Below are 144,179 nucleotides of genomic sequence, written 5' to 3'. Positions count from 1 at the left end.
GTAGACATGAATCCAGGATGGTTTGTTGCCTCCCTGGTGCCAGGGCCAAGGATGCCACTGAGAGGCTGCATGGCATTCTGGAGGGGGAGGGCGAACAGCCAGAGGTCATGGTCCACTTTGGAACCAACGACATAGGTAAAAAGAAGGATGAGGTTCTGCAGCAAGAATTTAGGGAGCTGGGTAGTAGATTAAATAGCAGGACCTCAAAGGATGTAATCTCTGGATTACTCCCGGTGCCACGTGCTAGTGAGTATAGGAGTAGAAAGATGGAACAGATGAATGCGTGGCTAAAGTGATGGTGCAGGAGGGAGAGCTTTAGTTTCCTGGATCACTGGGTCTGCTTCTGGGAAAGGTGGGACTTGTACAAGTCGGACGGTTTACACTTGAACCAGAGGGTTGCCAATATCCTTGCGGGGTGGCTTGCTAGCACTGTTGTGGGGGGGATTAAACTATCTTGGCAGGGGGATGGGATGCAGAGTGGAGCTATAGTAGGGGGTGATTTACAGCCAAATACGGAGGAAAAAACATGTCAGCTGGGAAGGCAGAGCAAATATGTGAAGGCAAAAGGCAATATGGGAAGGCTGGAAGGCATTTATTTTAATGCAAGGAGTCTTGCAAATAAGGTGGATGAACTGAAGTTGATGTTGAACACATGGGAGTACGATATTGTTGCTATCACGTAGACATGGTTGAGGGAGGGTCAGGACTGGCAGCTCAATATTCCGGGGTATAGAATCTTCAGGCGAGACAGAGGGGGTGTAAAAGGGGAGGGTGTGTTGCAATATTAATTAAGGAGTCAATTACTGCTGTAAAGAGGGATGATATATTAACGGGTTCCTCTAATGAGGCCATACGGGTAGAACTTAAGAACAAAAAGGGGGCAAGCACTTTGCTGGGAGTGTACTATAGGCCCGCAAATAGTCAGGGGGAGATTGAGGAACAGATATGTAGGCAAATCTCAGAGAAGTGCGAAAATAATAGGGTAATAATAATGGGAGATTTCAAATTCCCCAATATTAATTGGGATAGTCAGAGTGTGAAAGGCTTAGAGGGTGCAAAATTCTTAAAGTGCATCCAAGACAGCTTTTTGAGCCAACATGTAAAAAGTCCTACAAGAGAAGGGGCGGTACTGGACCTAATTCTAGGGAATGTAACCGGGCAAGTGGTGGAAGTGTCAGTAGGAGAGCATTTTGGCGACAGTGACCATAATTCGGTGAGATTTAAGGTGGTAATGGAAAAAGACAAAGACGGCCCGGAAATAAGGGTTCTAAATTGGGGGATGGCCGATTTTAATATGGTAAGGCAGGATCTGACAAAAGTGGACTCGGAGCAGATACGTATAGGAAAATCCACATCAAAGCAGTGGGAGACATTCAGAAGGGAAATAGAGAGAGTACAACGCCAACATGTTCCCGTAAAGGTCAAGGGTGGGACCAACAAGCAAAGGGAACCTTGTATTACAAGGGATATAGAAAAATGCATTAGGAAAAAAAATGGGCTTTTGGCAGTTACAAAAGACTTAACAAGGAGGAAGCCCTAGAGGAGTATAAAAAGTGCAGGGGCATACTTAAAAAAGACCTTAGGAGAGCGAGGAGGGGCCATGAAATAACACTGGCGAGCAAAATAAAGGAAAATCCTAAGATGTTTTATAAGTATATTAAGGGCAAGAGGATAACCAGGGAAAGGGTAGGGCCCATTAGGGGCCAAAGTGGCAATCTGTGTGTAGAGCCAGATGATGTAGGCGGCGTTTTAAATGAATTTTTTGCATCTGTGTTCACTATGGAGAAAGACGATGTAGACATAGAAATCGGGCAAGGGGACTGTGATATACCTGAATATATTAGCCTCGAGAGGGAAGAGGTACTAGAGGTTTTAGCAGGCCAAAAAGTGGGTAAATCCCCAGGCCCGGACGAGATGTACCCCAGGCTGCTGTGTGAGGAAAAGCAGGAGATTGCAGGGGCTCTGACACAAAATTTTCAGAACCTCTCTGGCCACAAGGGATGTACCAGAGGACTGGAGAACAGCTAACGTAGTACCATTATTCAAGAAGGGTAGCAGGGATAAACCAGGAAATTACAGGCCAGTGAGCCTAACATCTGTGGTAGGGAAATTATTGGAAAACATTCTGAGGGACAAAATTAGTCTCCACTTGGAGAGGCAAGGATTAATCGGGGATAGTCAGCATAGCTTTGTCAAGCGTAAATCATGTCTGACCAATCTGATTGAATTTTTCGAGGGGTTGACTCGGTGTGTGGATGAAGGAAATGCTGCGGATGTGGTATACATGGACTTCAGTCAGGCTTTTGACAAAGTCCCGCATAGGAGACTGGTCAAGAAGGTAAGAGCCCATGGGATCCAGTGTGCCTTGGCACGTTGGATCCTAAACTGGCTGAGTGGCAGGAGGCAGAGGGTGATGGTCGAAGGTTGCTTTTGAGACTGGAAGCCTGTGTCCAGTGGGGTACCTCAGGGATCGGTGCTTGTTCCCTTGCTGTTTGTGATCTACATAAATGATTTGGAGGAGAATGACAAAGGTATGATCAGTAAGTTCGCAGATGACACGAAAATTGGTGGGGTGGTAAATTGCGAGGAGGAATGCCTCAGGCTACAGGACGATATAAACAGGTTGGTCAGATGGGCGGAAAAGTGGCAAATGGAATTGAACCCTGAAAAGTGCGAGGTGATGCATTTTGGACGGACAAATATGGCAAGGGAATACACAATGAGTGGTAGGACCCTAGGAAGTACAGAGGGTCAGAGGGACCTTGGTGTACATGTACATGGATCCCTGAAGTCAGCGGAACAGGTAGATAAGGTGGTTAAAATGGCATATGGGATACTTGCCTTCATTAGCCGAGGCATAGAGTATATGAGCAGGGAGGTTATGATGGAGCTGTACAAAACGCTGATAAGGCCACAGCTGGAGTATTGTGTGCAGTTCTGGTCGCCTCACTATATGAAGGATGTGGTTGCATTGGAGAGGGTGCAGAGGAGATTTACCAGGATGTTGCCTGGGCTGGAGCGCCTGAGCTATGAAGAAAGACTGAACAGGCTGGGGTTGTTTTCCTTGGAGCAAAGAAGACTGAGGGGGGACCTGATTGAGGTGTACAAAATGATGAGGGGCATAGATAGGGTAGATAAAGAGGAACTTTTCCCCTTAGTAGGTGGATCAATAACAAGGGGGCATAGATTCAAGGTAAGGGGCAGGAGGTTTAGACGGGATTTGAGGAGGAACTTTTTCACCCAGAGGGTGGTTGGAGTCTGGAAGTCACTGCCTGAAAGAATGGTAGAGTCAGGAACCCTCACAACATTCAAGAAGCATTTGGATGAGCACTTGAAATGCCATTGCATTCAAGGCTATGGACCAAATGCTGGAAAATGGACAGGGCTTGATAGACGGTGCAGACACGATGGGCCGAAGGGCCTCTTTCTGTGTTGTATAATTCTATGACTCTATGACTACTTCACTCAGAGGGTGGTAGGTCCATGGAGTATGCTGCCCCAAAAAGCTGTAGAAGCTACATCATTACATAAATTTAAAACAGAATTAGACAGTTTCCGAGAAGTAAAGGGGATTAAGGGTTAAGGGGAGTAGGCAGGAATTTGGACATGAGTCTATGTTCGGATTGGACATGGCCCTGTGGGTAGCGGAGCGGGCCCAGCGGCCGTGTAGCCTAATCCTGCTCCTATTTCGTGTGTCTAATTCTGTTAGATTCAGGAGATGATTCTGTGATAGTAGATTGGTGGTTAGGATCAGATCAGCCATGATCTTACTGAATGGCGGAGCAGGCTCGAGGGGCCGATTGGCCTACTCCTGTTCCTATTTCTTATGTGCTTATGTTCCTATGTTCATTTCTGTCCCTCTAGAAATAAACCCCAGCACTTGGTTTGCTTTATTTATGGCAATTTTAATCTGCATTGCTACTTTTGGTGAATTGTGTATTTGTACTTCCTTTGCTCTTCCATTCCATTTATATTCTTCTTTGCCAGATAATGTGTGACCTCCCTATTTTTCGTGTCAAAATGTAATAGCTCATATTTATCTGTGCTTAAATGTATTGGCCAAATTGTATCTAATTCACCAGTTAAATGATTGTAAACAGTGTCCCGTGAAATCAGTCAAAAATATTGCTTGATTTACAGAAAAGGCTAAAGGGACAAACTTACAAGTATCGAATTTACAACTAGGGGAGCACGGACAATGTCCAGGCTTATATCGCACAATTACAACAGGATGAATCTTTGGATGTGACACAAGTCTTTATATTTCTATTCTATGTCACTGGGAAATGCTTCGTTCCCAGTTACAACGAGAAGGAGAAATATGTGGAGACACTGGGATTTGGCAAACTTTGAATAGCGGGACCACACATTCGGAGGTTGTCACGCAAGATTCATAACACCGAATATTGCGGTCAGTCCTCTCTGCATGGGACGTCGTCAGCCAGGAGCGCGTGTCACAGTCAGGCCCATCAAACACATGGGCAGCTCCGTCAAGCTGTGCTCCAGTCCAGTGAGACTGCACCACGAGCAGAGCCTGGCCTTGTGACGCTTTCATACCGCCAGTGGGCGGGGTCTGCACTGGCGGCAAGGTAATTGGCTCCTGGCGCAATTTGTGATGTCACCTGGAGACAGGTTTCAGCCCCTGGTTTCAAGTTATCAGTTGAAGTTACCGTGGTCAGAAGCTGCATTCGGCAGCTTACACAGCAAACATGGACAGGAGGAGAAATCGTTGGCCATGATACAGACCGCTATATTTCTCTTCTATACGTCTAGAGAATGCTTAGTATACGGGTGAAAAAAGGTCTTGAGCCTTGTGATCCTTTTCCTCCATCCCTCGGAGTCCCAAGGCTTCCCCTGGGGAAGCTGTAGCAGCATCCATACCCAGACATGGAAAACATTGTAATGGCAGGGAAATGAGGATAAGGGTTCTTAAGGTTTTTCATAGGAACATAAGAAATAGGAGCAGGAGCAGCCATATACGGCACCTCGAGACGGCTCAGTCATTTAATAAGTCTGTCGAACTCACCTCCACTTTTCCACCCGATCTCCTTATCCCTCGGTTCCACTCGAGTCCAAACATCTATCTGTCTCAGCCTTGAATGTATTCAGTGATTCGGCATCCACAGCCTTTTGGGATAGTGAATTTCAAGGACTCACAACCCACTGAGTAAATAAATTCCTCCTCATCTCGGTCGTAAATTGCCTACCGGTTGTCCTGAGGCTATGCTACCTAGTTCTAGACTCTTCAACCGGAGGAAACAACGACTCAGCATCTACCCTGTCAATCACCTTGAGAATGCAATGGCCCAGAAATTCGGGTCGGCGGCTTCCCGCGGGTCTAAGCCCAGACCTGCACTGAGCTACCGCGCCGTCCGTTGTGCTGTGGGCCCCCGTGGAATTCCGATCCAGGACCTGCTCCAGCTGCCAGCGCGCAGTGATTGCGTATCCCAGGGGCGCAGTTAGTTCGATGCATCCCCTGTGATCACGTGAGCAATGGGGAGCCAAACAGAGGAGGGCATGCTCCATTCATATGTTTGACAGGAAGTGCTATCAAAACTTAGAAATACAACGGACCCCAAATCATCACTAAATCTTAAAATAAAATTAAAAAATATCAAATTTTTTAACTAAACTATAAATTACATGAAATAACTTTTTTAAACAATAATTCAAATTTTTGAAAGAATTAATTTTATTTTCTAACGGGGCTATAAATAAACTTAACTTTCTTTAAAATATTTAAAAATACTAAATCTGTGGAAAAAAGTTTTAATTTTAATTAATTCACCACTTAGCTTGTAAAAAGCATGCCTTACGCTTACTTTTAAAATGTCTAACTTCTGGAGACTTACCCTTCGGGAAAACCTGCAAAAGTATCGTAAGTTTGATGCGCATGCGCAGCCTCTCCCATGCACGTGTTCGACCTCTGAACTCCTGCTTTCAGGGGAATGGAAGTGCCGGTATCCCACATATGCGCAGTGCATGCAGGAAACCGGCACTTCCATTGGGCTTACGGGTGAGCACCCTTTGCGTACTCACCCGTGGAGATCCGAATTTGTGGGCCTATATGTTTCAATTATTCCCCCTCACATTCTTCTAAACTACAGAGAGTAAAGGCTCAATCTTTCAATCTTTTCTCATCGGGCAAACTTTGCCTTCCATGAATCAACCTAACGAACCTTCTTTCCACCACCTCCAAGGCAAATATATCCTTCCTCAGATAAGGAGATCAAAACTGTGTTTTCTGTTTGAGACTCCAAAACTCTTTGAAAATCAGCATTTATTATTTTAGCACCATGTTAAAAAAGTCCAATTTTTCTATTGTTCCTACAAAAGTGAATAACGTTACATTTACCCACATTATACTTCATCTCTCGCCTTATTGCCCACTCACTTAACCAGTCTCTATCCCGTTGCAGGCTCTTTGCATCCTCGTCTCCTCTTACTTTCCCAGCTAGCTTTAATCATCATCACAATTAGACACTTTGCAATCGGTCCCTTCATCTAAATCATTAACATCGACTGTAAATAGCTGAGGCACAAGCACTGATCCTTGCAGCACCCCACTAGTTAAAGATTGCCAACCCGAAAATGACCCGTTTGTGCCTCCTCTCTGTTTCCTGTCTGTTACCCAATTATCTGTACATGCTAATATATTACCACCAATCCCATGACCCTTATCTTTTGTAACAAACCTTTATGTGACACCTTATCTAACGCGTTTTGGAATTGGAAAGATTCCCCTTTATGTACCCTACTATTTACATCCTCAATAAACACTAAGAACTTTTTGAACACGATTTCCCTCTCCTAAATCCATATTGAATCTGCATAATCATTTTCAGATTTTCTAAGATCCCTTTGACCATCTCCTTAATAATCGATTCCAGCATTTTCCCGACAACTGATGTGGGGCTAATTGGCCTGCAGTTCCCTGTTTTCTCTCTCCCTCCTTTCTTCAATAGCGAGGGTAGCTTTGCTACATTAAAATCCGCTGGGACCATTTTGAATCTAGGGAACATTGTAAGAACACAACCCATGCATTCACTATCTCTGCAGCCTCTCCTTTTAGAACCCTTAGGTCCAGTGAATTTGGCAGATTTTAGTCCCATTATTTTCTGATGTACTTTTTCTCTACTGTTCATAATTATTTTAGTTCCTCACTGTCCTTAACCGCTTGTTTCTCCTATATTTTTGATATGCGTTTTGTGCCTTCTACTATGAAGACAGATACAACATATGTGTATCAATTCTCTGCCATTTCCTTATTTCCCATTATAATTTCACCTGTCTCAGCCTCTAAGGGACCAATGTTTACATTTTCTGCTTTCTTCATTTTTACACACTTGCAGAAGCTTTTACAATTTGACTTTTTCTTATTGCTAGTTTACTGTCATTTTCTATTTTGTCCCTTTGTTGCAATTCTTTGGTCATCCTTTGCTAGTTTATAAATTTCTCCTAATCATTAGGCATGCTATTATTCTACACAACATCAAAAGCCTCTTATTTTATGATTATATACCATCCCTAATTACAATGGATGATCATTCGTCCCGTGGAGTTTTCATTTTCACAATGGAAGGTATGTACGTTGCGAATTTTGGAATATTTGTTTAAATGTTTGCCACTGCTTATCTACCATCATAACCTTTAATCTAATTTCCCATTCTACATTATCGAATATGCACACCATACCTATGTAATTGGCTTTATTAAACTCCAATGCTCTAGATTAGGAATTAATCATTTCCTTCTCAAAGGAGATGTGAAATTCTATCATATTATGATCACTCTTCCCCGAGGATGGTTTACAATGAGGTTACTATTTGACACAGTCTCATTACACCATGCAAGATCTATAATAGACTCTTTACTGGTTCGTTCCACGATGTACAGTTCTCGTAAACTGCCAGCAATACATTACATGAACGCTTTCTCCAGACAACGCATGCCATTTGGATTTGCCCACACTGTACGAAGATTAAACTCCCCCACGGTTATTGCATTAACGTTTACACATCAGCACCTGTGTGCGTCCATCTACATTCTCATTTTCCTGTGGTTGCTGTTGGAATATTGTGGATGCGTGACATCACAATTAAGAAATGTTCCACCTTTGTCCTTCTCAATTCTTTTATTTCAGCTCATTATTGATGACAAGGACTGTCCTTCAGATGTCATTTCCTGACAGCACATTTACAGGTCTGTACAAAAGACACGAGATGATGCCAAAGAGGTAGCACAAATTTTATCATCAACCTTGCTCATCTATCTAAAGGCAACAACACTGCCCTTGGGGCATTTTCCTCCATCAGCAGCGGAACATCTCTTTACCGCATCCTGCTTCAAAAATCAGCTTTGTTTCGATGAAGCAAGAGGTGGACAAGTGATGGGAAGGTCACTGAATATTGAGACTTCCATTTACGAGGTCAGGAGATGGGATAAATTAAGACCAATTTTAGGAGGCTATGCTCCCTGCATGGGGCGTCGTTAGATGGTAGTTGGGTCAGGGACAGGGTCATATCACTATTGGGCAGATCTTGCAACCTGGTCTCCAGTCCAGTGAGACTGCACCAGGAGCAGACCCTTGCCATAATGCAAGTGAGATTGGCTCGTGGGTTTTTTTGTGAAGCCACCTGATGGCAGATTTTTGGCCCTCGTTATAAGTATTCTGTTGTAGTGCCCGTGGAAAGGAGCTGGAGTTGTCAAATGATGGAGGAGTTGGCAGCTCAACTCCATGTTTCCGCCCAATCACCATAAATTGATCGATCTCATGCTTGAATATATTCAACGACTGATCATCCTCAGCCCTCTGGGGTAGTGAATTCCCAATAATTACAACCCTCTGAGTGAAGAAATGTCTCCTCAACTCAGTCCTAAATGGCCGAACACCTAATTTGATTCTATGCCCCCTAGCTCCTGAATCTCCAGCGGGGAAACAGCCTCTGAGCATTTAACCTTTCATTCCCTCTCAGAATTTATTGCTGCAATGAGGTCATCTGTCACTTTTCAAAACTCCAGAGAATAGAAATTTAATATGCTCAATCTCTATTCACATGAAAAGCATCTTATTCAAGGAATCTATCTAGTGATCCTTCGTTGCACACCACGAAGGAACCTTTATCCTTCCTCTGGTATGGTGATCAAAACTGCACGCAGTACTCCAAGCGTGAGCACAACCAAGCCCTCTCCATTTACAATAAGACTTTGTTACTCTTGTACTCCAGCCTCCTTTCTATAACGGCCAAATTACCAATAACCTGTCTAATTTCTTGCTGTATCGCCATGTTAAATTCCTCTGTTCCTGTACAAGGACACTCAAGTTTTATAGTTCCGCAACGTTTTAAAAATTATACTGTTTCTCTATTCTTCCGAACATATTTAATAACATCACAATTCAGCAGAACACTGTCCAATGTCGCAATCGCACAGAAATGCATCTGTAAGAGAAATAATCTATCTCAAAGCAGTGACCCCAGCCAGAGTAAAGTTCAGATAAATTCAATACCGAGTGGCTAAAGGGTGGATTTGCGTATCTTGTGCGGTTGCATTGTGCATGTTTCATATCTTCTTGGAGCCCCATTCCCTTCAATTCATCATGTACAGGGACAGTTCGATCTCTATAGTTTGTTTTATCGTGACTTTCGGCAATGTACTGTTGGAGTGCAAGTTGTCAACAAGCTGCTGATCGATAATTGATAGAGAGTGAGTTCTCAGAACAAGTTATTGACCAGACATATGCAGACAATGACGTAGACATAGAAACATGGAAGATAGGAGTAGGAGTAGGCCATTCGGCCCCTCGAGCACGCAACCGCCATTCAATGAGATCATGGCTGATCATTTAAATTCAGTACCCTATCCCTGCCATCTCCCCATATCACTTGATCCCTTTAGCCTTTAGAAATATATCCATCTCCTTCTTGAATATATTTAATGAACTGGCCTTCACCGCCCTCTTTGGCAGAGAATTCCACAGGTTCACCACTCTCTGGGTGAAGAGATTCCTCCTCATCTCAGTCCTAAATGGCTCACCTCTTATCCTTAGACTATGAGCCCTGTTTCTGGACTCCCCAGCCATCGGGAACATCCTTCCCGCATCTAGTCTGTCCAGGCCTGACAGAATTTTATAGGTTTCGATGAGATCCCCTCTCAATCTTCCAAACTCCAGCGAGTATAAGCCCAATCGACACAATCTCTCCTCATACTTCATTCCTGCCATCCCAGGTATCAGCCTGGTGAATCTTCGCTGCACTCCTTCCATGGCAAGTTCATCCTTCCTCAGATAAGGCGACCAAAACTGCACATAATACTCAAGGTGCGGTCTCACCAAGGCCCTGTAAAACTGCAGCAAGGTATCTCTGTTCCTGTACTCGAATCCTCTTGCTACGAAGGCCAACATACCATTTGCCTTCCTAACCGCCTGTTGCACCTGCATGCTTACCTTCAGCGACTGGTGCACAAGAAAACCCAGGTCTCTTTGCACTTCCCCTTCTCCCAATCCACTCCCATTCAAATAATAATCTGCCTTCCTGTTTTTGCCACCAAAGGGCATAACCTCACATTTATCCACATTATAGTGCATTTGCCATGTTTCTGCCCAATCAGCCAACCTGTCCAAATCGTACTGGAGTTTCAGGAAATCCTCCTCACAGCATACCCTCCCACCCAGCTATGTCATCTGCAAATTTTGAGATACTACATCCAAGTCCCTCGTCTAGATCATTAATATATATTGTGAACAGCTGGGGTCCTAGGACCGATTCTTGTGGCAACCCACTAGTCACTGCCTGCCACTCAGAACATGATCCGTTTATTCCAACTCTTTGCTTTCTGTCTGCCAACCAGTACTCTATCCAAGTCAATACCTTGCCCCCAAACTCATGTGCATTAATTTTGCAAGCTAATCTCTTACACAGGACCTTATTGAATGCCTTCAGAAAGTCCAAATGCACCACATCCACAGGTTCTCCCTTTTCTGTTTTACCAGTAACATCCTCAAAAAATTCCAGTAGATTATCAGGCCCTGGGGATTTATCAGCCTTCAATCCCGTTAACTTCCCCAACACCATTTTCCTAATAATACTGATTTCTTTCAGTTCCTCCCTCTTATTAGTCCCTATGTTCCCCGACATCTCTGAGAGGTTATTTGCTTCCTCCTTTTTGAAGACAGAAACAAAATATGTATTTAATTGGTAACCATTTCTTTGTTCCCCATTATAAATACCCCTGATTCTGGCTGCAAGTGACCTACGTTTAACTGCACCAATCATTTTCTCTTCACATATCTGTAAAAGCTTTTACAGTCAGTTTTTATGTTCCCTGAAAGCTTACATTCATAATCTATTCTCCCCTCCTAAATTAATCCCTTTGTCCTCCTTTGCTGAAACCTAAACTGCTCCCAAACCTCAAGTTTGCTGCTTTTTTGGCCAATCTATTTGTCCACTCTTTGGATCTTACGTTATCCCTAATTTCCCTTGTTAGCCACGGTTGATTCGCCTTTTTTGATTTATTTTTATGCCAAACTGGGAAAAACAGATTCTGTAGTTCATCCATGCGATCATTGAATGTTTGCCATTGCCTATCCACCGTCAAACCTTTGAGTGACATTACCCAATCAATCCTACTCAACTCGCATCTCATACCATCATAGTTCCCTTTATTTAAATTCAGGACCTTAGTTTCTTAGTCAACTACTTCACTCTCCATCTTAATGAAGAATTCTATCATATTAGGATTGCTCCGACCAAGGTGCCTCGCACAACAAGATTGCTAATTAATCCTTTCTCATTGCATAATACTCAGTCTAAGTTGACCTGATCCCTAGTTGGTTCCTCGACATATTGGTCCAGGAAACCATCCCGTATACACTCCAGGAATTTTTCCTCCACAGTACTGTTACTAATTTGGTTAGCACAATCTACATGTAGATTAAAGTCACCCATGATGATTGCTGTGCCCTTAATGCGTGTTTCTCTAAGTTCCCTTTTAATGCCATCCCCAACCTCTGCATTACAGTTTGGGGGTCTATACAGAACTCCCACTAACGTTTTCTGCCTTTTGGTATTACTCAGTTCTACACATATGGATTCCACATCATCAGAGCCAATATCTTTCCTCATAATCGTGTTAATCCCCTCTTTAACCAGCAATGCTACCCCACCTCCTTTTCCTTTTTGCCTTACTTTCCTGAATATTGAATACCCCTGGATGTTGAGTTCCCAGCCTTTGTCCCCCTGGATCATGTTTCCGTATTTCCAAGCATGTCATATTCATTTACCTCTATTTGCGCTGCTAATTCATCCACCTTATTACAAATGCTCCTTGCATTAAGACAAAAAGCCTTTTGGTTTGTTTTTTTTAACGCTCTTAGGCCTTTTAGAATTATTATTTACTGTGGCCATTCTTGTTTTAAACACTTGATTTCTGTGTTTGCCACGTTTGTTTTCTCTTTCCTGTCTTTTGCTTCGATCCTTGTTTCACTTTCCTTTATCTCCATGCTCAGGTTCCCAAACCCCTGCCATTTTAGTTTAAATCCTCCCCCACCGCACTAGCAAACACTCCCCCAAGGACATCCGTCCTGGTCCTGCCCAGGTGCAAACCATCTGGTTTCTACCTGTCCCACCTCCCCAGAACCGGTTCCAATGTCCTTGGAATTTGAATCCCTCCCCCTTGCACCATTCCTCTAGCCACGTATTCATTTGAAGTATCCTTCTATTTCTACTCTGACTAGCACGTGGCACTGGTAACAATCCTGAGATTCCTACCTTTGAGGTCCTATTTTTAATTTAACCTCTAACTCGCTTATTCATATATGCAGAACTCTTTAGGACCTCATCCCGTTCTTTACCTATATCGTTGATACCTATATATACCACGACAGCTGGCTGTTCACCCTCCCTTTCCAAACTTTTCTGCAGCTTCTCCGAGACATCCTTGACCCTTGCACCAGAGAGGCAACACACCATCCTGGACACTCGTTTGCTGCCGCAGAAACGCCTATCTATTCCCCTTAAAATAGAATCCCCTATCACTATAGCTCTAGCCCTCTTTTTCCTCACATACTGTGCAGCAGAGCCACCCCTGGTGCCAGGAGGTTGGCTGCTGCTGCCTTCCCCTGTTAAGCCACCCCCCCATGTTGTGCCATCATGACGGCGCCAAATCAAGGTTAGAACAGAACTTTGCACATGAAGGAGAATTTCTTCTTGACAAAAAGAGTAGTAAGCCTGGAAATTTGGGGGATTTTAGAATTTTCCTAATTATGCCCAAGAAATTGATAAAGTGTGAGTATATAGAACATGAGAGTACACTAGCAAGAGTCATAAAAAAGATTGTAAAAGTTTTCAAGTGATGCAAAAAGGAAGATGTAGCGAAAATGAACGTGGGTCACTTACACACATGCTGGGATTAGTGGGGAAACGAAGGGGCTAGTAAGAATGAAGAACTTAAAAAATTAGTAATAGTAAAGAAATCGTGCTGAAGAATTTAATGAGCCTAAAAGCCGAAAAGTGTCTTGGGTCTGATGGCCTTCATCCTAGGTTTTAAAAATAGGTGGTGCAAAGATAGTGGATACATTGATTTTGATCTTTCTGAATTTCCCAGAGATTAGAACTAAACCAGTGACTTGGAAGTTAGCAAATGTAACCCTGCGATTCAAGAAAGGAAGGAGAGAGTAAAGAGAGAATGATAAAACAGAAAGCCAAATATCAGTAGCAGTGAAAACGCTAGAATCTACTGTTAGCGCCGTAGTACCAGGGCATTTATATAAAGCATAATATGGTTGGGCAGCGTCAACATGGATTATGTAAAGAAAATCGTGTTTGACAAATCTGTTGGCGATTACTGAGGTTGTAACTAGCTGGGTAGATAAGTTGGAATGAGTGGATGTATTTTATTAGTATTTTCAAAAAGAATCGATAAGGTGCCACACAAGAGGATAATACACAAAATTAGGTCTCATGCTATTGGGAGTAATATATTAACATGGATTAAGATTTGGTTAACGGACAGAAACAGTGTGTAGGAATGAACAGTTCATTTTCAGTTGCCAGGCTGTAACTTGTTGGGTAACGCAAGGATCATTACTTGGACCTCAACTACTCACAATCTATATGAATGAATTAGATGAGGGAACCCACTGTAATATTACCAAGTTTGCTGGCAATACAAAGCTAGATGGGAAAGTAAGTAGTGAGGAAGATGCAAAGCGGCTGCACAGGGAGGTAGAAAGTTTAAGTGAATGGGAGGGAACATTGCAGCTGGAATATAAGCTGGATAAATAAAAAGTTATCCAATGTGGCAGGAAAATAGAACAACTGAATATTTTTATAACGGAGAGATATTGGGAGATGTTGGAATTCGAGGGACATGTCTGTCCTTGTACACAAATCAAATAACCTTAAAATGTATTTACCGCAAGCAATTGGGAAACAAATGGCAAGTTAAGCTTTTTTGCAGAAGGATTGGAGTATAAGAGTAAAGAATTAAATCTGCAATTAAATATGGCCTTGGTGAGATCACACCTGGATTACTTTGTATCGTTTTCGCCTCTTAACTTAAGGAACGATATAATTTCCTTACAGGGAGTGCAACAAAGGTTCATTAGACTGATTCCTGAGATGACGGGAGATTGTCCTATGTGCAGAGATGTGTAGACTAGGTCTATGTTCACGATAATTTAAAGAATGAGTGGTGATCTAATAGAAAGGTATAACATTCTTGACGAGCTTGACAGGATAGATACTGAGATGATGCTTCTCCAGGCTGGGGAGTCTAGAACTAAGGGTCAAATAATAAGTGGCCAGCCATTTAGCACTAAAATGAGTATCGTCACTTAAACGGGTGGGAATCATCGGAGTTCTCTATTCCAGACGGCTGTGGAAGCTCAGTCGTTGAGGATATTCAAGACAGAGATCGTCAGATTTTTGGATGTTAAAGGAATCAAGAGCTATGTGGATAGAGCGGGAAGGTGGAGTTGAGGTAGAAGATCAGCCATGACCTTAGGGAAGGTGGAGCAAGTTCGAAGGACAGAATGGCCAGTCCTGCACCTATTTCTTATTTCTTTTAACAGGAATATAACGACTAGTTTTTCTTAAAATATATTATCCATAAATATATTTTAATAAATTAGGAGCTCACAGTTCTAAACTTCTGGTTATAAATACTGAAATATGTTTTTCCAGATATTTGAAGAGAGTCAGGGAATTTGTAACCTGTGGATTCAGAGGGCGAAAAACTGCACGACGTTGGATCATCTCGGATGGCACTGATTATATAGAACATGTGGTCTTTGATATTTCCCAGTATTCTGTCTGGGACAGGTTGGAAATCAAAAGGCACCACTTTGAACCGGATCTATGAACAGAGGAACAGAGGATGGAATTTGTGATGGAATATCAGTCTAATGCTGGGAAATGTGCCGTTAGTGTCCATGTTTAACTAACTTAAAGATTTATTTGACTATATAATTCAACCCATTCTTCAGCTCCTCACTGAATTCAGTCTGGGTCACTCCATAAATGCACGTTTTTGTGCAGCAACTCCAAAGCAGGAGCATGGAGCTGGTTTTATCTGCGATAAACATTGGATCATTGAAACCTGGTGAATAAAAATGGTTTGTAAGAAAACTATCATATACGTCAGACATAGAAGAATGAAACTTCCGGATATAGCAAAGAGTAAGATGATTGGTTTTCTTCGCGTCTCCGAATCATTTTGATTCGCATCATTCTTGCTGCCCCTCAGGCTCTTGTGGACCCTAATTGCTGCCAAAATGTGTCCTACGGTCACAACATTTAGCAGCACTATGGAAGATATTGGGAGCAGTGGGGTGAAAGAGCGGTGAATCCATTTAAATGCGGCCCAGGCAGCTACAGTATAATAATCCAGTTTTACAAGACAGAAGCAGGGAAGGTTGTTAATTGTAATGCGGGGTTCCATTACAAAGTATCAGGGGATGTTTTTCAAACAGTACAGCAGACACACAGTTCCTGTAACCGGTGCTGCAGTTTTCTCAGTGCATTATTCACTTCTCAGCTTCTGGTAACAAATGGTTTCTAAACGATCAAAATTGAAAGTGACTATTAACCAGACAAACATGCCTGTGGCAGCATGATTAGGGCATTTTGAAAAGAGCGCACGGGGTGATGAATAGGAAGCTAGTTTGGAAATAATAATATTTAATCCAATAGAGTATCCCTTCAGTGATGACGACCAGTAGAACCGCCGCGGCCATGACCACCAGGTATCGAGTGATACATTTAGAGACATCACATTTTCCTCACCACAGTAAAAAAATCGTCAACACGTTAGCTGTAAAGGAGAATCAAACAAAAACAGGGGACCAATCAGCCAGTTACAGTGAAATAATTAGCGCTAAAAATTTATTGATCACTGGTTAGACCTCAGCTGGAGGATTGTGTCCAATTATTGGCACCACACTTTAGGAAAAATATCAAGGCCTTGCAGAACGTGCATGCGAGATTTACAACAATTATAGCAGGGTTGAGGGTCTTCAGTAATGTGTAAATAGTAGAGCAACAGGTGCTATTCAAAAATAGCTTCAGTGGACGGTCTATATTCCAGGCTAGGAGTTGATGATAAGTTACTGGTGAAACGATTTGCTGTCAAATATCATGTTAAAAGGGGACATGCGATGTTTGAACTCGATCTAATAGCAGCAGTTTCTTTCTAAAAACCACCGGTTGATCATTTCCCAGGGGCAACCGCCTTCCTTTGGTTGGAAAAACAAGTCTTCTCATGGAAACTTCAACAGTCCAACACCATGTGGGGAAGCTCCAACAATGTCCAGAAAGGGGGAGATGGTGAGCTGTGCGCGGCACTAATCAATTGTACTTGTTCTATGATCCTACGTAGAAATGTACTTCCAAAGCAGACCATAGAGCAAGGTCACAATCGTGACCTTGATTCAGTCATCTAGGATAACGCAGGAAATTCCGGCGGGCGGACGGCTAGATGGGCGGGCAGATGGACAGGTGTGTGGACAGGCGGGAGTTGCATGAGTGGGTTGGCGGATGCACAGACGGACTGATGGGCGGGCGCCGGGCGGGCGGTTGGACAGATGGATGGTGCTGCTAGCTAGTGACATCCACTATTTTGTGTCAGCGGCGATAAACGCAAATGTAAACAGATACTATTCCCATATGTTGCCAATATTTTGCAATTACCACAATCTGTCAGTAATTAAATTAGCTAAATTAGTCAGCATTATAAAAATGCTAAAATCAAGTTACCACTGTCAATATTCATCAAGCCACTAATTAGAACATAAGAACATAAGAAGTAGGAGCAGGAATAGGCTGCCTAGCCCCTCGAGCCTGCTCTGCCATTCAGTAAGGTCATGTCTGATCTTGGGCTCAAAGCCACTTCCCTGCTGGCTCCACATAACCCGTCACTCCTGCAACTTGCAAAACTCTGTCTATCTATAGCTTAAATTAATTTAATGACCCAACCTCCACGGCTCTCTGGGGCAGAGAATATCACAGATTGACGAACCTCTGACAGAAGAACTTCCTCCTCATCTCAGTTTTAAAAGGGCGACCCTTTATTCTGAAACTATGCCCCCGAGTTCTAGACTTTCCCACGAGGGGACAAAATCCTCTCTGCATCTACCTTGTTGAGCTCCTCAGTATCTTAAATGTTTCAATAAGATCACCTCTCATTCTTCTAAATTCCAATGGTTATAAGCCCAACCTGCTTAACATTTCCTCGTAAGTCAACCCCCTTATCTCTAGAATTAACCTAGAAAATCGTCTCTGAACTGCCTCCAATGCAAGTATGTCCTTCCTTAAATAAGGGGACCAAAACGTTACAAAGTAGGTAATGTGTGGTCTCACCAATACCCTGGACAGATGTAGCAGGACTTCGCTGCTTTTATACTCCAACCCCCTTGCAATAAAGGCCAACATTCCATTAGCCTTTTTGATTAAGTGCTAACTAATTCACGAAGTCGAGTAGTGTTTCAATGATTTATGACTGATATTCCCAGCATTATTAAACCAAGCCACAGTTTAAATAGTTGTGACACTTCAGTAAAATGTATCTTATTATAAAACGATTACAGTCAAATGCATTTCTTTCTCATTTCAAGTGTTATACGATGGTGCGAGATTAACAATCAATTTACCTCACTCACGTAATCTAACCACCAATATTGTCAGATACATCTTATTATATCATTACTACTATGCTTTAATGTTTATATTATAGATCTCTCCATCCCTTCACTCTCAGGGATCACTGACCATACAGTGTCTCGAATATTCACGTTGTAATATGCAAACTGACTGCAAACTGATAATCATGGAATGTTGCGGCCATAGACCATAACCATACTTGCTCATGAAGCAGAACTTTAATTGCTTTCAGGAGCTACTTGATAATACAAAATAGTTAACAGGAGTGTCTATAGATTTAATCTATATGCAATTCCAGTAGGTGTTCGAGTAAATTCCTCATAAGAGAATGTTAGTTAAAGCTGAAGCTCACACTATTTTAGGCAAATTATTGACCTGATTAGAAAACTGGCTAAGTGGCAGGAGACAGAGAGTAGTGTAATGGGCATGTAATCTAACAGGCAGGATGTGACTAGTGGTGTCCTACAGGATCTGTGTTGGGGACTCATCTACTCAGATTATTTATTTACAACTGGAATAATGTATAGCGAGCCACATATCAAATTTGCTGATTTCACAAAAAATGGCAACATTGTAGAGAGAACTGTAAAATTACATAGAGTTTATAATAGATTAAGTGAATGTGCAAAACCGTGGCAAATGGATTTCAATATAAGTAACTGTGAGATAATTCATTTGGAACTAAAGAGGATAGATCAGAGTACTTACTAACTGGTGAGAAACTAGAAAGCGTGGAGCTCCAATGGTATTTGGGGCCCTTGCACATAATCATTCAAATACCATGGGCATATATAGAGATTAATCAAAAAGGATAATGGAAGTCTGGCCTTTATATCTGGAGGACTAGAATGCAAGGGGTAGACTTTATGCTCCAGCTATACTATGCCCCAGTTAGACCACACCTGCAGTTTTGAGTTAGGTTTTGGGCACCACACCTTTGAAAAGATATATTGACCTTGGAGGGAGTGCACCATAGATTATCCAGAAAGACACCTGGACTCCACCGTTAAGCTGCATTGAGAGTATACATAAACTTTGCTTGTCCTCCCTGGAATTTACAAGGTTCAGCAGTTATTTGATTGCAGTTTACAATGTGTTAAGGGGAACGGATAGAGTAGATAGAGATAGACTAGTTCCGATGGTTGGTATTCTATGAATAATGGACGTAGACAAAAATATAGACTGTTCTTTCGGCTTCCTACTTAGGCATTATTTCTACACGCAGATTGTGGTAGAAGTTTGTGTAGTGTCCGTGTGTTGATAGGAGTTGGTTCATAGGTATTTACTAAGCAAAGTCTGGGGGGTGTTCTAACGGATATACACAATACACAGGGTTATATAGCCCGAGTGGCAATCACCGGCACCACAGCACACATGGGGCTCTTAAAGGCACATACACTACAATTCCTCCCCTTTTAGCTAACCAGTGCATCATATTTTAAGTAATTATTAATTATATGTTATAAGCAAAATAATATACATTGCTGTAGTTAATTAATTATAAGTCAGTCTCTCAGGAGGCTTCCTGACTCGTTCCGGATAATGCCTCGGGGGTGTAGTAGTTTCTGGTGGTGTAGTAGGTTCTTCTGGCAAGGCTGATTCGGCTTGAATGCCAGTGTCGGGTTCATCGGGTTCCAGTGTCACCGGATCGGAGGTAGATATGGGTATCTCTACTTCATCATTAGATGTATAGAGTTGTGGTGTAGGCTGTCCCTTTTCGGATGACTTTACGATTTGGTCAGCTTGGCGCCTTATTATGCGTTCTCCGATGTCCATGGTATGCGTCAGTGGTCCTAGTCGTGTGCAGATAGTTCCAGGCTGCCATTTCTTGGTACGGTAGTCCCGGGCCAAAACTTGTTGACCTATCTGGAAGGTTCTAGTTGGCCTTTCATTCATGCATTGAAACTGCCGGTTCTCCACGTCCCTTCTGATGTTGGGCTTGACCAAATCCAGCCGGCATCTTAGGTTTCTAGTGAAGAACATCATGGCGGGAATTTGGTTGGTAACCATATGTGTTGCATTCCTGTATGCGAATAAGAAGTTATCCACCTTGTGCTGAAGTTTAATGTCTTCATTACCCATGGTCTTTATGGCTTTCTTGAAGGTCTGGACAAACCTTTCAGCCAATCCATTGGTGGCGGGATGGTATGGGGTGGACGTGTAGTGCTTAACCCCATTGATTTTTAAGAGCTTTCTGAATTCTTCGGACACATATTGCGGTCCATTATCAGAACATATCTGTTCCGGCAGCCCATTCCTGGCAAATATGGTCCTTAATATTCTGATGGTTTTTTCCGTGGTGGTGAAGGACATCTTTATTACCTCTGGCCACTTGGAGTGTGCATCAACCGCGATTAAGAACATTGAGTCCATAAATGGACCAGCAAAGTCGATGTGTACCCTTTGCCAGGGAGATGACGGCCACTCCCATGGATGTAGAGGGGCTTGTGGTGGAGCGTTTTGACCTTCTGGCATCCTAAGCAGCTCTTGGTCATTTCTTCGATGTCTCCATCGATACCTGCCCACCATACAAACGCCCTGGCTAGTTTCTTCATTTTCACTCCACCCAGATGCCCCTCGTGAAGCTCCTTTAGCACTTTATCCTGGAGTTTGGGTGGAATCACCACTCTGGATCCACACATCAAGGTTCCTCAGCACACTGACAGCTGTTCTCTGCTTTGCGAGAATGCTGGCAAGAGTGGTTCACCATGTGCTGGCCATCCTTTCACTGTTAAATCGTAGACCCGTGAAAGAGTCGGGTCATTTCTCGTTTCCATTTCAATGGCAGAATTTGTTACTGGTAGACATTCCACTATGGTAGAGTGGAACATCTCCATTGGGTCTACCGAAGGTGCCTCTTCTCAAATTGGGAACGGTAGGCGCGATAAACCGTCAGCCTTCCCATGCTGTTTTGACTCTTTATATTCTATGTTGTTTTAGTGTGCCCCTGGAAAAAGGGACCACCTCTGTAGCCTTAGCGCTGTCATAATGGGAACACCCTTTTTAGGGTTGATTATGGAGATGAGGGGTTGATGGTCAGTTAACAAGGTAAATTTTTGTCCGTGTTGGTAATGGTTGAATTTCTTTACTCCCCATACCAGGCTGATTGCTTCCCTGTCGATTTGGGCATAGTTACGCTCAGCTGAGTTCAATGAGAGTGACGCAAAAGCTATCAGCCATTCCGAGCCATCAGGGAATTTATGCGATAATACTGCACCTATGGCGTAAGGGGATGCATCGCACGCCAGTCTGATTGGCAGTGATGGGTTGTAATGAGCCTAAACTTCTTTGGATGTGATTAAGTCTTTGCATTTATGGAAGGCACTTTTGCAATCTCCGTTCCATTTCCAAATTACTCCTGTTTGTAGCAGTTCATTAAGAGGATGTAGAAGAGTTGATAAGATCGGTAAAAATTTATGATAGTAATTTATTAATCCCAGGAACGACATTATTTGTGAAATATTTTCAGATGCTGGGGCTTTTATGACCGCCTCAATTTTTTCAGCTGACTTACGCAACCCTTCCTTATTTATTATGTGGCCACAATATGATATTTGACTTCGGAAAAATTCGCACTTGGGGCGATTTGCTCGTAGGCCCCTTTCTCTCAGCCTAGTGATCACCTGCTCTAAATTGGCAATGTGCTCGTTGTCGTTTTCTCCTGTTACAAGGATGTCGTCTAGGTAGCATTGAGTCCCTGGAATCCCTTGGACGACTTGCTCCATAGCTCTTTGCCAGATAGCTAGAGCGGATGCTACTCCGAAAACCAGTCGATTGTACTGGTACAGACCTTTGTGTGTATTTATCGTGAGATATTTTTTAGAGGCCTCTTCAACCTCCATCTGTAGATATGCCTGTGCAAAGTCAATTTTGGTGAAACGTTTCCCTCCGGATAGTGAGGCGAAAATATCTTCTATCCTCGGAAGAGGATACTGTACTGTGTGAAGGATCGGGTTTACAGTCACCTTGAAGTCTCCACAGATGCGAATTTTTCTCTGTTCTTCAGGTTTATCATTCTTCCATGCTTCCTTCATGATTGGGACGATGGGTGTTGCCCACTCGCTCCAATCTATTTTAGATAATACGCCTGCCTTTTCCATATTCTCCAGCTCTGCCTCGACTGCTGGGCGAATTGCGTATGGCACCGGTCTTGCCTTAAAATACTTGGGAATTGCTGCATCTTCCACTTTTATTGAGGCGGTGATGCCTTTCAAGTTTCCTAGTTTCTCTTGAAACACTTCCTTAGCGTTGGCCAAGATGTCTTTTAATCATTCAGGTATGACGTCATCATCATTTTTTTACTTACTGGTCACCATCAGTGCCTGAATGGAGTGCCATTCTAAACGTATCTTTCTGATCCATTCACGTCCCAACAGCGGTGGACCACCATCTTGTAGAACGTATAAATACAACTTCTGTATTTCCTTGCCGTTGTATACAACAGGCACCCTTATTTTTCCTTTGGGGTATACTTTCTGCCCCGTATATGTTTTCAAGATAATGGATGTGTCTTTTAAAGGTATTTGTGGAAATAGCCGCTTGTAATCCCGTCGATTTATGACGGTGAGAGCTGATCCTCTATCTAGCTCCATTTTAACTGGGGACCCTGCTATTGTGAGGGTAACCCAAATGGTCTGGTAATGTTCTTTGGGAATTACATTATGTAATTTGAGAGAGCTTAGTCTCTGGTTCCCGTAGTCGCTATTGCTCTTCTCGTCTTCGGAGCTACTGTCCGTCATCATTTGTACCTTTCTGTGCTTTGCCTTATAGATTCTTTTCCTGTTAGTGGATTTTTTGTTTTCAGATCGGCACACACGTGGAATGTGTCCCATCTTTCCACATCGCCTGCATGCTTTTTACTTGAACCAGCAGTCCCTCTGGTCATGGGTGGATCTGCCGCAGCGATAACATCTCTCGAAACCCCGTGTCGTTTCATTCGTGCCGAAGTCCTGTGGTCTTTGCTGTATCTCTGCAGCTCCTATTGCACTGAAAGCCTTGTCCAGTGTTACATTTTTCTCAGAAGATAGCTTTTTTTGTGTTTCTACACTTAGGGGATCGCAGCTGAATTTGTCTCGCAGAGAATCTGCCAGTCCTGCCTCGAATTGGCAGTGTAGGGTATCAACAATCTCCTCAAAATTTTTGTCCATCGGTTCGGCTGGAGTGATTAAGTTTCGTAACAGCTTGTATGTCTTTGCGCCCATTAGATCCAGAAGCACTGAAGCTTTTTTTTCAACTTCTATTCCATTTGCGGTGCAATATACCTCCACTCTTTCCACATATGTGGTCCAATCCTCTATCTCGTTATCAAAAACATCAATATTGCCAGAATTAGGCATCTTAGAAAAGATATGGCGCTTCCTGCGCTTTTCTTTCTTTTCTGTAGAAATGATATGGCGCTTCCCGCGTTTTCCCGCCGCTGCTGCCGATGACAACTCTGTTTACTGTGGTTTCCGTTTGTTTTATTTTTTAAATTACTGTTGGGGACTCATTCCCGCCGGAGTTTCTCTCCAGGTCTGAACGCTGACCTGCTTGCCGCGCCGGCCGTCTCCCGAGTGCTCCCTCCCAGTCCGTTATTGCTTGTCTCCGATTTCGCTGCCTGTCTCAGCTGTAGAGGCAGCCACTGGAGCCCCAGCCTGATGCCCAGGAAGGATTAGCGCAGTACCTGCCACCAGCTTGGCCAGCTGGTGAAACCACAGCTTCTCTCACTTCCTTGAGTCTTCAGGACGCCCGAGGAATCGATGTTCTTGAGGTGCTGCCGCATTGCAGGTAAGTCCGTTTCCACTTCGTCGCCACTGAAGTGTCCGTGTGTTGATAAAGACACTGTAGACAGGAGTTGGTACATAGGTATTTACTAAGCAAAGTCTGGGGGGGGGAGATTCTAATGGATATACACAATACACAGACTTAAATAGCCCGAGTGGCAATCACCGGCACCACAGCAGACCTGGGGATCTTAAAGGCACATACACTACAGTTTGGAACTCTGTTCTGCAAACATGCGATATCAAAGGTTAATTTTAATTCCGAGATTGCTAGATTTTTGTTAATGAAATGTATTAAGAGATTTGGGGCAAATACGGGCACATGGATAGAGTTCACAGATCAGCCATGATCTGATTCATTGGCAGAACTTGCTAAATATTTTCTAACGCCAACTTGTTAACAGTGACCTACACCTAATATGGAATTTCTTCAATTTCCCAGAAATGCAGTGCAATATAACACCTGTAAATCTCTCTCTAACATTGTTAATTTGGGCCGACATTGTCTGTCCAAAGATCGTTACTGCCATTTCCCAGTAGACATTGCACTATAACATTTCACTATGTAATAACCTACAGTTAATCTCTGTTCCAGTTAAATGGCAGGGGGAGGGGTTACCCAGAGACTGTAGGCAGGAGAATGTTACCTGGATTATCCCAGCAGAGCACCAGTCCCTGTCGCTGTCACAGTTTGTTGACCAGAGACTGTAGGCAGGAGAATGTTTCCTGGATTATCCCAGCAGAGCACCGGTCCCTGTCGCTGTCACAGTGTGGTGACCAGAGACTGTCGGCAGGAGAATGTTAACTGGATTATCCCAGCAGAGCACCGGTCCCTGTCGCTGTCACTGTGTGGTGACCAGAGACTGTCAGCAGGAGAATGTTAACTGGATTATCCCAGCAGAGCACCGGTCCCTGCCGCTGTCACAGTGTGGTGACCAGAGACTGTAGGCAGGAGAATGTTACCTGGATTATCCCAGCAGTGCACCGGTCCCTGTCGCTGTCACAGATGAACTGGAACCAGTTCATAATCTAACAACTCCCACGCTGTCTACATTGCTCACAATGTCACTTCGAACCGCATCAACATGAGAGATTCAATGTAGAAAATATCTGGATGTTTAGTGGAAGAATTAAAAACATAAAGTACCAATGCACATACCGCACAATAATGATGGAGTAAAGGGCGGACGTGTCATTTCTGAATTCCAGATATTGAATCGAAATCATCAAAAAATAAAAACTTTTGGACAAACAGCAAATTACCAGACCGGAAAGGAAATCAGGAACACATTAGGCAGAGATTTGTACAATTACTAACCGGTTACAAGGACTTGTAGTAATCTCTAAGGACGGCAACAATAACATCAAGCATCATTTGTACCTCTGGTGGTTACTGCAACACTGAAAATGGACGTGATTAATGTAACTCTTCTTTTAGAAATGGTCCTGGTTCGGGGTTTGAAGACAGGGAAAGAACTGACACTGTAATATAAATTGAGATTATTGTGATAAACAACGTGAACTTCAGGCATTTCCAATTAAACTTGCATCATTGAAGAAACCTGGTTGGAGGATTTGCTCGATATTATAAGTGCATTATGGTGTCCATGAATATGTAACACAGGGGAGATGGATCAGAATGAGGTTTCAGCTAAATGTGAATTTGTAACGAGCAGCCGTTGGACTGGCTGTGGAGTGGCTGTCAGCAGATCTGCGCCAGCGGAAGCAGTTGGGGAGAAACTGGGGCAATTTAAACTACAGTGGACATACGTTAAAATATAGTCTGTTTCAGAAATTAACGTGTGTTACATCAGGAGAAGGAGGGCGAGCAGACGCTGTCTGTTGGGACCATGGAAAATAACGTGAAATTTAAAATATATCCATTTTATCATATGCTGCACGAATTCTCAGTTAAAATGGCACCAATTTTAAAGAGTTTAAATGAAGAAAATAATCTGCATCTTCTGATGCATATTGGCCCAGAAATTCTGGTCGGCGGCTTCCCGCGGGTGCAAGCCCCCGACCTGCACTTACCTAGCGCCTGACGTTGTGCTGTGGGGCCCTTGTGTGATTCTGATCCTGGGCAACCTCCAGCTGCCGGCGAGCAATGCTTGCATACCCCAGGGGCGCAGTTAGTTGGAAGCGTCCCCTGGGATCACGTGGGCAATGGAGAGCCAATCGTAGCAGGGACTCTCTATCCATAGATTTGACAGGATGAGCTGTCAAATCTATGAATAGAGATCGGCCGCAAAACCTAAATAAAACTTCAAATACATTTTTTAAACAATCACATTTTTAAAATAACTATAATTTACATAAAATAATAATTTTAAACAATAATTTGAATTTTGCAGAAAAATAATTACAGTTTTTAACGGGGCTGAAAATATACTTAACTTTCTTTAAAGTATTTACAAATGATAAACATTTGGAATTTTTAAAAATATTGAATGCGCAGCTGCTAGAGACTTACCCTCCCGGAGAAACCTGTAAAAAAAAACGGAAGTTCCAGGTGTACAAGCTGCCTCTCCAGTGCACGCGTCTGACCTCTGAACCCATTCCTATAAGGGAACAGAAGTTTCGGTTTGCAGCGCATGCACAGTGCATGCACGAAACCGGCAGTTCCGTTGGTCCTTCGCGATAGTACACAGTGCGTACTCACCCGTGGGGACCCGAATTCCTGGCCAATTAAATTTAAATTACTAATGTCAATAAAATGATGAGTCAAGGAACCCGGCAAACGGGAAATTTGTGCAATGTATTTCTGCATTTGAAGAGACATTGAAACAGAAGGAAAACAGCAATATAGTTGAACCCTGATTATAACCTGCAGCAACTGAATAGAATCACATAGCGGGGATTAAAGCGAATGCTATCATCGGATAATGAATTATTACCATCTGTATAAATGGCGCTAACACGGCAAATAGATAAACGGTTAATGGCAACCCCATTCTGCCTGAGAAGTGATGATGATTCTTAACGCTGGAAACAGGGCTACAACTGACTCTGTGTTCTGAGATAATGAGAGAAAGCCCTTATTTGTAATTGAGGGAAACGTCTCGTGGGACCAGGAAACAGCAGTATCATTGATATTACTTCCACTCATTTGGAGAGCCCGCCAGCGGCCTTCACTGAAATGTTTGTGCTTTGCCAATGTTATACTAATTGATATTGCATGTTTTTAGAAGTCAGATGGCCCATAGTTTGGAATAATCGTTTGTTCACATATCTATCTAACAATATACTGAAAGCCGGACCCTGACCGCATCACTGCAACACGGTAATCAAAAGCAGCTTCAGTTTTCATTCTGTTGTGTGACCCGGTTCACTTCATCCATGCAACAATTGAATTCCACGCATTCTCCAACAACTCTCAAGGGTTTATACTGCGCCCAGCCATGGAAACACATCCGCTAAAGCTTGGAGTTTAGCCTCACATTTCAATTACGAGTACATGCCCTTAGGATAGGATGATGTCGGGCTTTGCACGAACACCTTTAATAAAATAAAACTCAAATTGCAAGTAGAAAAATGTAGCCATAGAGAGGTCTTGAAATAACCTCGGTTTCACAGAAATGATGATCTTTTAAAGGTTACAGATGATGATAAAATACCTTTCTGTTTGATGGAGTTTGATGGTATCTGGACCTGTACTATATTGAAATAGCTTCTGACAAGTAGGGAGCAGAATCTCCACGGAAATCTATTTCCTCCACATAATCACTTTGCTGCGGTGGGGATAGGAGTTTCTGCTCAGTTTATTATTTTCTATTACTGTCCATTACTATCTATTCGGCGTCTTTTCATTTTGATCGTTATGTAATAGTATAGAAGATTAGACTGAGGAACAGAGGATCATTAGGAACACAAGCAGTTCATTCTGCCCCTTGGGCCTGCTCCGTCATTCAATTAAATCATGGTTAATCTGCTATTCAACTCCAAGATCCCACCGATGCTCCATATCCCGTGACATCCTCACCTAACAAATGTCTGTCGATCTCAGTCTGAAAACTCCATTTGGCCCATAATCCAAATTTGTGGGGAGAGAACGCCAACATTTCGAGTACACTTCTTCCGGATGAGTAATTGCTGATTTCGCTCCTCAAAGGCCTCTCTCTAATTGTAAATTTCAGATCACTGTTCTTGATCACAGCACCAGAGGAAACACCTTTTTGCATCTCCCATTTTAGTGTTCTGCTTCTATCTGTACTACTCACTGTCCCTGCCAACTTAGTCTCATCTGTAAACTTGGAGACACAACATATATTCCATCATACAAGTCATTAATATGTATCGTGAAAATTTTAGACGAGAGAACAATTTCCTGCGGAACACCACTTTTAAGGTCACACCAATCAGAGAACATCCTCTTTACCCCGCTTTCTGTTTCCAACTTCCCACCAATTTTCAGCAGAAGTCAAACAGCTACCTCCAAAACACTGTCCTCTCATTGTTGGTTAAAGGAAATCCAATTAATTAATTTACTGCAAGATGAATATTGCTAAGGTCCGGAATTATGCACCGCCGAGATTAAACGCAGATTAACAAACATTTGTTGTGACAATAATATTACATAGAATCAACAGCACAGTAACGGACCATTGGGCTCAACTGGTCAATGCTGCTGTTTATTGTGCAGACAAGCCTCCACCCCCCACCACTCTTCATCTAACACTATCAGCATAACATTCTATACCTTTCTCCCACATGTGTTTATGAAGCTTCCCCTTAAAACCATCGCTACTATTCTCCACATCTACTCCTATTAGTAGCGAGTTCCACATTCTAACCACTCTCGGGTGAAATACTGTTCCCCTGAAATAACTATTGGATTAATTGGTGACTCTCTTATACAGATGGACCCTAATTTTGATCCTTTCGACAAGAGGCCGTTTGTTTCCCAAGAGAGTCGTGAGAATGTATATCTCCTCAGTTGTAGAATCATAGAACAGTACAGCACAGAAGTAGGCTATTCGGCCCCTCGTGTCTGTGACAGCTCTTTCGAAGAAGAAATCAGTTAGTCGCTCCCCCGCTCTTTCCGCATATCCGGACAATCGCCCCCTTCAAGTATTTACGCCATTTCCATGTGAAAACTACTATTGAATCTGTTTTTACCACCTATCAGGCCGTGTGTTCCAAATCCTAACCACTTGGTGTGGAAAGCAGGTTTCCCTCATGGCGCCTCTGGTTCTTTTGCCAACCATTTTAAATCTGTGCCCGCACATTATTGAACCTTCAACTATTGTTTTATTTGTGCTCAGTATAACATTGTTCTCTGTGCCTCTATTTATAAAGCCCAGGACTCATGTGCTGTATTGGCTGCTGTGATAATCTGCCCTGCCATGTTCAAAGAATTGCACACAAACATCCCAAGGTCTCTCTCTTCTTGCACCCCCTTTAACACTGTACAATTTAGCAGCTATTGTCTCTCCTCATTCCGCCAACCATAATATCTCAATTCACACTTTGCTGCATTAAATTTGATCCTCCATGTGCCCAGTCATTCCAAATGCGTGTCTATATCCACTTGAAGCCTCTTACTATGTTCTTCACTGTTCACTACATTTCGACGTTTCGTCTCATCTGCAAATTCCGTAATTGTGTCCTCTACCCCCATGTCCAAATCATTAATGAATATCAAAAACAGCATGGTTCTAATTCTGAACTCTGGAAAAAAACACTGCCTTCTTCCCTCCATTACGAAAAACAGCCATACATCACAACGCTCTGTGTTGTATCTCTTAGTAGATTGTGTATCCATGCTGCAGGGCTTCAATTTAGCGAACAAGCCTAGTACATGGTAATTTATCAAATGCCTTTTGAAATCTCTTCACACAATAACAACTGTACTGTCCTCATTAACTCATCGAAAAAACTCAACCAAACTAGTGAAGCAGGTTTTGCCCTTAAAAAATCTGTGCTGGCTCTCCTTTATTCTTCCATTCTTGTCCAAGTGGCTATTAATTTCTTCCGTATTATTGATTCTAAAACCTTCTCCACCACCAACGCTAAACTGACTTACTTTAATTACCAGGTTTAACGTTCTCCCCTTCTTTGTGCAAGGGTGTGACATTTGAAATATTCCAGTGCTCCGGCACCAGCCCTGTATCTAAGGGGGCAGGGAAACAGAACGCCCATTTTTTCAACCCTTTCTTTCATAGCAACATATGATGCATCCCGTCCACAGGTCGTGAATTCTGCAATTTAAATACTGGTAGCCTTTCCAGTTCCCCCTCTTTATCTATTTTTATCTCATCCAGTATCACACCAACCTCCTCTTTTAATGTAGCTTTTGCAAAGTCCTCGTCCTTGTTAAGCACTGAAACATAGTATTCATTTATTTCCTCAGCCTTGTCATATGCTTCCACCAATAGATTTCCATGTTGGTCCCTAATCGGCCCCAGCGATCCTCTGAAAACCTTTTCTCGTTTCATCCTTGTAAATCTGTCTTGCATTTTATCCATTGCCTCCATTCCCTTTTATAATATGGGGACCATAACTCCACACATTGCTCCAAATCTGGTCTGAGCAATGTTCGATGCAAGTTTGACATAGCTTCTCTGCTTTGGATTATATCACTCTACAAATGATCTCAATGCATCGAGTGCGTGTTTATCGCCGGTTATCATGCGTCTCCGCTTTTAGTGAGTTGATAGCAAGAACCCTTGTGAAAAATTTGAAGCACACCCAGCAGAATATGAAAATGTTGGAATGTTATAGGACAGGCAAAGGCCCCTCGGTCTGGCGGGCTGAGATAATGAATTCTGTCCACTCTCTCCGTTCTGTGTTGCTCTGTGTTGAATTATAATTGACCAATTTGTCTTTTTTTGCATTGCGTCTGTTCATATATTACAGACACAGTGTGAAAGGCGTTGGGTTTGGCAGCTAAATATTTAAATCAAGGGTTTGAACCTTGTTGCTTTTGACTGTAGATTGCTCAGAGACCCAGCGGAGTTTAACTTTTCAGTTTTCTGAAAGGCAAGCTTGCTAAAGCAGAGAGAGAAAAAAATGATGAACAACGTGCAGTAAGTGTAAGGTAGAGACAGGTACAGGCCGAGTCTTCCATCGTCTCTGCTCTGGTTAAAGATCATTTGGCGGAGCAGGGGGCAATGGGGGGGGGAGGAGCTAAACCCGATTAAAATCACTAAGGAGATGTTACTCAGTAAAATGATGGGACTTAAGGCGGATTAATCCCCTTGTCCTGATGGCCTACATCTTAGGGTCTTGAGAGAAATGGCAGTAGGGATTGTGGATGCATTGGTTATCATTTTCCAGAACTCCCTGGACTCAGCAAAGGTCCCGGCACATTGGAAAATTGCTAATGTAACACCCTTATTTAAGAAGGGAAGTAGACAAAAAACTTGAAACTATAGACCAGTTAGCCTAACATCTGTGGTTGGCAAAATGTTGGAGTCCATTATTAAGGAAACAGTAACAGAGCATTTGGATAAACATAATTTAATAGGACAGAGTCAGCATGGTATTACGAAGGGGAAGTCATGTTTGACAAATTTGCTCGAATTCTTTGAGGATGTAAATTACAGGGTGGATAAAGGGGAAACAGTGGATGTAGTGTATTTGGACTTCCAAAAGGCATTTGACAAGGTTCCACACAAAAGATGACTGATCAAGATAAAAAATCACGGGATTGGGGGTAATATACTGGCATGGGTGGAAGATTGGCTATCTAACAGAAAGCAAAGAGTTGGGGTAAATGGTTCATTCTCGGGCTGGCAATCAGTAACTAGTGGTGTTCCGCAGGGGTCAGTGCTGGGACCCCAACTCTTTACAATCTATGTTAATGATTTGTAGGAAGGGACCGTGTGCAACATATCCAAGTTTGCCGACGATACAAAGATGGAAGGGAAAGAAGTGAGTGAGGTGGACATAAAAAACCTGCAAAAGGACATAGAGAGGCTAAGTGAGTGGGGAGAGATTTGGCAGATGCAATATAATGTTGGAAAGTGTGAGGTTATGCACTTTGGCAGAAAAAATCAAAGAGCAAATTATTTTCTAAGTGGACAGAAACTGCAAAGTGCTCCAGTACAAAGAGATCTGGGGGTTCTGGTGAATGAAACACTAAAAGTTCGTATGCAGGTGCAGCAGGTGATCAGGAAGGCCAATGGAATTTTGGCTTTTATTGCAAGGGGGATGGAGCATAAAAACAGGGAAGTCTTGCTGCAGTTATACAGGGTATTGGTGAGGCCACACCTGCAATACTGCTTGCAGTTTTGGTTTCCATATTTTTGAAAAGATATACTTTTTCTCGAGGCATTTCCGAGAAGGTTCACTCGGTTGATTCTCGAGATGAGGGAGTTGACCTATGAGGAAAGGTTGAGTAGGTTGGGACTCTACTCATTGGAGTTCAGAAGAATGAAAGGCGATCTTATCGAAACATATAAGATTGTGAGGGGGCTTGATCGGGTGGATGCAGTGAGGATGTTTCCACTGATGGGTGAGATTAGAACTAGGGGGCATAATCTTAGAATAAGGGGTTGCCCTTTCAAAACTGAGATGAGGAGAAACTTCTTCACTCAGAGGGTAGTAAATCTAACGAATTTGCTTCCGCAGAGAGCTGTGGAAGCTGCAACATTAAATACATTGAAAATGGAGATGGACATTTTCCTAGCAGATAAGGGAATTAGGGGTTTCGGGGAGAGAGCAGGGAAGTGGACGTGAGTCTAGATTATGAACAGCCATGATCCTATTGCATGGCGGAACAGGCCCGAGGGGCCATATGGCCTACTCCTGCTCCTATTTCTTATGTTCTTATGCTCTTATGAATGGATAATGTGTTTTACTTCGGTGTTGATCTTGATCTTATCAGAAGATTGCTGGTACGAGTTTACGCGATCATTTTACACACGGTGTTAAAACGTGTCCTATTTGGGCCGGAACTGTTTGACACCCAATCATTTCTAACAGTCTCAAATCTGTCGTAACCGACATATATCAACAACTTGCATTTGTATAGCACCTTTAACGTAGTAAAACGTCGGATGGCGCTGCACATATACATTAACAAACACATTTTGACACCAAGACACATAAGGAGATACTGGGGCAGATGAAGGAAAGCTTGTTTAAAGATATGGGTTTAAAGGAGCCTCTTTAGGGTGGAAGTTGAGGTGGAGCGGCCTGGACTCACAATTCAAACTGTGCTCACAAACATGGTGATGAGCGGAATTACGAGGAACTGAACCATTTTTCAACCTTTGAAACCAATTGCTGTTTCTGCAGCAGCAGATCCGGCCGGGGCTTCAATTGACTACTGGTCACTTCCTGTCAGCTGATTAACACCAGATTAACTACAGGTGCCGGTTCCAATGATATCTGAGCGCAAGGGGAGATGCCCCTAAACGACCGAAATGGGTGGAAAATTGCATTTCCAACATGGGGGCATAACCAAGTCTGTGGGCGGGGACCTGTCCGGCGAAGCGTCTGTTGCTTGCTGATAATTAGGCTTCCTGTAGTTATGGGTGCAACCCCTTACGATTAAAACTCAGCGTTCTTTTGAATTATGATTTAGTTTCGCGTTTTCTAAACTGTTATCCTGGCGGAAATCATGTCGAAATTCAAGAAGAATCGCAAAATTATGGCAATTTCAAATAAGATCACGGATCGCAGAGGACAGCAGCTATTCTGAAACAGAAATCGGAAATGCTGGAAAGACTCAGCAGTTCAGGCAGCATCTGTGGAGAGAGGTAGAGTTAAAGTCTCAGGCCGATGACCTGCCATCAGAACTGGAAGATGTTGGTGATAAGCTGCTGTTAAACAAGTGCTGAACCAGGGAAACGGGGACAGGAAAGGGAAAATTGAAGGTTTGTGATAGTGTGCAGGGCTGGAGTGATTGAATAACAAAAGGGATGATGGTGTAGGGCAAAACGGGGCGGTAATGTGACAAGTAAAGGAACAAACGATCGCCCAGAGATGGTGGAAACCGGCTGCTCTTTGCTCGGCTTGCTTGTTTGCAATATTCTGATCCTGCCACCAACATCTGCCTGATCCAGTTTGTTTCTCCAACTTTCACATTCAACTTGTTCAGTTCCGGGTCATTTCATTCAAAATAGCGCAGTGCTGAATAATTTAACCCGCAGGAAGACGGATGGCGAGAGGAGGGAAAACGGCTATTTTGCTTCACCACCAATGACGAAACGCTGAGTTTGTCTTTCTTTACCATTGCTCTGTCCAAGAGCATTCATTGGGCAAAGGGTAGGCATCTGGCACGGTGATCAATATCTACAAAGGGGTGGAGGCTGCGAGCCAGAGGGTGAGGGAGGGACCAGAACTGATAAATCGAAGGTCAGCACGGGTCATATTTAAACAGGCAGTCTTTTTTATTCATTTACGGGATATGGGCAGCACTACCAAGGCCAGCATTTATTGCCGATCCATAATTGCCCTTGAGAATTCGTGGTGAGCTGCGTTATACAACTGAGTTCCTTTATGGGCCATTTCAGAGGGCAGTTAATGGTCAACCACATTGCTCTGTGTCTGGAGTCACAGAAAGGCCAGACCGGGTAAGGACTGCAGATTACCTCACCTAAAGGACATCAGTGAAAGAGATGGGTTTTCACAACAATATAGTGGCTCCATGGTTACCATTAATGATACTAGTTTTGAATAAGCCAGATTTATTCAATTAATCCGAGATCGGATTTGAACATACATTCTTAAATATTCTTAGTTACTCCATGTCCGACATGGTGAGCTGTCCCTTGGTGTGTCAGCTCACTGTGTTTATAAACAGTTCAGTATAATTCATTCCATGTCAAACACTGTCATCTCCCCACTGGTGTGTCTGCTCACTGTTTATATAAACAATTCAGTGTAATTCACTCTGTGTCCGACACTGTGTGCTCTCTGCTGGTAAAAAAGATCACTGTGTTTATAAATATTTCAGTTTAATTCACTCCGTGTCCGACAAAGTGCAATCTCCCCTGGTGTGTCAGCTCACTGTGTTTATAAACACTTCAGTGTAAATCACTCCATGTCCAACACTATGAGATCTCCCCTGGTGTGTCAGCTCACTGTGTTTATAAACACTTCAGTGTAATTCACTCAGTGTCCAACACTGTGAGATCTCCCCTGGTGTGTCAGCTCACTGTGTTTATAAACACTTCAGTGTAATTCACACCGTGTCCAACACTGTGTGCTCTCCAGTGGTGTGTCAGCTCACTGTGTTTATAAACACTTCAGTTTAATTCGCTCCGTGTCCAACACTGTGTACTCTCCCCTGGGATGTCAGCACATTGTGTTTATAAACACTTCAGTGTAATTCACTCCGTGTCCAACACGGTCAGCTCTCCCCTGGTCTGGCAGCTTACTGTGTTTATAAACACTTCAGTGCAATTCACTCCGCGTCCAACATTGTGAGCTCTCCCCTGGTGTGTTAGCTCACTGTGTTTGTTAACCCTTCAGTGTAATTCACTCCGTCTCCAACACTGTGAGCTCTCCCCTGGTGTGTCAGCTCACTGTCTTTATAAACACTTCAGTGTAATTCACTACATGTCCGACACTGTGAGCACTCACCTGGGGTGTCAGCTCACTGTGCTTATAAATACTTCAGTATAATTCACTTCGGGTCCAACACGATGTGCTCTCCCTTAGTGTGTTAGCTCACTTTGTTTTTAAACACTTCAGTGTAATTCACTCCGTGTCTATTACTGTGTGCACTCCCCTGCTGTGTCAGCTCACTGTGTATATAAACCTTTCAGTGCAATTCACTCCGTGTCCAACACTGTGAGCTCCCCCTGGGGTGTCAGCTCACTGTGTTTAAATACACTTCGATGTAATTCAATCCGTGTCCAACACTGTGGGCTCTCCCCTGGTGTGTCAGCTCACTGTGTTTATAAACACTTCAGTGTAATTCACTCCGTGTCTGACACTGTGAGCTCTCCCCTGGTGTGCCACCTCACTGTGTTCTTAAACACTTCAGTGTAATTCACTCCATGTCCGTCCTTGGGACCTCTCCCCTGGTGTGTCAGCTCACTGTGTTTCTAAACACTTCAGTGTAATTCACGATGTATCCGACTCTGTGCTCTCTCCCCTGGTGTGTCAGCTCACAGTGTTAATAAATTGTTTAAGTCACTCCCTGTAAAACACAGTGAGCTCTCCACTGGTGTGTGAGTTCACTGTGTTTATAAACAATTCAGTGTAATTCACTCCGTCACCAGCACTGTGAGCTGTCCACGATTGTGTCAGCTCTCTGTGTTTATAAACACTTCAGTGTAATTCACTCTGTGTCCAACACTGTGAGCTCTCCCCTGGTGTGTCAGCTCACTGTGTTTATAAACAATTCAATGTAATTCACTCCGTGTCCAACACTGTGAGCTCCCCCCTGGAGTGTCAGCTCATTGTGTTTATAAACACTTCAGTGTAATTCACTCCGTGTCCGACACTGCGAGCTCTCCCCTGGTGTGTCAGCTCAAGTGTTTATAAACACTTCAGTGTAATTCACTACGTGTCCAACACTGTGAGCTCTCCATTGGTGTGTCTGCTCACTGTGTCTGTAAACACTTCAGTGTAATTCACACCGTGCCCAACATTGTCAGCTCTCCCCTGGTGTGTCAGCTCACTGTGTTTATAAACACTTCAGTTTAATTCACTCCGTGTCCGACAAAGTGAGATCTCCCCTGGTGTGTCAGCTCACTGTTTATAAACACTTCAGTGTAATTCACTCCGTGTCAAACACTGTGTGCTCTCCCCTGATATGTCAGCTCACTGTGTTTATAAACACTTCAGTTTAATTTGCTCCGTGTATGGCACTGTGTACTCTCCCCTGGTGTGTCAGCTCCCTGTGCTTTTAAACACTTCAGTGTAATTCACTCCGTGTCCAACACGGTCAGCTCTCCCCTGGTGTGTCAGCTCACTGTTTTTATAAACACTTCAGTACAATTCACTCCATGTCCAACATTCTGAGCTCTCCCCTGGTGTGTCAGCTCACTATGTTTATAAACCCTTCATTGTAATTCACTCCGTGTCCAACACTGTGTGCTCTCACCTGGTGTGTCAGCTCATTGTGTTTATAAACACTTCATTGTAATTCACTCCGTGTCCAACACGGTCAGCTCTCCCCTGGTGTGTCATGTCACTGTGTTTTTAAACACGTCAGTGTAATTCACTCCGTGTCCAACACTGTGAGCTCTCCCCTGGTGTGTCAGCTCAAGTGATTAAAAACATTTCAGTGTAATTCACTCCGTGTCCAACACTGTGTGCTCTCCGCTGGTGTGTCAGCTCACTGTGGTTTCAAACACTTCAGTGTAATTCACTCCGTGTCCAACACTATGAGCTCTCCCCTGGTGTGTCAGCTCACAGTGATTAAAAACATTTCAGTGTAATTCACTCCGTGTCCAACACTGTGAGCTCTCCACTGCTGTGTCAGCTCACAGTGTTTATAAACACTTCGGTGTAATTCACTCCGTGTCCAACACTGTGAGCTCTCCCCTGGTGTGTCAGCTCACTGTGTTTATATACACTACAGTGTAATTCTCTCCGTGTCTGACACTGTGAGCTCTCCCCTGGTGTGCAACCTCACTGTGTTTATAAACACTTCAGTGTAATTCACTCCGTGTTCATCCTTGGGAGATCTCCCCTGGTGCGTCAGCTCACTGTGTTTAAAAACACTTCAGTGTTAATCACTCCATATCCGACACTGTGCTCTCTCCCCTGGTGTGTCAGCTCACAGTGTTAATAAATCGTTCAGTGTAATTCACACAGTGACTAACACTGTGAGCTCTCCCCTACTGGGACAGGTAATGGTGTTTATAAACACTTCTATATAAGTCACTCCCTGTAAAACACTGTGAGCTCTCCACTGGTGTGTTAATTCACTGTGCTTCTAAACAATTCAGTGTAATTCACTCCGTGTCCAGCATTGTGAGCTCTCCCCTGTTGTGTCAGCTCTCTGTGTTTATAAACACTTCAGTGTTATTCACTCTGTGTCCAACACTGTGAGCTCTCCTCTGGTGTGTCAGCTCACTGTGTTTATAAACAATTCAGTGTAATTCACTCCGTGTCCAACACTGTGAGCTCTCCCCTGATGTGTCAGCTCACTGTGTTTATAAACACTTCAGTTTAATTCGCTCCGTGTCCAACGCTGTGTACTCTCCCCTGGTTTCTCAGCTCATTGTGTTTATAAACACTTCAGTGTAGTTCACTCCATGTACAACACGGTCAGCTCTCCCCTGGTGTGTCAGCTCACTGTGTTTATAAACACTTCAGTGCAATTCACTCCGTGTCCAACATTGTGAGCTCTCCCCTGGTGCGTCAGCTCACTGTGTTGATAAACCCTTCAGTGTAATTCACTCCGTGTCCAACACTGTGTGCTCTCCGCTGGTGTGTCAGTTCATTGTGTTTATAAACACTTCAGTGCAATTCACTCCGTGTCCAACATGGTCAGCTCTCCCCTGATGTGTCATGTCCCTGTGTTTTGATACACTTCAGCGTAATTCACTCCGTGTCCAACACGGTCTGCTCTCCCCGGGTGTGTCAGCTCACTGTGTTGATAAACCCTTCAGTGTAATTCACTCCGTGTCCAACACTGTGTGCTCTCCGCTGGTGTGTCAGCTCACTGTGTTTATAAACACTTCAGTGTAATTCACTCCGTGTCCAACAATGTGTACTCTCCCCTCGTGTGCCAGCTCATTGTGTTTATAAATACTTCAGTGTAATTCACTCCGTGTCCAACACGGTCAGCTCTTCCCTGGTGTGTCATGTCCCTGTGTTTTTTAACACTTCAGTGTAATTCATTCGGTGTCCAACACTGTGAGCTCTCCTCTGGTGTGTCAGCTCACTGTGTTTATAAACACTTCAGTGTAATTCACTCCGTGTCCAACACTGTGAGCTCTCCCTTGGTGTGTCTGCTCACTTTGTTTATAAACACTTCAGTGTAATTCACTCCGTGTCCAACACTGTGTGCTCTCCGCTGGTGTGTCAGCTCACTTTGTTAACAACCAGTTCAGTTTCATTCAGTCCGTGTCCGACAAAGTGAGAACTCCCCTGGTGTTTCAGCTCACTGTGTTTATAAACACTTCAGTGCAATTCACTCCGTGTCCAACATTGTGAGCTCTCCCCTGGTGCGTCAGCTCACTGTGTTGATAAACCCTTCAGTGTAATTCACTCCGTGTCCAACACTGTGTGCTCTCCGCTGGTGTGTCAGCTCACTGTGGTTTTAAACACTTCAGTGTAATTCACTCCGTGTCCATCACTGTGTACTCTCCCCTGGTGTGTCAGCTCATTGTGTTTATAAACACTGCAGTGTAATTCACTCCATGTCCAACACGGTCAGCTCTCCTCTGATGTGTCATGTCCCTGTGTTTTTAAACACTTCAGTGTAATTCACTCCGTGTCCAACACGGTCAGCCCTCCCCGGGTGTGTCAGCTCACTGTGTTTTTAAACACTTCAGTGCAATTCACTCCGTGTCCAACATTGTGAGCTCTCACCTGGTGTGTCAGCTCACTGTGTTTATCAACACTTTAATGTAATTCACCCCGTGTCCAACACTGTGAGTTCTCACCTAGTGTGTCAGCTCTCTGTTTTTATAAACAATTCAGTGTAATTCACTCCGTGTCCGACACTGTGAGCTCTCCCCTGGTGTGTCAGCTCACTGTGCTTACAAACACTTCAGTATAATTCACTCCGTGTCCATTACTGTGAGCTCACCCCTGGTGTGTCAGCTCACTGTGTTTATAAACCCTTCAGTGTAATTCACTCCGTGTCCAACACTGTGAGCTCTCCACTGGTGTGTCAGCTCACAGTGATTAAAAACATTTCAGTGTAATTCACTTCATGTCCAACACTGTCAGCTCTTCCCTGGTGTGTCAGCTCACTGTGTTTATAAACACTTCGGTGTAATTCACTACGTGTCCAAGACTGTGAGCTCTCCCCTGGTGTGTCAGCTCACTGTGTTTATAAATGCTACAGTGTAATTCACTCCGTGTCTGACACTGTGAGCTCTCCCCTTGTGTGCCACCTCACTGTGTTTTTAAACACTTCAGTGTAATTCACTCCGTGTCCGTCCTTGGTAGCTCTCCCCTGGTGTGTCAGTTCACTGTGTTTATAAACACTTCAGTGTAATTCACTCCGTGTCCAACACGGTCAGCTCTTGCCTGGTGTGTCATGTCCCTGTGTTTTTAAACACTTCAGTGTAATTCATTCGGTGTCCAACACTGTGAGATCTCCCCTGGTGTTTCAGCTCACTGTGATTATAAACACTTCAGTGTAATTCACTCCGTGTCCAACACTGTGAGCTCTCGTCTGGTGTGTCAGCTCACTATGTTTATAAACACTTCAGTGTAATTCACTCCGTGTCCAACACTGTGAGCTCTCCCCTGGTGTGTCAGCTCTCTGTATTTATAAATACTTCAGTGTAATTCACTCCGTGTCCAACACTGTGAGCTCACCCTGGTGTGTCAGCTCACTGTGTTTATAAACACTACAGTGTAATTCACTCCGTGTCCGACACTGTGAGCTCCCCCCTGTAGTGTCAGCTCACTGTGTTTATAAACACTTCGATGTAATTCACTCCATGTCCATTACTATGAGCACTCCCCTGGTGTGTCAGCTCACTGTGTTGATAAACCCTTCAGTGTAATTCTCTCCGTATCCAACACTGTGTGCTCTCCGCTGGTGTGTCAGCTCACTGTGTATATAAACACTTCGGTGAAATTCACTCCGTGTCCAACACTGCGGGCTCTCCCCTGGAGTGTCAGCTCACTGTGGTATTAAACACTTCAGTGTAATTCACTCCGTGTCCAACACTGTGAGCTCTCCCCTGGTGTGCCACCTCAATGTGCTTATAAACACTTCAGTGTAATTCACTCCGTGTCCGTCCTTGGGAGCTCTCCCCTGGTGTGTCAGCTAACTGTGTTTATAAACACTTCAGCGTAATTCACTCCGTGTCCAACACTGTGTACTCTCCCCTCGTGTGTCAGCTCATTGTGTTTATAAACACTTCAGTGTAATTCACTCCGTGTCCAACACTGTGAGCTCTCCTCTGGTGTGTCAGCTCACTGTGTTTATAAACACTTCAGTGTAATTCACTCCGTGTCCAACACTGTGAGCTCTCCCTTGGTGTGTCTGCTCACTGTGTTTATAAACACTTCAGTGTAATTCACCCCGTGCCCAACATTGTCAGCTCTCCCCTGGTGTGTCAGCTCACTGTGTTTATAAACAGTTCAGTTTCATTCAGTCCGTGTCAGACAAAGTGAGATCTCCCCTGGTGTTTCAGCTCACTGTGTTTCAAAACACTTCAGTGTAAATCACTCCATTTCCAACACTATGAGCTCTCCCCTGGTGTGTCAGCTCACGGTGTTTACAAACACTTAAGTGTAATTCACTCCGTGTCTAACACTGTGAGATCTCCCCTGGTGCGGCAGCTCACTGTGTTTATAAACACTTCAGTTTAATTCACACAGTGTCCAACACTGTGAGCTCTCCCTTGGTGTGTCAGCTAACTGTGTTTATAAACACTTCAGTGTAATTCACTCCGTGTCCAACACTTTGAGCTCTCCCCTGGTGCGTCAGCTCACTGTGTTTATAAACACTTCAGTGTAATTCACTCCGTGTCCAACACTGTGAGCTCTCCCCTGGTGTGTCAGCTCACTGTGTTTATAAACACTTCAGTGTAATTCACTCCGTGTCCAACACTGTGAGCTCTCCCTTGGTGTGTCAGCTCACTGTGTTTATAAACACTTCAGTGTAATTCACTCCGTGTCCAACACTTTGAGCTCTCCCCTGGTGCGTCAGCTCACTGTGTTTATAAACACTTCAGTGTAATTCACTCCGTGTCCAACACTGTGAGCTCTCCCTTGGTGTGTCAGCTCACTGTGTTTATAAACACTTCAGTGTAATTCACACCATGCCCAACACTGTCAGCTCTCCCCTGGTGTGTAAACTCACTGTGTTTATAAACACTTCGGTGTAATTCACTCCGTTTCCGACACTGTGAGGTCTCCCCTGGTGTGTCAGCTCACTGTGTTTATAAAAATTTCAGTGTAATTCACTCCGTGCCCAACAATGTGAGCTTTCACCTGGTGTGTCAGCTCACTGTGTTTATAAACACTTCAGTGCAATTCACTCCGTGTCCAACACTGTGTACTCTCCCCTGGTGTGTCAGCTCATTGTGTTTATAAACACTTCAGTGAAAATCACTCCGTGTCCAACATGGTCAGCTCTCCCCTGATGTGTCATGTCCCTGTGTTTTTAAACACTTCAGTTTAATTCACTCCGTGTCCAACACGGTCAGCTCTCCCCGGGTGTGTCAGCTCACTGTGTTTATAAACACTTCAGTGCAATTCACTCCTTGTCGAACATTGTGAGCTCTCACCTGCTGTGTCAGCTCAATGTGTTTATAAACACTTCAGTGTAATTCACTCCGTGTCTAACACTTTGAGCTCTCCCCTGGTATGTCAGCTCACTGTGTTTATAAGCACTTCAGTGTAATTCACTCCGTGTCCAACACTGTGAGCTCTCCCTTGGTGTGTCAGCTCACTGTGTTTATAAACATTTCAGAGTAATTCACAACATGCCCATCACTGTCAGCTCTCCCCTGGTGTGTAAGCTCACTGTGTTTATAAACACTTCAGTGTAATTCACTCCGTTTCCGACACTGTGTACTCTCCCCTGGTGTGTCAGTTCATTGTGTTTATAAACACTTCAGTGTAATTCACTCCGTGTCCAACATGGTCAGCTCTCCCCTGATGTGTCCTGTCCCTGTGTTTTTAGACACTTCAGTGTAATTCATTCCGTGTCCAACACGGTCAGCTCCCCCTGGTGTGTCAGCTCACTGTGTTTATAAACACTTCAGTGCAATTCACTCCTTGTCCAACATTGTGAGCTCTCACCTTGTGTGTCAGCTCACTGTGTTTATAAACAGTTCAGTGAAATTCACTCCGTGTCCGACACTGTGAGCTCTCCCCTGGTGTGTCAGCTCACTGTGTTTATAAACACTTCAGTGTAAATCACTCCATTTCCAACACTATGAGCTCTCCCCTGGTGTGTCAGCTCACTGTGTTTATATACACTTCAGTGTAATTCAGCCCGTGTCCAACAATGTGAGATCTCCCCTGGTGTGGCAGCTCACTGTGTTTATCAACACTTCAGTGTAATTCACAGCGTGTCCAACACTGTGAGCTCCCCCCTGGAGTGTTTGCTCACTGTGTTTATAAACACTTCAGTGTAATTGACTCCGTGTCCAACACTTTGAGCTCTCCCCCGGTGTGTCAGCTCACTCTGTTTATAAACACTTCAGTGTAATTCACTCCGTGTCCAATACTGTGAGCTCTCCCCTGGTGTGTCAGCTCACTGTATTTATAAACCATTTAGTGTAATTCACTCCGTGTCCAACACTGTGAGCTCTCCCCTGGTGTGTCAGCTCACTGTGTTTATAAACACTTCAGTGTAATTCACTCCATGTCCAAAACTGTGAGCTCTCCCCTGGTGTGTCAGCTCACTGTGTTTTTAAACACTACAGTGTAATTCACTCCGTGTCTGACACTGTGAGCTCTCCCCTGGTGTGTCAGCTCACTGTGTTTATAAACACTTCAGCGTAATTCACTCCGTGTCCAACACTGTGTACTCTCCCCTTGTGTGTCAGTTCATTGTGTTTATAAACACTTCAGTGTAATTCACTCCGTGTCCAACACGGTCAGCTATCCCTGGTGTGTCATGTCCCTGTGTTTTTAAACACTTCAGTGTAATTCACTCGGTGTCCAACACTGTGAGCTCTCCCCTGGTGTGTCAGCTCACTGTGCTTATAAACACTTCAGTGTTATTCACTCCGTGTCCAACACTGTGTACTCTCCCCTGGTGTGTCAGCTCATTGTGTTTATAAACACTTCAGTGAAAATCACTCCGTGTCCAACATGGTCAGCTCTCCCCTGATGTGTCATGTCCCTTTGTTTTTAAACACTTCAGTGTAATTCACTCCGTGTCCAACACGGTCAGCTCTCCCCGGGTGTGTCAGCTCACTGTGTTTATAAACACTTCAGTGCAATTCACTCCTTGTCGAACATTGTGAGCTCTCACCTGCTGTGTCAGCTCAATGTGTTTATAAACACTTCAGTGTAATTCACTCCGTGTCTAACACTTTGAGCTCTCCCCTGGTATGTCAGCTCACTGTGTTTATAAGCACTTCAGTGTAATTCACTCCGTGTCCAACACTGTGAGCTCTCCCTTGGTGTGTCAGCTCACTGTGTTTATAAACATTTCAGAGTAATTCACAACATGCCCATCACTGTCAGCTCTCCCCTGGTGTGTAAGCTCACTGTGTTTATAAACACTTCAGTGTAATTCACTCCGTTTCCGACACTGTGTACTCTCCCCTGGTGTGTCAGTTCATTGTGTTTATAAACACTTCAGTGTAATTCACTCCGTGTCCAACATGGTCAGCTCTCCCCTGATGTGTCCTGTCCCTGTGTTTTTAGACACTTCAGTGTAATTCATTCCGTGTCCAACACGGTCAGCTCCCCCTGGTGTGTCAGCTCACTGTGTTTATAAACACTTCAGTGCAATTCACTCCTTGTCCAACATTGTGAGCTCTCACCTTGTGTGTCAGCTCACTGTGTTTATAAACAGTTCAGTGAAATTCACTCCGTGTCCGACACTGTGAGCTCTCCCCTGGTGTGTCAGCTCACTGTGTTTATAAACACTTCAGTGTAAATCACTCCATTTCCAACACTATGAGCTCTCCCCTGGTGTGTCAGCTCACTGTGTTTATATACACTTCAGTGTAATTCAGCCCGTGTCCAACAATGTGAGATCTCCCCTGGTGTGGCAGCTCACTGTGTTTATCAACACTTCAGTGTAATTCACAGCGTGTCCAACACTGTGAGCTCCCCCCTGGAGTGTTTGCTCACTGTGTTTATAAACACTTCAGTGTAATTGACTCCGTGTCCAACACTTTGAGCTCTCCCCCGGTGTGTCAGCTCACTCTGTTTATAAACACTTCAGTGTAATTCACTCCGTGTCCAATACTGTGAGCTCTCCCCTGGTGTGTCAGCTCACTGTATTTATAAACCCTTTAGTGTAATTCACTCCGTGTCCAACACTGTGAGCTCTCCCCTGGTGTGTCAGCTCACTGTGTTTATAAACACTTCAGTGTAATTCACTCCATGTCCAAAACTGTGAGCTCTCCCCTGGTGTGTCAGCTCACTGTGTTTTTAAACACTACAGTGTAATTCACTCCGTGTCTGACACTGTGAGCTCTCCCCTGGTGTGTCAGCTCACTGTGTTTATAAACACTTCAGCGTAATTCACTCCGTGTCCAACACTGTGTACTCTCCCCTTGTGTGTCAGTTCATTGTGTTTATAAACACTTCAGTGTAATTCACTCCGTGTCCAACACGGTCAGCTATCCCTGGTGTGTCATGTCCCTGTGTTTTTAAACACTTCAGTGTAATTCACTCGGTGTCCAACACTGTGAGCTCTCCCCTGGTGTGTCAGCTCACTGTGTTTATAAACATTTCAGTGTAATTCACTCCGTGTCCAACACTGTGAGCTCTCGTCTGGTGTGTCAGCTCACTGTGTTTATAAAAACTTCATTGTAATTCACTCCGTGTCCAACACTGTGAGCTCCCCCCTGAAGTGTCAGCTCACTGTGTTTACAAACACTTCAGTGTATTTCACTCCGTGTCCGACACTGTGAGCTCTCCACTGGTGTGTCAGCTCACTGGGTTTATAAACACTTCAGTGTAATTCACTCAGTGACCAACACTGTGAGCTCTCCACTGGTGTGTCAGCTCACTGGGTTTATAAACACTTCAGTGTAATTCACTCAGTGACCAACACTGTGAGCTCTCCCTTGGTGTGTCTGCTCACTGTGTTTATAAACACTTCAGTGTAATTCACTCCGTGTCCGACACTGTGAGCTCTCCACTGGTGTGTCAGCTCACTGGGTTTATAAACACTTCAGTGTAATTCACTCAGTGACCAACACTGTGAGCTCTCCCTTGGTATGTCTGCTCACTGTGTTTATAAACACTTCAGTGTAATTCACATCGTGCCCAACATTGTCAGTTCTCCCCTGGTGTGTCAGCTCACTGTGTTTATAAACAGTTCAGTTTAATTCAGTCCCTGTCCGACAAAGTGAGATCTCACCTGGCTTGTCAGCTCACTGTGTTTCTATACACTTCAGTGTAAATCACTCCATTTCCAACACTATGAGCTCTCCCCTGGTGTGTCAGCTCACTGTGTTTATAAACACTTCAGTGTAATTCACACCGTGTCCAACACTGTGAGCTCCCCCCTGGAGTGTCAGCTAACTGTGTTTATAAACACTTCAGTGTAATTCACTCCGTGTCCAACACTTGAGCTCTCCCCTGGTGTGTCAGCTCACTGTGTTTATAAACACTTCAGTGTAATTCACTCCGTGTCCAACACTGTGAGCTCTCCCCTGGTGTGTCAGCTCACTGTGTTTATAAACACTTCAGTGTAATTCACTCCGTGTCCAACACGGTCAGCTCTCCCTGGGTGTGTCAGCTCACTGTGTTTATAAACACTTCAGTGCAATTCACACCTTGTCGAACATTGTGAGCTCTCACCTGGTGTGTCAGCTCAATGTGTTTATAAACACTTCAGTGTAATTCACTCCGTGTCCAACACTTTGAGCTCTCCCCTGGTATGTCAGCTCACTGTGTTTATAAACACTTCAGTGTAATTCACTCCGTGTCCAACACTGTGAGCTCTCCCTTGGTGTGTCAGCTCACTGTGTTTATAAACACTTCAGTGTGATTCACTCCGTTTCCGACACTGTGTACTCTCCCCTGGTGTGTCAGTTCATTGTGTTTATAAACACTTCAGTGTAATTCACTCCGTGTCCAACATGGTCAGCTCTCCCCTGAAGTGTCATGTCCCTGTGTTTTTATACACTTCAGTGTAATTCACTCCGTGTCCAACACGGTCAGCTCTCCCCGGGTGTGTCAGCTCACTGTGTTTATAAACACTTCAGTGCAATTCACTCCTTGTCCAACATTGTGAGCTCTCACCTGGTGTGTCAGCTCACTGTGCTTATAAACACTTCAGTGTTATTCACTCCGTGTCCGACACTGTGAGCTCTCCCCTGGTGTGTCAGCTCACTGTGTTTATAAACACTTCAGTGTAAATCACTCCATTTCCAACACTATGAGCTCTCCCCTGGTGTGTCAGCTCACTGTGTTTATAAACACTTCAGTGTAATTCACTCCGTGTCCAACAATGAGAGATCTCCCCTGGTGTGGCAGCTCACTGTGTTTATAAACACTTCAGTGTAATTCACACCGTGTCCAACACTGTGAGATCCCCCCTGGAATGTTTGCTCACTGTGTTTATAAACACTTCAGTGTAATTGACTTCGTGTCCAACACTTTGAGCTCTCCCCTGGTGTGTCAGCTTACTCTGATTATAAACACTTCAGTGTAATTCACTCCGTGTCCAATACTGTGAGCTCTCCCCTGGTGTGACAGCTCACTGTATTTATAAACCCTTTAGTGTAATTCACTCCGTGTCCAACACTGTGAGCTCTCCCCTGGTGTGTCAGCTCACTGTGTTTATAAACATTTCGGTGTAATTCTCTCCATGTCTAAAATTGTGAGCTCTCCCCTGGTGTGTCAGCTCACTGTGTTTTTAAACACTACAGTGTAATTCACTCCATGTCCAAAACCGTGAGCTCTCACCTGGTGTGTCAGCTCACTGTGTTTTTAAACACTACAGTGTAATTCACTCCGTGTCTGACACTGTGAGGTCTCCCCTGGTGTGTCAGCTCACTGTGTTTATAAACACTTCAGCGTAATTCACTCCGTGTCCAACACTGTGTACTCTCCCCTCGTGTGTCAGTTCATTGTGTTTTTAAACACTTCAGTGTAATTCACTCGGTGTCCAACACTGTGAGCTCTCCCCTGGTGTGTCAGCTCACTGTGTTTATAAACACTTCAGTGTAATTCACTCCGTGTCCAACACTGTGAGCTCTCGTCTGGTGTGTCAGCTCACTGTGTTTATAAACACTTCAGTGTAATTCACTCCATGTCCAACACTGTGCGCTCTCCCCTCGTGTGTCAGCTCTCTGTGTTTATAAACATTCCAGTGTAATTCACTCCGTGTCCAACACTGTGAGCTCTCCCCTGGTGTGTCAGCTCACTGTGTTTATAAACACTTCAGTGTAATTCACTCCGTGTCCGACACTGTGAGCTCTCCACTGGTGTGTCAGCTCACTGGGTTTATAAACACTTCAGTGTAATTCACTCCGTGTCCAACACTGTGAGCTCTCCCTTGGTGTGTCTGCTCACTGTGTTTATAAACACTTCAGTGTAATTCACACCGTGCCCAACATTGTCAGCTCTCCCCTGGTGTGTCAGCTCACTGTGTTTATAAACAGTTCAGTTTAATTCAGACCGTGTCCGACAAAGTGAGATCTCCCCTGGTGTGTCAGCTCACTGTGTTTCTAAACACTTCAGTGTAAATCACTCCATTTCCAACACTATGAGCTTTCCCCTGGTGTGTCAGCTCACTGTGTTTATAAACACTTCAGTGTAATTCACACCGTGTCCAACACTGTGAGCTCCCCCCTGGAGTGTCAGCTCACTGTGTTTATAAACACTTCAGTGTAATTCACTCCATGTCCAACACTGTCAGCTCTCCCCTGGTGTGTCAGCTCACTGTGTTTGTAAACACTTCGGTGTAATTCACTCCGTGTCTGACACTGTGAGCTCTCCCCTGGTGTGCCACCTCAATGTGTTTATAAACACTTCAGTGTAATTCACTCCGTGTCCAACACTGTGAGCTCTCCCTTGGTGTGTCTGCTCACTGTGTTTATAAACACTTCAGTGTAATTCACTTCGTGTCCAACACTGTGAGATCTCCCCTGGTGTGGCAGCTCACTGTGTTTATAAACACTTCAGTGTAATTCACACCATGTCCAACACTGTCAGCTCTCCCCTGGAGTGTCAGCTCACTGTGTTTATAAACACTTCAGTGTATTTCACTCTGTGTCCAACACTTTGAGCTCTCCCCTGGTGTGTCAGCTCACTGTGTTTATAAACACTTCAGTGTAATTCACTCCGTGTCCAACAATGTGAGCTCTCCTTTGGTGTGTCAGCTCACTGTGTTTATAAACACTTCAGTGTAATTCACACCATGCACAACACTGTCAGCTCTTCCCTGGTGTGTAAGCTCACTGTGTTTATAAACACTTCGGTGTAATTCACTCCGTTTCCGACACTGTGAGGTCTCCCCTGGTGTGTCAGCTCACTGTGTTTATAAAAATGTCAGTGTAATTCACTCCGTGCCCAACACTGTGAGCTTTCACCTGGTGTGTCAGCTCACTGTGTTTATAAACACTTCAGTGTAATTCACTCCGTTTCCGACACTGTGAGCTCTCCCCTGGTGTGTCAGCTCATTGTGTTTATAAACACTTCAGTGTAAATCACTCCGTGTCCAACATGGTCAGCTCTCCCCTGATGTGTCATGTCCCTGTGTTTTTAAACACTTCAGTTTAATTCCCTCCGTGACCAACACGGTCAGCTCTCCCCGGGTGTGTCAGCTCACTGTGTTTATAAACACTTCAGTGCAATTCACTCCTTGTCGAACATTGTGAGCTCTCACCTGGAATGTCAGCTCACTGTGTTTATAAACACTTCAGTGTAATTCACTCCGTGTCCAACACTTTGAGCTCTCCCCTGGTATGTCAGCTCACTGTGTTTTTAAACGCTTCAGTGTAATTCACTCCTTGTCCAACACTGTGAGATCTCGCTTGATGTGTCAGCTCACTGTGTTTATAAACACTTCAGTGCAATTCACACCATGCCCAACACTGTCAGCTCTCACCTGGTGTGTCAGCTCAATGTGTTTATAATCACTTCAGTGTAATTCACTCCGTGTCCAACACTTTGAGCTCTCCCCTGGTATGTCAGCTCACTGTGTTTATAAACACTTCAGTGTAATTCACTCCGTGTCCAGCACTGTGAGCTCTCCCTTGGTGTGTCAGCTCACTGTGTTTATAGACACTTCAGTGTGATTCACTCCGTTTCCGACACTGTGTACTCTCCCCTGGTGTGTCAGTTCATTGTGTTTATAAACACTTCAGTGTAATTCACTCCGTGTCCAACATGGTCAGCTCTCCCCTGATGTGTCATGTCCCTGTGTTTTTATACACTTCCGTGTAATTCACTCCGTGTCCAACACGGTCAGCTCTCCCTGGGTGTGTCAGCTCACTGTGTTTATAAACACTTCAGTGCAATTCACTCCTTGTCCAACATTGTGAGCTCTCACCTGGTGTGTCAGCTCACTGTGCTTATAAACACTTCAGTGTTATTCACTCCGTGTCCGACACTGTGAGCTCTCCCCTGGTGTGTCAGCTCACTGTCTTTATAAACACTTCAGTGTAAATCACTCCATTTCCAACACTATGAGCTCTCCCCTGGTGTGTCAGCTCACTGTGTTTATAAACACTTCAGTGTAATTCACTCCGTGTCAAACAATGCGAGATCTCCCCTGGTGTGGCAGCTCACTGTGTTTATAAACACTTCAGTGTAATTCACACCGTGTCCAACACGGTGAGCTCCCCCCTGGAGTGTTTGCTCACTGTGTTTATAAACACTTCAGTGTAATTGACTCCGTGTCCAACACTTTGAGCTCTCCCCTGGTGTGTCAGCTTACTCTGATTATAAACACTTCAGTGTAATTCACTCCGTGTCCAATACTGTGAGCTCTCCCCTGGTGTGTCAGCTCACTGTATTTATAAACCCTTTAGTGTAATTCACTCCGTGTCCAACACTGTGAGCTCTCCCCTGGTGTGTCAGCTCACTGTGTTTATAAACATTTCGGTGTAATTCTCTCCATGTCTAAAATTGTGAGCTCTCCCCTGGTGTGTCAGCTCACTGTGTTTTTAAACACTACAGTGTAATTCACTCCATGTCCAAAACTGTGAGCTCTCACCTGGTGTGTCAGCTCACTGTGTTTTTAAACACTACAGTGTAATTCACTCCGTGTCTGACACTGTGAGGTCTCCCCTGGTGTGTCAGCTCACTGTGTTTATAAACACTTCAGCGTAATTCACTCCGTGTCCAACACTGTGTACTCTCCCCTCGTGTGTCAGTTCATTGTGTTTATAAACACATCAGTGTAATTCACTCCGTGTCCAACACTGTCAGCACTTCCCTGGTGTGTCATGTCCCTGTGTTTTTAAACACTTCAGTGTAATTCACTCGGTGTCCAACACTGTGAGCTCTCCCCTGGTGTGTCAGCTCACTGTGTTTATAAACACTTCAGTGTAATTCACTCCGTGTCCAACACTGTGAGCTCTCGTCTGGTGTGTCAGCTCACTGTGTTTATAAACACTTCATTGTAATTCACTCCATGTCCAACACTGTGAGCTCTCACCTGGTGTGTCAGCTCACTGTGTTTATAAACACTTCATTGTAATTCACTCGCTGTCCAACACTGTGAGCTCCCCCCTGAAGTGTCAGCTCTCTGTGTTTATAAACATTTCAGTGTAATTCACTCCGTGTCCAACACTGTGAGCTCTCCCCTCGTGTGTCAGCTCTCTGTGTTTATAAACATTTCAGTGTAATTCACTCCGTGTCCAACACTGTGAGCTCTCCCCTGGTGTGTCAGCTCACTGTGTTTATAAAAACTTCAGTGTAATTCACTCCGTGTCCAACACTGTGAGCTCCCCCCTGAAGTGTCAGCTCACTGTGTTTATAAACACTTCAGTGTAATTCACTCCGTGTCCGACACTGTGAGCTCTCCACTGGTGTGTCAGCTCACTGGGTTTATAAACACTTCAGTGTAATTCACTCCGTGTCCAACACTGCGAGCTCTCCCTTGGTGTGTCTGCTCACTGTGTTTATAAACACTTCAGTGTAATTCACACCGTGCCCAACATTGTCAGCTCTCCCCTGGTGTGTCAGCTCACTGTGTTTATAAACAGTTCAGTTTAATTCAGTCCGTGTCCGACAAAGTGAGATCTCCCCGGGTGTGTCAGCTCACTGTGTTTCTAAACACTTCAGTGTAAATCACTCCATTTCCAACACTATGAGCTTTCCCCTGGTGTGTCAGCTCACTGTGTTTATAAACACTTCAGTGTAATTCACACCGTGTCCAACACTGTGAGCTCCCCCCTGGAGTGTCAGCTCACTGTGTTTATAAACACTTCAGTGTAATTCACTCCATGTCCAACACTGTCAGCTCTCCCCTGGTGTGTCAGCTCACTGTGTTTGTAAACACTTCGGTGTAATTCACTCCATGTCCAAAACTGTGAGCTCTCCCCTGGTGTGTCAGCTCACTGTGTTTTTAAACACTGCAGTGTAATTCACTCCGTGTCTGACACTGTGAGCTCTCCCCTGGTGTGCCACCTCAATGTGTTTGTAAACACTTCAGTGTAATTCACTCCGTGTCCAACACTGTGAGCTCTCCCTTGGTGTGTCTGCTCACTGTGTTTATAAACACTTCAGTGTAATTCACTTCGTGTCCAACACTGTGAGATCTCCCCTGGTGTGGCAGCTCACTGTGTTTATAAACATTTCAGTGCAATTCACACCATGTCCAACACTGTGAGCTCCCCCCTGGAGTGTCAGCTCACTGTGTTTATAAACACTTCAGTGTATTTCACTCCGTGTCCAACACTTTGAGCTCTCCCCTGGTGTGTCAGCTCACTGTGTTTATAAACACTTCAGTTTAATTCACACCGTGTCCAACAATGTGAGCTCTCCTTTGGTGTGTCAGCTCACTGTGTTTATAAACACTTCAGTGTAATTCACACCATGCTCAACACTGTCAGCTCTCCCCTGGTGTGTAAGCTCACTGTGTTTATAAACACTTCGGTGTAATTCACTCCGTTTCCGACACTGTGAGGTCTCCCCTGGTGTGTCAGCTCACTGTGTTTATAAAAATGTCAGTGTAATTCACTCCGTGCCCAACACTGTGAGCTTTCACCTGGTGTGTCAGCTCACTGTATTTTTAAACACTTCAGTGTAATTCACTCCGTTTCCGACACTGTGAGCTCTCCCCTGGTGTGTCAGCTCATTGTGTTTATAAACACTTCAGTGTAAATCACTCCGTGTCCAACATGGTCAGCTCTCCCCTGATGTGTCATGTCCCTGTGTTTTTAAACACTTCAGTTTAATTCACTCCGTGTCCAACACGGTCAGCTCTCCCCGGGTGTGTCAGCTCACTGTGTTTATAAACACTTCAGTGCAATTCACTCCTTGTCGAACATTGTGAGCTCTCACCTGGTATGTCAGCTCACTGTGTTTTTAAACACTTCAGTGTAATTCACTCCGTGTCCAACACTTTGAGCTCTCCCCTGTTATGTCAGCTCACTGTGTTTTTAAACACTTCAGTGTAATTCACTCCGTGTCCAACACTGTGAGCTCTCGCTTGATGTGTCAGCTCACTGTGTTTATAAACACTTCAGTGCAAGTCACACCATGCCCAACACTGTCAGCTCTCCCCTGGTGTGTAACCTCACTGTGTTTATAAACACTTCGGTGTAATTCACCCCGTTTCCGACGCTCTGAGGTCTCCCCTGGTGTGTCCGCTCACTGTGTTTATAAAAATTTCAGTGTAATTCACTCCGTGTCCAACATGGTCAGCTCTCCCCTGATGTGTCATGTCCCTGTGTTTTTATACACTTCAGTGTAATTCACTCCGTGTCCAGCACGGTCAGCTCTCCCCGGGTGTGTCAGCTCACTGTGTTTATAAACACTTCAGTGCAATTCACTCCTTGTCCAACATTGTGAGCTCTCACCTGGTGTGTCAGCTCACTGTGTTTATAAACACTTCAGTGTAATTCACTCCGTGTACGACACTGTGAGCTCTCCCCTGGTGTGTCAGCTCACTGTGTTTATAAACACTTCAGTGTAAATCACTACATTTCCAACACTATGAGCTCTCCCCTGGTGTGTCAGCTCACTGTGTTTATAAACACTTCAGTGTAATTCACTCCGTGTCCAACAATGTGAGATCTCCCCTGGTGTGACAGCTCACTGTGTTTATAAACACTTCAGTGTAATTCACACCGTGTCCAACACTGTGAGCTACCCCCTGGAGTGTTTGCTCACTGTATTTATAAACCCTTTAGTGTCATTCACTCCGTGTCCAACACTGTGAGCTCTCCCCTGGTGTGTCAGCTCACTGTGTTTATAAACACTTCGGTGTAATTCACTCCATGTCCAAAACTGTGAGCTCTCCCCTGGTGTGTCAGCTCACTGTGTTTTTAAGCACTACAGTGTAATTCACTCCATGTCCAAAACTGTGAGCTCTCCCCTGGTGTGTCAGCTCTCTGTGTTTTTAAACACTACAGTGTAATACACTCCGTGTCTGACACTGTGAGCTCTCCCCTGGTGTGTCAGCTCACTGTGTTTATAAACATTTCAGCGTAATTCACTCCGTGTCCAACACTGTGTACTCTCCCCTCGTGTGTCAGTTCATTGTGTTTATTAGCACTTCAGTGTAATTCACTCCGTGTCCGACACTGTGAGCTCTCCCCTGGTGTGTCAGCTCACTGGGTTTATAAACACTTCAGTGTAATTCACTCCGTGCCCAACATTGTCAGCTCTCCAATGGTTTGTCAGCTCACTGTGTTTAAAAAAACAACAGTGTAATTCACTCCATGTCCAAAACTGTGAGCTCTCACCTGCTGTGTCAGCTCACTGTGTTTTTAAACACTACAGTGTAATTCACTCCGTGTCTGACACTGTGAGGTCTCCCCTGGTTTGTCAGCTCACTGTGTTTATAAACACTTCAACGTAATTCACTCCGTGTCCAACACTGTGAGCTCTCCCCTCGTGTGTCAGTTCATTGTGTTTTTAAACACTTCAGTGTAATTCACTCCGTGTCCAACACTGTGAGCTCTCCCCTGGTGTGTCAGCTCTCTGTGTTTATAAACACTTCAGTGTAATTCACTCCGTGTCCAACACTGTGCGCTCTCCCCTCGTGTGTCAGCTCTCTGTGTTTATAAACATTTCAGTGTAATTCACTCCGTGTCCAACACTGTGAGCTCTCCCCTGGTGTGTCAGCTCTCTGTGTTTATAAACACTTCAGTGTAATTCACTCCGTGTCCAACACTGTGCGCTCTCCCCTCGTGTGTCAGCTCTCTGTGTTTATAAACATTTCAGTGTAATTCACTCCGTGTCCAACACTGTGAGCTCTCCCCTGGTGTGTCAGCTCACTGTGTTTATAAACATTTCAGTGTAATTCACTCCGTGTCCAACACTGTGAGCTCTCCCCTGGTGTGTCAGCTCACTGTGTTTATAAAATCTTCAGTGTAATTCACTCCGTGTCCAACACTGTGAGCTCCCCCCTGAAGTGTCAGCTCACTGTGTTTATAAACACTTCAGTGTAATTCACTCCGTGTCCGACACTGTGAGCTCTCCCCTGGTGTGTCAGCTCACTGGGTTTATAAACACTTCAGTGTAATTCACTCCGTGTCCAACACTGTGAGCTCTCCCTTGGTGTGTCTGCTCACTGTGTTTATAAACACTTCAGTGGAATTCAGTCCGTGTCCGACAAAGTGAGATCTCCCCTGGTGTGTCAGCTCACTGTGTTTCTAAACACTTCAGTGGAAATCACTCCATTTCCAACACTATGTGCTTTCCCCTGGTGTGTCAGCTCACTGTGTTTATAAACACTTCAGTGTAATTCACACCGTGTCCAACACTGTGAGCTCCCCCCTGGAGTGCCAGCTCACTGTGTTTATAAACACTTCGGTGTAATTCACTCCATGTCCAAAACTGTGAGCTCTCCCCTGGTGTGTCAGCTCACTGTGTTTTAAACACTACAGTGTAATTCACTCCGTGTCTGACACTGTGAGCTCTCCCCTGGTGTGTCAGCTTACTGTGTTTTAAACACTTCAGTGTAATTCACACCGTGTCCAACACTGTGAGCTCCCCCCTGGAGTGTCAGCTCACTGTGTTTATAAACACTTCGGTGTAATTCACTCCGTGTCCAACACTGTGAGCTCCCGCCTGAAGTGTCAGCTCACTGTGTTTATAAACACTTCAGTGTAATTCACTCCGTGTCCAACACTGTGAGTCTTTTTTTTTTTTTTTTTTTTTTTTTGTCCGATCGCAGCCCTGCCTTCGATCTAGTTCCTTTTCTCTCCAGTTTTGAAGAAGGGTCAAACCCGAAACGTCAACTCAAATTTCTCTCCACGGATGTTGCCTGACCTGCTGAGTTTTTCCAGCATTTTCTGTTGTTATTTCGGATTTCCAACATCTGCAGTATTTTGCTATCGTACTGTGAGCTCTCCCTTGGTGTGTCAGCTCACTGTGTTTATAAACACTTCAGTGCAATTCACACCATGCCCAACATTGTCAGCTCTCCCCTGGTGTGTAACCTCGCTGTGTTTATAAACACTTCGGTATAATTCACACCGTTTCCGACGCTGTGAGGTCTCCCCTGGTGTGTCCGCTCACTGTGTTTATAAAAATTTCAGTGTAATTCACTCCGTGTCCAACATGGTCAGCTCTCCCCTGATGTGTCATGTCCCTGTGTTTTTATACACTTCAGTGTAATTCACTCCCTGTCCAACACGGTCAGCTCTCCCCGGGTGTGTCAGCTCACTGTGTTTATAAACACTTCAGTGTAATTCACTCCGTGTACGACACTGTGAGCTCTCCCCTGGTGTGTCAGCTCACTGTGTTTATAAACACTTCAGTGTAAATCACTCCATTTCCAACACTATGAGCTCTCCCCTGGTGTGTCAGCTCACTGTGTTTATAAACACTTCAGTGTAATTCACTCCGTGTCCAAAAATGTGAGATCTCCCCTGGTGTGGCAGCTCACTGTGTTTACAAACACTTCAGTGTAATTCACACCGTGTCCAACACTGTGAGCTACCCCCTGGAGTGTTTGCTCACTGTGTTTATAAACACTTCAGTGTAATTCACTCAGTGTCCAATACTGTGAGCTCTCCCCTGGTGTGTCAGCTCACTGTGTTTATAAACACTTCGGTGTAATTCACTCCATGTTCAAAACTGTGAGCTCTCCCCTGGTGTGTCAGCTCACTGTGTTTTTAAGCACTACAGTGTAATTCACTCCATGTCCAAAACTGTGTGCTCTCCCCTGGTGTGTCAGCTCTCTGTGTTTTTAAAAACTACAGTGTAATTCACTCCGTGTCTGACACTGTGAGCTCTCCCCTGGTGTGTCAGCTCACTGTGTTTATAAACATTTCAGCGTAATTCACTCCGTGTCCAACACTGTGTACTCTCCCCTCGTGTGTCAGTTCATTGTGTTTATAAACACTTCAGTGTAATTCACTCCGTGTCCGACACTGTGAGCTCTCCATTGGTGTGTCAGCCAACTGGGTTTATAAACACTTCAGTGTAATTCACTCCGTGTCCAACACTCTGAGCTCTCCCTTGGTGTGTCTGCTCACAGTGTTTATAAACACTTCAGTGTAATTCACACCGTGCCCAACACTGTGAGCTCCCCCCTGAAGTGTCAGCTCACTGTGTTTATAAACACTTCAGTGTAATTCACTCCGTGTCCGACACTGTGAGCTCTCCACTGGTGTGTCAGCTCACTGGGTTTATAAACACTTCAGTGTAATTCACTCCGTGTCCAACACTGTGAGCTCTCCCTTGGTGTGTCTGCTCACTGTGTTTATAAACACTTCAGTGTAATTCACACCGTGCCCAACATTGTCAGCTCTCCCCTGGTGTGTCAGCTCACTGTGTTTATAAACAGTTCAGTTTAATTCAGTCCGTGTCTGACAAAGTGAGATCTCCCCTGGTGTGTCAGCTCACTGTGTTTTAAACACTTCAGTGTAAATCACTCCATTTCCAACACTATCAGCTTTCCCCTGGTGTGTGAGCTCACTGTGTTTATAAACACTTCAGTGTAATTAACACCGTGTCCAACACTGTGAGCTCCCCCCTGGAGTGTCAGCTCACTGTGTTTATAAACACTTCAGTGTAATTCACTCCGTGTCCAACAATTGAGCTCTCCCCTGGTGTGTCAGCTCACTGTGTTTATAAACACTTCAGTGTAATTCACTCCGTGTCCAACACTGTTAGTTCTCCCTTGGTGTGTCAGCTCACTGTGTGTATAAACACTTCAGTGTAATTCACTCCATGTCCAACACTGTCAGCTCTCCCCTGGTGTGTCAGCTCACTGTGTTTGTAAACACTTCGGTGTAATTCACTCCATGTCCAAAACTGTGAGCTCTCCCCTGGTGTGTCAGCTCACTGTGTTTTTAAACACTACAGTGTAATTCACTCCGTGTCTGACACTGTGAGCTCTAACCTGGTGTGCCACCTCAATGTGTTTATAAACACTTCAGTGTAATTCACTCCGTGTCCAACACTGTGAGCTCTCCCTTGGTGTGTCTGCTCACTGTGTTTATAAACACATCAGTGTAATTCACTTCGTGTCCAACACTGTGAGATCTCCCCTGGTGTGGCAGCTCACTGTGTTTATAAACATTCAGTGTAATTCACATCATGTCCAACACTGTGAGCTCCCCCCGGAGTGTCAGCTCACTGTGTTTATAAACACTTCAGTGTATTTCACTCCGTGTCCAACACTTTGAGCTCTCCCCTGGTGTGTCAGCTCACTGTGTTTATAAACACTTCAGTGTAATTCACTCCGTGTCCAACAATGTGAGCTCTCCCTTGGTGTGTCAGCTCACTGTGTTTATAAACACTTCAGTGTAATTCACACCATGCCCAACACTGTCAGCTCTCCCCTGGTGTGTAAGCTCACTGTGTTTATAAACACTTCGGTGTAATTCACTCCGTTTTCGACACTGTGAGGTCTCCCCTGGTGTGTCAGCTCACTGTGTTTATAAAAATGTCTGTGTAATTCACTCCGTGCCCAACACTGTGAGCTTTCACCTGGTGTGTCAGCTCACTGTGTTTATAAACACTTCCGTGTAATTCACTCCGTTTCCGACACTGTGAGCTCTCCCCTGGTGTGTCAGCACATTGTGTTTATAAACACTTCAGTGTAAATCACTCCGTGTCCAACATGGTCAGCTCTCCCCTGATGTGTCATGTCCCTGTGTTTTTAAACACTTCAGTTTAATTCACTCCGTGTCCAACACGGTCAGCTCTCCCCGGGTGTGTCAGCTCACTGTGTTTATAAACACTTCAGTGAAATTCACTCCTTGTCGAACATTGTGAGCTCTCACCTGGTATGTCAGCTCACTGTGTTTATAAACACTTCAGTGTAATTCACTCCGTATCCAACACTTTGAGCTCTCCCCTGGTATGTCAGCTCACTCTGTTTATAAACACTTCAGTGTAATTCAATCCGTGTCCAACACTGTGAGCTCTCCCTTGGTGTGTCAGCTCACTGTGTTTATAAACACTTCAGTGTAATTCACACCATGCCCAACACTGTCCGCTCTCCCCTGCTGTGTAACCTCACTGTGTTTATAAACACTTCGGTGTAATTCACCCCGTTTCCGACGCTGTGAGGTCTCCCCTGGTGTGTCAGCTCACTGTGTTTATAAACACTTCAGTGTAATTCACTCCGTGTACGACACTGTGATCTCTCCCCTGGTGTGTCAGCTCACTGTGTTTATAAACACTTCAGTGTAATTCACTCCGTGTCCAACAATGTGAGATCTCCCCTGGTGTGGCAGCTCACTGTGTTTATAAACACTTCAGTGTAATTCACACCGTGTCCAACACTGTGAGCTACCCCCTGGAGTGTTTGCTCACTGTGTTTATAAACACTTCAGTGTAATTCATTCAATGTCCAATACTGTGAGCTCTCCCCTGGTGTGTCAGCTCACTGTATTTATAAACCCTTTAGTGTCATTCACTCCGTGTCCAACACTGTGAGCTCTCCGCTGGTGTGTCAGCTCACTGTGTTTATAAACACTTCGGTGTAATTCACTCCATGTCCAAAACTGTGAGCTCTCCCCTGGTGTGTCAGCTCACTGTGTTTTTAAGCACTACAGTGTAATTCACTCCATGTCCAAAACTGTGAGCTCTCCCCTGGTGTGTCAGCTCTCTGTGTTTTTAAACACTACAGTGTAATTCACTCCGTGTCTGACACTGTGAGCTCTCCCCTGGTGTGTCAGCTCACTGTGTTTATAAACATTTCAGCGTAATTCACTCCGTGTCCAACACTGTGTACTCTCCCCTCGTGTGTCAGTTCATTGTGTTTATAAACACTTCAGTGTAATTCACTCCGTGTCCGACACTGTGAGCTCTCCACTGGTGTGTCAGCTCACTGGGTTTATAAACACTTCAGTGTAATTCACTCCGTGTCCAACACTGTGAGCTCTCCCTTGGTGTGTCTGCTCACTGTGTTTATAAACACTTCAGTGTAATTCACACCGTGCCCAACATTGTCAGCTCTCCCCTGGTTTGTCAGCTCACTGTGTTTATAAACAGTTCAGTTTAATTCAGTCAGTGTCCGACAAAGTGAGATCTCCCCTGGTGTGTCAGCTCACTGTGTTTCTAAAAACTTCAGTGTAAATCACTCCATTTCCAGCACTATGAGTTCTCCCCTGGTGTGTCAGCTCACTGTGTTTATAAACACTTCAGTGTAATTCACACCGTGTCCAACACTGTGAGCTCCCCCCTGGAGTGTCAGCTCACTGTGTTTATAAACACTTCAGTGAGATTCACTCCGTGTCCAAAACTTGAGCTCTCCCCTGGTGTGTCAGCTCACTGTGTTTATAAACACTTCAGTGTAATTCACTCCGTGTCCAACACTGTGAGCTCTCCTTTGGTGTGTCAGCTCACTGTGTTTATAAACACTTCAGTGTAATTCACACCATGCCCAACACTGTCAGCTCTCCCCTGGTGTGTGAGCTCACTTTGTTTATAAACACTTCGGTGTAATTCACTCCGTTTCCGACACTGTGAGGTCTCCCCTGGTGTGTCAGCTCACTGTGTTTATAAAAATGTCAGTGTAATTCACTCCGTGCCCAACACTGTGAGCTTTCCCCTGTTGTGTCAGCTCACTGTGTTTATAAACACTTCAGTGTAATTCACTCCGCTTCCGACACTGTGAGCTCTCCCCTGGTGTGTCAGTTCACTGTATTTATAAACACTTCAGTTTAATTCACTCCGTGTCCAACATTGTGATCTCTGCCATGGTGTGTCAGCTCACTGTGTGTATAAACACTTCAGTGTAATTCACTCCGTTTCCAAAACTGTGAGCTCTCCCCTGGTGTGTCAGCTCCCTGTGTGTATACAGACGTCAGTGTAAGTCACTCCGAGTCCAACACTGTGAGATCTCCCCTATTGTTTCAGATCAGTGTTTTTATTAGCAGCACATTGTAATTCACTTTGGGTCCAACACTATGCGCTCTCCCCTGTTGTGTCAGCTCTTTGACATCAGAAACATTTCATTGTAATTCACTCCGTGTCCGACACTGTGAGCTCTCCCCTGGTTTATAAGCTCACTGTGTTTATAAACACTTCAGTTTAATTCACTCTGTGTCCAACACTCTTAGCTCTCCTCTGGTCTGTCAGCTCACTGTTGTTCTATAACCTTCTGTTTAATTCACGCCATGTCCAACAATTTGCGTGCTCTCCTGCTCTTTCAGCTCATTGTGTTTATGAACATATCTGAGTTTTTAACACTCTGTCCGACACTTTGAGCTCTCCCCTTGTTTGCCAGCTCACTGATTTTAGAAATGCACTTTAGGAAGTATGTGACGACCCTTGAGATGGTGCAGACGAGATTTACAAGAATAGTTCCAGGAATGGGGGATCTTAGCTGCAAGGTCTGGTTGGAGAAGCTGAATCTGTTTTATTTAGAGCAAAGGAGATTGTGGAATGATTTGATAGATGTTTACAAGGCATTGAAGAATTTGAATAGGCGACACAGGGAAAGGCTGTTCCCACTCGTTGATGTTACCAGGACTATCGGACACAGAATTAAGGTTTTGGGCAAAAGAAAGAGGGTGGATGTGAGGAAAAACTTTATTATGCAGCGAGTGGTGAGGTCCTGGAACTTTCTGCCGACGGAAGTGGGGCAAGCGGAGACAATCAATGTATTCAAGGTGAGACTGGATAGGCAATTGAGGGAGGGAAATAAACCTGCAGGGCTATGGGGATAGAGTGGGGGAATGGGGCAGATTGGATTGCTCTACAGAGAGCTGTCATGGACTCAATGGGCCGAATGGCGTTCTTCTTGCTGTTATAAATCAATGACTTTCACTTTCTGATTGCGTTCCGAAATCGGCCTGTTGCCAGTTTGGATTACGGTTCACTTGTCCAACTCTCCCAACTTCGATGAATATTTATTTTTAATTTATCTTTTCCATAACATCAATTATCTTCCAAATAGCCTCGTCGCCCCTTAGCCTCCTTTATATTAACTGGGGCTTTCACATTGGGCATCACCCATGAGGCCGTTTTCTGCACTGCCTCAAGTAACTGAATGTCTCCCTTGTGTCTCGGTGACCAAAGGTGGAGAGGTTTCTTAAGCTTCGGACTGAGCAGAGCTGCACACAGTAACCGAATGACTTTCGCTGACTTTTGCTCTATTGAGTTGGATCTGTAGGTGAATATGTTATTGCTGTTTTGATTGCTGTTTTACTCTTTTTGTCCTTGTTAAGTGTCAATTCAAATTAAAGTCCGAAGGCTATTTCAGTGTTATCCTCAGCTCTATGAACACTATTCAAGTAGTAGGTGGACATCCCATTCAATTTATCATGTGTAATATTTTACAAGTTTCAGCATAAAATCACACCGACCATTATTGCCCCTTTAGAAGTTTTTGCCCAAAGCGTTGTGCTGTTTCTGAGCTGTGAACTCCGCCTACAGAATCCTCCCTCATTTGAAAATATTTGCAAGACTGACAAATTAACATTGAGGTCCATAGGTTTTATGATTGAGGTAAATTTGCAACAAAACCTATCTCAGCACCGATCGATAGCAAACCCACTCACTACTTTCCCACCCTGGTATAAAGCCTGTAACATTTATCCGTAGAATTCTATCATTAGGCCTGTTTGATATCCATTTGTTCGAAGATATTATTCCAGTGTTTGACGTGTCACTTTGAAATGTTTATTCCCATAACAGTATTAACCTGGGAGTGAAGCGGCTGACGCAACCTGTTTGTTCAAATGACTGTAACTAATATCAGTTGCCCCAGGACAGAACTGTACCCTGGAGATGTCCCTGCTGTATAAATAAAGGCTGCTTTCAATGCATCACTTCTCAGTTTCTACCGGGCCTGGTGGGTCCTTCACTACAGGGATCATCGATTCTCTCACTAAAGGTAAGACCTGATACTTCATCAGATAACACCCTATTACTTCCCTATTCTCGCAGCTGTTGGTGTTCCTGGTGAGTGATGAATCAAGACATGAATCCTATAAAAAAGTATCTTAACTACAAAGCTTCTCGTGCTGCGTGTCTGGCAAAGTGCCGCTTTTCCTATTCCCTCTGTAGCACAATTATGTGAGGTGTGGTGTCAGATTAACCCGAATGTTACCTGCTTAATTAATGTGGCGTCTTCCTTCACACTGTAGTCTCCAGTGATGATACCGTGATTCTTCTAAAAAGACTGGCATGCAATCTGGACTCCGGATCAAAAGACACTAAATCATTGAGAAATAGGGTCGCCTGACATAAATCTGCAACTCGTTAATATCTAAAAAGAACTGAATCATGCCACAATGCTCGCCTTCTACCAAAGTAACTTTCACCTAATAAATAATGTATTTATTGATGCTCAGAGGTGTTACAGTATAGTGATTTTTCTTTTTAAAGTTATACAGCGAACATTTCAGGAATGTTTTATAATGCACCAAGTTGTAAATGTTAAAGGCATTTCAGTGACTGTGTTTATTTATCTATTGAAGCAATATTCCTTCATATATTTACCTGAGCAAATCCGTGGATCTCAGTATTCAGTACAGTCCCATTTTGTCCTATATTTCCTGATATGGAGTTTTACTTTGAAACGTTCATTAAACTATAACTGAATTACCTTGGGAAGTGTATGGTTCGAGGCTACATCTTCTCAACTACCCGTCCTTCACTGTGAAACATAAATTGCCACTTTAGAAAGTGGGATTGCTGATTCCACTTTTAAACCAGGACCCTTTGCAGGAGGGACTGCTCTCCAAGTTCTCCCCTTTTTGTGGCCAGCGTGCCTACTTTAAACCAGCGCCACCGAAAAATGTGTTCATTGGATCTTGCTCGGTTGCTGCTTTGGCTACAACAAACGGGACAGTGCTTCAGAACTTCATGGGCGCTTTGTGACTTTGTCGGATGCCATTTCAAAGTGCTCGTCTCTGTTTATATTGTGAAACGCACATTGCTGCTGAACAGATGTGGAAGTAGAAATGCAAATACATTCTTTAACAGCAATAGGGTTAAACAAATTAGACTCATTACAAGAGTGAACTCCAGGAAACTGAAACGTATGTCTGCTGATCTGATATATTTACCATTCTGCAAATCAATAGGAACTCAAAAATAGGTTGCATTTGGAAAGAACAGTAGGTAATTCAGAGCATAATTCATTGGATATTGCAGCATTTAATTCGGTTGATAATTCAGTGGATAATCGAGTGTGTACTTCTTTGTATAATGTAATGTGTCGTTTGCTTGATATTGTGTGGATAATATATTGGATATTTCAGTGTTGAATTCTATAGATATTTGAGAGGATAATTCGTTGTATATTTCAATGTTTAATGCGATGGACAATTGGGAGGATAATTATTTTGATATTTCAGTGTTTAATTCTGTATATAATTGAGAGGATAATTCTTGAATATTTCAATATTTAATTCGATGGATAATTGAGTGGATATTTCTTTGGATATTTCAGTGTTTAAATCGATGGATAATTGAGAGGATAATTCATTGGATATTTCAGTGTTTAATTCAATTGATAATTGAGAGGATAATTCCTTGGATATTTCAGGGTTTAATTCGATGGATAATTGTGTGGATAATTCTTTGGATATTTCAGTATTTAATTCGATGGATAATTGAGTGGATATTTCTTTGGATATTTCAGTGTTTAACCAATGGATAATTGTGTGGATAATTCATGGATATTTCAGTGTTTAATTCAATTGATAATTGAGAGGATAATTCTTTGGATATTTCAGTGTTTAATTCGATGGATAATTGAGATGATAATTCTTTGGATATTTCAGTGTTTAATTCGATGGAAAATTGAGATGATAAATCTTTGGATATTTAAGTGTTTAATTCGATGGATAATTGAGAGGATAATACTTTGAATAATTCAGTGTTTAATTCGATGGGTAATTGAGAGGACAATTCATTGGATGTTTCACTGTTTAATTCGATTGATAATTGAGAGGATAATTGTTTGGATATATCAGTGTTTAATCGATGGATAATTGTGTGGATAATTCTTTGGATATTTCAGTGTTTAACCAATGGATAATTGTGTGCATAATTCTTTGGATATTTCAGTGTTTAATTCGATTGATAATTGAGAGGATAATTCTTTGAATATGTCAATGTTTATTTCGATTGATAATTGAGTAGATAATTCAATCGATATTTCAGTCTTTAATTCCATTGAAAATTGAGAGGATAATTCTTTGGATATTTCAGTGTGTGACCGATGGATAATTGTGTGGATAATTCTTTGGATATTTCAAGTGTTTAATTAAATTGATAATTGAGTGGATAAATCCTTGTATATTTCAGTGCTTAATTTTATAGATAATTGCGAGTATAATTCTTTGGAGATTTCAGTGTTTAATTCGATGGATAATTGACAGGATAATTCTTTGGAGTTTTCGGTGTTTACACCGATGGTAATTGAGAGGATAATTATTTCGATATTTCAGTGTTTATTTCGGTAGATAATTGACTGGATAAGTGAGTTGGCAATTCTTTTCATAATTCAGTTCTTAATTCGGTGGCTAACTCAATAAATAATTATTTTGATAATTCCGTTGACAATCATTTCGATAATTATTTGTAAATTTCAATATTTAATTTGGTAGCTAATTGAGTCGATGTTTGAGAGTGACAATTATCTGATTCCTTCAATGTTTAGTGCGCTGGATAATTCAATAGATAATTATGCTATAATTTATGGGATAAATATATATACATTCCATTAGAATTCATTTCTCGAAATTCCAGAAGCAATGAACGTTCTGTCAATGTATCTGCTTTTCGTTGTCATTATATTAGTTCTCACTTTACAAATTTAATCCCACTTTATATGAAACTCAATTCTTCATTCGGTCTGGTGGCGTGGCCTGGTGGGAGGGAGGGAATTCTGCTTCAAATTATCGGGTGTGTTATCCGCCGTTTTTATAACTTTGCTAAATTAAGACTCTCTGGTCAACAGCAGCAACATAATTGACATCAGACCGACAGCAGTGGGGCGTTTACAACCAACAGCATATTCAGTTCCTGGCCACAGGTGAATGTCGAAGGTTTCTCAGCTTCTATCAATGAAAACACGCCTATCCTCGTATCAGGTGCATGCACTTTCTGCCCAATATCTGCTCCTGGCTTCCCTTCAGTGGTCGCTATTCATGCCCTCTTGCTGCATCCTGTCTCTTATTGGGACCACATCTAAATATATCACAATGATTCAACACATTCAAGAAGTCACCACTTCTTTCTCACATCTCTACCATAGAGCAAGCTCGGTTTTAAACTCGAGGAATCACGTGTTCGAATTGTACCTTCTTCCCGCCAAGTCCCCATTGCAGCTTTACACCTTCCAGTCCCCAATTCTCCTTCCCCAGGGGCAGAACCCATTGCAGCATCACCACGCCAGGTCCCCATTGCAATTTCACCTGCCCATACCTCATGCACCTTCCCCCTGCCCAGTTTCCATTGTACCTTCACCCCACAGGTTCCCCATTACACAGAAAAGAATAATATACAATTTTGCAGCACGGAACCAGGCAATCCTGACCAACAGATCTATGTCGGTGTTTATGTTCCACACGAGCCAACTCCCACATTTCTTCATCTAACTCCACTAACATATCCATTTATTCATATTTTCCACCTGTAGTTATCTAGCTGCCACTTACATGCATCTATGCAAAGCGCCACAAACACTCTGTGCCATAGAGTTAACCACACAGAAGGAGACCAGCCGGCCCATCGAGTGCGTGCTGGTTCTCTGTGGAGCAATTCAATCATTCACATTTCCCTAGGGGGCTGTCTTATGAAGAAAGTTTGAGCAGGTTGAGTCTATACTCATTGGCGTTTATAATATTGAGAAGTGAACTTATTGAAATATATAATATTCTGCGGGGGCTTGATAGAGTAGATGCGGAGAGAATGTTTCCCCCCGTGTGGGAATCTAGATCTCGGGGGCATAATTTCAGAATAAGGGGCCACCCATTTAAAATGGAGATGAGGAGGAAATTCTTCTCTCAGCGGGTCGTGAATCTCTGAAATACTCTACCGCAGACAGCTGTGGACTATAGTGGAATCAAGGGTTATGGGGAGCGGGCAAGAAAGTGGATTTGAGGCCAAGATCAGATCAGTCATGATATTATTGAATGGTAACGAGTTCCAGATTCTAACATTTTTTGCACTTCATACATTGCTTCTCTATACTAATTGTACAAAGCAGAGCATAACTGTTCACAACAGTCTAAGTTTGATCTCCCCAAGGATCTATATACGTTTATCATATCTCCTCTGTTATTGCATTCTATTCCTCTTGAAATGAATTCCATTGCTTTGTCTGCACGGCTTCTGGCTTGCTTGAAATTCTTGTTAATTTGTAGCCCGAAATTCCAATTCTTCTCTCCCCATTTGAATTCTTATTTTCCAAGGCTCAGGTGGCCTCCTTATTCCACCGACCAAAATAGACCCCCTTACACTTATATTTAACTAATATTCAGTTTACCAGTTACTCTCCATGATCCCACTTTGCTAATATCTTCTTGAATTTTGTCACAGACTTCCTCTGTGTTAACTATACCCCATATCTGGTGCCATTCGCAAATTTTGATATTATACTTCTGATTCCCAAGTCCAACCCTGTACTATAAATTGTAAACAACAGCGGCCCCTGTGGAACATACTTCCCACATTCCCCCAGTCTGAGCAACTACCTTAAACCTCTACGCCTGTTTTCTATTGAGCAGCCAGTTTACTATCCATTCGGCTACCTTTCCACTGAGTCTACGGGCTCAGCTCATAGTCACGATTATATTATGGCGGTGGAAGCTCTTTTAAACGTCTATGTATATTACATTCACTAACTTATCCTTATCTACTATCTCTGCTATTTTTTCAAATAGTGCAATAATGTTGGTCAAGTAGGACCTTCCCTTTTGAATTCCGTGCTGACTAGTCTTTATTATGTTTTCCGTTTCAAGAGGAATTTATTTTTTATGTTTGTGTGCTGATTCCGATACCTGTCCTCTCACCGATGTTAAGCACACTGGATGAACGTTCTAAGAATTTATACTTACATTTATATATAGTGCCTCTGCTGTCTCTTCCTTAGCTTTGACTATGAGTGGAAAAAGTCATTCCAGACACGGGGTTTTATCCTCTATACATATGTTTACTTTATCATAAGATCATAAAAAATAGGAGCTGGATTAGGCCATTCAGCCCTCGAGCCTGCTCCACCATTCAATGAGATCATGGCTGATCTTCAGCCCCAATTACATTCACCAGCCTTAGGGCCATTTCATTTGATGCCCTCATTAGTCAGAAATCTATCGACTTCTATTTTGAATATACCCAATGACTGAGCCGCCACAGCCCTCTGGGGTAGAGAATTCCAAATATTCTCCATCCTGTGTGTGAAGCAATGTCTTCACATCTCAATCCTGAATGGCCTACCCTTTAACCTGAGGCTTTGTCCTTGGTTCTAGACCGCCAACCAAGGGAAACTTTCTCCCAGCATTCACCCTATAAACCCCTGCAATAATTTTGTATGTTTCAATGATTTCCCCTCTCATTACTCTAAATTCAGTAGAATACAGGCCTAGTTTGCTTAATCTCTTCTCATACGACAGTCCTGGTATCCCTGGAATCAATCTCGTGAACGTTCGTTGGACTCCCTCTATGGCAAGTATATCCTTCCTTAGGTAAGGAGACCAACATTGTACACAATACTCCAGCTGTTGTTTCACTAAGGCCCTACATAATTGGTGTATGCCTTATTTACTCCTGTACTCAAATCCTCTTAGAATGAAGGCCAGCATACCATATGCCTTCCTAAAGACCTGCTGCACCTGCATATTCACTTTCAGTGACTCGTGTAAAAGGACACCCAGGTCCCTTTGAGCACCTGCATTCCCCAATCTTTCAAGATTTAGGAAATACTCAACCTGTCTGATTTTTCTATAAAAGCGGATAAATTCACATTTATCCACATTATAATCCATCTGCAATGTTCTCGCCCACTCACTGAGCCTGTCGAGATCACCTTGAAGCTTCTTCGCAACAGACACTGCCAACTAGCATTGTGACATCAGCAAATTTGGAAATGTTACATTTAGTCCCCTCATTCAAATCATTGATACAGATTGTGAAAAGCTGGGGCCCAAGCACCGATCCTTGCAGTACCCCATTAGTCACAGCCAGCCATGCTGAAAAAGACACGTTTATCGCTACTCGTTGTTTTCTGTCTGTTAAGCAATTCTCAATCCCTGCTAGTATACTACCCGCAATTCCATGTTCCCTAACTTTGGTCACTATCTGGTTGAGTGGGACCATATCGAAGGCCTTCTGAAAATCCAAATACAACTTATCTACCTGTATTCCTTTCTCTACTGCACTAATTACAACCTCAAAGAACTCCAATAGGTTTGGTAAACAGGATTTCCCTCTCATAAATCCAAGATGACTCTGCCCAATCTTACTATTAGCTTCTTAGTCCCGAGTTATTGCATCCTTTATAACATATGCCAGCATTTTTCCAACGACCAATGCGAGGCTAACAGGTCTGTAGTTCCCCACCAGCGCTCTCCTTCCTTTCATAAATAGAGGGGATACATTTGCTATCCTCCAATCTGCATGAACCGTTCCTGAATCTATCGAATTTTGGAAGATGACAACCAATGCGTCCACTTTCCCAATGGCCACCTCTTTCAAAACCCTAGGAGGTAGGTCATCTGGTCCTTGAGATTTAGTGGCTTTTAGTCCCATTGATTTTGCTAGTTTTTTTTTACTAATAATAATTTCTTTAAGATCCTCATTCTCGCCACACCCTTGCTTTTCTCGTACTTCTGGGAGCTTTTTTGTGTCTTCCTTCGTGAAGACAGAAACAAAGTATTTATTTAATTTCTTCTCCATTTCCTCATCCCCATTATAAATTCTCCCGTCTCTGACTGTAACGGTTTTACACTTACCTACGCCAGTCTTTTCCTTTTCACATACTTAGAGAAATTTTTACAATCCATTTTTACATTTTTCGCTAGTTTGAGCTCATATTCCATTTTCATTTTCTTTATCAAATTCTTGGTCCCCCCTTGTTGGCTTCTAAAAATTCCCAATCCGCAGGCTGGCCGCTTTATCAGGCAACTTTACAAGCTTCCATCTATGACTTAATACTAGCTTTAATTCCTTTTATTAGCCATGGTTGGATCTCTTTACCTTGTGGGGTTTTATTCCCTAGAGGATTACATGTTTGTTTCAAATTATGCATTATTTCCTTGAATGTTAGCCATTGTATGTCCAACTTCATACCTATTAGTGTAGTCTCCCAATCTACCATGACCAACTTGCCCCTCATAGCCTTGTAGTTTCCTCTGTTTAGATTGAAGACCTCAGTTTCAGATTGGACTACATCACTCTCAAACTTCATATAAAATTCAATCATATTATAGTCACTTATCCTTAAAGGACCCTTTACCACAAGATTAATCATTAGCCCTTTCTCATTACACAGTACCAAATCCAGAATAGCCTGTTCCCTGGTTGGTTCCTCCGCATACTGATCCAGGAAAGCATCTCACATGCATTCTAAGAATTCGTCCTCCACAGCATTAGTGGTATTTGATTTGCCCAGTTTATATGTAGATTAAATTCCCCCATGATAACCGTATTGCCCTTGTTACATGCACTTCCAATCAATGATCTCGCTCCCGTCTATCTTAGAAGCCTTGGTATCCACTTTGAATTCCATGGCTAATTTCACGCACACCATGTTTGTGACACCGGTAAAAGCCGAGGAAAAAAACTGTTCAATATTTATTTCATTTCACTGCTTTTATATTAGAGGTTATCTTGCTCACTCCTTCGTGGCCATGTCCCTATTTTCCTATTCCTGTGTTTATCAAATACTGAAATATTTCTTTTTATAAATGTTGATAATGTAATTTCGTAATTCGTCTTTGATTTCCTAATGGTATATTGACTTCATTCCCAACATCTTTTGGCATTTGCCTTCCTCTCCTTTATTGTCTTGGTACTGCACTCAGTGTAGGCCTTATTCTTTTGTTCAAATTTTCCTTTTTCTCTTTATTTAGCCGGGGTCACTTTGTATTGGTGATTGACCGTCACCCCGCAGTCCCAATTTCACCGTCACTCTGCTCAGTCTCCATAGCACATTCACCCAGCCCATTTCCCATTGCATCTTCACCCAGCCTGTACCACATTGCACCTTCACCCCGCCCACTTCCGTTGAACCTTCAGCCTGCCCATTCCACATTGCACCTTCACCTTGCCCGATCCCTATTGCACCTTCACCCCGCCCAGTTCCCTTTGCGCCTTCACCCAGCTCGTTCCCCATTTCACTTCCACCCAGCCTGGTCCCCATTGCACATTTACCCTGCGAACTTCCATTGAATATTCAGCCTGCCCAGTCCCTATTGCACCTTCACCACGCCCGATCCCTGTTTGACTTTCACCCCACCCAGTCCCCTTTGCAAATTCACCCAGCTCGTTCCACATTTCACCTTCACCCCACCCACTTCCATTGAAACTTCAGCCTGCCCAGTTCCTATTGCAACTCCATCCAGACCGATCCACATTGCACCTTCACCTAGCCCCCTTACCTATTGCACCTCCACCCCACCCACTTCCATTGAATATTCACCCTGCCCAGACCCTATTGCACATTCATATCACCCAGTTTCCATTGCACCTTCATCTAGCCTGCTCCCCATTGCAGCTACACTCCGTGACTTCCATTGAACATTCACCCTGCCGAGGCCCTATTGCACCTTCCCCCTGCCCATTCCCTATTGCTCCATCACACGGCCCAGTCCCCATTACAGCAGCACGCTTCCCAGACCACGTTTCACCATCACGGAGCCTGTTTCCTATTGCACCTCGACCCTGCCCACTTCCATGGAACATTCACCTTGCCCAGATCATATTGCACCTATACCACATCCAGTCAACATTGCAACTTCACTCCGCCCACTTCCATTGAACGTTCAGCGTGCCCAATCCTATTGCACCTTCACCACGCCCTGCCTATATTGCTTTGGCCGTGGAAGGCACGGCCGCCAATGTTGGAGCGATTGATATCCAGGATTCCTAAGAGGCCATAATTGGAGGCAGAGACATTAAAGGAATGTAGGCCTGGAAGAAATTACAGCGATAGGGAGGGGCGAGGCCAGGCTGAGATTTGAAAACAAGAATGACAATATTAAAATTTAGGCATTGACAGAGCGGGAGCTCATGTAAATCAGTGAGCTCAGGTGGATTTGCGTGAACGGGGTTGGTGTGAGTTGGGATACGGGCAGCAGAGATTTGGATGAGCTCAAGCTTAAGGATGTTGGAAGATGAGAGGCTGGTCAGGAGAGTGTTGGAGGAAGCAATCCTAGAGGCCACAGCTGCATGGATGAGTGGTTCAGCAGCAGTTGAGCTGAGGCAGTGGCTGAGTCGGGTGATGTTACGGAGGTGGAAGTACGCAGTCTTTGTGATGGAGCAGACATGTAGTCAGAAGCTCAACTCGGGGTCAATTACAATTTCAAGGTTGCGCACGGTCTGGTCCAGCCTCATAAAGTTGCCAGGGAGGGATGGAGCCATTGGCTGTGATTGGAGTTTATAGCGGGGACGAATACAATGACTTCGGTCTTCCCAATAATTGGTTGTAGAAAATTTTTGACAGGCAGTGTGAAACATTAGGGAAAAGGGACATGTTGGGAGAGGTGGAAGTGAGATGGAGCTGGGTGTACTCGGCGTGCCTTTGGTCCAGATGTTGTGTTTTCGGATGATATCGCTGATGACCACATGTAGCTGATAATATGAGGGGACCAGAGGTAACAGTGTGGGAGCGGGCACAAAAGGCTACGATTATATACATAGGTATAGAGTCCGGTGTGCAGTTCCACCCAGCTGGAAGATGCTGGAGAGGCGGTGGAGTTGGATTGTCTAGACGAAGGCAGCAGACAGGTCGAAAAGGAAGAGGAAGGTTGGGTACCACAAACTCAGACACATAGAATTCAAATTCTGACTTTGGTAAGGGCGATTTAGTACAGGGGCAGGGGTCGACACCTGATATGAAGCGTTCCAAAATGGAATTCTGTGAAAGATGGGCACGGACTTGGGAGGAGACAGCATGATCAAGCACGTGGTAAGGAAAGGGAAGTTGGTGATAGGGTGGTAGTTGGCAAGGACAGAGGCTTCAAGGGTACTGTTGGAGTAGGTGCTTGTGAGAGCGTGTTTGAAGGGGTGGCGTCAGTACGGGAGGAGAGAGAAACATTAACAATATAAGCTAAGATGGGGGCCAGTAAGTAAAGTTGGGTTGTCAGCATTTTAGTGGAAATAGGTTCGAGCGAGCAGTAGGTGGGACTCATATACAAGTTAAACTCAGAGAGGGCATGAGTGGAAGTACAGAGAAATTGGAGAAAGGTGCGATTTCAGAGATAGAGCAGATTAGAATCAACAGAGCGTAAATATTTTCCCGTTAATCAGTGCAATGGCAACTTGAAATCTCACTCAAAATAAATGTAATAATGATGGTTTTACAGTGATTCTGAGTGGAAACAAATCTCACAGATCTTTGCATCTCTTGCAGTTAAATTGGTGGCGATTGTGATCCTGTCCCGAGGAAAGTGCGGTCTCTCCAAATGTATCACTCGCTACCTGGTGGCCATGGCAACGGCTGATCTTCTGGTTGTTTGTTCGAATGTAATATTAGGGTGCATTGTTGAAATTTATTTCCCAGTTTCATTCTTGACGATTACCCCTGTGTGCTGTTTACATATAGTTATGATTTGGGCAGCCACGGCGGCTTCGGTCTGGTTCACAGTGGTTTTCACCTTCGATCGATTTGTGGCCATTTGTTGTCCAAAGCTGAAAACAAAATATTGCAGCGAGAAAACGGCATCTGTTGTTATCGGGGTGGTGAGTGCACTTGGTTGTTTAATAAACACTCCCTGGTACTTTGTATTTGACCCTGAATATATAATGGAGAACGTGCCCCGGGGTTGTGTCTGGAAAACAAACTTTTTTACTACACCCGTGTGGGCAGTGTTTGACATATTTAATGTTACTTTAATCCCTTGTGTCCCATTCGTTCTGATTTTGTTGCTCAATGTTCTCACCGCTAGACACATTTTACTGTCCAGTCGAGTCTGCAGGGGACTCCGGGGCCTCCGTAATGGAGAGAATCACAAGGACCCAGAGATGGAGAACCGAAGGAAATCCATCGTTACCTATTCAGTATATCTGGCAGTTTTATTTTGTTATGGACGACCATTGTTGTTTATTCTCTATCTCTCCGTACAACCGTCATTCAGCATGATTATGATAATGACATTGAATCGGTTGGATTCATGCTTCAGGTTCTCAATTGCTGCACAAACACATTTGCTTATGTGCTGACCCAGGATAAATTCAGAGCGGAGCTGAAGAATGGGGTAAACTATCCACTGCATTTAATTGCAAAATTATTTAAATAATAGAAATAGCTGATGTCTATCCACACAATGTTTATCGGCCATTGCAATAAAGATCAAAACGTGTTCAATGGATCAATCGATATTGGTACAACATTTTAAGCAAAGTTGCAAATCGAAGGTTACTGTAATATATTCTCCTTAACAAACTGCGTTATGCAACGTCACATGTATGATTATAATATTAAATGTTTTCCTGTTATTAACTGTGAAAATTAAAATAAACGCTGACTGAACATGCCCAGGTGATTATTAATGTTAAAAAGGATGATTGAATGTGTGGATTTAGGGCCAGCTGGAAGGATGATGCAGCAACGTGTATCATTGGAGCAACTGTTCCCATCAGAAGGGAACCGTCGCACATCATCACCTGAATCATCTGTAACTAACACAATATAAATGTAACTTTCAATCAACGGGAAATACCTAGATTGTCTCTTCTCAGCTAAATTTACCTCAGCGGCTGATGTACTGCCTAAATGGACCTGAAAATCCTTCACCTCCACTCAGCGTCACTCCCCCAGTAACCAGCCTGCTTCTCCTCAGAAAACCTTCATTAAATATTGAGACCAGACAGTATTCGCACCCCCTCAGCAGTGCTCGTCTGTGGGTGACGTCGCTGATGCTGCGACAGCTGAAAAAGCCAAGATATCCAATTCATTTCTGTAGTTATGGCTACTGCGGGCATCGAAGCATAAATTTAAATAATCTTAAATTCATGGGTTGCTCGCGGCAATCTAGAAACGTATCGCCCATTTTCCATTTTCACTGCAATGTAAGGAGGTCCAAGAATGTCATGACCCAGCTCCACAGAGGGTGACCTTGATAGTGATTGCTATTTCCAGCAATTTGTTCATGCGGGAATAATTTTACAGACCTTATCAGGCCAGCCAAATAAATTGGATACAAGTATGTCCCGTAAGAGTGCTGTGTAAATAGCTTGATTGACAATTGAAGCCACTTCCCTCTCACTGCATCAAACAATATCTGAAATTTACTGCTTTACGGCGTCCCACAATATCTTAGACACTTCATTCAGCAGCAATTCTTATTGTCCTAAGATCTGAACACACTAAGTCACAGTTGAAGGCTCTTGTAACAGATATTCCCTTAATAATATATGATTTCACACAATCAATGAAAGCGGTATGAAACCACAGTTGTACCATGTATAGTTTTGGACCAGTTTCACTCGAGCAACTTTCTTCTAACATGGGAAATATCCTAAAAGCAAAGACAAGGTACAGTTAACCTTAACCCCCATGGGTTCTGCTGTAAATACTCACCCACCAACTAAGATGCTCCTGCTCGTTCGATGAGGCAAGTGGCCTGCCTTGAAAGTGCAAACAATAGGAGCTAAGAAGGAGACGTTCATAAACGTCTAATACCAGGAATCTCAGAATCAATACTTATATTGTACATGTAATAGTCGTTCAAATCACACTTAAAAATGCTTACAACTCAAAGTTGCTCTTTTACTTGAGGGAGTCAAATGCCTCACAATTCCGTTTTCTGTTCACAGGCTTAATCAGATCCTTTCGAACCACATGCATCTGTTCAAAACTATCACGTTTATTACTTTATCGCTTACCATTACTGACGATGAGATAACAGGGCACTTAGAAAATCATGATATGATTCGGCAGCGTCAACATTGTTTTTTGAAAGGGAAACCGTGTTTAGCAAATATATTGGAATATATTGAGATGCAACTAGAAGGGTAGATGAAGAGGAAGCAGGTTATTTGGAATTAGATTATTTGGATTTCCAAAAAGCATTCGACAAGGTGCCACTTAAAAATGGCTATGGAAAATAAAGCCTTATTAGGTTGTTGTAAAATACTGGCATGGTTAGAGGATTGGTTAATGGGCAGAAAACAGAGAGCAGGGATAAACGTGTCATAAGCGGTTGGCAGGATCTAATTAGTGGGGTGCCGCAAGGATTAGTGCTTGGACCACAAATATTTACAATCTTAATTAATGATTTACATGAAGGAAGCGAGTGTAAAGTATTCAATTTGATGACGATGCAAAGCTAGGTGGGAAAGTAAGTTGTGAGGTGGATACACAGCGTCTGCAAATGGATATAGACAGGTTGTGTGTTTGTACAATAAGCTGTCAGATTCACCAAAATGTGAGCAAATGTGTGGTTATTCACTTTGGTATAAAGAATAGAAAAACAGAATATCTTTTAACTGGTGACAAACTATTAAATGTTGAAGTTCAGTGGGATTTAGGTGTTGCAGTAGGTGTTATAGAAGGTCAGCATTCAGGTACAGCAAACAATTAGGAAGGCAAATGGCATGTTTGCCTTTAGTACAATGGGGTGGAGTACAAGAGTAAGGAAGTCTTACAACAATTGTACTACAGGACTTTTGTGAGACCTCACTTGGAGTACTGCGCACAGGGTTGGTCCATTTAATTGAGAAAGGGTATACTTGCCGTCGAGGCGGTGCAATGGCGGTTTAGAAGATTGATCCATGCGATGGTACGATTGTACTATGGGGAGAGTTGAGTAGATTGTGCCTAAAGTCTATCTGGCAAGATGGCTGCAGCGATGATACTGATGCGGAATTAGGTGAACTTTGTTACAGGGTGACTATTGTGTATAACGCAAAACCTAGGATGATGAGGTGCTGAGAATCATTGGTAGCTACCGACCAATGTAATGATTGATATTGGTGGTTAGGATACAATGTTTGTGGCTGCGACTAAAGCTGATGCCTTTAGCCATGCCAATATTTGTTTAGAGAAAATTATGGCTCATCCAAAACAGGATTTTGGAAATGTAGTCCGACATCAAAGAGGGTGGGGTTGTGGATAGAGGGGACAGAGGATTAAAACTGCTGTCGTCAACGTACATGTAAAAGCTGATCACATATCTCGGAATGAAAGTTTCAATGGTAAACAGGTGGATGAGGAAGAAGAGAGGGCTGGCATATGGAGAGATAGAAAATAAACAACAATGGCGTCTATAAAAATATAAAACTGCCGGATATACGGAAGAGCAAAACGATGGATTTCCTTCGGTTGTCCATCTCTGGATCCTGGTGAAACTGATTGCAGACCGTAGAGAGGTAGAGGTAACACGTTAAAGAAAGTAAACACAACACGACACCAATCAAAATAGGTAAAGCAGCAAACGGTAAGAGATGTAGATGTTGAAATGGATACAGAAAAAACAGAGGAAAAAGAATCGAGAGAAAGAGGGAGAGAGGGAGAAATTAATGGGCAAACACACTGAGAAGGCAGAAAGAGAAACCGGCAACAGATGAGATGGAGGAAAATAGAAAGAGAAAAATATAACGAGGAAAATTACACGAAGGAATGCCATAAAGAGTAAAGGCACATGTATATAAATTAAAGAAGCTGCACACATCCAGCAGAATTTAAGAGAAAGATAGGAGTATGTGAGCAAGAGAAAGGTGCGAGAAATTGTTGTAAAAATGGAGACAGGAACTGAGAGAGGTAGAGGAAAGTTAAACAGGAATAATACTCATGCAGGGGATTTATCAGCTTTCATTCCCATTAATTGCTCCAGCACTATTTTTTTTACTATTACTAATTTCCTTTAATTCCTCCTTCTCACTAGACCCTTGGTTCCCTAGCATTTCTGGAAAGTTAACTGTGTCCTCTTCCATGAAGTCAGAACCAAAGTATTGGTTTAATTGCTCGGCCTTTTCCTTGTTCCCCATTATAAATACTCCCGTTTCTGACTGTAAGGGACGTACATTTGTCTTCACCAATCTTTCTCTTTTTACATACTTGTAGAAGTTTTACAATCCGCTTATATGTTCCTTGCAAATTTACTCCCATACTACATTTTTCCCCACTTAATCAGTCTCTCGGCACATAGAAACAGAAACATAGAAGATAGGAGCTGGAGTAGGCCATTCAGCCCTTCGAACCTGCTCCGCCATTCAATCAGATCATGGCTGATCATCCAAATTCAGTACCCTGTCCCTGCCTTCTCCCCATATCCCTTGATCCCTTTAGCCTCAAGAAATATATCCAACTCTTTCTTGAATATATTTAATGAACTGGCCTCCACCGCCCTCTGTGGCAGAGAATTCCACAGGTTCACCACTCTCTGGGTGAAGAAATTCCTCCGCATTTCAGTCCTAAATGGCTTACCCCTTATCCTTAGACTATGACACCTGGTTCTTATTATGTCCGTGAATGATTGAGACACGGACAGCAGGAGTTGAACAAAACAAGTCTTTACTGATTGAAGTCGATCGGGAACTGAAACAACAGAGGCTCACTAGCGCCTTTTATATAGGGGTGGTCACTGCCGGTACTGCAGTCTGAGACCAGTTATTCTATTAAAGGTACATACACAACAATTCCTCCCCTTTTAGATAAACAGTACATAACATTCATTCAACAACAAAATGATAACTAATTACAATCACAATTACGGTTGCAAGATACATTGGTTAAGTTTAAGCAATTATAAGTTCAGTCTTTAAGGAGATTCCTGATTCTGTCTGGATAACGCCTCTTTGGGGTATCAGGTTCTTCTGTCAATGTTGAGTCGAGATCAATGTCGTTGTTTGGTTCATCTGCTTCCAAGATCACCGATTCTGCGGTAGCTGCAATTGGTACATCGATTTCATTGCCAGGTGTATCAGATCGTGGTATGGAGTTGACGTTTTCCAGTGACTCTAGAATCTGGTTAGCATGGCGTCTTACAATGCTCTCTCCAACGTCCACGGTATACATGAGAGGTCGTTGCCGTGAACAAATCATTCCTGGCTGCCATTTCTCAGTGCGGTAGTCCCGTATCAAAACTGGTTGACCTATCTTAAAACTCCTGGTCGGCCTTTCATTCATATTCTGAAACTGTCTATTCTCCACATCTCTTCGGACGTTTGGCTTAACCAAATCCAAGCGGCATCGTAGTCTTCGATTGAAGAACATCGTGGCTGGGGTTTGGTTGGTAACCGCATGTGTCCCATTCCGGTAGGCAAACAAGAAGTTGTCCACCTTATGTTGTAGGGGCATATCTTCATTACACATTGCCTTGATAGCCTTCTTGAATGTTTGGACAAACCTCTCGGCCAATGCATTAGTGGCTGGATGATATGGGGCAGATGTGTAATGCTTAACGCCATTGTTCTTTAAGAACCTCCGGAACTCTTCAGACACAAACTGTGGTCCATTGTCAGAGCAAATCTGTTCAGGCAGCCCATTCCTGGCGAATATGGTTCGTAAAACTGTGATAGTTTTTTCCGTTGTGGTTGAGGACATTTGTATTACCTCTGGCCAATTTGAATGTGCATCCACCACAATTAAAAACATCGAGTCCATGAAGCGACCAGTAAAATCAATGTGCACCCTTTGCCATGGAGATGAGGGCCACTCCCATGGGTGTAGAGGAGCTTGTGGTGGGGCGCTTTGGACCATCTGGCATCCGGCACAGCTCTTGTTCATCTCTTCAATTTCTCTATCGATTCCTGGCCACCACACAAACGCTCTGGCTAAGTTCTTCATTTTTACCCCACCCAGATGACCCTCATGAAGCTCATTGAGCACTATATCCGTCAACTCAGGTGGAATTACTACTCTGGATCCACACATCAAGGTTCCTCTGCACACTGACAGCTGTTCTCTTCTCGGCGAGAATGCTGGCAGCAGTGGTTCGCCATGTGCTGGCCATCCCTTCACCATTAAATCATAGACCCGCAATAGTGTCGGGTCATTCCGTGTTTACTTTTCTATGTTTGCATTCATCACAGGGAGGCATTCAACTATGGTCGTGTGGAATAACTCCATTGGATCCACTGCAAGGTTTTCTTCTTCCACCGTCGGCAACGGTAGGCTTGACAATCCATCAGCATTCCCATGCTGTTTAGTTCCTTTGTACTCGATGTCATTTTGGTGTGCCCCTAGGAAAAGGGACCACCTCTGCAGCCGTTGTGCTGTCATTATCGGTGCGCCCTTCTGAGGGTTGAAAATGGAGACAAGAGGTTGATGATCGGTTAGTAGAGTAAATTTTTGACCGTGCAGGTAGTGATTGAACTTCTTCACCCCCCACACTAGGCTGAGGGCCTCTCTGTCAATCTGGGCATAGTTACGCTCGGCAGAAGTTAATGAGCGTGACGCAAAAGCTATTGGCCTCTCTAAACCATCAAGGAATTTATGTGACAGTACCGCCCCAATGCGGTAGGGAGACGCATCCCACGCCAGTCTGATCGGCAGTGCTGGGTTGTAATGAGCCAATACTTCTCTTGAAGTGATTAAGTCCATACTCTTCTGAAAGACCCGCTTACAGTCATTGCTCCATTACCATGCTACTCCCGTTCGTAGCAGGGCGTTCAGTGGGTGCAGAATTGTCGACAAATTCGGCAAAAACTTATGGTAGTAATTCGCCAATCCGAGGAATGACCTCAGTTGCGACACATTTTCAGGCGCCGGGGCCTTAACAACCGCTTCAATTTTGTCAGGGGACTTATGTAACTCCTCTTCATCAATCACGTGGCCACAATACGATGTCTTTTTTAATAAAACTCGCACTTGGGGCGGTTGGCTCATAGCCCATGTTCCCGTAGTCTAGTGAGCACCTGTTCTAGGTTGCTAAGGTGTTCACTGTCATCTTCACCTGTCACAAGGATGTCGTCCAAGTAACACTCAGTCCCCGGAATCCCTTGCAGGATTTGTTCCATCGCTCTTTGCCATATCGCCAGAGCCGATGCTACTCCGAATACCAATCGATGATACTGGTAAAGACCATTGTGAGTGTTAATCGTGAGATACTTCCTAAAGGATTCTTCAACCTCCATCTGCAAATATGCTTGTGCTAGGTCAATTTTTGTAAAACGCTTCCCCTCAGACAGTGAGGCGAAGATGTCTTCTATCCTTGGAGAAGGATATTGTACTTTGTGAAGGACTGGGTTCACCGTCACCTTGAAATCCCCACAGATGCGAACCTTCCTTGGCTCCTCAGACTTATTGTTCAACATTTTCTTCATGACAGGAACTATGGGTGTCGCCCACTCGCTCCAGTCGACCTTAGACAACACGCCTGCCTTCTCCAGATTCTCCAGCTCTGCCTCGACGGCTGGGTGAATTGCATATGGTACCGGTCTTGCTTTGAAAAACTTGGGAATTGCATTCTCTGCTATTTTTATCGAGGCGGTTACACCTTTAAGAGTGCCCAGTTCTTGTTGAAATACCTCTTTGGCGTTAGCTAAGATTGTTGACAATCGTCCAGGAGCGACGTCTTCATCTTTTTTACCGTCTGCCGTCATTGCATGAATTGAGTGCCAATCTAAGCATATCTTCATGATCCATTCACGTCCCAATAACGGTGGTCCACCATTTTGCAGTATGTAGAGATACAATTTCCGTATTTTCTTGCCGTTGTATTCGACAGGCACCCTTATTTTTCCTCTGGCGTATACTTTTTGCCCCGTATACGTCGTCAAGACGATGGGTGTCTCTCTCAAGGGTATGTGTGAGAATAGCCGCTCGTAATCTCGTCGATTCATGATGGTTAGCGCTGATCCTGTATCCAATTCCATTTTAACTTGGGACCTGCTATCGTGAGGGTGACCCAAATGGTTTGCTGATCCTCTTTTGCGATTACATTGTGAAGTTTGAGACAGCTTAGTCTCCTGTTCCCGGATTCACTGTCGCTCATCTGGTCTTCGGAAGTACTGTCCGTCATCTTTTGTACTTTCTTGTACGGTTCCTTAGTAGCCTTTTTGTTGTCGTTGGTCTTCTTCCCAGACCTGCAAACTCGTGCAATGTGTCCCATCTTTCCACATTGACTGCATAATTTGTCTTTGGACCAGCAGTCATTCTGGTCATGGTTAGTTCTGCCGCAGCGATACAATTTTGCAAACACCCGTGTCATTTCATGGGTGCCGTATTCCTGTGGCTTTTGTTGAGTTTCTGCAGCTCCGCTGGCTGCTGATTCTTACGATACTGCCACGCTGAAAGCCTTATCTAGCGTCAGCTCTTTCTCTGAGAGTAACTTCTTCTGTGTTCCTTCAGTCAGGAGTCCACAGACAAATTTGTCCCGTAGGGCATCTGCCAGTCCTGTTCCGAACTGGCAGTGTTCTGATAGCTTGCGTAGTTCTGTAAGGTACTCAGCATTGCTCTCATTTTCATGCTGAGTTCTCCTGTGGAATTTAAATCTTTCTGCTATCAACAGCGGTGCAGGGTTTAGGCGTTCCTGTAGGACAGCAAGAATTTCGTTAAAACTCTTCGACTTCGGTTTGGCTGGAGTAATCAGGTCCCGCAATAGGCCGTACGTTATAGTGCCCATTAAGTTTAGCAGTACCGATGCCTTTTTCTCATCAGCTATTTCGCTGGCTTCGCAATATACCTCGACTCTTTCCACATACGTGGTCCAGTCCTCTATTGTATTATCAAAGGCAGTGATACAGCCAGCCTTCGGCATCTTGCAAATCTAAAATGGCGCCTCCTGCGCTTTGCCTTCTTCCCCGATTTAACAAGATGGCGCCTCCCGCACTTTGCCTTCTTCTCCGCTGAATAAGATGGCGCCTCCCGCGCTTTGCCTTCTTCCCCGCTGTTGCTAGCGCTGCTTTCCGCGGTTTCTTGCACGTTTAATATTTCTTTTTTTTATTATTTTCCCATTGTGGAACAATCCTGTGGGACTCTTGCCTCCCTCTTCTCGGGTCTATATGCAGCCCGGCTTCGTAGCACCGGCCGCGCCCTGTGTGCTCCACCCTCTCTCTCTCTTCTTCCCGACAACGCTGCTCGGCCCCGTTGCAAGCCACCCGCTCGAGTTCGCGACCGCCGCAGCCCCAGAAGAATCAGTGTACTACCTGCCACCAGCCCGATTAGCTGAAGCACTGTCGACAGGAACCAGGCCCCGCTTTCGACAGCTTCTCCAGCAATCTTCAACTCCGCTAACACAGGCGGATGCGCACGGTCGACGCTCGTCTCTACTGCATCTCACTTTTTTTTTCCAGGCCTCGACCTCTGCTCACTTCACTGTTGGAATGGATCCCAGGAGGTGGTGCAGACTGTAGGTAAGTTCGTATCTGCTCGTCGCCAGTATTATATCCGTGAATGATTGAGACACGGCCAGCAGGAGTGGAACAAAACAAGTCTTTACTGATTGAAGTCGATCGGGAACTGAAAACAACAGATTCTCACTAGCGCCTTTTACACAGGGGTGGTCACTGCCGGTACTGCAGCCTGAGACCAGTTATTCTCTTAAAGGTACATACACAACAGTTCTGGACTCCCCGGCCATCAGAAACATCCTTTCTGCATCTAGTCTGTCCAGACCTGACAGAATGTTATAGGTTCCGATGAGATCCCCTCTCAATCTTCTAAACTCCAGTGAGTATATGCCCAATTGACACAATCTCTGTTCATGCATCATTCCTGCCATCCCAGGTATCAGCCTGGTGAATCTTCGCTGCACTCCCTCCATGGCAAGAAAGTCCTTCCTCAGGTAAGGTGACCAAAACTGCACACAATACACAAGGTGCAGTCTCACCAAGGCACTGTACAACTGCAGCAAGACATCATTGTTCTTGTACTCGAACCCTCTTGCTACGAAGGTCAACATACCATTTGCCTTCTTAACCACCTGCTGCACCTGCATGCTTACCTTCAGCGACTGGTGCACAAGAACATCCAGGTCTCTTTGCACGTCCCCTTCTCCCAATCTATTGCCATTCAAATAATTATCTGCCTTCCTGTTTTTGCCAACAAAGTTGATAACCTCACATTTTCCACATAATAGTGCATTTGCCATGTTTCTGCCCAATCACCCAACCTGTCCAAATCGTATTGGAGTTTCAAGACATCCTCCTCAGAGCATACCCTCCCACCCAGCATTGTGTCGTCTGCAAATTTGGAGATATTACATCCAATTCCCTCGTCCAGATCATTAATGTATATTGTGAACAGCTGGGGTCCTAGGACCAATCCTTGTGGTACCCCACTAGTCACTGCCTGCCACTCGGAAAGCGACCAGTTTATTCCAACTCTTTGCGTTCTGTCAGCCAACCAGTTCACTATCCAAGTCAATAGCTTGCCCCCAATCCCATGTGCCTTAATTTTGCACGCTAACCTCTTATGCGGGACCTTATCGAAAACCTTCTGAAAGTCCAAATACACCACATCCACTGGTTCTCCATTTTCTATTTTACAAGTTACATCCTCAAAAAATTCCAGTAGATTAGTCATGCATGGTTTACCTTTTGTAAATCCATGTTGACTTTGTCCGATTCTGTCACTGCTTTCCAAGTGCTCTGCTATTACATCTTTTATAATGGACTCTAGCATTTTCCTCACTACTGATGTCAGGCTTACCGGTCTATAATTCCCCGCTTTTTCTCTGCCACCTTTTTTGAATAATGGGGTAACATTAGCCACCCTCCAATCCATGGGTACTGTTCCAGAATCTATCGAGTTCTGGAAGATGACCAGCAATGCATCTACTATTTCCAGGGCCACTTCGTTAATTACCCTGGGATGTAGATTATCAGGCCCTGGGGATTTATCGGCCTTCAGTCCCATCAATTTTCCTAACACCACTTCCCTACAAATACTGATTTCTTTCAGTTCCACCCTTTCATCCGACCCTATGTTCTGCGGTATTTCTGGGTGGTTATTTATGTCCTCCTTTGTGCAGACGGAACCAAAATATGCATTTAGTTGGTCTGCCATTTCTTTGCTCCCCATTATAAATTCCCCCGATTCTGACGGCAAGGGACCTATGCTTGACTTCACCAATCTTTTTCTCTTTACATATCGATAAAAGCTTTTACAGTCAGTTTTTATGTTCCCTGAAAGCTTACTCTCATATTCTATTTTCCCCCTCTTAATTAATCCCTTTGTCCTCCTTTGTTGTATCCTAAACTGCTCCCAATCCTCAGGATTATTGCTTTTTCTGCCAATTTGCATGTCCTCTACTTGGATCTTATGCTATCCCTAATTTCCCTTGTTAGCCACGGCTGAGTCACCTTTTTTGTTTTATTTTTATGCCAAACTGGGATGAACAACTTCTGTAGTTCATCCATTCTGTCTTTGAATGTTTGCCATTGCCTATCCACCGTCAACACTTTGAGTGCCATTCCCCAATCAATCCTACCCAACTAGCTCCTCAGACCATCGTAGTTTCCTTTATTTAAATTGAGGACACTAGTTTCTGAGTCAACTACTTCAGTCTCCATCTTAATGAAGAATTCGATCATATTATGATCGCTCCGACCCAAGGGTCCTCGTAAAACAAGATTGCTAATTAATCCTTTCTCGTTACATAATACCCAGTCTAAGATGGCTTGAACTCTGGTTGGTTCCTCGACATATTGGTCCAGGAAACCATCCCATAAGCACTACAGGAAGTCCTCCTCCACAGTATTGTTACTAATTTGGTTATCCCAATTTATATGTAGATTAAAGTCACACATGATGACTGCTGTGCCATTATTGCACGCTTCTTTAATTTCCCTTTTAATGCCATCCCCAACCTGCGCCTTACTGTTTGGAGGTCTATATACCACTCTAACAAATGTTTTTTTCTCCTTAATATTTCTCAATTCTACCCATACAGATTCCACATCATCAGAGCTAATATCCTTCATTACAATTGTGTTAATCCCTTCTTTAACCAGTAATGCTACCCCACCTCCCTTTCCTTTTTGCCTATCTTTCCTGAATATCGAATGCCCCTGGATGTTGAGTTCCCAGTCTTGTCCATCCTTGAGCCACGTTTCCGTAATCCCAAACAAATCATATTCGCTTACTCTATTTGCACAGCCAATTCATCCACCTTATTACAAATGCTCCTCGCATTAGGACATAAATTCTTCAGGCTTGTTTTTTTAACTCTCTTAAACCTATTAGAATAATTATTTAATGTGGCCACATTTGATTTATACCGTTGATTTCTCTGACTGCCACTTTTGTTTTACTTCTTCCTATCTTTTGCTTTTATCCTTGTTTCCCTTTCCTCTGTCTCCCTGCTCAGGTTCCCAACCCCCTTCCAATTTAGTTTAAACCCTCCCCCACAGCACTAGCAAACACTACCCCTAGGACATCGGTTCCTGCCCTGCGCAGGTGCAGACCGTCCGGTTTGAACTGGTCCCACCTACCCCAGAACCGGTTCCAATGTCCCAGGAACTTGAATCCCTCCCCCTGGCCCCTTTCCTCTAGCCACGTATTCATCTGAAGTATTCTTCTATTTGTACTCTGACTTGCATGTGGCACTGGTAGCAATCCTGAGCTTACTATCTTTGAGGTCCTGTTTTTTAATTTACCTCCTAACTCCCTATTATCCCGCTTTTTACCTATATCGTTGGTGCCTATATGCACCACGACAATTGGCTGTTCACCCTCCCCTTCCAAGATGTTCTGCAGCCACTCGGAGACATCCTTGACCCTTGCACCAGGGAGGCAACACACCATTCTGGAGTCTCGTTTGCGGCCGCAGAAACGCCTATCTATTCCCCTTACAATTGAATCCTCTATTACTATAGCTCTACCATTCTTTTTCCTCCCATTCTGTGCAGCAGAGCCACCCCTGGTGCGAGGAAGTTGGCTGCTGCTGCCTTCCTCTGATAAGCCATCCCCCCCAACAGTACTCAAAGTGATATATCTGTTGGAGAGGGGCATGGCCACAGGGGACCCCTGCACTACCTGCCTGCAGCTAGTACTCTGCCTGTTGGTCACCCGTTCACTTTCTTCCTGTCCAACCTCTACCTGCGGTGTGTCCAACTCCGCAAACGTGCTATTCACGATGTCCCGAGCATCGCGAACGCTCCAGTATGCATCCAATCGCAGCTCCAGCGCCGCAATGCGTTCTGTCAGTTGCTGCAGCTTTGTGCACTTCCTGCACACATAGTTGTCAGGGACACAGGAAGTGTCCCTGAGTTCCCACATCTCACAGGAGGAGCAGATCACAGGTCCGGGCTGTCCTGCCATGGCTTACCCTTTAATTAATTGATTTTAATTTGAAGCAATCAATCCCACTAATTACACTACAGTTAAATAGTTTACCAAGAGTCCCCGCTACACCAGAGAGACATTAGAAACTATAATACAAAGTTAAAGTTTTAATAAAGAGAGAAATACTCACCAAACAATCACTTACCTGCTTCCTGCTGACGTCACACTTGGATTACTTTTTATCTCTCTTCCAGAACCAGGATTGGTACGCCTCTGGTAATCCTTCGCAGGTCCGCTGCCTCTCTGGTCTCGGGGCTCTGGGCCTCGCTGCCTCGGGCTGCTGTTTAAGTAACTCCGCCGCCTCTGGTGATCCTTCGCAGGTCTGCTGCCCATCTGTTCTCAGGGCTTTGGGCCTCGCTGCCTCGGTCTGCTCCTTTTATCCTCCGCCGCCTCTGGTGATCCCTCGCAAGTCCGCTGCCTCTCCGGTCTCGGGGCTTTGGGCCTCGCTGCCTCGGGCTGCTCATTTTATCCTCCGCCACCTCTGGTGATCCCTTGCAGAACCGCTGCCTCTCCGGTCTCGGGTCTCTGGGCCTCGCTGCCTCGGGCTGCTCCTTTTATCCTCCGCCGCCTCTGGTGATCCCTCGCAGGTCCACTGCCTCTCCGGTCTCGGGGCTCTGGGCCTCGCTGCCTCGGGCTGCTCCTTTTATCCTCCGCCGCCTTTGGTGATACCTCGCAGGTCCGCTGCCTCTCCGGTAACGGGGCTCTGTGCCTCGCTGCCTCGGGCTGCTGTTTAAGTACTTCCGCTGCCTCTGGTGATCCCTCGCAGGTCCGCTGCCTCTCCGGTCTAGGGGCTCCGGGCCTCGCTGCCTCGTGCTGCTGTTTAAGTACCTCCGCCACCTCTGGTGATCCCTCACAGTTCCACTGCCTCTCCGGTCTCGGGGCTCTTTTTTGCTGAGTTCTAAACTGCTCCCAATCCTCAGGCTTACTACATTTTCTGGCAACTTTATATGACATCTCCTTGGATCTAATAGGATCCTTAATTTATTTTGTTAGCCGTAGTTGTGCCTCTTTTCCTTTTGTGTCTTTGCTCCATTAAGGACCGTATAACTGCTAGAATGTCACCTTGTCCTGGCTGAGCATCTGATGTCGTTGTAATGGCATTAATAGAGTCATACATAGAGTTTTACAGCAGAGAAAGAGGCCATACAGCTCATCACTTCCGCGCCGGCCATCAGGCCCTGTCTAATCTAATCCCATTTTCCAGCATTTGGTCCGCAGCCTTGTATGCTATGGCATTTCAAGTGCTCATCCAAATGCTTCTTGAATGTTGTGAGCGTTCCTGCCTCTACCACCCTTGCAGGCATTGAGTTCCAGATTCCAGCCACACTCTGGGTGAAAAAGTTCATCCTCAAACCCCTCTAAACCTCCTGCCCCTTACCTTGAATCTATGCCCGCTTGTTATTGACCCCTCTACTAAGGGAAAAAGTCCCTTTCTATCTACCTATCTATGACCCTCATAATTTTGTACACCTCAATCAGGTCCCCCCTCAGCCTTCTCTGCTCCAAGGAAAACAACCCCGGCCTGTCCAGTAATTCTTCATAGCTGAGGCGCTCCAGCCCAGGTAACATCCTGGTGAATCTCCTCTGCACCCTCTCCAAAGCAATCACATCCTTCCTACAGTGTGGCGACTAGAACTGCACACATTATTCCAGCTGTGGCCTTACCAGCGTTTTGTACAGCGTCATCATAACCTCCCTGCTCTTATATTTTATGCCTCGGCTAATGAAGGCATGTATCCCATATGCCTTTTTAACCACCTTATCCACCTGTTCTTCTGCCTTCAGGGATCTATGTACATGCACACCGAGCTCCCTCTGATCTGCTGTCTTTCCTAGCGTCTTACCAATCATTGTGTATTCCCTTGCCTTGTTAGTCCCTCCAAAATGCATCACCTGACACTTTTTAGGGTTTAATTCCATTTGTTACTGTTCCGCCCATCTGACCAACCCATCTATATCTTCCTGCTGACTGAGGCTCCCCTCCTCGCCATTTACGAACCCACCAATTTTCGTTTCATCTGCGAACTTACCGATCATACCTTTTACATTCACATCCAAATCATTAATGGAGACCACAAACAGCAATGGACCCAACACCGATCCCTGCGGTACCCCACTGGACACAGGCTTCCAGTCACAAAAACAACCTTCGACTATCACCCTCTGCCTTCTGCCACCAAGCCAGTTTTGGATCCAATGTGACAAGGCACCCTGGATCCCATGGGTTCCTAAGTTCTTGACCATTCTCCTATGCGGGACTTTATCGAAAGCCTTTCAGAAACCCATGTATACCACATCCACTGCACTACCCTCATCCACACACCTAGTCACCCCCTCGAAAAATTCAGTCAAATTAGTCAGACATGATCTTCCCTTGACAATGCGATGCTGACTATCCCTGATTAATCATTGCCTCTCCAAGTGGAGACTAATTCTGTCCCTCAGAAGTTTTTCCAATAATTTCCCTACCACTGATGTTAGGCTCCCTGGCCTGTAATTCCCTGGTTTATCCCTACTACCCATCTTGAATAATGGTACTACGTTAGCTGTTCTTCCATCCTCTGGCACATCCCCTGTGGCCAGAGAGGTTCTGAGAATTTTTGTCACAGCCCCTGCAATCTCCTCCTTTGCCTCACACAGTAGCCTGGGATACATCTCGTCCGGGCCTGGGGCTTATCCACTTTAAAGCCTGCTAAAACCCCTAGTACCTCCTCCCTCTCGATGCTAATATGATTAAGTATATCACAGTCCCCCTGCCCGATTTCTATGTCTATATAGTCCTTCACCATAGTGAACACAGATGCAAAAAATTCATTTAATACTCCACCTACATCTTCTGGCTCCACACACAGATTGCCACTTTGGTCAATAATGGGCCCTACTCTTACCTTAATTATCCTCTTGCCCTTAATAAACGTATAAAATACCTTAAGATTTTCCTTTATTTTGCTCGCCAGTGTTATTTCATGGCCCCTCCTCGGTCTCCTAATTTCTTTTTTATTTATCCCCCTGCACTTTTTTGCTCCTCTAGGGCTGCCTTTGTCTTTAGTCCTCTGTATCTGCCAAAAGCCCCCCTTTTTTTCCTAATCCATTCTCCTATATCCCTTGACATCCAAGGTTCCCTGGGCTTGTTGGTCCCACCCTTGACCTTTACAGGAACATGTTGCCATTGTACTCTCTCAAATTCCTTTCTGAAAGACTCCCATTGCTCCGATGTGGATTTTCCTACAAGTAGCTGATCCCAGTCCACTATGGCCAGATCCTGCCTTATCCTATTAAAATCGGCTTTCCCCCAATTTAGAACCTTTATTTCCGGTCCATCTCTCTCCTTTTCCATGACTACCTTAAATCTCACCGAATTATGGTCACTGTCACCAAAGTGCTCACCTACTAACACTTCTACCATTTGCCCGGCCACATTCCCTAGAATTAGGCCCAGTACCACCCCATCTCTTGTAGGACTTTCTATATGCTTGCTCAAAAAGCTCTCCTGGATTCACTTTACGAATTCTGCACCCTCTAAGCCTTTCACACTCTGACTATCACGGTTAATATTGGGGAAGTTGAAATCCCCCACTATTATTTCCCTTTAATTTGCACATTTCTCTGAGATTTGCCGACATATCTGTTCCTGTATCTCCCCCTGATTGTTTGGGCGCCTAAAGGACACTCCCAACAAAGTGCTTGCCCCCTTTTTGTTCATAAGTTCGACCCATATGGTCTCATTAGAGGAACCTATTAATATATCATCCCTCCTTACAGAAGTAATTGACTCCTTAATTAATATTGCGACTCGCCCTCCTCTTTTACCACCCCCTAATCTGTCTTGCCTGAAGATTCTATACCCCGGAATATTGTGCTGCCAGTCTTGCCCCTCCCTCAACCATGTCTCCGTGATAGCAACAATATCATACGCCCATTGTGTTCATCAACATCTTCAGTTCATCCACTTTATTCGCAAGACTCCTTGCATTAAAATAAATGCCATCCAGCCTTGCCCTACTCCCTTGTGCCGTTACATATTTGCTCTGCCTTCCAATTTGACTTGTTTTTCCTCTATAATTGGCTGTACATCACCCCCTATTATAGCTCCACTCTGTATCCCATCCCCCTGCATAGTTAGATTCACCCCCCCCACAAAAATGCTAGCAAACGCCCCCAAGGATATTTGTCCCGCTCTGGTTCAGATGCAACCCGTCCGACTTGTACAAGTCACACCTTCCCCAGAAGCAGACCCAGTGATCCAGGAAACTAAAGCCCTCCCTCCTGAACCAATTCTTTAGCCACGCATTCATCTGCTCTATCCTACTATTCCTATACTCACTAGCACGTGGCACCGGGAGAAATCCAGAGATTACATCCTTTGAGGTCCTGCTCTTTAATCTGCCACCAAGCTCCCAAAATTCATGCTGCAGGACCTCATCCCTCTTCCTACCACTGTCGTTGGTCCCATTATGAACCACGACCTCTGACTGTTGACCCTCCCCCTTCAGAATGCCCTGCAGCCGTTCAGGGGAAAAGTTCCTTTCTATCTACCATATCTATGCCACTCTGAATTTTGCACTCGTCAATCAGGTCCCCCCTCAGCCTTCTCTGCTCTAAGGAAAATAACGCCAGCCTGTGCAGTGCCTCTTCATAGCTGAAGCACTCCAGTCCAGGTAACATCCTGATGAATCTCCTCTGCACCCTCTCCAATGCAATCACATACCTCCTATAGTGTGGCGATCAGGACTGCACACATTATTCCATCGGTGGCCGAACCAGTGCTTTGTACAGCTCCATCATAACCTCACTGCTCTTTTATTCTATGCCTAGGCTAATGAAGGCACTTATACCATAAGCCTTTTTAAACACCTTATCTACCTGTCCTGCTGCCTCCAGGGAGCTATGTACATGCACATCAAGGTCCCACTCATCCTCTGTCATTCCTAGGGTCCTACCATTCTTTGTGTAATCCCTTGCCTTGTCGGCAGTCTCAAAATACATCACCTTACACGTTTCAGGGATAAATTCCATTAGCCACTGTTCTGTCCATCTACCCAACCAGTCTATATCGCCCTGTAGCCAGAGGCTTCCCTCCTCGCTATTTACCACTCCACCAATTTTCGTTTCTTTCGGGAACTTACTGATCATACCTCCTACATGCAAAGGACCCAGTACCGATTCCTGCAGTGCACCACTGGACACAGGATTCCAGTCAGAAACACAACCTTCGACCACCACCCTTTGCCTCCAGTCAGTAAGACAATTTTGGATCCAATGTGCCACTTTGCTGTCGATCCCATGGAATCTTACCTTCTTGACAAGGCTGCCATGTGGAACTTTTTCAAAAGCTTTTCTGAAGTCCATGTAGAATACAGCAACTGCACTCCCCTCATCCACACACCTAGTCACCCCCTCGAAATATTCAATCAAATTGTAGACATGATTTCCCCTGACAAAGCCATGCTGACTATCCTTGATTAATCCTTGCCTCTCCAAGTGGAGAGTAATTCTGTTCCTCAGAATGTCTTCCAATAATTACCGTACTGTAGGAAGTACCGAACTGAATAAGGTAATCGACTCGATGAATCAAATCAACAGGTTTTAATGAACATCGAAGCTAACAGGGAAACTACAGGAGAAACGGTACACAGGTCTAATCAGCTTGCTGGGCACTCGACGACTACTGGAAGATTCTGGAAGCTGACGCCATGACGTTATCGCGTTCTTCGCGCCACTGGCCGTCACATGATCGGCGTCATGACGTCATCACGTGGAGTGCAGGAAAACACAATACAGTACAGTTAACAGGCAGTTTAAAGGTGCAGTCCGTGGCTGCAAGACACTGTAGTTAAAGGGAGTATTACGAATTGTTCTGAGACCCTTAGTGGCTCCGCCACAGGCGCCTCCCCAGAATCCACTTTAGCGGACATTGTCAACTGAGCAGGAGGTTTAATGATCCTGGACGAACGGCGACGAAACTCAGGCAGCAGAAACGGGGCGTTAGTAGATGAACCAGTGTCGGATTGCGGCTGAAGCGGCATCTCGGGTGAGCAGAAATGTTAGACAGAGGTGCAGGCGTGTCTGAGGCCGAATCGAGCTGTTCGACGGTGGGCTGGTGCACGGCTGGTCTGGCGGCCAATGGCGGTCGGCCGCAGCGACGGGTTTGGGCAGCCACGACAGGCTCACTCCGATCAAGGTGGGCTGATTTGAGCCGGTCGATAGAGATGGTATCGGACTTTCCGCCGACTTCGACTGTGAAAAATTTTTCCCCTGATGAGATGACACAAATAGATCCGGTATATGGTGGCTTGAGCGGGTCTGTGTGACCGTCCTGTCTAGTAAAGACACAGTCCGAACTCATGAGCTCTGTCGGGACGTGAGGCCTCTGCAGGTCATGCTGTGAGGTTGGGATGGGCAGGAAATTCCTAGCCGCCTCCTGATGCAGCAGGAGCTGTTGAGCTGCAGACAATGGTTCGGTGTGTGGAGGGAGAAAGTCACCTGCCACTCTGAGTGTCTAGCCATAAACCAGCTCAGCCGATGAAGACTGAAGATCCTCCTTTGGGGCTGTCCGGAGGCCCAGCATCACCCATGAGAGCCTGTCCAACCAGTTTGGTCCCCTCAAGCTGGCACAGAGGGACGCTTTGAGAGACCGATGGAACCTTTCGCACAGACCATTCACCTGCGGATGGTACGTGGTAGTACGGTGCAGCTTGGTACCCAGGCCTTGTGCCACTGCATTCCACAGCTCTGATGGGAATTGCGGACCGCAGTCTGAGGAGATCTCCGATGGCACCCCGAACCGAGCCATCCACAATGAAAGAATCACCCTGGCGACGTCTGCTGCGGTGGTAGCGGCCAAGGGAATCGCCTCTGGCCACCTGGTAGTCCGGTCTACCACAGTCAGGAAGTGTGTGAATCCACGTGACCCGGGAAGGGGAGCTACTAAATCCACGTGAACGTGGTCAAAGCGGTGCTCAGGCACCGGGAATTTGGCCACCGGAGCCGTGACGTGACGGTGTACTTTGAATTTTTGACATTCGACGCAAATGTTTGTCCAGTCCCGGACGTCCTAATGCATGCCTTTCCAAACAAATTTGCGGGACATTAGCCGTTGAGAAGACCGCATCCCCGGGTGAGATAAGCCGTGGATTGCCTGGAGCACTTTCTTGTGCCATTCGACCGGCACAATGGGCCGGGGCACTCCCATGGATGTGTCGCACAAGAGCGTGGTTCCTGCCGCTTGAAACGGCACGTCTGCAAACTGCCAACTGGAAGGCGTGGTCCTAAACGCTTGTACCTCTGGGTCTGCCAGTTGATCCTCTGCCAGTCCAACGAAATCGATGCCCAGGTGTACTGCTTGTTCTGGAACCCGGGAAAGGCAATCCGCCACGAGATTATCCTTGCCTGACACATGCCGCAAATCCATTGTGAATTCGGATATAAACGTGAGGTGGCGCTGCTGCTGAGCTGAACAAGGTTCCACCGTTTTGGCCATGGCGAAGGTGAGTGGCTTGTGGTCCACGAATGCAGTGAACGGACGGCCTTCTAGAAGGAAACAGAAATGCCGGATGGCCAAAAATTGGACTAGGAACTCCGTCAAAAGTGCTATACATTCGCTCGTTCTTGCACAGTTGGCGGCTGAAAAATGCTAATGGCTGCCAACCCCCGTCGACCCACTGCTCTTGAACTGCTCCGATGGCGTATTCGGAGGCATCCGTAGTGAGGGCAACAGTCGTGCCCGGGAGTGGGTGTGCTAGCATAGTTGCGCCTTGGTATCGCGGAACGACTGATCCATTTGCGGTATCCAAGTGAGAACATCCTTGCCCGACTTTCCTTTTAGTGCTTCGTACAGAGGTTGCATTAACCGGGCTGCCTTGGGGATGAAACAAAGATAAATTTTCACCATCCCCAAGAACTCTTGCAGGGGTTTGACTGTGTGAGGCCGCGGGAATGCGGTAACTGCCTGTACCTTGGTGACTAGCGGGACGGCATCTTCTGGGGTAATCCTGTGTCCCAGGGAATCAATACTGGACACTCCGAACGTGCATTTGGCCGGATTGACAATAAGGCCATGTTGGCTGTGCCGGGCAAAAAGTGTTCGTAAATGGGCCATGTGGGCTGTCATATCCTGGCCGGCTATTAGGATGTCGTCCATGTATACAAAAGTGAAGGGCAGATCCGGTAAGACAGAGTCCATCAACCGCTGGAAGGCTTGAGCTGCATTTTTCAGACCGAATGGCATGCGGAGGAACTCAAAAAGGCCGAACGGAGTGATGACTGCCGTTTTGGGGACGTCTGGAGGGTGCACCGGAACTTGGTGATATCCACGAACGAGATCCAGTTTAGAAAATATAGAGTTGAAGCCAGATGTGCCGAAAAATCTTGGCTGTGGGGAATAGGATACCTGTCCGGTGTCGTGGCGTCGCTTAAGCATCTGTAATCCCCACAAGGTCGCCATCCGCCGCCTGGTTTGGGTACAATATGCAATGGGGAGGACCAAGGGCTGTCCGAATGCTGGATGATGCCGAGGCACTCCATGGTCTGGAACTCAACCTTTGCAGCTGCCAGCTTGCCGGCTTCTAATCGCCGCGGCCGAGCGTAAACGGGTGCTCCAGTCATGGAGATATGGTGCTCCACCTCATGCCATGTGACTGCAGCCGAAAAAGTAGGCCTGGTGAGCTCCTGTTATTCGCCGAGCAGGCGCGTAAACCCGTCTTGCAACAGAACCGCACAGGCCACCGACCAGGACATGGCGGTGCTGCGGTGGCATGGCACTCCGTGGAAAGTGGACGCATTCATGAGTCGGCAGTGTTGGACGTCGACCAGCAGAAAAAATCAGCTCCCAGTATGGCCTGTGAGATCTTAGCTGTAATAAAGTCGCAGACAATACGCTGACTGGCGAAGGTTAAGTTAACCGTCCATTTACCGAACATACGCATGGCAGCGCCGCTAATTGCCACGAGGGAAGGCCCATGGCCGCTGGTTAGTAGGTCCAGTTTCGAAGCTGGCAGGATGCTGCACTGTGAACCAGTGTCGCACAGGAATCGTTGGTCCATAACGGAATCCGTAACGTAAATGAGTTGGCCCGCTGAGCCAACCACCATAGCTAACTTGCCGTGCGTTTCAGACTTTGTCGTCCGTCTGGGAGGCCGCGGGCTTGTTGGAGTTTTTTTTTTCTCTTGAGGGAAACTGCAAGGAGGCCGGCAGCACCGAGCTTTGGCGCCAAAACGGGCGTGGTACGCGCACCATCCTGCTGGGGGAGGGCTGGGCTTCGCCCGCTTGGGGGAAAGGCGCCTCGTGGCCGCACCACATTGCTGAGTAACAGTAAATATCTTGCCTGCCTCTGCAGCGAGTTCAGCACCGTCTGTGATGAAAGTGCTGGCCAAGGCCGCCTGAACCGGTTCGGGTAGCTGGCAGAGGAAAACTCATGGAACGAAAAACATTGGGGTTCCGCGCCCAATAGCGTCAGCATTTGACTCATCATTTCTGACAGTTTTGTGTCACCGAGGCCGGGCATGGAAATAAGCTTGCGTGCCCGCTCCGACTTATTAAGAGCAAATACCTGTAGCAAATGGGCTTTAAGTGCTTCGTACTTGCCCACCTCCGGTGGGCTGCCAAGGATGCTGATGACCCGGGAGGCCATGGCACTATCGAGAGCAGAAACCACATAATAATAACGGATTGAATCCGCTGTGGCCTCCCAGAGAGCGAACTGTGCTTCTGCCTGGAAAAACCATGCTGCTGGCTGCTGTTCCCAGAACTGCGGCAGTTTAAGGGCGACGGCATTCGCGTTCATCCTCGACGATAGTTAACCGACGAGATCGGGGTCACCAATGTAGGAACGGAGGTTCCTATCTGAATAAGTTATTCGACTCGATGAATGAGATCAACAGGTTTTAATGAACAACGAAGTTAACAGGGAAACTACAGGAGAAACGGTACACAGGTCTAATCAGCTTGATGGGCAGTTTAAAGGTGCAGTCCGCGGCTGCACTACACTGTATTTAAATGGATTATTACTAATTCTTCTGAGACCCTTGGTGGCTCCGCCACAGTACCACTGATTTTGGACTCACTGGCCTGTAATTCCCTGGTTTATCCCTACTGCCCTTCTTGTATAATGGTACTACGTTAGCTCTTCTCCAGTACTCTGCCACTTCCCATGTGACCAGAGAGGTTCTGAACATTTGTGTCAGTGCACCTGCAATCTCCTCCCTTGCCTCAAACAGCAGTCTTGGATACATCCCGTCAGGGCCTGGAGATTTAGCCACTTTTAAACCCGCTTAAACCGCTAGCACCTCCTCTCTCTCAATATTAATTTCTTCAAGTATATCACAATCCCACAGCCTGATTTCTATGCCTACATCAACCTTCTCCATAGTGAACACAGATGCAAAATATTCATTTAAAACATCAACTACATCTTCCGGCTCTACACACAGATTGCCACTTTGCTCCCTAATGGGCCCTACTCTTTCCCTGGTTAACTCTTGCCTTTAATATGCTTATAAAACACCTTGGGATTTTCCTTTACTTTGCTCGCCAGTGTTTTTTCATGCCCCCTCTTCGCTCTCATAATTTATTTTTTCAGTTTCCCCCTGCACTTTCTATACTCCTCTCGGGCTTGCACTGTTTATAGTCCTTTGTATCCGCCAAAAGACCCCCTTTTTTCCTAAAACATTCTTGTGCATCTCTTGACATTTAGGATTCCCTGGGCTTGTTGATCCCACCCTTGACCTTTACGAGTACATGTTGGCAATGTACTCTCTCTATTTCCTTTCTGAAAGACTCCCATTGCTCTGATGTGGATTTTCCTACAAATAGCTGATCCAAGTCCATTTTGGCCAGTTCCTGCCTTAGCATATCAAAATCGGCCTTCCCCCAATTTAGAATCTTTATTTCCGGTCCATCTTTGTCCTTTTCGATGACTACCTTAAATCTCATGAATTATGGTCACTGTCAACAAAATGCTCTCCTGCTGACACATCTACCACTTGCCCGGCTATGTTCCATAGAATTAGGTCCAGTACCGGCCCCTCTCTTGTAGGACTTTCTACATGCTGGCACAAAAAGCTCTCTTGGATGCTCATTAAGAATTCCGCCCCCTCTAAGCCTTTTACACTCTGACTATCCCAGTTAATATTGGGGAAGTTGAAATCCCCTACTATTATTACCCTAATATTTCTACACTTCTCTGAGATTTGCCGACATATCTGTTCCTCTATCTCCCCCTGACTGTTTGGAGGCCTACAGTACACTCCTAGCAGAGTGCTTGCCCCCTTTTTGTTTTTAAGTTCTAACCCATTAGAGGAGCCTGCTAAGATATCATCTCTACTTACAGCAGTAATTGACTCCTTGATTAATATTGCAACAACCCTCCACTTTTAAACCCCCCTCAATCTCGCCTGAAGATTCTATACCCTGGAATATTGAGCTGCCAGTCCTGCACCTCCCTCAACCATGTCACTGTGATAGCAACAATATCTTACTCCCATGTTTTCATCAACACCTTCAATTCTTCTGCCTTACTCGCATGACTCCTTACATTAATATAAATGACAACCAGCCTTGCCATACTCCCTTGTGCCGTTACATATTTTCTCTGCCTTCCAGGCTGGCTTGTTTTTCACTATATATGGCTGTGCATCACCCCTACTATAGCTCCACTCCGTATCCCATCCTCCTGCCAAGTTGGTTTAAAGCCCGCGACCCAAAAAGTAATTGCAAACCTCCCCGCAAGGATGTTGGTCCCGTTCCGGTTCAGGTGCAACCCATTTGACTTTTACCGGACCCAACTTCACCAAAAGCAGATGCAGTGATTCAGGAAACTAAAACACCCCCTCCTGTACCACCTCTTTAGTCACGCGTTCATCTGCTCTATCCACCTATTCCTATACTCACTTGCACATGGCACAGGGAGTATTCCAGAGATTACAACATTTGAGGTTCTGCTATTTAATCTGCAACCTAGCTCGCTAAATTCTTGATGCAGTACCTCATCCCTCTTTCTACCCATGTCGTTGGTACCAATGTGAACCACAACCTCTGACTGTTGGCCCTCCCCCTTCAGAATGCCCTGCAGCCGCTCAGTGATATCCTTGACCCTGGCACCAGGGAGGCAACATACCAACCTGGAGCCACGTCTGCAGCCACAGAAACGTTTATCTGTTCCCCTCACGGTACAACCCCCTGTCGTTATTGCCCTCCCACTCTTTTCCTCCCCATCTGTGCAGCTCAGCCACTCGTAGTGCCAAGGACTTTGGCACTTGCTGAATTCCCCTGTGAAACAATCTGCACATCAGTAACCAAAACGTAAAATATTTTGGTGAGGGAGGTGGACCCAGGGGACTCCTGCACTAGCTTCCTAGTTCTTTTACTCTCTCTCGCGGTCACACATTTCATAGAAACATAGAAACATAGAAGATAGGAGCAGGAGTGGGCCATTCGGCCCCTCGAGTCTGCTCCACCATTCTATGCGATCATGGCTGATCTTCCAAATTCAGTACCCGGTCCCTGCTTTCTCCCCTTACCCCTTCATCCCTTTAGCCTTGAGAAATATATCCAACTTCTTCTTGAATATATTTAATGAATTGGCCTCTACTGCCTTCTGTTGTAGAGAATTCCACAGGTTCACAACTCTCTGGGTGAAGAAATTCCTCCTCATTTCTGTTGTAAATGGCTGATCCCTTATCCTTAGACTGTGACCCCTGGTTCTGGACTCTCCGACCATTAGGAACATCCTTCCAGCATTTAGCATGTCTAGTCCTGTTAGAATTGTATAAGTTTCGATGAGACCCCCTCTCATTCTTCTAAACTCCAGCGAGTACAAGCCCAATTGATGTAATCTCTCCTCATACGTCATTCCTGCCATCCCAGGTATCAGCCTGGCGAATCTTCGCTGAACTCCCTCCATGGCAAGAACATCCTTCCTCAGATAAGGCGACCAAAACTGCACACAATACTCAAGAAGTGGTCTCACCAAGCCCCTGTACAACTGCAGCAAGACATCCTTGTTCCTGCACTCAAACACTCTCGCTACGAAGGCCAACATACCATTTGCCTTCTTAACCGCCTGCTGCATCTGCATGCTTACCTTCAGCGACTGGTGCACAAGAACACTCAGGTCTCGTTGCCTTTCTCCTTCTCCCAATCTATTGCCATTCAGATAATAATCGGCCTTCCTGTTTTTGCTACCAAAGTGGATAACCTCACAATTATCCCAGTTATATTGCAGCTGCCATGCTTTTGCCCAATCACCCAACCTGTCCAAATCATCCTGGAATTTCTCGGCATCCTCCTCACAGCACACACGCCCACCCAGCTTTGTGTCGCCCGCAAATTTGGAGATATTACATCTAGTTCCCTTGTCTAGATCATTAATATATATTGTGAATAGCTGGGGTTAAAGGACCGATCCCCGAGTTACCCCACTAGTCACTGCCTGCCACTTGGAAAAAGACCCGTTTATTCCAACACTTTGCTTTCTGTCTGCCAACCAGTACTCTATCCAAGTCAGTACCGCGCCCCCAATCCAATGCGCCTTAAATTTACACGCTGATCTCTTATGCGGGACCTTATCAAAAGCCTTTTCAAAGTCCAAATACACCACATCCACTGGTTCTCCCTTATCTATTATACAAGTTACCTCCTTAAAAAATTGCAGTAGATTAGTCAAGCACGATTTACCCTTTGTAAATCCATGTTGACTTTGTCCGATCCTGTCACTGTTTTCCAAGTGCTCTGCTATTACATCTTTATAATGGACTATAGCATTTTCCCCACTACCAATGTCAGGCTTACCGGCCTGTAATTCTCCGTTTTCTCTCTACCACCTTTTTTGAATAGTGGGGTAACATTAGCTACCCTCCATCCATGCGTACTGTTCCAGATTCCACCGAATGTTGGAAGATGATCAGCAATGCATCTACTATTTCTAGGGCCACTTCCTTAAGTCCCCTAGGATGTAGACTATCAGGCCGTGGGTATTTATCGGCCGTCCATCCCATCAATTAACTTAACACCATTTCCTGCAAGTACTGATTTCTTTCTGTTCCTCACTTTCATCAGACCCTATGTTCCCTGACATCTTCTGTGAAGACAGAACCAAAATATATATTTAATTGTTCTGCCATTTCTTTGCTCCCCATTATAAATTCCCCTGATTCTGACTGCAAGGGACCTACGCTTGACTTCACCAACATCTTTCTCTTCACATATCTATAAAAGCTTTTACACTCAGTTTTTATGTTCTCTGAACGCTTACTCTCATATTCTATTTTCCCCTTCTTAATTAATCAATTTGTCCTCCTTTGTTCAATCCTAAACTGCTCCCAATCTTCAGGTTTATTGCTTTTTCTGATCAGTTTATAGGTCCTCTCCATGGATCTTGTGCTATCCCTAACTTCCCTTGTTAGCCACGGTTCAGTCACCTTATTTGTTTTATTTTTATTCCAAACTGGGATGAACAAATTCTGTAGTTCATCCATGCGGTCTTTGAATGATTGCCATTGTCTATCCAGCGTCAACCCTTTGAGTGACATTCCCCAATCAATCCTACCCAACACACGCCCCAGACCATCGTAGTTTCCTTTATTTAAATTCAGGAACCTAGTCTCTGAGACAACAAATTCATTCTCCATCTTAATGAAGAATTATAGCATATTATGATCGCTCCGACCCAAGGGGCCTCGTACAACAAGATTGTTAATTAATCCTTTCTCATTACATAATACCCAGTCTAAGATGCCCTGATCTCTGGTTGGTTCCTCGAGATGTTGGTCCAGGAAACCATCTCGTAAACACTCCAGGAATTCCTCCTCCACAATATTGTTACTAATTTGGTTAGCCCAATTTATATGTAGATTAAAGTCACCCATGAAGACTGCTGTGTCCTTATTTCAGGCTTCTCTAATTTCGCTTTCAATGCCATACCCAACCTCTGCATTACTGTTTGGAGGTCTATATCCCTCTCCCGCTAACGTTTTCTGCCCCTTGGTGTTTCTCAGTTCTACCCATGCAGATTCCACATCATCAGAGCTAATATCCTTCTATACAATTGTGTTAATGCATTATTTAACCAGCAACGCTACCACACCTCCCTTTCCTTCTTGCCTATCTTTTCTGAATATCGAATACCCCTGGATGTTGAGTTCCCAGTCTTGGCCGTCCTTGAGCCACTTTTACGTAATCCCAACCAAATCATATTCGTTTACCTATATTTGCACAACTAATTCACTCACCTTATTACGCATGCTCCTCGCCTTAAGACCCAAAGCCTTCAGTTTGCCTGTGCACTGGTTACCTGCGGTGCGACTATGATCTCAGCTTTGCGGATGCTCCACAGTGGCTCCAGCCACAGCTCCAGTTCCGAAATGTGGATTTCGTCTAGCAGCAGCTGGAGACACTTCCAGCACATGTGTTCACCCTGGACATCGAAAGTGTCCCTGACTTCCCACATCGGACAAGAGAAGCACTCCACGCTGCCGAGCTGCCCTGCCATGTCCTACCCTTAACTTACTCCCTTTACTTCATTTAAATTGAAGAATATTAAATACAATAGGGAGCTTACTACTATTTAAACACAACTTACTCTAAATACACTTTTACTTTGCCGACTGGAATGTAGAAATACTCACCTGGTCTATCTTACCAATCAGCTCCTTCACTGGTTGTGAATTCACTTTAGCTGTCTCGGAGTTATTGTTGTTTGACTGTTCCCGCTCTCATACTCTTTCCATGGTGTAATGTAAGAACGAATTCCTACAGGGTGAAAAGTTAGAATAAACAAAGGCGAAGCAAGGGAACTCCTCCTCCCACACCTCACCTAACTCCCTGACTCACCCAACTCGCAGCACTCTGCTTAAACAGCACTCAGTGCAAAATCGCACTGCAAAGCCTGTTTTTAGAGGTGAATTAACTGTAAGTGTATAAACATTTAGTTCTAAATTAACCTCGTAACTACCCAATTATAATAACTTTTCTTTGGCCAATTCGGGAGAGTGCGGCGTTGAATCCTTAAAGCAATCGTTTCCAACACAGTCATAGTGTCATAACGGCACAGAAGGAGGGCATTCGTCCCAACGTGTTCTTGCCAGCCCTCTATCGAGCAATCCAGTCAGTCCTATTACCCCATTCTTTCCCTGTAGCTTTATTTCCCTCAAGAGCCTATGCAGTCTCCATTTGAAGAAATTGAGGGTCTCCACTTCCAACCTCTTCTATCGGCAGCGACTTCCAGCTCTTTATCACTCGCTGCATAAACACGTTGTTCCTTACATCCCCCCTGTATCTTTTGCCTAAAAGTTAAATATGTGTCGCCTAGTCCTTGTATCATCAACTATTGGGAAGAGCCTTTAACTGTGTAGCCTATCCAAATCTGTCATAATCTTGTACACCTCTATCAAGTCACATCTGAACCTCCTTTGCTCTAAAGATAAAAAATCCAGCTTCTCCAATCTGTCCTTGTAACGAAGATACCCCATCCTAGGTAAATCTCCTCTGCACCCTCTCAAGGGGCTTCAGAAACTTCGTGGAAACATACAAACATAGAAACATAGAAGACAGGCGCAGGAGTAGGCCATTCGGCCCCGCGAGACTGTTCCACCATTTAAGGAGATCATGGCTGATCATCCAAATTTAGTATGCGGTCCCTGCTTTCTGTGATGCCCCTTGATCACATTAGCCTTAAGAAATATATCTAATTCGTTCTTGAATGTAATAAATAATTTGGCCTTAAATGCCTTCTCTGGTAGAGAATTCCACAAGTTCACCACTCTCTAGGTGAAGAAATGTCACCTCATCTCAGTCCTAAATGGCTTCCCTCTTATGCTTAGACTGTGACCCCTGGTTCTGGACTCCCCCGCCATCGGGAACATCCTTCGTGCATCTAGTCTGTCTAGTCCTGTTAGAATTTTATAAGTTTCAAAGAGATCCCCTCTTATTATTCGAAACTCTAGCGAATATAAGCCTAATCGACCCAATCTCTATTCATGCGTCATTCCTGCCATCCCAGGTATCCGTCTGGTGAATCATCGCTGCACGCCCTCCATGGCAAGAACATCTTTCATCAGATAACGCGACGAAAACAGCGCACAATACTCAAGGTGTGGTCTCACCAAGACCCTGTGCAACTGCAGCAAGACATCGTTGTTCCTGTAGTCAAACGCTCTCGCTACAAAGTCCAACAAACCATTTGCCTTCTGAACCGTCTGCTGCTCCTGCATGCTTATCTTCAGTGACTGGTGCACAAAGACATCCAGGTCTCGGTGAACTTCCCCTTCTCCCAATCTATTGCCATTCAGATAATAATCTGTCTTACTGTTTTTGACACCAAACTAGATAACCTCCCATTTATCCACATTATACTGCATCTGCCATGCATCTTCCCAATCACCCAACCTGTCCATATCATACTGGAGTTTCTTTGCATCCTCCTCACAGCACACAGGCCCACCCAGCTTTGTGTCACCTGCAAATTTCCGGATATTACATTAATTCCCTCTTCTAGATCATTAATACATATTGCGAAAAGTTGGGGTCCTAGGATCGATCCCTGCGGTACCTCACTAGTCACTGACTGCCACTCAGAAAAAATACCTGTATATTCCAGCACTTTCCTTCTTGGCTGTCAACCAGTTCTCTATATAATTCTATACCGTACCCCTAATGCCATGTGCTTTAACTTAGTACGCTGATCTCTTATGCGGGACATTATTGAATGCCTTCTGAAAGTCCAAATAAAACAACTGCACTGGTTCTCCCTTATATATTCTACCAGTTATATCCGCAAAAAATTCCAGTATTTTAGCAAAGCATGATTTACCTTTTGTAAATCCATGTTGATATACTTTTGATCCTGTCACTATTTTCCAACTGCTGGTGGAGAAAATGCTAGTATCCATTATAAAAGATGTAATAGCAGAGCACTTGGAAAACAGTGACAGAATCGGACAAAGTCAACATGGATTTATAAAAGGGAAATCGTGCTTGACTAATCTACTGGAATTTTTTGAGGAAGTAACTGGGAAAATAGATAAGGGAGAAACAGTGGATGTGGTGCATTTGGACTTTGAAAAGGCTTTCAATAAGGTCCCGCATAAGAGGGTAGCATATAAAGTTAAGGAACATGCGATTGAGGGCAAAGTATTGAATTGGATAGAGAACCTGTTGGCAGATAGAAACCAAAGAGTTGGAATAAACGGGTCTTTTTCTGAGTGGCAGGCAGTGACTAGTGGGGTACCGCAGGGATCGGTCCTTTGACCCCAGCTATGCACAATATATATTAATGACCTAGACCAGGGAACAAGATGTGATTTCTCCAAGTTTGCAGATGACACAAAGCTGGTTGGGCGTGTCTGCTGTGAGGAGGATGCCGAGAAACTCCAGTATGATTTGGACAGGTTGGGTGATTGGGCAGAAGCATGGCAGATGCAATATAACGTGGATAAATGCGAGGTTACTCACTTTGGTGTCAAAAACAGGAAGGCAGATTATTAACTGAATGGCAATAGTTTGGGAGAAGGGGAAGTGAAAAGAGACCTGGGTGTCCTTGTGCACCTATCGCTGAAGGTAAGCATGCAGGTGCAGCAGGCGGTTAAGAAGACAAATGGTATGTTGGCCTTCGTAGCGAGAGGGTTCGAGTACAGGAACAAGGATATCTTGCTGCAGTTGTAAGGGCCTTGTGAGACCACATCTTGAGTATTGTGTGCAGTTTTGGTCACCTTATCTGAGCAAGGATGTTCTTGTCATGGAGGGAGTGCAGCGAAGATTCACTAGGTTGATACCTGGGATGGTAGGAATGATGTATGATGAGAGATTGGGTCGATTAGGATTATACTCGTTGGAGTTTAGAAGAATGAAAGGGATCTCATAGAAACTTATATAATTCTGACAGGACTGGACAGAGTAGATGCAGGAAGGATGTTCCCGATTGTCGGGAGTCCAGAACAAGGGGTCACAGTCTAATGATAAGGGGTAAGCCATTTAGGACAGAGATGAGGAGACATTTCTCCACCCAGAGAGTGGAGAACCTGTGGAATTCTCTACCACAGAAGGCCGTAGAGTCCAATTCATTACATATATTCAAGAAGGCGTTGGAAATATTTCTTAAGGCTAAAGTGATCAAGGGATATGGGGAGAAAGCAGGGACAGGGTACTGAATTTCGATGATCAGCCATTACCTCATTGAATGGCGGAGCAGGCTCGAGGGGCCGAATGGCCTACTTCTGCTCCTATCTTCTATGTTTCTATGTTTCTATGCTTTGCTAACCACACTGCCAATATGTTCTGCCACCTTCAGGGACGTATGTACCTTATTTCCCAGGGCCATCTCCCCTGAACACTCTTTGAAACTGTGCCATTAATTGCATATTGCCTCTCCCTTTTCTTTCTGCCAAAATGCATCAACTCACACTTCCCTGTATTAAGTTCCATCGGCCTATTGTCTTCCCATTCTTCTAGCCTATCTATGCCCTGTTGCAGTCTATTGGTGTCATCCTCACTGTTTGGCACACCCCTAAGTTTGCTGCCATCAGCAAATTTAGAAATGCTACTCTGTATTCCAATTTCCATTTCATTTATGCATTTCAAAAAAGCAGTGGCCTCAACAAAGACCCTTGGGAAACACTACTGTCTACGATTCTCCCGACTGCAAAGCAGCCAATTACTCCAACTCCCTATTTACTGTCATTAAACCAATTCCTTATCGACCCTGCCTGTAGCATGAGGTGCAATTTTGTTAACCATCGTTCTATGTGGTACTTTGTCAAATGCCTTCCTAAAACCCATGTAGACAACTACTATTGCATTCCCTTCATCAATCCGCCCTGTTACTTCATCAAAAAATTCAACTGAATTAGTGAATCACGATCTGCCATTTACAAATTCGTGTTGGTTCTACTTCACTAATTGAAAGCTCTCCAAGTGCCCGTTAATTTTTCCCTTGATTACATTGCGCTTGCTCATCATCCCATCCACCAGGTTAAACATCCACTCTTTATGAGGCCAGCGAGTTGCTCCAACATCTGAGGATCCACCAGCATTGAATTGGCCCGAAGCTGGTCTTCATCTCACGGACTCCTCAACATCTCAGCTCACAGCAGCCGCCGGCAGACGGGATCGTGTGACGTCAAAATGCAGAGCGAGCAATCACAGCTCTTGTTCCTGTTTGATGCCTTGTCATTCTTCCATGTTACTTTCTGCTTCAGAGATCGGATTTTGGTCTGGTCACTAAACCTTCACAGTTGCTTCTTTGCTGTAGTTTTTTTTTAATGTTTACAAGAAAGATGAGCAGAAACCTCCCGAATGGAAGTCGACAGCAGCATCGGGAGCAGACAGCAGACATCAGACAAAAAGAGGGACACAATCAAAAACGGACGAGGGTAAGTTACAGCTAAGTATTTCGTTTATTGGGTAGTCCTTTTGGTAATTTGTGTAAGTAGTTAGTTTGTTGGTTAATGAATTTCATGGTTAGAATTTGTTTTTTGATGTTAGGAGAAATGTCTTCACTCATAGGGTGGTGTATCTTTTGAATTATCCACGCTAGGGGACGGTGGATGCTCAGTCCTTGAGTAAATTCAAGACAGAGATCGATAGAATTTTGGATATTAAGTGGATCAAGCGAAAGGGGGATAGTGCAGGAAAGTGGAGCTGAGGTAGAAGATCAGCCATGATGTTATTCAATGGAAGAGCGGGCTCGAGTGTCCAAATGGCCTACTCCTGCTCCCATTTCTTATATGTTCTTAGAAGAACAGTTATGGGACAAATAGTGGGCTGTGATATTAAATTGGATTATTCTTTCAAAGAACCGGCACAGTCATGACAGAGAAAAATGCCCCTGTTGTGATGTAAGGATCTATGATTATTTGTTTTTAAAGCCTTCATAATATTAAACGCCTCCATGAGGTCTCCTCTTAGTCCCATGTTTCCCTAAGGGAAGAGCCCAAGGAGTTCCCATGTCTTCCTTCGCAATGCCCCTTTCACACTTCTGCGCTGAGCCCTGGTTTCTTCTCTTCACCCACAGTTGTATGAGGTGCAAATACTTCAGTACATACTGGAGAAAAAAAGGAGATTATTTTAAGTCCAGCAAATGAATGTTGGCATTGAGAAAGTAAGGAACTCAGTCCTTCTATCCTTGATGTCATTAGATTGGTGTCCCAGACATGTAGCTCAGTGGTATGCGAGCCTAAGTTGCATCTCCAAACATTTTCTTTAACGACAGTTGCTGAATGTTGCTTTATGAGGGCAGCAGGTTGCAACAGCTGAGGCTCCAGAAACATTCAGTGGGCCGGAGCTGCTCCTCACCCCCGGTAACAGACTGACCAGATTGTGTGACGTCACAATGCTGAGCGAGCAGCCACTGCTCTAGTTCCTGTTTGACGCCCTGTGGTTCTTCCATCTCACTTTCTGATTCAGAGATCGGATGTCAGCCAGGACACTGAACCTGGGGCATAGCATGTATGCCACAGACATGTCTTTCAAATGTCAAAGAGGAGCAGATACCTTGTGAAGGGTAAACATCTTTAAAAGCTGTGAGCCATTGGCATCGCTGGGCAGCTGGCTCCCTGTCAGAGATAATAGAGATTATATTTTCAAAATTACTTGCATAATATGCTGGGAGAGGCTTGATATTAGAACACGTGATCTTGATACATTCAAAGCATGCATTTTACCACTGAGCTACATCCCCACTGACAGCTAAGCACGCAAACTTTGGACAGAGAGAGGAGCGCTGCTGTCTAAAGGCTGCTGTCTGCTTCTTGGAGCGCCTCTCTCGCAGACTCATCGCCTCCAAACATTAAATTATATCGGAGCAGGAGTTAATCTCAGGGTCCCAGAAACAGCTCAGTTCAACGGGTAGTGCCGGAATATGTGACGGTGTCCACGGTGAGTGAGCAGTCCGTCTTGTTCCTCATGGCCTCCCTGTGAGTGGTCCTCTAACATTCTGAATCACAGTTCACATTTCACCCCAGTCTTCTGATCTCGCTTTTACAAGGCCGCTGACCGCTTCCCCAAACAGAGTTTTTAAATTTATCTTCGGGTGCTAGTTTATCATGGGCGATATCGGTTTACCCGCCAGTTAGTGGAGATGTTTGAACGTGAAAGAGGGCAGAAAGTTTGGCTGTTTCGGGGGCTTTAGTGGCCACCCTGTTTCAGTCAAAAGAAAAAAGGTCTTCCATTTGACAAACTCAGGACACACTTTACAACCAATGAAGTACATTTGAAGTGCAATCACTGTTGCAACGTCAGAAACGATGCATCCAATATGTGCCCAGCAATGTCCCACTAAGAACAATGCAACAATATCGAGATGATCTGTTTTAGTGATCTTGGTTGAAAGATAAGCATTGTCCAGAACACCGGGGAGAACTCCCCTGCACTTTATAGAATAGTGCCAAGGGATATTTATGTCTACTTGAGAGGGTAGGCGGGGACTCGATTTAACGTGTCAGACAATGTTTGTCTCCTTATCAGAGCAAGGATATACATGCCTTAGGAGTAGTGCAACGAAGGTTCAATAGATTCATTCCTGGGATGAGAAGGTTGTCCTCCAAGGAGAGATTGTGTTGATTGGGCCTGTTCTCTCTGGTGTTCAGATGAATGAGAGGTGATCTCATTGAAACATATAATATTCTGAAGATGATTGACAGGGTAGATGCTGAGAGTTTGTTTCCCCTGGCTGGAGAGTCTAGAGCTAGGGGGCATCGTCTCAGGATAAGTGGTCGGCCATTTAAGACTGAGATCTGGAGGAATATCTTCATTCAGCGGGTTAAGAATCGATGGAATGCTCTACCCCAGAGGGTTGTGGATGCTGAATCGTTGAGCATATTCAAGGCTGAGACATTTATTTTTGCACTCTAGGGGAATCAAGGAATAGATTTCGTCTCATATGCCTCGATCTCAATTTTTTCCGATTATGTTCCTGTGAACCACCTTGGACCGTGTTACTATGTTAAGGAAAGCTGTTTTTAGTGAAGTTTCCCACCTCATGGGACCTTGTAATAAGCACACAAACACAACTACTGTGTCAATAGAATTCTGTAAAACTGTAATGCATTTATTCAGATATTAAAAGCACGCCATTGCTGTATAATCAAATGCGTATGATATTATAAAGCTATTAATTCATCTGCAATGCCATTAACAGTAATAATTATTTCCTGCAACAAAGAATCACACGGGCAGAGTGCAGAGTGGAAGATCTGGTGGAGCAGCGGGGAATCGCACAGTTTAACAGAATAAACCCCGTTACTCTCAATGAAAGGAAAGTCAATCCCGTTACTAAAGGTGCATGTGATTCTCTGCACCAGATTTACCTTTCGGCGCTCTGCTCAGGTGAAACTTAACGCCCAGGCAGAAAAAGGAAGAACACATTTTACACCAATTTATTTCGAGCAGAATTCCCTTCCTGGAGGAAACTCCAGCAGTAAACGAGATGGCAAAGATGCTCATGAAGTTTACTGATCTATTCCATTTTCCCAAAGTGAGATCCGTTCTTTAATGTGCAAGCTTAGAAAGAATGTTTATTTTAATAAAAGCACCGCTTCTACCCTCCTGCTGCATGGTGGTTCGGAAAGTGTTCACGAAATTGACAGCCCCCAAACACGTGGTTAATCGATTATTCAAATTCATGGACAGGGGGCAAAGTTTGCATTTTGCACCCGGGCTACGCAGAAGCAGCGGTTCCATCAGAATTTTCACAAGGATCATGAAAAAAAGGCTGCAATTTAAACTTGATTTGTACAAATCCTTGGTCAGACCCCATCTGTAATACTGCAGTGAGTTCTGGGCAGCGCTCTTCAGGAAGGATTTAATGGCCTTGGAGCGGGTGCAGTGCAGATTCATCAGAATTTTACCACGGCTTAGAGGGTTAAATTCATGGATAGGTTACATTGACTTGGATTGTTTTCTCTTGAGTACAGGAGATTATTGTGTAAATAAATCAAGTTTCTTAAAATGTTTAAACTCTCTGATAGGTTGGACACAGGTAAACTATTTCTTCTGGTATTGAAATCTATAACAATGTAATCTTAAAATTAGAGGTAGGCCGCTCAGAACAAATTCAGGAAGCACATTTTCACACAAAGTTTTGTAGAAATTTAGAACTTTACCTGCAAAAAGGGTTCTGTTTTCTTGGGGACAGCAGGACACTTCGACATTGGGATGGAAAAGTTTATTGCTGGGACAGTGTATCAAATGATTCGGCGGAATCCGTGTAAATGGAGTTGAGGTTCAGACCAACCAGGATCTCATTGCATAGAGAATGCTCGAGGGGCTGAATGGCCGGCTCCTAGTTATCGTGTTACAAAATGTTCATTTAAATTATGTGCAAAGTAAACTAAATACCAGGAGTGGGGTCGGGCATGTGTCACAGCTTACATTTCTATAGATGGCTATTTGCAAACACAAAGTCTCTCTGAATAACATTTTAATGGGTGAAATGTTGATGACCATTGCATTGTCTGGCACTGCTGAAATGGATGTGCCTGGTGTTCTAGAGCTTCACTGCTGTGTAGACAACGGAGTCCTCACTGACTGTTTGGACGGTGTCTCGCTGACGCTGAAATGAACGGTGCAAATGGTCAGAAATGCATTCAAACATCTACAATCTGGAAAAAGATCAGCAAAATTCTATCAGCAGATGCATCGTGGCAGAAGCCGAAAAATGTCAAAAACGGCGTTGTTCCAGTGAGCAGTAGTAAACGGGGAATATTGCGCTACTCTAAAGGGTGTTAACTGTCTGCTAACGGTTACATTTGCAGATGAAGTTATCACCTCAGGCAATGCTGTTTATTTAAAAACAAGAGAGGACTCTCGAGCAGCAGCAGGGTAAAATGACATGATGGAAACAGAGAGTGTGCGGAATTTTCTACTTGATCAGAGGCGATGGAGGGGCGATAAGTGTTCGGCCACCGATCACATTGAATTTAATGGAGAGGGACATCGGTAAGGTGTGAAATGGGCGGCTGCATCCAGATCACTGTTTTACGCCCACTCTAAGCCAAGAGTTCCAACGCCTATTTCTGACAGCATCGGAAAATGAAGGGACAAATAAACTCTCCATGGGGGATACCAGGATGTTGTGTGTAAGATGTGGAAACCGCACATTGGTTCAGTGGGAGAAATAGAATATTGTCTTGTTTATATCGCAATGCTCTGCATATTCCACATATTACCCAACAGTTAAACTGTAACTGCTGTACACTGCCTAGATTCGGTCGGTTGTACAGGACAGTATTAGCAGCTGCATGTGTGGTAATTGAACTCTGTCATTTCCTTTCAGTTCCTATAGCCGGAGCAAATCTGCACCTCGACCCACAAAGATGTGTTTTCTATTGGAAATAAATTTGTTCAATCTGCTTAGACATCTTGGACATCTTGCTGTCGCCGTTTTATGATTCATTGAAGTGTGATCAAAAACGTTTTTGGCCTCAGGAATTTTAATTACTGGACAATGCAAATGTGATATTTCAAAAGAACAAGAACTCTCTGAGAGAAGGCAACACAATATTTGGACACATCCTTCCAGGAGCAGGAATGATCGAAATTAAAGTAAACAACAATGGAAAAATAAAATTCCTGTGCATTTGTAACTTACAGCATTCACTCTTGGCAATGTTTGCAGGTTAAGAACAGCATCTAAATAAAACAAACACGATAAAAAATGGATTGATGTTTAAATACTAAGAGCATTTCCCTCTTTTATTAAAGAGTTTTATGCCTATGGAGGTTTTGTTTATCATCATATGGATGGGACACCATCTCCACTCAATAGCGGGCACTAGCTGGTCATTGACAACGACCAATGTGTATTTGACTATCCACTAGGAAGTGAATGGACCTCCTATCACAGAAATCACAGAAACCCCACAGTGCAGATAGAGGCTATTTCGGCCCATCGAGCCTGCATCGACAGATATCCCACCCGATCCCCGTAACCCCTACACCAACACATATCCCACCCCAGCCCCGTAACCCCACGTATTTAATCCCCCTAACACTAAGGGTCAATTTATCATAGCCAATCAACCTAACCTGCACATCTTTGGACTGTGGGAGGAAACCGGAGCACCCAGAGGAATCCCACGCAAACACGGGGAGAATGTGCAAACTCCACACAGACAGTCGCCCGAGGCCGGATTCGAACCCGGGTCCCTGGCGCTGTGAGGCTACAGTGCTAACCACTATGCCACCGTGCTGCTGTGCCACTATGCTGAGCTTCCCTTCTCAATTCCTCTCCGTCTCCAGGAAGTGGATGGGTTGGCCGAGGTTTCTCTCCACATGGGCAGTAGATTTGCATTTTATGACTTGATGTTTCTCGGACTATCACTGATGCAACGATTGCTTTTCTAGTCTTGAGTTGTCCTGTGATTTCAATGAGTGCTAAACTGTATCATTGTTGATTATTAATGTATTTTTATCCATGATAATAATTTTGGCAATTTCAATAAGGAAACACTTGATTCCGACATATTTACATGGCTTTAACGTATTAACATCATACAGGCATGTAGCTACCTGTCTACAAAATCTTACTTCCTGTTGTTAAGATTCTGTCATCCTTGTTGTTAAATCTTTTGTCATTATAATAACCTATGTGAACCTTTATGCTGGAAACTATGCGAATGTATCACACTGTAGTTACACCGTCTCAACACTGGCAGCACTAAAGCACATTAACCTGTACTATAGAGGAAGATCGATGCACCACCCAACCCAATGTGTTAGCTTCACAACTTGGCAATGGTTTTGCTATTTAACTGTAAATAACAATAAAATGTGAAGTATTGTCCAAAAGGGAAAGACTGCCAACATTGGAATGTAATTATATCTGTGTACCGTAGTCCAGTAATCCACCACCCTACAAAGCCAAAAGTGGAGTGAGCGCACGTCAGCACAAGCACCCCACCAACCCATCCCTTCAATCACCTTCTGGGCCAGCTGTGACAGAGACTGTAGTCACCTGAGAACTCATTTTTAGTGTGGAAGCAAGCCATCCTCGATTCCGAGTGACTGCCTTAGAAACATAAAAGATAGGAGCAGGAGTAGGCCATTCGGCCCCTCGAGTCTGCTCTGCCATTCAATGCGATCATGGCTGATCATCCAACTTCAATACCCGGTCCCTGCTTTCTCCCCATACCCCTTGATCCCTTTAGCCATAAGAAATATATCCAACACCTTCTTGAATATATTTAATGTATTGGTCTCTACTGCCTTCTGTGGTAGAGAATTCCACAGGTTCACTACTCTTTGGGTGAAGAAATTCCTCCTCATTTCTGTCCTAAATGGCCTGCCCCTTATCCTTAGACTTGACCCCTGGTTCTGGACTCCTGGACCATCGGGAACATCCTTCCTGCATCTAGTCTGTCCAGTCCTGTCAGAATTTTATAAGTTTCAATGAGATCCCCTCTCATTCTTCTAAACTCCAGCGAGTACAAGCCCAATCGACCCAATCTCTCCTCATACGTCATTCCTGCCATCCCAGATATCAGCCTGGTGCATCTTCGCTGAACTCCTTCCATGGCAAGAACATCCTTCTTCAGATAAGGCGACCAAAACTGCACACAATACTCAAGAAGAAGATCCAGCAATACTGCAATTGAAGACTCCACTTAGCCCAGACTCCTCATGCCTAATGCACTGCTAATTCGATGAGCAATACAATATAAATTTTATATGTGCTCTTTATAAGTAAGCACTTCCGATTGTAATTGGTTGATTCACATTGTCCATTATATATTCCTCTGCTCTATTAACTTGCAGAAACAAAACCTGCTGACAGAAATTTGCCATGCTGTAATTACAGCTATCCGCCAGTGGTGGTGTGCTGCAGCTTCTCAGCATGTTTGCAAAAACCTGTGATGCTTTCAACGACATTACTTGCTTCAGAAGTTGCCAACTACTTTACTGTAAAGATTTAAATAATTTGAACAACGCATGATCAGACTTCCTATCAAAAACAAATAAGCACAGAGGGTCTGAATTAAAACGGGGGTTCATTTACATCTATGTGCCAGGGTCCAATGATCTCTTTAATTGAATGATGATAATATAAATTCAGTCTCTATTTTGATTCTTGGTCAGATTCACTAAATGTTTCAGAATGATGGACAGTGTATGTGATTCACTGTACTGTTGCTAAATACAATAAAATGTCTACAAACTTACTAGAAATGTAACAATTACTCTGTGTTCATTCCTTTTCGTTAACTGCACAAAAAGCTAAATGCAAATGAGAATTTTGGATGCACGAATACAAATCTGAACTAACATGTTAGGGTCTCACTGCTTTGGTCACCAGATGCCGCTGTGTTCCTGAAAACAACATAAATCGTCAATTAATCATTTTATTTTCGATGGTACAGGTCATTAAATTCTTGATACAAGTATTGATTGGATTTCAGGCATGGATCCCGTGTTATATGTAGAAGTATCTCGCTGCCCACGTCCTAGAACATGTGCTTATCCAACTGTTCCCAGGCCAGGGTATTCCTGGTTAACCTGGAACTAACGATTTGTTTGACATCTAGGGCGATTATTGAGGACCTATCTCCTGCTCTCACCATGTGGAGCGTTACCAGTAAATAGTTTGTGAATATTTCCTCCCGTTGGACAATCTTTTTGTCGAGCACTGTTTCCATTGGGCTACAAATAAGGACTTGATGAAATCGTCACAAACAGATTCGCCATATCGCTTCAGTAAGCTCACAGAGGGTTTACTCCTCTCATTGACCTGTCGTTAATATGGGATCCCTAGATGAGAAAGGCTATTGCTTAATGAGATAATGAACAAAAACACATTTAAAGGGATGTAGAGCAGATGCAAACAAATTACTGAAGTAAATGAAACCTGCCTGGATTAGTGTTTGAGTTTGTGCGATTCTGTGTGTGTTTGAGCGTATGTGTTTTAATATGAGCATGTGATTGATTGTGTGTATATGTGTTTTAAAATTAGTGTGCTTTTGAACGTGAGTGTATGCTTTAGTACGAGTGTGTGTCTATGTCTTTGACTGAAAGTATGAGAAAATATATGTGTTCGTTTGTGTGAATGTGTGTGATTATGTGTACAAGTCTGTGTGTATATGTATATGTATTTGTGAGTGTGTGCATGTATATACGTCAAATTGTGTGTTGGAGTGACTGCTTGAGTGTGAGTGGGGAGCTTCTTTCTAATATGTAAACAGGGTACAATTTTTCCTGGACGTTTGCATCTGAGTTTTATCTTGGTCAGCTGTGGTTGAAATTGACAATTGATCTATTAATGTTCTCACCTCATTTCTCTGCTGCTTATCCACTTCCCTGAGAAGAAAATTTAAGTGTTAGAATTCTGAGCCAAATTTGGATAACAAAATAGGAATATGAGAAAAGTGAAAGTGCAGAAAATGCCTTTTAGACACAGAAACCTATGCCACAGCAATATAACTATCCCGACACAACCACCAAATGTTTCATGAAGAAACACGAAGGGTGAAATTTTAACCTAACCCACCGGTGGGAAACGGGCGAATTCAGGCAGGCTTTCCATTGTACACACCGCCCATTTCCCACTCCGCTGAACACTTCGATGCAGTGCTCCAGTTTTTCCTCTTCCATTCTCATGTGCTACACTAACCACCTCCACAACATCACCTCTCAGCCGTCTCCTTCCAGACGGAGACTCCCGAGTTTTTCGATTCATTCTTTACTACGTGACACTGTGGGTTGGAATTCCACTTAACTAGTAAAGCAAAATGGGCGGTATCACTCGCTCTGCCTGTTGTACACTCCACAGGACATTCAGATCCACACATGGGGAATATCATAGGTGGCCAATGTGATGTCATCCATCTTGCACTATCAAGCAAGACACATTTGTACCCCAGTAATGCAATAGCGCAAAAGTAGCAGTAAGGTTGAGCTGCATATTCTACGTTAATATCTATGTTCTATTGAAATCAGTGGTACTAAATATCGGACAGTGCATATAACAGGCGGCCGATTATAGTCCTCCCGTTATGTGCTTTCTCCAAAGATGCATTTCTACCAAGCTCCCTTTCAGCTTCGATCCTCGCTATTTCACCTGTCAGTCTAAGATTTCCAAATATTTACAGTCCGAGCTTATGTTTGGAGTGGAAGGTGGTTGGAGGAGCTTGTCAGTACCGGGTAAGTAGAGCGGCGGCAGTAAGCTTAGTATGTGTCTCTGTAATGAACGGATAATCCAATTTGCTTAACCCACCTTTCTTCCAGAAGCACACACCCAACAGAGCAACGATGAGAATCAGAACCACAGCAGAGCCAACACCAGCCTCCAGCGCAAATGATTTATCTAAGTGAGATAAAGGGACACAGCAGAACTAAGTTAAACAACTGTTTCTACAAAAAATTGTTTCTCTGCAGCTGAACGGAGGCCAGCAATAGGCAATGGATCCGGATTGAATTACAAAACAGAAAAAATACATAAGAAATTAAAAGTTTGATATAAAATCATAGAATTGCACAGAACGGAATGAGTCCATTTGGCACATCGTGCCTGTGTCTGTATCACACCTCCGCTCATTCCCCACAGTCCTGTATGTTGTTCTCATTTTCAAGTATTATTCCGATTCCCTTTGGAATGTTACTATTTAATCTGCTTCCACCTCAATTTCAGGCAGTGCATTCCAGATAACAACAACTCGCTTTTTTATTTTAGTATTGTTAGCTCACCTGTTATTTCCAGTTATCTTATATCTGTGCCCTGTGGTTAGCGACCTTCCTGCCAGTAGAATCAGTTTCACCTGATCTACTCTATTGTAAACCTTCATAATTTTGAACCATTCTATTAAATCTCCCCTTAACATTCTCTGCTCTAAGGAGAACGACTCCAGATTCTCTTGTCTCTTCACATAAAATAGCACATCACTTCCAACACTCGTGATACTTAATTTTCGCAGTTCCTTGGATTTGCACTGTTTCGATAACGTGTCTCAAATTTTCAAAGGCTGTCTCTCCTCCTCTCTGCTTTTATAATAATGGAACCACATTAAATCAGTGCTGCAAAATCAGCGAATCAATAAAGAAGTCGGCGGGGGGTGGCACACAGGTGACGTTACAATGCACTGGGTGAACATGACACAGCACGAAGATCATTCTCATTGGTCGATTGATTAGTTGCCTCATTAATTCTTTGATTCTTTCATTGGATATTAACCGTGTGTCTGGGACAAAGCGACTGTTCCCAGCTGATGGCAAAAATATAACAGAATGTGTGTAAATCAGTCGGTTTCATTCTGTAAGTTTCACTCTGGTCAATGGGTCAAAACTGCACATGCGAGGAGAGAACGAGATGAGATAATGGTTCAGGAGCTAGCTTTGGTCAGAGCATCCTGCTCTCTCCACAGACGCTGAACGAACTGTTGTATATTTCAAACAGCAGAGAGTTTATTTTGCTTTTTGCTTACTAGGTTAAAATGACCTTTTGTTATAGTCGGTAAAGTGGATATGTTTTTATCTCAGCTTCCCTAGGGGGCAACCTTGGCCTATTAGAGTATTGTTTAGCAACTACAAGAGAAAGCGAGTGAATCAAACTTTAAATCGGAGTTGGAGCAGTAAAACCATTCAATGCTTAGTGCTTTAGTTCTGCCATCAGTCCACGCTGTAAGTCGTGAACTCTTAATGGAATAAGCATCAAAGAGTATTCGGGCACTGTCGCAAAAGTAGGCATTGTCGCATCGCCCGCCTGTTCATTCCTATGTGACAGGGTGTAAGGCAGGCGGCCAGTTTATATCCTTAAACAGAACAACTGATGCAGACTAACAATGATGCAAAAAACCCTTCTGCTGTGGTCCGATGAATAGCGTGACTGTGTGCATCTCACTTACCTCTTACTGTTATATGCACAGGATTACTCTGAGCTGATGTTAACCACCTTCCCCTCACAACCGCTTCATACAGGCAAGTGTAATTTCCTCCTTCTGCATGACCTACACTCCTGATGGTGAAGGTGACAGAATTACACCCTGCAACAGCAGGCTGGACATCCGAGTTATTCATTTCTCCGTGTCTGTATAAGTAAAATGTGATGCCAGGAAGCTCCCGGGAGCTTGTACAATTAAAGGTGACTACTCCACCCTTCACAACAGCATTGAAATCCATTGATAGATTTGGTTTGGGTAGACCTGTAATTGGAAAGGAACAAGTAATGAACATCGATTCAAAATGAATTACAGACTTATTCTTGAGAACCAAAATATGACTAACCTGGACTTGTGTATACAGGGCATACTTACAAAGTTTGCAGAAGACACAACAGTCGAAAATATTTGAGCAGTGAGGAGGATATCAACACAAATCAAGAGGACATGATTCTGCAATTCCCATTTTCACCTCTTCTAGAACCAGCTTTCCTTTCTTTACTGGTCCCATACGATCTCCTTCTGCATTGTACAATTAGACCCTTTTTCATTTAATCTTTGCTGCCTTCCAACCTTCCCTTTTGATCTTCCCTCCCTCCCCCCGCCTCTTTCACTGCCTCTGCATTTGCTTAATGTCATTTATATCTCTAAGATTTTTTCCAGTTCTGAGGAAAGTTCATCGATTTAATTCGTTAACTCTTTTTCTCTCTCTACATATGCTGCCTGGACTTCTGAGTATTTCCAGCATGTTCTGTTTTTAATTCAGGAGCATATAGCCAGGCTGGTGAAATTGAGAGAAAAAAGACAGAAGAAATTTAACATAGAGAATTGTGAAGTGTCACATTTTGGTACGAACGAATGAAGAGGGAATGTTTAAACGAAAGAGCACAATTTTAAACGTGATGCAGGAACAGACGGACCTGGGGTGCACATGCACAAGCCTTTGAAGGTGGCAGGTTAGGCTGAGGAGACATTTAAAGAATAGCTTTATCAAACAGAGGCTTAGTCTACAAAGTCAAAGAAGATATGCTAAAGCTGCAGAAATCACTGGTTAGACGCCATGTAGGAATATTGTCTCCCAAATTAGGGCATTATAATTCAGGAAGGAAGTCAATACATTAGTGACGGTGTAGAGGAGCTTTACCAGAATGGTTCCAGGGTTGAGGGATTTCAATTATATTGCGAGACTGGAGAAGCTGTGATTGATCTCCTCAGAGCAGAGAAGGTTGATTGGAGATTTGATAGAGGTGATCAAAATCATGAAGGGTTTTGATAGAGTAAGTAAGGAGAAACTTTTTCCAATGACAGAATGGTAGGTAACCAGGGGACGTAGGTCTGTTTGTACAAATCAAATTTCCTCTCAAACTTCTCTGCTCAAAGAGAATAACCCCAGCTTCTCTAATCTATCCATGTAACTGAAGTCCATCTTCCTTAGAATTGTCATCCTAATTCTTCTCTATCCTCTCTACAGCCTTCACACCCTTCCTCAAGTGCAGTGCCCAGAATTAGATCCAATACTCCAGTTGAGGCCGAAAAGAGTTTTATAAAAGTTTATTTTTATATCCTTGCTTTTGTACTTTATGCAGCTATTTAAGAAGTTCTGGATCCCATATGCTTTTATAACCAGTTTCTCGTCATTCCCTGCCACCTTCAACGACGTGTGCAGATTTACTCCCAAGTCTCTCTGTTTACACACACCCTTTAGGAATGTAACATTTAGTTTTTATTGCCGCACCTCGTTCTTCCTACCAAAATATATCACGTCGCTCTCTTCTACGTTGATATATTTGGTATTGTTACCGCATCTGTGGTAAAATAAATGGAAAGAACAATGGCAATGGATTTCTGCATGTTCTTGTGCCATGAAAGGCTGGTAACTCAATAACTATTGTGACGTGTTACATTGAAATGTTCGCTTCGGTGATTGAGATTCGACAAAAGGGGAATTCATCTTTTCAAACAGAAAATAAATCAGTTGGGGATCTTGTTCCAAAACCTGGGCTTATCGCGGGAATTTCCAAATTTGCTACCAGAGGTATTCGTTTGAAATTCACATTTCTGGTAAATCAGTCGAGCCATAGGAGAGGGCCTTTGGTGTAGTGTTAGCATCCCCGCCGCTGGGCCAGAAGGCATAAGGTTTCGAACCCTGCTACAGACAATCCCGGCAAGTGGAGCTGGAGCTCCGGCTCGAAATTCTGGGTTGACATCCAGCGGAGTACTTGCGTGTGTGGGTGCCCACTCCCTCCTATGGGTTTTGGGAGCCTGTAAAACCCTCCCGCCATAGGACTAACCAGCCTAATGGCTGGTACGAAGATGGTTACCGTCACGGAAGGAGCGTTAATCGAGGCCAAAAATCCTTCAAGCACTTCATACAGTTCCCCAAAGGGAACAGTGTGAAGACACGTACGACGACGAGTCGAGCCATAGCTGTGAGAGTGCTGGTCAGTTCCTTCAGTAACCACTAGATGGCACCTTCAATTGTTTGTTTCCCATTGTTAATAGTTTCTCCTGTTTTTATTACATAACTGCCTTTTATCAGGTTTATTGGTTTCACCTGTTCTTGCTTGTATTTATGTTCTGTGGTTTCTTCCCTCTGGTCTCAGTCTTGACAACGGACTCAGTCTTGACAAGGTGCTCAGTCTTGACAAGGTGCTCAGTCTTAACAAGCCTTTTGCCCCTTTGGTAACTTGCCTTGAGCTCAGTCTTGACAAGCCGGTTGCCTAATAGTAGCTTGTCTTGTGTTCCTATCTTGAGAAGCCGTTTGCCTGTGGTAGCTTGACTTGGGCTAAGTCTTGACAAGCCGTTTGCCTAAGTGGTTGCTTGCTTTGAGCTCCTATGTCTATAAATGTTTGTTTGTGTTATGTTTTGCTTGTATTTAAGTTCTGTGGTTCTTCCCGTTGATTTCAGTCTTGACAAGTTGCTTAGTCTTGACAAGGGGCTCAGTCTTGACAAGCCGGTTGCACTGGGGTAGCTTGTCTTGTGCTCAGTCTTGACAAGCCGGTTGCCTCTTGGTAGCTTGCCTTGTGTTCCTATCTTGACAAGCCGGTTGCCCTTTGGATCTTGTCTTGAGCTCAGTATTGACAAGCCGGTTGCCTCTTGGTAGCTTGTCTTGCTTTCCTATCTTGACTAGCCGTTTGCCTATGTGGTAGCTTGTCTTGACCGTTTATGGTTTGTAACTGTTTACCTTTGTGATTCTAGTAAAGTACTGTTGTTTAAGACTGCATACCTGCTTCTCGCCTCATCTGTCTACACTTGGGTCCAGAACCAGCCTCGTCCTGAAAGCACGCCCCCGTGTCTACACGGCACCCTAGACAGCAAGACTGAGCCAGTATGTACCCAGCAGCGATGGAGGAATTACGTTCTATTCTCGTCCGTTAAGGTGCTTTCCTCGCCCTTCTTGCAACCCTTCGGAATATAATCCATTGAGCGTGCTAACTCTGGAAAATGATGGCTCCATCGCTTACAAAGAGTATGATCATATGATCGCCACGACATGTCCCTGCCGCTAGTGGATGAGGAGGATGATTCTGTTTTGAGATTTCTGAACATCTGCAGTTCGTGATCAGTCGGAATGGGAAATATAATTGCTTGAAAATCCAAGAAGATCGCCATGTGTACTAATACAGACTTTTTCATTTTAATTTATTTATTTTCTATTTAATCATGGACTTCAAGTTCTAAATGCTCAGGAGTGTGTGTGGCTCATTACTTTTGTACACGTGTGACTGTGACTTCGGATTTATCAAGCTTGAGTTTTTTGTTTTGCTAAATGTGCTCTTGGTAGTTCTGTCTTGAGCAATTCATCTTGTGGTTTTTTTAATGTTTGAAGCTGAGAGTTTAAATGTAGAGGCAATGACTGTGCAAAATGATGCTTTGTTGGCCGTACAGGCACGAAGTTTTGTATACCAGGACCACGAGTACTGCCTTATCACTCACTTGGTTCCTGCTTCCAGTCCCCCACCCCCTGCCCCGCATGATTGAAGGTCAGCAAGTCTACACTGTCCATCGCCTCCTTGATAGTCGCTGTGTTAGGAGGAGCATTCTATACCTGGTCGACTGGGAGGGTTATGGTCCTGAAGAGCGTTCCTGGGAATTGGTCCGGGACATTTTGGATCCTGTACTCATCAGGGATTTTCGCCGTCGCCACCCTGATCGTCCAGGAGGAACGTCTGGAGCCGTTCCTAGGGGAGGAGGTCCTGTGAGGGTGCCGGTCAGTTCCTTCTGTAATCCCTAGATGGCACCTTCACTTGCTTGTTTCCCTTTGTTAATTGTTATTAGTTTCTCCTGTGTTTATTACTTAACTGCCTTTTATCAGGTTTATTGGTTTCACCTGTTCTTGCTTCTATTTAATTTCTGTGGTTTCTTCCCTCTGGTTTTAGTCTTGACAAGGGACTCAGTCTTGACAAGGTACTTAGTCTTGACAAGCCTGTTGCCCCTGTGGTAGCTTGTATTGTGCTCAGCCTTGACAAGCCGGTTGCCTAATGGTAGCTTGTCTTGAGTTCCTATCTTGACAAGCCGTTTGCCTCTAGTAGCTTGTCATAAGCTAAGTCTTGAAAAGCCGTTTTCCTAAGTGGTTGCTTGCTTTGAGCTCCTATATCTATAACTGCTTGTTTGTGTTATGTTTTTGCTTGTATTTAAGTTCTGTGGTTCTTCCCTTAGTTTTCAGTCTTGACAAGTTGCTTAGTCTTGACAAGGGGTTCAGTCTTGACAAGCCGGTTGCCCTGGTTTAGCTTGTCTTGAGCTCAGTCTTAAGAAGCCGGTTGCCTCATGGTAGCTTGTCTTGAGTTCGCATCTTGACAAGCCGGTTGTGCTGTGGTAGCTTGTGTTGAGCTCAGTCTTGACAAGCCGGTTGCCTCATAGAAGCTTGTCCTGATTTCCTATCTTGATTAGCCGTTTGCCTATGTGGTTGCTTTTCTTGAACTTTTACATTTTGTAACTGTTTACCTGTGTGGTTCCAGTATAGTACTGTTATATAAGACTGCATTCCTGCTTCTCGCCTCGTCTGTCTGTACTTGGGTCCTGAACCAGCCTCACCCTGACAGCACGGCCCTGTGCCTAGACAGCAACCGTGACAATAGATGATTAAAACAAGTGAACAACTCCCATTAACCGTGTGGATTTGCATTTCACAAAAAGCAGTTCAGTGTTGCTGGGCTCTAGGATGTGGGCGTCGCTGGCAAGGCCGTCATTTAGTGCCCGACCCCAGTTGCCCTTGAGAAGATAGTGGGCGGCCTTCTTCTTAAACCCATTTGTGCTCGCACAAGGTTGTTCGTTATGGACTTCCAAGATTTTGAGCGATCGACGAAGAAGGACTGCCAGATATATTTCAAAGTCAGGAAGGTGTGTGACTTGCAGGTGAAACTAGGAGCTGAGGCTCTTCATATACAACTGCTGCCACCCTCCCTTTTGATGAGGGAAGTCGAGGGTTTTCGAAGTGTCGATGAAATGCAATCCATTGAGAGATATGGAAACCTAAAATGGACTTATGTTAAAAGATTTCGTGTACCAGGACGTTTTTGTAAATCTCGTTCCGTTTATCTGACAGAGAATCTGTAATGTGACAAGGCCAGCTAGTCTGGTGGTGCTTCGTGAGGTGACCACACATTCAGTGGAATAAAACATTGTCAATATGAAGACATTCGGCATTTAACATTCCGCTGTGGTAGGCCCAGAGATTTAGGGAGTAAAATTGGAAATCAGGGACATAGATTGTGTGATGATAACAGACAGCCTGCAGTCCCCCTGTCAGAATGTCTGTCTTCATTTGCAAATTATCGGTTCTCAGTTCCATCACACAGCAATCCCGCAGTACTGAGTTGCAGGGGCAATTGTAATCTAATACGATATTACACTCCATTCAAGACAATGCAGGGTACAATTGGGCGGAGGGTAAAACGGGAGGCCGATCCCTATCGGGCTCTTTCCTGCCTGGAGAATGTGGTTACAGTTAAACTCCAAGTTTTGCCGCGGGCTGCACTCTCCTGTTTTTTCGGCGGGGTTGAATTAACAAAATTCTGACGCAATCGGGTATACAATAGTCCTGTACAGTAGCCTATAACAAGTGATAGCCCATCGTCAGCCCGTTTTACACATCACAATATTTTCGTTCCCATTGCCTGCAATGGAATCAAAATTCGGCGGGGTGTGACACGGGAGGCTGATTCGCTTTCGCCTGTTTTGTGCGTCCACCCATGACGATTATCATCCCCTTTTCTCCAGTGACGCCCTTTTGCGCTAACAGGTTCACTGCGGCTAAATGCAGGGTCAGTGCTACAGGGATCCTGTCAACAATTAAGCAATAAGAACAAAATGTAACCCCACTATTTAAGAAAGGAGGGAGAGAGAAAACGGTGAAATACAGACCAGATTACCTGTCAACAGTAGTAGGGAAAGTGCTAGATTCTATTATTAAGGACGTGGTAAAAGGGCACTTCAAAAATAATAATAGGATTGGGCAAAGTCAACACGGATTTATCAAACGGTAAACGTCTTTGACGAATCAGTTTGATGTTATTGAGGTTGTAACTAGCAGAATAGATAAGGGGGAGCCAATGGATATTTTGTATTTGGACTTTCAGAAGGCATTCTATAAAATGCCACACACGAGGTTGTTAAACAATATTAAGGCTCATGGGATTGGGGGTAATATACTAGCATGTAGTGTGGATCGGTTAATGGACAGAAAACAGAGAGTAGGTGTAAACGGGTCAGTTTTGGGTTGGCTGGCTGTAACTGGAGGGATACCGCAAGAATCAGTGCTTCGGCCTCAGCTATTCACAGTCTACATCAATGATTTGTTTGAGGGGGCCGAATGTATTATATCTACGTTTGCTGCTGATACAAAGCTGGGTTGGATCATAAGTTGTGAGCAGGATGCAAGGAGGCTTCAAGGGGATATAGACAGGCATTGTGAGTGGGCAAGAACATTACAAATGGAATATAATGTGGAAAAATGTGAGTCTAGATCCAAGGTTCACAGTCTCAGATTAATGGGTCAGCCATTTAGGAATGAGATGAGGAGAAATTTACCCACTGTGAGAGTGATGAATCTTTGTAATTCAGTACCCCAGTGGGTTGTGAAGGCTCAGTCATTGAGTATATTCAAGACAGGTAGATATATTTTTGGTTATTAAAGTAATCATGGGATATGGGGATAGTGCAGAAAAGTAGAGATGATGCAGAACATTAGCAATGAACTTATCGATGGTGGAGCAGACTTGAAGGGCCAAATGGCCTGCTCATGCTCCCATTTCTTAGGTTCTTACTTTCGTAAAACCAATTCTGTTATATTCCCCGCTCCTAATGTTAAGCAATTAATTGTGTTACAGTTCTTAAAGCATGGTTTTATAAACATATACCAGGAGTGATGAAAAAACTTATGAAGAATCTCTGCTCCCTGTCACTCACCTACTACAGTGACCGTCACAGACTCGCTGAATTGAGATTCTAACCACCTTCCTTTGACGGAGGTTCTATATCGGCACTGGTACCGCCCTCTTTGGTCTGTACTGGTAACAGATTGTTCCAATGTTGTTCTTTGTGACAATTTGTTTGGATTGCAGATCTTGATAATCTTGGTAAAAGTAGAATGTATTATTACGGTTATCGCCAGTCACGTTGCAGGTAATGCTGAACGTCTCTCCGAACACATACACCCCAGTCGGTTGATCAAGAGACATCACTGGTGTTGTAAGCGGATCTGTGGTAAAATATATAGAAAGTAGAATGAGAAATGGAGCTGCGAATTTTCATGTGCAGCTCAATGTTGGGAACTCAATGATGATTGTGCAGTGTTAAAGTGCATTTTCACATCGGATAAAGAGATTCCACAAAAGGGGAGTTCGGAATTTGATTACAAAGAAAAATGACTTCCATTTCTATAGCGCCTTTCATGACCTCGAGACGTCCCAAAGCGCTTTACAGCCAATTTAGTAATTTTGAAGTGTAGTCGCTGTTGTAATGTGTGAAATCAGATGGTGGAGCCAAATAACCTAAATCAACTCGAGTTCTGCGTCAAAAGTCCGTTTTTAAGCCGGAGATTTACTCTGGGATACGAGCGGATCAAGGAAATGGTTGCTTTGAAATGACCAGTGCTGCTAATTTAGCCCAGATGAAGATGCGATCAGAAAGAGTTAAAGTCTCCATTTTACCTGCACCGCGACTGGTACCATGAAAGTATGAAACCTCCGCTAAGGGAAGGCAGTCAGCAACTAATCTCAGCGAGCCTGTGACGGTCACACATTTCAAATAACTGAATTGTTTTGGTGGGCCCGATGTTATTGTTATCATTACCGCTGTAATAGTCGCTGGCATATCCGGCAACTACTGTGCAGCACTAGTTTACCCTTCAGAATGTGATGGTGGACTTCTAATTGAACCGCAGCCAGTCCAGTGAGGTCAAAGTGCACAACAACATAGTGAGTTCTAAGGTTTGGACCTAGCGACGATGAAGGAACAGTAGGATGGTGTGTGACATGGAGGCGATTTGGAGGTGATGGAGTACCCATGCTCCTGCTATCCCTGTCGTTCTAAGTGGGAGACGTCGCGGGTTTGCGAGGTGCTGCCCAAGAAGCCTTCAGGAGTTGCTGCAGTGCATCTAGTAGATGGTACGCATTGTAGCCACATTGCGCTGGTGGTGGTTGGAGTGAATGTTTAAGGTGCTACATGGCGTGCCAATCAAATGGGCTGCGTTGTCCTGATTGGTGCCAAGGTTCCTGAGTTGGAGCTGCAATCATCCAGGCAAGTGCAGAGTATTCCATCACATTCCTGACTTGTACCTTGTATATGGTGGAATGGCTTTGCGGATTCAGGAGGTGAGTCATTCGCCACAGAATTTCTCACCTCAGATCTGCTCTAGCAGCCGCAGTTTTATATAGAGCGAAGTTTGCAATTGATGTCTCTTTTGGTGAATTTGGTGGTGATGGTGTTCCCATGCGCTGGGGGCCCTTGTCCTTCTGGGTGGAGAAGGCCACGTGTTTGTGAAGTGCTGCCGAAATGTAATGCAGAGAGTGATATGGAACCTCACAATGTAATTTGATTATAATACAGGATCATTTGGCAAGTCTCGGCACACAGATTCTGTTCTCTGACAGAGAAACCTGTAATGTTTCAAGGCCAGTCAGTCTGCTAAGCTTCCTGAGGTGACACTACACTCAGTGGAGTTAAATTCCTAGCGCCGTGCTGTCATTGTGGCATTAAACTTTGATAGTTCGAATATGTAGGGGATATTTTTTGCTTAGGTGGCTGCTTGAAACAAGTGGTTACAATTCTATATTACACACATACATACAAGGAAAATTTATCAGGCGGGGCATAAAACGGGCGGCCGAATCACTATCGCCATTTTCCGCTACTGCCCGTGACGTTTTTCAACACCTTATCTCCAGTAACGACCCTTGCCGGTAATGGATTCACAGCGGATGACTGCAGGGCCCAGTGTTACATGAATCCTGTCTAGAGTCGAGCAATAAGATCAAATCCCATTCGGTTATCTTCTTCTCTCCTAATATTAAACCATTCATGTTGTTCCAATGATTAAAGCATAATTTTACAATAAATATCAGGAGCTTGAAAAAAACCTACTGAAAACCTCTGCTCCCTGTCACTCACCTGCTACAGTGACCATCACAGACTCGCAGAAATGAGATTACAAACTCCTTCCAATGATGGGGATTTTATATCGGCACATGTACCACCCTCCTTGGTCTGTACTGGTAACCGGGAATTGTCTAATGTTGACCATTGTGACAGTTTGATCGAAGTACAGCCATTGCATATCTTTGTAAAATTAGAAGGATTTATCGCGATAATCTCCCGTCACCGTACAGGTAATGGGGACCGTCTCCCCTACTACACACAGCCCAGTTGGTTGATCAAGCGACAACACTGGCGTTGTTAGCGGATCTGTGGTACAATACATAGAAATACCGTTTAGAATTTGGTCTGTGGACTTGCATGTGCAGTGCAAGGTTGGGAACTCAATGTTGATTGTGCGGTGTTAAAGTGCAGTTTCACGTTGGATACAGAGATTCCACAAAAGGGGAGTTCGGGATTTGATTAAAGAGAAACAAAGAAAGACTTGCATTTCTCTAGCGCCTTTCATGACCTCGGGACGTCCCAAAGCGTTTTACAGACAATTTACTACTTCTGCTGTGGTGTATGTAACTTATTCCACCTTAAGTGAACTTAAACCTGTTCCACCTTAAGAGATGTACGACTTTCTCTGGCTGCTGTATACGGTATATAAGTGCTGTGTAGTAATTTGCTGAGTAGTTCAGCCCTGACATTCGACTTGTAAAGACCTGTTAAAGTTATTCTTGTGGTCTGTGTGCAGTGATTCATATTAACCATAACTGGAACACACAGACTTAACAGCTGCAGTGTAATCGCTGTTTTAAAGCAGGAAATCAAATGGTGGTGCCAAAGAAATTAAATCAGCTCCAGGTCTCTTTCCAAAGTCGAGTATTATGCCAGTGATTTTACACTTGGAAAACGAGCAGAACAAGGAAATTGTTGCTTTGAAAAGCCCAGTGCTGCTAATTTAGCACAGGTGAAGATGCGATCAGAAAGAGCGAAAGTATTCATTATACCCACAATGCGACCGGTACCAGTGCAAGTATGAAACCTCCGCCAAGGGAAGGCCGTTAGAAACCAATCTCAGCGAGGCCGTGACCATCATACATATCAAAAAATTGAAATGTTTTGGTGGGCCCACAATTATTGTTATCATTACCGCTGTGATAGTCGCTGGCATGGCCGGCAACTATTGTCCATCATTAGTTTCCCCTTCAGAAGGTGGTAGGTGGTTTTGTAATTTAACTCATTCAGGATGATATGCAATGTGCAGGGGAACTTGGAGTTGACGGTGTTCCGATGCACCTGCTGCCCTTAATGCGATGAAAAAGGAGTGAAGATCTGCTATAAACTCCGTGGATTCGCATTTGAAACAGTTGGCCCACAAAAAAGCTCTTTGAAAGAGATTTCCAATTAGTCTAACCGCTGCCCTTTTCCCAGAGCCATGCAGTTATTCCATTTTCAGGTATTCATTCAATTCCATTTGGAGTTTAATATTCAATCAGTTTCCACCACGATTTCAGGCAATGCATTCCAGATCACAACAACTTGCTGTATAAAACAATTTTTTTTATATCCCGCCTGGTTCCTATGCCAAATAATTTAAACCTTTGTCCTTTGGTTGCAGTTTCTATTTATTCAATTTATCGATACGCGTCATAATTTTCAAAATCTCTATTGATTCTCCACTTATCTTACATTCACTAAGCGTATAACCCCACCTTATCTAGTCTCTTCACATCAAACTACCCGGGGGTATAACGCACAGAGCTACGTGATGGCTAGAAGAGAGAAAAGAGACAGAGAGGGAGAGAGATAGAGGCAGAAACAGACATAGCGTGAGAGACGGAGATCGATCGAGCGACAAAGCGAGATATAGTGTCCAGAGAGAGGAAGGAAAAATTAATGCGTTAAAGGGGTTCACGAAAGACTTGGAAGAACGCGCACAATAGAAAGAGAATGCAACAGAAAGATGAATAACATCTGGGAGAGAAACAGAGAGAGGACTGCGAGACTCATTGAGCAATGGAACGAGGGGGTATCAGTGAGACTGGAGAAGGGAGACAAAAGGAGATCGAAGCCAGTAGGAAGGAAAAGTCTAAGATCTGGACCGTCCTATCTGAAATTGTCTTGGAAGCAGATTCCATAGGAACTCTCGAAAGGCAATTGGACATGTACTTGAAGATGACTAATTTGCAGAAATGAGGGAAAAGCTGAGGAGTGGGACTAAGATAGGCAGGTCTTTCAAAAAGCCGGCACAGGCACGTCGGGTCAAATTGCCTCCTTCTCTGCTGTAAATCTTCAAGATTCTATGAGTGTATGATCTACTGAAATATAAACAGGGATTTAAATTACTGATCTGCATTTACACTGGCGTTGCTAGCCGACAGATGGAGCAAGTGTCACAGAACGGGGCCATTCAGCTCATCGTGTCCGCGCCGGCCATCAAGCTCTCTCTATTCTAATCCCATTTTCCAGCACTTGGACCGTAGCCTTTTATGCTATTGCGTTTAAAGTGCTCATCTAAATGCTTCTTCAATGTTGAGGGTTCCTGTCCCTAGTAACATTTCAGGCAGTGAGTTCCAGATTCCAGCCACCCTCTGGGTGAATTTTTTCCCCCGCAAATCTCCTCTAAACCTCCTGCCCCTTACATTGAAAAAATGCCAATTGGTTATTGATCCCTCTATTAAGGGGAAAAGTTCCTTGTTCCCTACCCTATCCATGGCCCTCATAATTTTGTACACCTCAATCAGGTTCCCCCTCAGCTTTCTCTGCTCTAAGGAAAACAACCCCAGGCTGTCCAGACTTTCTTCATAGCTGAAGCTCTCCAGCCCATGTAATGTCCTAGTGAATCTCCTCTGCACCCTCTCCAATGCAACCACATCCCTCCTAAAGTGTGGCGACCAGAACAGCGCACAGTATTCCATCTGTGGCCTAACTAGCGTTATGTGCAGCTCCATCATAACCTCCCTGCTCTTATATTCCATGCCTCGGCTAATGAAGGCAAGTATCACATATGCCTTTTTAACCACCTTATCTACCTGTCCTGCTGCCTTCAGGGATCTATGTACATGCACACTAACGTCCCTCTGATCCTTTGTCCTTCCTAGGGCCCTACCATTCATTGTTTATTCCCTTGCATTGTTTGTCCTCCCAATATGCATCACCTGACAATTTTCAGGGTTAAATTCCATGTGCCACTGTTCTGCCCATCTGATCAACCCGTCAATATCGTCCTATAGCCTAAAGCTTCCCTCCTCGCTATTTACCACTCCAACAATCTTCGTGTCATCTGCGAAATTACTGATCATACCTCCTACATTCATTTCTAAATCATTAATGTACACTACAAAGAGCAAATGAGCCAGCACCGATCTCTGTGATATACCACTGGACACAGGCTTCCAGTCACAAAAACAACCTTCGACCATCAGTCTCTGCCTCCTGCTAATAAGTCAACTTTGGATCCAACGTGCCAAATCGCCCTGAATCCCAAGGGCTCTTACATTCTTGATCAGTCTCCCATGTGGGGCTTTGTCAAAAGTCTTAGTGAAGTCCATGTAGACTACATCAACTGCACTACCATCATCCACACACCTAGTCATCCCCTCGAAAAATTCAATCAATTTGTTCAGGCATGATATCCACCTGACAAAGCCATGCTGACAATTCTTGATTTATCCTTAACTCTCCAAGTGGAGATTAATTCTGTCCCTCAGAATTTTTCCAATAAGTTCCCTTCCACTGAAGTTAGGCTCACTGGCCTGTAATTCCCTGGTTTATCCCTGCTACCCTTATTGAATAATGGTACCACGTTAGCTGCTCTCCAGTACTATGGCACCTCCCCTGTGGCCAGAATGGTTCTGAAAATGTGCGTCAGAGCCCATGCAATCTCCTCCCTTGCCTCACAGAGCAGACTGGGATACATCTCGTCAGGGCCTGGGAATCTATCCACTTTTAAGCCCGATAAAACCGCTGGTGCCTCTTCCCTCTCAATAGTAATTTGTATATCACAATCCCCCTGCTTGATTTATTTGCCTACGTCGTCCCTCCCCGTAGTGAACACAGATGCAAGATATTCATTTAAAACTTAACCTACATCTTCCGGCTCTACACGCAGATTGCCAATTTGTTCCCTAATGGGCCCTACTCTTTCCCTGGCTATCCGCTTGCCCTTAATATAATTATAAAACATCTTGTAATTTTCCTTTATTTTGCCCATCAGTCTTTTATGGCCCCTCTTTGCTCTCCTGTTTTCATTTTTAAGTACACCCCAGCATTTTCTATACTCCTCTAGGCCTTCCACTGTTTTTAGTCCTTTCTATCTGCCAAAAGCCCCCCTTTTTTTCCTATTCCATTCTTGTATATCCCTTGACATCCAGGGTTCCCTGGGTTTGTTGGTCCCACCCTTGCCCTTTACGGGAACATGATGGTGTTGTACTCTGTCTATTTCCTTTCTGAAGGACTGCTATTGTTCTGATGTGGATTTTCCTACAAATAGCTGATCCCAGTCCAATTTGGCCAGATCCTGCCTGATCATATTAAAATAGGCTTGCCCCCAATTTAGAACCTTTATTTCCGGTCCATCTTTGTCCTTTTCCATGTCTACCATAAATCTCACCGAAGTATAGTCACTGTCACCAAAATGCTCTCGCATTGACACTTCAACGACTTGCCCGGCTACATTCCCGAGAATTTTGTCCAGTACCGCCCCCTCTCTTGTATGACTTTTTACATGTTGGCTCAAAAAACTCTCCTGGATGCACTTCATGAATTCCACACCCACTATGCCTTTCACACTCTGACTATCCCAGTTAATATTAGGGAACTTGAAATTCCCTACTATTATTACTACACTTCCCTGAGATATGCCGAAATATCAGTTTCTCTATCTCTCCATGACTGCTTGGGGGCCTATAGTACATTCCCAGCAAAGTGCTTGTCCCCTTTTTGTTTTTAAGTTCTACCCATACGGCCTCGTTAGAGGAAGCTGCTGATATCATCCCTCGTTACAGCAGTAATTGACTCATAGATTACTATTGCGACACCCCCTCCTCTTTTACACGCCCTCAGCCTCGCCTGAAGACTTTATACTCCATAATATTGAGTTGCCAATCCCACCACTCCCTCAACCATGTCTCTGTGATAGCAAAAATATCATACTCCCATGTGTTCATCAACACCTTCAATTCATCTGCCTTACTCGCAAGAATCCTTGCATTAAAATAAATGCCATCCAGCCTTGCAATACGCCCTTGTGCCGTTACATATTTCCTCTGTCTTTCAGGCTGATTTGTTTTTCCTCTATATCAGGCTGGTCATCAACCCCTTCTATAGCTCCACTCCGTATCCCATCCCCCTTTCAAGTTAGTTTCACCCCCCCCCACCCCCACCAACAGTTCTAGCACACCTCCATGCAAGAATGTTGGTCCCGTTCTTGTTCAGGTGCAACCCGTCCTATTTGTACAGGTCCCACCTTCCCCAGAAGCAGACCCAGTGATCCAGTAAACGAAAGCCCTCCTCCTGCACCAACTCTTCAGCCAAGCATTCATATGCTCTATCCTCCTATTCCTATACTCACTAGCACGTGGCACTGCGAGTAATCCAGAGATTACAACCTTTGAGGTCCTGCTTTTTAATCTGCTACCTAGTTCTCTAAGTTTTGGTTGCAGGACCTCATCCCTCTTTCTAACCTTGCCGTTGGTACCATTGTGAACCACGACCTCTGACTGTTCGTCCTCTTCTTCAGAATGCCCTGCAGCCATTCAATTACAACCTTGACCCTTACACCAGGGAGGCAAAAAAGCACCCTGCAGTCACGTCTGCGGCCACACAAGCGTCTATCTGTTCCCCTTAAGATTGAATACCCTATCACTATTGCTCTCCCACTCTTTTTCCTCATCTCCTGTGCAGCTGAGCCACTCGTAGTGCCACGGACCGGGCTCTAATGCACCTTTTTCCTGGTATTGAATGCTGTAACCAAATTGCGGGATAACAGATAACAGCGGTTGGGGAGACATCGCCGTATTCTCACTCTTTGTGATCAGCGAAATTCAGTGCGTTAAAAGACAAGAGATGTGTTTGCTTTGGCTCAGTGTGTATCACGCTCACATCTCTGAGACAGACGATTATGGGTTCGGGCATCATTCCAAATATTTTAGCTCATAATCTGGACCGGCACTCTCAGTGCAGTACTGAGGGAGTGCTGCTCTGTGGGAGATACCAACTCTTGGATGAGACTTTAAACAGAGGTGTTTCCGGCCCTCCCCGATGAAAGGAAAGATCACATAGTATTTCGGAACGACAGGAAGGTCTCAGTGTTCCCTTGGAACAAGGCTGCAAGAGGTGGGGTTTGTGTAGAAGACGAGTGCAGAGAGAGCATAAGGAGAGATAGGAGAGACATTTTATTCAATTCAACACGAGAACAGTGGGAGCAGGTTAAAGGTAGGGAGATCAAACAGCAGAGGCTGCGGAATGGAGGGATGGAGGTAATCGTAGCTTCTTGGGGGAAGCGGGGGTGGGGTGGGGGGTGGGCTAGGCGGTCGTGAATTTGGGGAGAAGATCTTATATGGAGGGAGAGGTTTAGGAAATACAGTCGGGCTGCAAAAACCGACGGTTGGGGTAGTGAAGCTGCCATGGAGATTGAAATCACTGTGGGCAAGGGTCGCTCAATAAGATGCTTTGCTATGAAAGGACAAACGAGATTGGGGTAAGATAGCCGGATATTACTGGGGTTCGGTAGACATCTATGACTTCTGCAGAGGCCAGAAGAGTAGATCATGGTGAGGAAGTAAATGGACGAGAAGGTAACAGAGGAGCAAGAGTAGAGTCAAAGGTGAGATATAGTGATTCAGGATACAGTGGTTCCGGTGGGGCAGGTGGTGGAATGTACAAGCATGTAGGGAGGCTTCAGGAAGGTTTAGGTTGTTTCCATTGTGAGCTCAGTCAAAGCCAGAACGTCAATGCCGGTGCTAATGCTCCACACAAGCCTCCTCCTAGCTCTGCTTCATCTAAACCCATCAAAATATCCTTCTATTCCTTTCCTTCTTATGTGTTTATCCAGCTTCCCTCAAATGCAACTATTCGCTATTGGACACAACAGTCCCTGTGGTAGCGAGTTCCACATTCTCACCACTCTCTGGGTAAAGGGTTACTGGTGGATTCCCTATGAACTTCATTAGTGACGGTCTTACATTTATTCAACTTATTTGAGGTCTCCCGTGCAAGTGGAAACAACTTTCCTACGTCTGCCCTGTCAAAACTTTTCTAAGCCTAAAGACCTCCCTAACTCCAGTCCTCTCTTTTCTAGAGAAAATGCGCAAACCTGTTCAATCTTCACTGTTAGTTACAGCCTTTCAGTTCTGGTGTTCTCCTTGTCAATATACAGTGCACCTTCTCCAGTGCTTCGATATCCATTTTATAATATGGGGACCAGGACTCTGCACAATGCTCCAAGTGTAGTTTAACCCTGGTCTATACAAGGTTAACTTAGAAACATAGAAAATTGAAAAATAGGAGCAGGACTAGGCCATTCGGCCCTTCGAGCCTGCTCCACCATTCAATATAATCATGGCTGATCCAGTAACTCAATAACATAAACCGCTCTCTCCCTATATCGCTTGATGCCTTTTGTGTCTGGAAATCTATCTACCTCCTTCTTAATTACATTCAGTTACTTGGCCTCCACAGCCTTCTCTGGTAGAGAATTCCACAGGTTCACCACCCCCTGAGTGTAGAAATTTCTCCTCATCTCAGTCATAAATCTCCTATCCCATATCCTGAGACTGTGACCCCTCATTGTTTACACCCAAGACAGGGAAATCACCCTCCCTGCATCCAGCCTGTCTAGCCCTGTCAGAATGTTTTATATTTCAATGAGATCCCCTCTCTTTCTTCTAAGCTCTAGTGATTACAGGCCTACTCGAGCCAATCTCTCCTCATACGACAGTCCTGCCATCCCAGGAATCAATCTGGTGAACCTTCGCTGCACTCCCTCTATGGCAAGTATACAATTTCTTATGTAAGCAGACCAAAACTGCACAGAGTACTCCAGGTGCGGTCTCACCAAGGCCCTGTACAACTGTAGTAAGATATCCTTGCTCCTGTACTCAAATCCTCTTGCAATTAGAGCCAACATTCCATTTGCCTTCCTAAATGCTTGCTGCACCTCCATTGTTGCTTTCAGTGGCTGGTGTACAAGGACACCCAGGTCCCTTTGTACATCAGCATTTCCCAATTTATCAACATTTAAGTAATACTCTGCCTTTCTGTTTTTCCTACCAAAGTGGATAATTTCACATTTATCCACGTTATACTGTATCTACCATGTATTTGCACACTCACTCAACTTGGCTAAAACCCCATTGAAGCCTCACTGCATCATCCTCACAACTCACTATCCCACCTAGTTTCGTGTCATCAGCAAACTTGGAAATATTACATTTGGTTCCCTCATCCAAATCATTGATATATATTGTGAATATATGGGGCCCAAGCACTGATCCCTGGTGTACCCCAAAACTCACCCCCTGCCTCCCCGAAAAAGAAACATTTATTCCTACTCTTTGTTTCCTGTCTGTTAACCAATTTTCAATTTATGCCAGCATATTTCTCCCAATCCCATGTGCTTAAATTTTGCACACTAGCCTCTTATGTGGGACTTTAACAAAGTCCTTCTGAAAATCCAAATACACCTCATTGACTCGTTCTCCCTTATATATTCTACCATTTTGACTTTGTCTAATCGCATTGATATTTTCTAAGTGTCCTATTGTCACATTCTTTATAATACACTCCAGCATTTTCCCTACTACTGATGTTAGGCTAAAAGATCTTTAGTTCCCTGTTTACTCTCTCGCTACTTTTTTCAATAGTAGGGTTAAATTTGCTACACTGTATTCTTCAGGAACTGTTCCATAATCTATAGAATTTTGGAAGATGACAAGCAATGCATCCACTATTTCCATGATTACCCGTTTTAGTACTCTGGGTTGCAGATTATGCCATGGGGATTTATCAACTTTCAGTCCAGTCCAGCCCTATTTTTATACTAATAATAATTTGATTTAATTCCCCCTTCTCACGAAACCCTTGGTTCCCTTGCATTTCTGGGAAGTTATTTGCGACCACTTTCGTGAAGACAGAACCAAAGTATTTGTTGAATTGCTCAGCCATTTCCTTGATCGCAATAATAATTTCTCCCGTTTCTGATTGTAAGTGACCTACATTTGTCTGCGCTAATCTTTTTTCTTTTTACATACTTGTTGATGCTTTAACAATCTGCTTTTATGTTCCTTGAAATTTACTCTCATACTTAATTTTTCTCCTCTTAATCAATCTCTTGATATTTTTTTTGCTGAATTCTCAACTGCTCCCAAATCTGCTGGCTTGTGACTTTTTCTGGTAACTTTAAATGACTCTTCTTTGGAGCTAATAGTGTACTTAATTTATTTTGTTAGCTTTTGTGCTTTTGCACCAGAAAGAAATGTATAGCTGTGTCAATTCATGCATTCATTCCCTAAATTTTTGCCTTTGCCCATTCACCGTCAGGCCTTTTAATGAAGCTCCCCAATCTATCTGCTCTGCTTTCCAATGCTCAGCCTCGAGAAATGAATGCCAGGGTAATCATTGCTTTCCTACAATCATAGCATCTTCGAAATTTACAACACCAAAGGGTTCCATTCGACCCATCGGATCTGTGTCTACCGATTAAGAGCCATATAGCCTCATCCCACTCTCCAGCTCTTCGTCCGTAGCCTTGTAGGTTTTGGAACTTTAAGTGCATATTCAAGTACGTTTCAAATGTGATGAAGGATTCTAGCTCTACCATCCTTTCAGGCAGTGGGTTCCAGGCCCACACTACACTCTGGGGGAAAAAGTTCTCCTCAACTCCCATCTAATCAAGTTACAAATTAGTTTAAATCTATGCCTCCTGTTCATTGACCTCTATGCTAGGCAATTTAAGTGCTTCCTATCCACTCAATCTGGACCCCTCAACATCTTATACACCTTCATCAATTCTCCCCTCAGCCCCCTCTGTTCCAAGGAAAACAACCCGAGGATACCCAGCTTAGTTAAGCTGCGTCTCAACTATAAGTGATTTGTGTGTCTGTAACCCCAGTTTCCTTTTCTCCTGTACACCATTTAGGTACTTAGGGCTAGAAATTCAGTAGGCTTTGCGCCCAGTTTGCGCCCAAGGAGGGCTTTTGCGCCACTTGCTGAGATTGCGCCGATATTCAGCGCTGCAGTAATGGCGGCGTTAGCCAGTAGCGCTGTGCCGCCACCGATGAGTGTGTGCAGTGCCCCGCTACCGCCCTGCTACCGGCCCGACCGCTATATTTAGTTGCGGCCGCCTCTTCCGCAGCGGCCGCAAACAGCGATCTGAAAACGGGGCCGTCCTGCAGCCTTAGTGGTGCGAGGTAAGGCGGAGGTGCGGCCGGCCGCTTTTTCGGCGGCCGCCTGCCCGCACCTCCTTCCCCGGCCTACTCCACCCCCCCGCCGTGGCATTGCCGGCTGTTTTCCGGGAGCCCGGAACTTCTCCGTGGTGCCAGGCTCATTTGCCGGCATCAGCGAGATCTCGCTGTTGCAGGCACCTCCCCCTTAAGAGAGGGAGGAAGGCCTGCAGTACCGCAGCCTGCCGCTCTGCAGTGGGTGGTGCTGCGGCACCTAGCGCACCAAAATTCAGTTTCAGCGCCCCAAGCGGGGGCGGCCACACCCTTGAATAGCGGCCGGCTTCGACTTGGGGCGCTGAAACTGAATTTCCGGCGGGCGCAAGTGGCTCCGCGCGCAGCGGTAACTTCTGGGCGCATGCGAGCTGGCGGGCCCAAACTGAATTACTAGGCCTTAGTTTCCAAGGAGTAAGTGCCATCCGTTTTACATGTATATAGTTTATTCCACTTATATCCTTCCACATCAGACTTTATTTAGAGATACATATATAACAGTGAACCATCATTCTGGATGTAAACTGATAGGGGCGCTGGTTGATCCATTGAAGAGTCCAGGGGATAGTGGAGGATTCGTTGACTGGGACGAATAAGTAATTTGTGAGATTAGGCCTCAGCAGGAGCGATGGGTGTGAAGATCAGCAGCAGAGAAGGAGCAAGAGTTGGTTTTGCTGCACGCTAGAAACGATTGACAGACCTCTCGATTGGACTTGCAGAGAATGCCAGCAGATGCACAGCGGATCACTGAGGACCTGTTTACGAATAATTCAATTCTAGAAATGTAGGCGATTGAAAATGTAGTGGGGTCTGAAGTGTTGGGATATTGGCGGTTCAATAAGGGCAGAAGAGAAAAATACAGAATAGAGAGAATAAGTAAATGGATATGGGACTGATGAAATATTGACCCTTGAACTCTTGCAGCTCATGTCTGGCTCAAGCCAAATGTTAGGATATGGGTTGCTAACAAAATGATAAACTTGTGAGATCAAAATCAGCAATCGTGACATTAAGTAGAGCATTTGTCCTGTAATCACATGGAACTGATGGCAACCTATTGACCGTGGTAGCGAATTGATTAGGAGTTAGGAGACAGAGAGCAGGGCTAATGGGTATTTACAGTAATTGGCAGGATGTAAAAGTGGTGTCCCCAGGATTCTGCAATGTGGCCTCATATTTTCAATGCATTTTCCTATGAGTTACAGGAGTTAACAAAGTTCCATTTATCCAAGTTAATGACGACACTAAGTCAGGTGGCTATGTAAATTTGAAGATAGCAGCAGAATTGCACAAGGAGAAATTGCTAGATTAAGTGAGTGGGCAAAACTCAGGTCGATTCAGTTCAGTGTGGTAGGAATGTGTGGTCACGCACTTTAGACCTAAGCAAGATATACATTCCACTTAGAATGCTGAGTGCACTTTTTAAACCCACACCAGATTAAGGATATAGGAGCATATGAACAGATGTAGGCTATGGAGCCGCGCGAGCCTGTTTCACCATCCAATTCGATCATTGCTGATCTCTATCCTAACTCCAACTACCTGGCTTGGTTTTTAACACTTATTACTCTTGCTTAAAAAAAATCTATCAATCTCAGTTTTGAAATCTTTAATTGATCTAGTCCCAACCGACCTTTGAGTGAGAGTTCAAAGCGTTTCTCTACACTGTGTGTATAGAAGTGCTTCCTGACATCAACCTTGAATGGCCTAGCTCTAACATTAAGGGTATGCACCCTTGTTTTGTTCTCTCCCACCAGAGGAAATAGTTTCTCTCTTTCTACCAGATCAAGTCCTTTAATGACGTTAAACAGCTGAATTAGATCACCCGTTAACCTTCTGCACTCGAGCGAATACAAGCCTAGACTATGGAACCTGCTCTCATAATTAACCCTTTTTGACACATAATCATTCTGGTCAATCTGCGCTGCACCCCCTCCAAGGTCAATGGGGCAGATTTTGCAACTCGCACTCTGAGAGCGCTCCGTCACACCGCCTTTGACATTTACCACAAGTTCAGTATTTCCACAAGTGCTTGCACAGGCGGTAAATACTGAAATTGTGATCGGTCCATTTTCACCTTAACACATGATCAGCAATGCCGGGGAAATACTAATTAATGGCGCAGATTTGGGCTAATTACCAACTGCCCAGCAATTAGGTCCGCAAAATTTTATGGTGACTGAAAGCAGGCGCACGAGGCTGTGTCACTTCTTAAAATATCTGTGTGAGTAGATTGTGGACGTTTTGGCGGAGGAGACTTTTTTGTTGTTTGAATTTAATGTTACTTATTTGGGAAGTTGAAAAGAACATTAAATAAAATGAACATCCAACAGATTTCAGTGAAAGAAAATCGTTTCAAATCAAAAATGAACAAGTTAACGACTTATATAATGCCTCTTTATCATGGAGAATAGATTTGTTTATTACCAGCCTAAATGAGGTCTGAATAATATATTTTAATTCTGAAAATTAACACTGAATGTTAATATGGTTGTGAATCTCTTTCTGAATTTCAAGAACATTACCTGTAGGAGATAAAATACAATGTTCAACGTTTACTGAGGGTCAAAAAAGGATGTTTTATCCATAGGGATTGATAAATTATGGATCTAGATGAAAAAATAAAACAAACGATTCATATATGAAAGACGACCAGATTAATTAAAAGTTTTTAGAAGTTTTGCTGTATTAAAAAAAAAAATTCAAAGGAAGAGACTGAAGGAGGCTTATCTGGGCGTGGTTTATTTTTGACAGATTTTGTGGGCGTTTTTTCCTTTACGCAGAGGATGTACGTTGTACTCTTGGCCTTAGTGATGTCATACGTGGCGCACAACTCTGCAGCGCCGACGATTAAGTCTACATTCTCTGCAGCTCCATACTCTGTATCTACGTGAATGATGCAATTTTTGTGCCATTCTATATTTCCTGAAGTCCAGTTCGCTGAACATAATGCAGTTACTCCAGACGGGGTCTAGCCAGAGCTCTGTACAGCTGCAACTTAACTTCCACCGTTTCATATTCCAGCTCTCTTGAGCTACAGGCCAACCTTCCATTAACCTTTGTAATTATCTGTACCTGTTGACTAGATTTTAGCTATTCCTGTACTTGGACCCTTAATTCGACCCGTTGCTCCACGTTCCCGAGCTTTATAGCAATTGGATAATACAAGAATCTTGTTTGTACGTCCAAAGTGAAAGAAATCACACTTTCTATCTTTAAATTCCATCTGCTACTGTATTCCCACTCACACAATGAATCAATGTCCCTTTACAACTTTTAGCTCACGTGTGTATTATTTACTGTGCCTCCTAACTTTGTTTCGCCAGCAAACGTAGATATATGGCTCTCTATTCCTTCATCCAAGTCAATTATTAAAATAGTGAAAAGCTGAGGTCCCAGTACAGATCCCCGAGGGACACCATTATTCACATCCTGCTAATGTGAGTACGGAGCCACTATCCTTACTAACTATCTCCAACAAAATAACCATTTCATATCCAATTCAATATGTTGCCTTCTACTGCATGCACAGCTAGTCGAATGCCTTCTAGATGTCCATATAAAAAATATAGAAACATAGAAACAAAGAAGATAGATTCGGCCCCTCAAGCCTGCTCCACCATTCCATGAGATCATGGCTGATCATCCAAATTCTGTACCCTGTCCCTGCCTTTTCCCCATATCCCTTGATCCCTTTAGCCTTAAGAAATAATTCATAGACAGTTCTTTAACAGCAATTAGGTGCTTCCTCAAAATAACAATTGGTTCGATAGACGTGATTTACCCTTTTACAAATCCATGCTGGATCTCTCTGGTTAGTTCATGCCTCTCCAAATGCTCAGTCACTGTGTCCCTAATAATAGATTGTAGTGCATTCCCCCAAACTATGTAGACTGATGGGCATAAAATTTAAAAGTTGGCTTCTCCTCCCCTCTTAAATAAAACAGTGCCTGTCAGTTTCCAATCGAATTGGCCAATTCCTCAATCGAGAGACTTTTGGAAGTTCATGACTAATACATCAGCAATGTCCTCAACTAATTATTTTAACCTCCACAACCTCGCCTGCCACCCGCCCATCGGGTGGAAACCCTCGTGTCCTGGCAATTTGTCTATCTTTGGTCTCATTGCCTTCTCCAGCACCATTTATTTTACTTATATTGAACCTAGATATTTCATACTAGATTTATTGTAGTTTTCCTTGTATCGCTCACCAAAATGTTAGAAAACAAAGACATCTCATAGAGTCATAGAGTTAGAGTCATAGAGTCATAGAGTTTTTACAGCACAGAAAGAGGCCCTTCGGCCCATCGTGTCTGCGCCGCCCATCCATCCCTGTCCAGTGTAATCCCATTTTCCAGCATTTGGTCCATAGCCTTGTATGCAATGGCATTTCAAGTGCTCATCCAAATGCTTCTTGAATGTTGTGAGGGTTCCTGCCTCTACCACCCTTTCAGGCATTGAGTTCCACATTCCAACCACCCTCTGGGTGAAAAGGTTCCTCCTAAAATCCCCTCTAAATCTCCTGCCCCTTACCCTGAATCTATGCCCCCTTGTTATTGACCCCCCCACTAAGGGGAAAAGTTCCTCTTTATCTACACTATCTATGCCCCTCATCATTTTGTACACCTCAATCAGGTCGCCCCTCAGCCTTCTCTGCTCCAAGGAAAACAACCCAGCCTGTCCAGCCTCTCTTCATAGCTGAGGCGCTCCAT

At 44.2% G+C, this 144,179-nt stretch overlaps 1 pseudogene; it reads right to left on the bottom strand.

Annotated features, from left to right (window-relative positions):
• Positions 1 to 30,075: 30,075 nt before the first annotated feature.
• Positions 30,076 to 119,591, bottom strand: LOC147085689 (uncharacterized; annotated as a pseudogene).
• Positions 119,592 to 144,179: the final 24,588 nt, after the last annotated feature.

The sequence above is a fragment of the Somniosus microcephalus genome, unplaced genomic scaffold, assembly GCF_052327205.1.
Source record: "Somniosus microcephalus isolate GS21.2 unplaced genomic scaffold, FLI_Smic_1.0 unresolved_chr8, whole genome shotgun sequence".
NCBI classification, from domain to species: Eukaryota; Metazoa; Chordata; class Chondrichthyes; order Squaliformes; family Somniosidae; genus Somniosus; species Somniosus microcephalus.
The sequence above is the reverse complement of the archived record's forward strand: the minus strand, read 5'-3'. Positions and strand labels throughout refer to the sequence as shown.